General features: G+C 50.8%; 6 protein-coding genes across 16 annotated transcripts in view; 1 reads left to right on the forward strand and 5 right to left on the reverse strand.

Annotated features, from left to right (window-relative positions):
• Nucleotides 1-4,830: 4,830 nt before the first annotated feature.
• AKAP8 (A-kinase anchoring protein 8) lies at nucleotides 4,831-22,487 on the reverse strand. Of its 4 annotated transcripts, none has more exons than XM_030880308.3 (14): nucleotides 22,385-22,487; nucleotides 19,794-19,832; nucleotides 18,330-18,362; nucleotides 17,538-17,814; nucleotides 16,605-17,088; nucleotides 15,969-16,098; nucleotides 15,680-15,726; nucleotides 14,262-14,295; nucleotides 12,241-12,328; nucleotides 10,351-10,492; nucleotides 9,889-9,982; nucleotides 9,319-9,449; nucleotides 8,051-8,146; nucleotides 4,831-6,564 (listed from the first exon to the last, which is right to left on the reverse strand). In XM_030880308.3, the coding sequence occupies exons 1-14, from the start codon at nucleotides 22,401-22,403 to the stop codon at nucleotides 6,082-6,084; spliced, it is 2,097 nt and encodes a 698-aa protein (XP_030736168.2). In that variant the 5' UTR covers nucleotides 22,404-22,487; the 3' UTR covers nucleotides 4,831-6,081. The 4 variants fall into 4 exon arrangements, with proteins under 4 accessions (XP_030736168.2, XP_060152790.1, XP_060152792.1 ...); XM_060296807.2 differs by lacking the exon at nucleotides 22,385-22,487 and adding an exon at nucleotides 21,815-22,295; XM_060296809.2 differs by lacking the exon at nucleotides 22,385-22,487 and adding an exon at nucleotides 21,691-22,289.
• A 344-nt stretch (nucleotides 22,488-22,831) lies between these two features.
• AKAP8L (A-kinase anchoring protein 8 like) lies at nucleotides 22,832-52,878 on the reverse strand. 2 transcript variants are annotated; one of them, XM_030880312.3, is made up of 15 exons: nucleotides 52,767-52,878; nucleotides 46,023-46,097; nucleotides 40,042-40,074; nucleotides 39,687-39,744; nucleotides 39,504-39,584; nucleotides 37,128-37,581; nucleotides 36,940-37,036; nucleotides 36,790-36,860; nucleotides 36,404-36,467; nucleotides 35,396-35,504; nucleotides 33,802-33,943; nucleotides 33,608-33,713; nucleotides 33,240-33,370; nucleotides 23,301-23,396; nucleotides 22,832-23,179 (listed from the first exon to the last, which is right to left on the reverse strand). In XM_030880312.3, the coding sequence occupies exons 1-15, from the start codon at nucleotides 52,777-52,779 to the stop codon at nucleotides 22,865-22,867; spliced, it is 1,845 nt and encodes a 614-aa protein (XP_030736172.2). In that variant the 5' UTR covers nucleotides 52,780-52,878; the 3' UTR covers nucleotides 22,832-22,864. The 2 variants fall into 2 exon arrangements, with proteins under 2 accessions (XP_030736172.2, XP_030736171.2); XM_030880311.3 differs by having other exon boundaries at nucleotides 22,835-23,179; nucleotides 39,504-39,744.
• A 3,111-nt stretch (nucleotides 52,879-55,989) lies between these two features.
• Nucleotides 55,990-81,538, reverse strand: WIZ (WIZ zinc finger). 7 transcript variants are annotated; one of them, XM_030880300.2, is made up of 13 exons: nucleotides 81,383-81,538; nucleotides 79,683-79,946; nucleotides 74,609-74,681; nucleotides 70,867-72,998; nucleotides 69,402-69,725; nucleotides 64,967-65,137; nucleotides 63,525-64,028; nucleotides 62,072-62,470; nucleotides 60,938-61,489; nucleotides 59,314-59,841; nucleotides 58,698-59,117; nucleotides 58,208-58,403; nucleotides 55,990-57,157 (listed from the first exon to the last, which is right to left on the reverse strand). In XM_030880300.2, exons 2-13 carry the CDS (start codon nucleotides 79,885-79,887, stop codon nucleotides 56,998-57,000), a joined length of 5,664 nt encoding a protein of 1,887 aa, XP_030736160.1. In that variant the 5' UTR covers nucleotides 79,888-79,946; nucleotides 81,383-81,538; the 3' UTR covers nucleotides 55,990-56,997. The 7 variants fall into 7 exon arrangements, with proteins under 7 accessions (XP_030736160.1, XP_030736162.1, XP_030736163.1 ...); XM_030880302.2 differs by lacking the exon at nucleotides 64,967-65,137; XM_030880303.2 differs by lacking the exons at nucleotides 62,072-62,470; nucleotides 64,967-65,137.
• A 1,276-nt stretch (nucleotides 81,539-82,814) lies between these two features.
• RASAL3 (RAS protein activator like 3) lies at nucleotides 82,815-94,317 on the reverse strand. The gene is made up of 18 exons (XM_030880298.2): nucleotides 94,246-94,317; nucleotides 93,782-94,116; nucleotides 91,203-91,333; nucleotides 90,960-91,038; nucleotides 90,796-90,857; nucleotides 90,361-90,431; nucleotides 89,683-89,809; nucleotides 89,499-89,597; nucleotides 88,499-89,041; nucleotides 88,022-88,166; nucleotides 87,624-87,768; nucleotides 86,517-86,753; nucleotides 86,228-86,429; nucleotides 86,002-86,120; nucleotides 84,687-85,077; nucleotides 84,245-84,402; nucleotides 83,658-83,721; nucleotides 82,815-83,552 (listed from the first exon to the last, which is right to left on the reverse strand). The coding sequence occupies exons 2-18, from the start codon at nucleotides 94,101-94,103 to the stop codon at nucleotides 83,409-83,411; spliced, it is 3,039 nt and encodes a 1,012-aa protein (XP_030736158.1). The 5' UTR covers nucleotides 94,104-94,116; nucleotides 94,246-94,317; the 3' UTR covers nucleotides 82,815-83,408.
• Nucleotides 94,318-96,520: 2,203 nt separating this feature from the next.
• PGLYRP2 (peptidoglycan recognition protein 2) lies at nucleotides 96,521-101,089 on the reverse strand. Its single transcript, XM_030880299.2, has 5 exons — nucleotides 101,008-101,089; nucleotides 98,806-99,888; nucleotides 98,276-98,486; nucleotides 97,371-97,668; nucleotides 96,521-96,580 (listed from the first exon to the last, which is right to left on the reverse strand). Exons 1-5 carry the CDS (start codon nucleotides 101,069-101,071, stop codon nucleotides 96,521-96,523), a joined length of 1,716 nt encoding a protein of 571 aa, XP_030736159.2. The 5' UTR covers nucleotides 101,072-101,089.
• Nucleotides 101,090-131,215: 30,126 nt separating this feature from the next.
• CYP4F22 (cytochrome P450 family 4 subfamily F member 22) overlaps nucleotides 131,216-139,886 on the forward strand; it is a 17,233-nt gene continuing 8,562 nt past the window's right edge. Inside the window, exons 1-4 of the mRNA XM_030880294.2 lie at nucleotides 131,216-131,437; nucleotides 134,644-134,788; nucleotides 139,498-139,551; nucleotides 139,654-139,781. Coding sequence (XP_030736154.1) covers nucleotides 131,216-131,437; nucleotides 134,644-134,788; nucleotides 139,498-139,551; nucleotides 139,654-139,781 — 549 coding nt within the window. The remainder of the gene's footprint in view (nucleotides 131,438-134,643; nucleotides 134,789-139,497; nucleotides 139,552-139,653; nucleotides 139,782-139,886) is intronic.

Consider the following 139,886-nt stretch of genomic DNA (forward strand, 5'->3'; position numbering starts at 1 on the left):
TTACCTCTAGAGAGGAATTCTTTCAAAAATAATTTCATGGCAGCAAATAAGGGAAATTTATGATACACTTGTGAGTTCTCTATCTTCACTCCTATTTAGAGAAATGCTCCCAAATCTTTGTAGGCATCTAAGAAGCTAAAAATCCCCAGGCATTTCCCATGGGACAAGTTGAAGATCTGTCCTGAGTGGGTATCTGTGGGCAGGTTACTGAGCAAAGACTTGATACATGCATCCACAGTGCCTACGCCCTGCAGGCACTCTATACTCAATATGTTGACCTGTTACTCATAAAGTTAGATTCCCAAAAGAAAGTGTTATATACTTTATGTTCTTTATTTAAAGAATCCAGTTTAAATGGATTGGCCAAAATTAGAGTATCTACAGGAACAGAGACAAATGGTCTTCCACATAAACTTAAAGGAATTCAGTTAGGAGAATGATTACTAAGGATATAAGTAACTTTTTTTTTTTTTTGCGGTACGTGGGCCTCTCACTGTTGTGGCCTCTCCTGTTGTGGAGCGCAGGCTCAGCGGCCATGGCTCACGGGCCTAGCTGCTCCACAGCATGTGGGATCTTCCCGAACCGGGGCACAAACCTGTGTCCCCTGTATCGGCAGGCGGACTCTCAACCACTGCGCCACCAGGGAAGCCCAACTTTTAAAAAAAAATGTTGGGAATTCCTGGCGGTCCAGTGGTTAGGGCTTGGCGCTTTCACTGCTGAGGGCCCGGGTTCGATCCCTGGTTGGGGAACTAAAATCCCACAAGCCATGTGGCACAGCCAAAAAAAGTTACAAAGATGCCAACACTGTAGTGGGAGTTCTAGCCAGAGCGATCAGGCAATAAAAAGATATAAAGGCATTCATATAGGAAAGGAAGAAGTAAAACAATCTCTATTCACAGATGACATGATCTTATACATGAGAACTACAAAAGAATGGACCGAAAAAACCTTTCAGGGCTATTAAGCAAATTCAGCAAAGTTGCGGAATACAAGATCACACAAAAATCAGTTGTATTTCTATACACTAACAATGAACAATCCAAAAATGAAATTAGAAAACAATTCCAGGGAGTTCCCTGGTGGTTCCGTGGTTAGGACTTGGTGCTTTCACTGCTGTGGCCCTGGGTAAAATATACAGAAAGAAAATTCCATTTACAATTGCATCAAAAGAATACTTACGAATACATTTGACAAAGTAAGTGCAGAAGTTATACCCTGAAAACTACAACACTGCTTAAACAAGTTAAAGAATAATTAAATAGTGGAGGGAGTTTCCTGTTTGTGGGGCAATGGCTAAGATTCCACGCTCCCAATGCAGGGGGCCCAGGTTCAATCCCTGGTCGAGGAACTAGATCCCACATGCATGCTGCAACTAAGAGTTTGCATGCCACAACTAAGGAGCCCACCTGCCACAACTAAGACCTGGTGCAATCGAATTAATTAAAAAAAAAGAAATAGTGGAAAGACATCCATGCTCATGAATTGGAAACCTTAATATTTTTAAAACGGCAGTACTCTCCAAATTGATCTATAGATTCAACATAATTCCTACCAGAATATCAGCTGACTTCTTTGTAGAAAATAATATAACCCTAAAATTAATATGGAAATTCAAGGGACCCAGAATAACCAAAACAGTCTTGAAAAAGAGGAAGAAAATTGGAACATTCACACTTCCCGATTCCAAATCTTACTATAAATCTACTGTGTGGTATTGGCATAAGGATAGATATATAGAGCAAAAGAATAGAATTGGGAGTACAGAAATAAACCCATGTAGCTATGGGCAACTGACTTTTGACAAAGGTGCCAAGACCATTCAATGGGGAAAGACTTGTCTCTTTGACAAATGGTGCTGAGACAACTGGATAATCACATGGAATAGAATGACGTTCAACCCTTACTTCACACCATATACAAAATTTAACTCAAAATAGACCATAGACCTAAATATAAGGGCTAAAACCATAAAACTCTTAGAAGAAAACGTAGGGGTAAATCTTCACAGCTTTGGATTTGGCAATGATTTCTTACATACGGCATCCAAAGTACAAGCAACAGAGAAAAAAGATAAATTAGGACTGAAGCAAAAACAAAAAAATTTATTTTGCATCAAAGGGCACTATGAAGAGAGTGAAAAGACAGCCCACAGAATGGAAAACAATATTTGCAAATCATCTCTCTGATAAGTGTTTAGTATCCAGAACATATAAAGAAATCCTACAACTTAACGAGAAGACAGGGACTTCCCGGGCGGCGCAGTGGTTAAGAATCCGCCTGCCAATGCAGGGGACACGGGTTTGAGCCCTGGTCCGGGAAGATCCCACATGCTGCAGAGCAACTAAGCCCACATGCCACAACTACTGAGCCTGCACTCTAGAGCCAGTGAGCCACAACTACTGAGCCCACAAGCTACAACTACTGAAGCCCGCACGCCTAGAGCCCATGCTCTGCAACAAGAGAAGCCACCACAATGAGAAGCACGCGCATTGCAACTAAGAGTAACCCCCGCTTGCCACAACTAGAGAAAGCCCACGTGCAGCAATGAGGACCCAACCCAGCCAAAATTATTAATTAATTAATTTTAAAAAACAAAAAACCGCAATGAGGGAAGTCCCTGGCAGGCCAGTGGTTAGGACTCCACACTTTCAGGGCCATGGGCCCAGGCTCAATCCCTGGATGGGGGAACTAAGAGCCCACAAGCCGCGTGATGTTGCCAAAAGAAAAACAAAACAAAACAAAACGAAGGAAAAAAACCCCACAATGAGATAAGAGGTACTACTTCACACCTACTAAGATGGCTAGAATCAAACAAGAAGAAGAAGAAGAAAAGGAAAATAAACGTCGGTAAGGATGTGGAGAAATTGGAACCCTTGCAAATTGCTGATGGGAATGTAAAATGGTGCAGCTGTTGTGGAAGCATTTGGTGGTTCCTCAAAATTTTAAACATAGGAATTACCATATGACCCAATAATCTTACTCCTAGGTAAATACCCAAAAGAATTGAAAATAGGTACTCAGATACTTGTTCACGAATGTTCCTAGAAGCACTATTCATAATAGTCAGAAGGTAGAAACAACTCAAATGTCTATTATTGGATAACTGGATAAATAAATGTAGTAGTATATATATACAATGGAATATTCAGCCATATAAAGGAATGAAGTATTGATATAGGCTACAACATGGAGGAACCTCAAAAACATTATGCTTAGTGAAGAAGCCAGACTGAAAATGTCATGTGTAGGTTTCCTTTATATGAAACAACCAGAATTGATAAATCCAGAGACAGAAGGCAGATCAGTGGTTGTCAGGAGACTGGGGAGGAGGAGTGGAAAGTGACTATTGATGGGTAAGGAGTTTCCTTTAAGGGTGAGGGAAATGTCTTGGAACCAGTTATAGGTGATGGTTGCACAACTTTGTGAGTGTACCAAATGCCATGGCATTGTCTGCTTTAAAATGGTTAATGGCCCATTTTGTTACTTGAATTTTACCTCTTAGGAAAAAAACCCCCAAAACCATTGAGCTTAGAAACCACTTTTTCAGTAGTGCCAAGTATTTATTATCTCACTTAATTCTGATAACCAACTCTGTGAGAATGGATAGATTGCCCCCTACCCCACCATATTCATATTGTCCCCCAAACTGAATTCCTATTTCATATATATATATATATATATAAAGTATATGCTCAACCACATAGTGTTTTTGAGAGGAGGTACATACCAACTAAACCTCATAGGCCTCACAGTGTCCTTATACAAGATAAAGGAAGTGGCCCAATGCTAAAAGGCTCTTCTACTCTGTTAGTGCTAAAATTCTACTTCAACTCTACTGTGCCTGTCTAATCACCACCAGCTGCACTTCTGGTGAGCAAGGATCACTTTCAGCAGAAGTGATTTCTTTATGGTCCAAAGTCCAAGTGAAGAGGATTTACTAATACTGATTACGTACTCTTGAATGAGCACTTTGCTCATTACATTGTACTGTTTCCCCTTTAGCAACTGTAGTATTTCATAAAAACCCAAAGAAATCACATAGGCCCACCATGTTACCAAAAGTTGAAACTAGGTTGCCATTCCTAAGATTTTTTTGCTTGCCAGTAGCAGAGATTGCCCAATTCTCTAAACCTGTTTTTAAATAATAAAGGTGCTCTATGGAAAGTTCACGGCCATTGGTGTCTTATGGACCTGTGTATTGACCTCGGTAGCCCCACATCTTTAATGTGGGGCCCTAAAAGTTACTTAACGTCCCTCTCAGGTTTCTCCCCTACATATGGGAAATAACCGATATTAGTTTGCAATGAGGAAGATTGCAACTTATTCCTGTCACCTCAGGAATATTAGGGCACCCCTTTGTGCAGCCTGAGTAATGACTCCCCATCTTGGGGAATGAGGAAGGGCCTGGTTTAACCTAAGTTTAGGAATAAAATGATCCATGTCATTTCACACGGGGTGGGGATGCGAGGGTGGTAGTGAAAGAACTTAATTGAAATTCAGATTCCATGGCAAGACTTGTATTAATTTTACAAGAAAAGCAAGGGAATTCCCTGGTGGTCCAGTGGTTAAGACTCTGCACTTCCACTCCTGAGGGCGCAGGTTCAATCCCTGGTTGGGGAACAGAGATCCCGCGTGGTGTGGCCAAAAAGAAAAAAAAAAAAAGCAGTTTCATAGTTTTGTTATCCTTTTTCAGGCTACTGATGGTCAGTGCCACCTTCTGGCCTCAAGAGAACAAGCTTCAAAGGGCACGCATAACCTGTGACTAAGCCACATCTGTGCAGTAAAAGGAACAATGTTTAGAAAAGATTCATAGGCACCGGTTTCTTCTTACTAAGCAGTTTATTTGTTTTTAGTTCTAACATTGACTTTTTCATAAATATTCATCTCACATCTCCAATAAGGCTCCTTGAGAGCAGTGCCCATATCTAATTTTTATCATGAATTAGCACCTGGTACACAACAGATGCTCATCAAGTATTCTGCTACCTCTTTCCTAACAATTTCCCACTGGCCAATGCTTCCCCAAATGTGACAGTTCAAAGGTTTATAGGAAAACAGACCCAGCGGTATCATTTCAAAAGGGAGGTATCTTTCAATTCTTTTGATTATATGAAAGTATCACTGTTGCTTACTACCCTTTAACACATGCTGGCTTTTCTTTCTTACAGATTCAGAAACTTCCAAAGCAACAGCATTTATCTAAAATAAAATATTTATTCATTTTCCACGGATAGTATCTATGTATGGCAATTTATACTGGTTTTCCATTCATGAGACATCAAATTTTCTTTTTAAATATATTTAAGTAGAAGTAACTCAACTTAAAGAAAAACAAAACCGAAAAAACCCTGAAGTAATGCAGAGGTGGAACACAAATGAGGTAAAACATTCTAAAGGTGATTCACCAAGGACTAAAGATTGGGAAACAATGCCCTGGGCAAAGTGTTCCCATTCTTGAGGGGTAAGTAAGTATGCTTCTAATGGTGCAGGTGTGTCAGATTCATCAGGCCTTTGAGAGTTCAGTGATGTGACAGGATCAACATCGCATGTTAACAAGATTCTGCTACATCTTGTGAAGGAGAACCACATACCATACAGTGTACCACAAAAGCAGAGATCAAAAACTGAAGCCAAAGCAAATTCATGAAACTTAAAAAAAAAAATCCTTTATAAAGCAAGATATATCCTAGTACTGAACTGCTCCCAGACCAAAAAATAATACAGGGCGGGGGGCGGGGGCAGGGGTGTTGGTGGTTGTGGTGGTGCATTCAGCCACTGGCTGTATTTAACAAGCAAAGTGTCACCAAAATCTACTTATCCAACTTTTATTATTCCAACTACAGTGTAAAGAGAGATGTCACAGCCACTTGTGGGAATGTACAGCTTCTGCAGCCTTCAAACCAAGGCAGAAAGCCACGCAACTCTTAAGACAAGCCTGTGAGGTACACTTTTCTGAAGGAAACGGCTGGGTCTCTTCACCAAAATAGTATTCCAGCATCATATACCCTAGTACTGCTTATAAACCAAAGAAGAAAGAACAATGCATTATATAACACATCCCCTGAAACAGGGAAAGGAGGATCATTCTGTGGGAATAGTATCTTTGGACTCTGCATCAGTTTGTTCCACTTCGGCTTCTGCAGCAGCTTGGACAGGAGCAGTGACTATCAAGGTGCCTTCCGACTCTGCTGCCAGGGTTTCCACTTCACCTCCAGCCTCAGCAGCTTCACCTCCAGCCTCAGCAGCTTCACCTCCAGCCTCTGCTTCAGTGTTGCCCTTCTCAGGTGCCATTCCACAGGGTGCCTCCACTTCCAGCTGCTCTCCAGGGTGGGGACCACTAGTGGTCTCAGCTGTGTCCATAGGGCCTTCCTCTTGCGCCAGCATTTCACTACTTTTCGGGGTAGGTGCTCCTTCCCCATCTACTGCCCTCACTGCTGCCGTAATCACCTCAGCTAAGACCTCGGCAGCTACCTCCTCCGGCGTCTCTTCCTTATCCTCACCTCCTAAATTGTCATCTCCTTCTATTTCTGGATCAACGGCTTCACTGGTGAAAGGATCTTCACCCTGGCCAAGAAGAGGAAACACAGGTTAGTGCAGTCTAAAGAACTGTCCAAATGAGAGACTGAGGCTCAGGTTGCTGGGAGTTTATCTTTTTATAATGGGCAGAGTCAAGAGAAACCTTTTAAATCACACCAGGTGAGTCAATCCTACAGCTGCTCAGAGCCCACAGACTCAGAAAAGACATCTCAGAAAAGCTTCACCAGTACTATTTTGCACTTATTATTCAAGCATGTAATGGTGAGGAAACGTTTAAAAGACCTAGGCTTTCTTAACCCAATTAAAGAAAAAAAAAAAAAGCCTCATTTTAACAGGAAGTTAAGGCTCTTTCTTAAGTTTCGATTAAGCACTCAGCCCAGGCATGAAGGTTATCCCCGTTTTACAGAGAAGGATATGAGACTTAAAGATCGTTAACTTGCCAGGTCACACAGCCATTAAACATCAGTCAGGATTCAATCCAAGTGTACCTCTCTCAGAAGCTGAATTTCTCATGAGCATATGCTAAAACTATGTCTAGTTTAGAAAAAGTAAACTAAACATTATCACTAGCAGATTAGAAAATGTGTTTTAAAATACGCTGTTTAGAGAGTTCCCCCGATGGCCTAGTGGTTAGGATTCTGGGCTTTCACTGCCATGGCCCAGGGTTCAATCCCTGGTTGGGGAACTGAGATCCCGCAAGCCGCAAGGTGGGACCCAAAACAAAAACAAAGACACTTATTTAGAAGCTTGAGTCTACAGCTGACTCCAGGAACTTTAAGTCTGTTTAAGCCACAAAGTGAACACTGATCAGTTACGGTTCTTAAACCGGTTATTTAGATTCTATCCCTTTATGGTTGAAATGAACTGTCAAACACTGAAGCAGTTAATAACTGAGAGGAGGGCAAACACATCCTAGTCAGGTTATGCTGAATCTTAACTCCCAGCCCTGAACGCTGAAGTCATGGGGCTGAGCACTTAGCAAAATATGTTTCCCAGGGAGGAACCAGAGACTCTTCCAAGCAGCCTCCTCGCTAGGGTGCCCTCTTTGGGATTTTTTTCTTACTCTGCTCCTGCTACTCCGTAGTATGGCACCACTGGCTCTTCCCTCCCCCTCGTTCCCCATCTCATTGTTGGTTGTCTCTGCCCGCAAACCTTGTTTTTAGCTTCTACCTGGACCATTATCATTTACTTTGGTTTGCTGCTTTGTTTTGAAGCATCTCACCAGCGTTTTGCTTGGTATTTTATGGATAGTCAGGGTTTCTCATGGTGAGAGTCAGCACCATCACACAGATTAATCAAGTAGGACCAAACTCCAGAATTCCCAGGCAAGCAGTGAGTCTCAGGAAATGCGCAGTTGTGGAATCCCAAGCCCGATACATTCCAACATCTCTCAGTTCTTCAAAAGACTCAGAAATGCCAAACACTGCACTCTGGATATAATTCCAAACCCACAGAGTTAGTTCATCCTCCATCTCAAAAGCTCTTCCCATCTACTGGACTCCTGAGCACAAACCTTGAGGTATTTTTCCAGCATCTTCACAATATGTCTGTTGTTCAAAACACTCTTAGCCACATGGAGACTTGTTTTCTTGAACTGTTCAGCAGCCAACTACAAAGGGAATCAAACATGGGCTTTTAAAAATGGCGTGCATAGAGAAGCATGAGAACAAATCAGCCTGGTTACACTCAGCTGCTCTGAGATTAGTCCTATGCAGAGAGACAACTAACATCTTTCTTCACTATGGTAAGTCCCCAAATGCTAGGCTCCAATAATGAAAGAAAGAAGGCACTGGAGAGGCACCGGAACTGAGATTGTGAAATAGTGTTAGAAAAGTCTGATAATCTCGAAAGACAAAAGCACAGGCACACGACTGATGTATACTATGTGCACAAGCAAGGATGAAATAAGAACATTTACAGATCAGAAGCTATGTGGACTCAGTAGGGGAAAAGGGCAAGCTTTTTCTTCAGTTTTTTGAGTTTTATTGACTTTACAAGTAAATTCTAGAGCAAAAGTCTGAATGCTGCAACCATTTGACTGTTCTAGAGCTTGACACATTCATATGATAATCCCATATTTGTACAGGGGTTTTTGGCTGATCTTTAATAATACCAGGAGACGGGTGGGCAGGTAGCTCCAATTTGGTAGTCAGGGTAAACCAACGATAGACAGAGATGCTCAACCAGGGCTTGGCGAGCTACAGCCCGCAGACCAAACGTGGGCACACCCATTCCTTTACTTATGGCCTTTGGCTGCTTTTGCCCATCAGCAGCGGACTTGAGGCGTTAGGCAGGCTTTAGGCAGAGACCTGATGGCCTTCAAAGCTGAAAATATTTACAATTTGACCCTTTAAAAAAAAAAAAATTGCCAACGCCTTGAGCTAAACATTTAGCCTCAGGCCCCATCAGCTAGTAAGGATCAAACCAGTCCTTAGTCCTGGGTCCCCTAGGCCATTCTGCTCTGAGTGGCCCTCAGCCTCAGCTTATAAGAAATCCAGTTTTTCAGCAACTGGGGAATTTACCCGTGTGGTTTACAAAGAACATTCTCAACCCAGGAGAACTGCAGCTACTGGATTTAGTCAATCTCAAGCAACACATTTTTCTCACGTTTTAATAGAAACTGGGGTGCATTTTATAACCACCTAATGAAATGATGGACTTGATGGTATATGGCAAAAGCCCCTAAAGATGTTAGCTTCCCCATAAGAGACAGAAAGTTCGGAACCCCTCCCACTAGCAGCCAGGACTGCCTGCCCCACCCAGCATCAGGGGGGCACTCACCCGGCGGTTGTGATTGTGGTCGACAGAGTGCAGGTGCCGCTGGAGGAGCTGGGGCTGCGCAGGGATCAGCATGTCACAAGCCAGGCAGTGAGCAGCCTCTATTTTCTTGAAGAAGTGCTCCTGGCCAATCCCTGTTGACAAAACCCAAGTCTTGTGGGATCTGGGACAGCATGCAAGTGATGCTTTCTTCCCACTTACTCCCCATCAAGGCCCACGTTTTCTCCCTGTAGCCCCTCTCTAAGTTAGGACAGTTAGGACAGAATCTAAGACGGGCATCACCTGCCCTCCAGAAGGAGTATGGAGACAGACAAATGGCCTCTACACCTGGCAACTTTATACTTAACTTTTCTCATTCTTCTGGTCCTTTCTCTTCAAAGGAGAAAAAAACATCAGAGTGCTTAATGTCACTCCAATAAGCTGCCAGTAGAGGTGTCATCTACATTAGGCCACACTTGAAGGCTTCTTTCCCCTGCTAAGCGCCCCTCCCACTTGTCTTCACGTCACATGCTCAACCACCCCGAGCTGGGCTCTGTGATTTGAAATAGCACACACCCCAGGATCACAACTCACCTTTGAAAGGATCTGGTTTTGGTTTTGTGGTTTCCTTCTCCATCAGTTCCTGACGCCGCTTCTCAATTTTCTTATTCCTGTTTACAATGTATTCCTAGAGAGGTTGTGAGATGGCACCAAAGGAAATGAGGAGAGGGTGACACATGTGGATATTTTCCAACTGCACCAGAGGCAGCCCCCCAAGGGTGACTGCCAAGCCCATGGGGGGCAGTGACAGCCTTATCTCAGCTGCTCCAAGGAAGGGAAGACAGCTATCAGAGCAGCTCCATGGGCAGAATTAGTGGGAACTACAATGACGGGAGCTCTCAGTTGTCCCTCTGACTTCGGGACTTGTACACTGCTATTCTGGAAAACGAAATCTTGACCAAGTTTAGGCCTCTTATTTCCCTTCCCTTCTCTGTGAGGGATCTGACACTTGCAGGATCTGGGAAATGCCGTGATGGGAGGCCAAGCGTGATTTACCTGGAGGAACTCCACCGTCTTGTCAGGCAATTTGGTACTTATAAACCGCAGTGTCTCTTTGTGAAATTTGCTTTGCAGATGCTTCTGGATTTCTTCATCTTCAAAGCTACGAAACTTGCACACGGAACAGGCAAACTGAATCCTGGAGAAGGAAGACAAAAAGAAAAGCGGTGATGCACAGATAACCAACTCATCTCTGCTTAGAACTGAAATGGAAATGGGAAAGCAATTTCTGAATTAAGTCTTCTGACTTGTCACAGGGTGTCAGAGTAGCAGTTACCCCAAGTTTCCCCACCTTAAGAATGAGAGTACAACCTTGCAAGTATTTCAGGAAAATGATTCACGTAGCACTTTACTACCTTACCACTCTTTTTGGTCCAAAGGCTCACAAGAGAACAGCCAAAGGTGGAGACTTTTCAGAACTGTGAGCTCCCTAAGTCTCCAGCCCACTGCTCTGGGGGCCTAGTACCTAACTTCATAGCTTCTCAGATGTCTCCTTCTGCAGCCACTCAGAAGATACAAGGCAACCCCAATTTAATACAACAGAGGAACTCCCGAAGACCTCACACAATTCAAAACTCACATATCCTAAGATCAATTCTCCAATGGGACTCAACGTAAAGACATCACAATCAAGTTCTATGAAGGAAAACTGAGGCTTCTTGTGCGCTTTCAAAATCTCACCAAATGCATGCATGCTGTATGGCAAGGGGAGAGCACGCTACAGACCCCCAAACCCCCACAGTGGGGTGCTGCTTCCCTCAGTTCTGCTCCATTTGGGGTGTAATAGCACAGGCCCTGGGGCACTCAGGAGTCCTCCCCTGCCAACTTAGAGATCTGCTGGCCCCCAACGCCTGCCTTCTGATCTCTGGACAAGTGCCACAAGACACTCTTGCCTTTGCAGATACCCCCGAAAGAGGAGTGAAGGGGGAAATCTCCCAGGCCCTATGTGCAGGACTCTCGGTAAGCTACCAAGGAAATACAGGGTTCCTACTTCCCTGCTGCAACTTTACCTACCCCATGACAATTTCTCCAAGTTTCTTTGAGGATCTTCAGTCACTAGGTATGTTAAAGATTCCTTTAAAAAAGTCATCTCAGTTCCCATGTGGCATGAAAACAGATCTAATATACCTGTCATTTTATTCATCTGTTTAAAAACAAGGATTTCAATGAATTCTGTGTAACACTTGGAACTCCTACTTTTCAGTTCCTGGCTTTCCAGCCTCTACTGTTAGCTCTTTCGCTAAGCATTTCTTTGCACGGGGAAACCACTACCCCCATTTAAGCCTCAAGGGCAAGGGTTCCCTTCCAAGTCATCAAGAGAACCTGTGCATAGAGACATAACCACCTGTGGTCATGGGCCTCATCAACCACGCACTCACGTGGCCACCTGTGGTTTACGGGGAGAGGCGCATGGTGTGGTCACAGCACACAGCCCTTTGGGGTTTGCACTTTTGCATTTTTTTCTATTTAGAGACAAAACCTTGAAGGTAGCAACTATACATATATAATCGTCACATCAAACTCCACAGGTGGTTTGGATTTATGTGGACGAGGGACCCAAAGCACCTTCTTGGCAGCTATGCTGAATGAACTTCACCTGTCTGGGATGACAGACACAAGCCAGGGGGCAAGGGAACTCCTCACAGCCCTGCAGAAGGGCAATCAAGAGAGCCGCCAGCTGGGAATGTGAGGCCACACAGACCCACCAGCAAGAATAAGATTCAGTGTGTTTCCCAAGTTTTGTCTCCCATCGACCTGACTTGGATTTTCTGACATACACCTGGAGTCAGAAGATCAAACCAGGCCCCCCCCTGCATGTGGAGTGATGACAGATGAGCTCAGGGGAGTCTTGACAGTGCTCACCTCCCACCTCGCCTGCCTCCTCACCTGTCAGCTGCTCGGTCTCTCATCCTGTCTCTCCTCCTTTGCTTCTCCCTCCTCTTCTTCACTTCATCATCCTCATCGTCCTTCTCTCCTGCAACAGAAAAGTTCCTTCGAGACACTCTGAGGAGCCTGCAGATGAGCTGAGCACCAGGGCCTTGAATGGGGGCCACAGTTCGGCCACCACACCCCATGCCCTGCCACGGCCTCCACACATGGCGGGGGCAGGACACCCTGAGGTACCAAAGGGCTGTCAAAGGCTCCCAACAGGGATGGCCTTTGATGAGAACCCTCAGTAGTTCCCAAGGGAGTCACCTCACTCCCCCCATGGTCTGATAAGGCTGGCATGGGCCAGGGACATGGCCCGCCCATCCCACTCACACCATGGCCCACCTGCTCTCTGTGTCCTTCCCTATCTTGCTTTTCTAATCCAGCACCCTACAATTGGGTCTTCTCCCAATGTTACTTAAGGAGAGAGAGAAGCAATTCTTCCCAGATAAAGAGGCAGCAGCTGGAAGGCCTCAGAAAATAAAGCAAGCCACTCTGCTGCCCTCTGTCCCACCTCTAGGTGGACCATGACAACTGTCCCATTGGCCTCCTCTGAACTAGGGCCTTAGCAGGTCTGACAATCCCTGGTGGCCCAAACTCTATCTTCCACTCACAAAAACCGTCAATCTAGGGCTTTCCCAAGAATATGTGGGAAGCAATCCCAGAAATAAAAATGGGAAGAGACCAACTGGTCCTCCATCCATCCCATGGGGCCAGTGTGGGAGCTCCTCTGAGAGCTGTGCAGCCCAGAGTCCCAGCATGAGGCGAGGCCAGGCCAGGTCACCGCGGCTCAGGGCCAGGGCCAGACACTGAAAAAAGGTTGGATAAGCATCTGAACTGTAACCCCTACCCCTGATGCCAGTCACGAGACTGTCCCACGAAGATGGCGACCGGCGTGCGCTGCTCAGAAGCCTCTCAAAAGGGCGTGTGGGATATTTGGCAAGAGGTCACTGCCTGAAACTATTACTGCTGTTTAATAGCAAAGTCATCCCGGGTAGGTAGCAGGACCTGCGCGCAATAAACACGTCACCTTTGCTTTAGCATTTACCCCGCTGCATGAGCTGCAAAATGCTCTCTGTGGTCCCATGCTATAAACGTTAACTGCCTCAATAAACAGGGCAGGAGGACCTCAGAGGGTTGGCTAAACCTGAACATATGAGAGAAGGAGCATCTAAGCCAGGGGCCTTCACAATTTACAGGAGCAGAGTCACACAGGAGGCAGCCTGTGATTCTTAGGGGAAACCAGCTATGGACAGACCCATGGGAACAGGAAAAGAAACAAGTGGCTGCTTCTCCACATCCCCCTGAAGGGCTTAACACTGCTCTGTTCTTGCTGCTTATTTTGGTCTCTTAGGTTTCCCTCGCTCGAACTGGTGAGATCTGCTGAGCAGTGACTGCCTCTGGAGGATCTGGGCCTGAGTGTCCCGACTGTCCCCCCCCTTCCCGAGCTCCCCACCCAGGCAGGTGTCTGAACTCTGCCCCATGCCGTGCCAGTGTCCCCACCACAGAGGCTGAGAGCATGGCCCTGGCCTGGCAAGCAAGGGAACTGTGGACAGAATGAAGCCCAGGAGAGAACAGTACAGGGACCTGCACTGGCCAAGGGGGGAGCAGAGAAGACAAGCTGGAGGGCGCCTTTTCTTTTCTCTCTTGCATTTCTGAGACTCTCCCTTCCCTACCACTGCGAGCTATTGCAGACACCCAGAGATGAGTTTCCCCCTGCCTCTGCAGCCTGCACTGAGCGAGGCAAACAGACCTGTCTCCAGCAAGTGTTGCTCCAAACTCCAAGGCAAAGCCTCGGGGTGACTGGCATGGCTAAGGCCCACCTTGCAGGCAGGGCCCCTCTTCTTCCCTGAGCCACAAGCCCCTCCACCCAGGCCCTGGGCTCGCTCAGAAACCCAGCCCGCCTGGGCATTACGCAGTGAGTGCAAGGTAGCTGGGCAGACACAGGAAAGCTCAAAGGGATGCTGGGTGATGCCTACCTCTCTGCCTCCCGGATTCGAAGAATTCGTCCTCCTAAAAAGGCACAAAGTCAGACCGTGAGGTGGAATTTCTAGAACTCTCCACGACCAGCCCAGCACCCTGCCACCACCTGGTGGTCGCTGTGCCACCAGGAACACCCCCAAAATGTGTCAGGACAAGTTCCACGGCCATGGGATGGAGCCTGAGTGTCCTCTCACTAGTCCTGGTTGCCTTCTGAGATTCTGTGATGATGACTAACTTGCTTTTTTATTAAAGACACAGTCCAGCTTTTAGTTCTTCCTAAAGCTAGAGAACTACCTCTGGCAAGTGAACGGTTCTGCACATGGGAAGACCAAGAGCCCATCCATCAACTGTGTTAAGCAACCTCGATTTGTAGGAAGCTAGTTCCTGCACTCTTTAATGAAAATGGGCTTTATGAAGTTTCCCAGCTACTTGTTTACGTTATAACAAGCCAGGTATAGATAAAAACAACTCATCTAACTGAAAACTGAAACTGAGGCCTCCTTAGACATTAAGCTAAAGATTAAATTAGCAATCAGCAGATATGCAGAGATTTTCAGACTCAAGATCTAAGCAACCTAGACATGGAGCAAGCAAGACCCTCAGAAAAGTTGAAAATTCACTGTATCCTGCCCCTTCCTCCCCTTCCCCAAACTCGTCTGACCATCAGAAGCACCTGGATGAAGCCTTCATACACCCAGATTTCCAGGCCCTACCCCAGACCTGGATCAGAATTTGCAGGAGGTGGCGAAGGCTTGCTCCCCAGGTGCTTGTGCATGGTCCTGGCTAAGAGCCAGCCTTCAACACCCATCTCCCATGACTGGTTTTGAGAGCTGAATGACAAGGATGCAGCTCAGCACCAGCACAGAGCTGGCAGCAAATGAGTCTTCGGCGCTTGTTTGAAAGCCTCAGCCTACACAGCCACTGCAGTTACCACGTGTATAGCTAGGCACATCACTGCGAGGACACAGGTATGGCTGGGGAGAGGGCTGGGAAGGTCTTCAAGAAAAGAAGGATTGTTGCAAGTGGAAAACTCTTAGAAACCTAGCTGCAAATCTGATTATTAAATCTACTCATGAGGGCTTCCCTGGTGGCGCAGTGGTTGAGAGTCCGCCTGCCGATGCAGGGGACACGGGTTCGTGCCCCGGTCCGGGAAGATCCCACATGCCGCGGAGCGGCTGGGCCTGTGAGCCATGGCCGCTGAGCCTGCACGTCCGGAGCCTGTGCTCCGCAACGGGAGAGGCCACACAGTGAGAGGCCCGCGCCGCAAAAAAAAAAAAAAAAAAAAAAACTACTCATGAGGTAGAGTTGAATCTAACACAGCAACTGTTTCTGCCTCTTTGTAAGGAAGACACTAAAGTAAGGAAAAAATCCCACACTAGAGACACTGGAGGTTGATGAGTAAAGGCGAACTTACACCCCTGAATTCTTCATCTCCTGACCGGAAGTCACCAGCTCCATCATCTACCAAACACAAAGGAATAGGTAAAGTCAGCACCTCGGCAGCTGGCCCACTCCCCGTTTTCACCTCCCAAACTCACTGTCCAGAGTGACTGCGCTTGTCCTGACTACAGTGGGGATTTTGAGAGTGCAGGTGACACACACAGCCCTTGAGTTCCTGTGTGTCCCCTGTCCAGACAAGCAGGCAGAACACCAAGCATGCAACTGATTCATACACAGCTGGGCCTACTGGCCCCAGGGCATACCGTTTTCAGAAAAATCTCCTTCACTGTCAGCCCGGGCTTGTTTGGTGTCTGGCTCATCGTAAATCTGCAACTGCTTCCGTTTCCTGCCCAAGCTATCTGGGCCGCAGCGATCAAACTCTCTCCGCCTAGGCTACAGACAAAAGCATATTCCAATGCATTGCTTACTCAGACGGTTAACATACCCCAGAGAAATGAAGAACAAAGAGGTTGTAAGATCAGAGAACAAGGACAGAAAAGGTCTTTTCAGAAAGCAAAGAAATACAACATGGTTGGACGCCCCCACCCCAACCAAAACACAAAAATTTTATGCTGAGTGAAAGAACCCAGACACAAAAGGCCAAGTATTATATGACTGCATTCATATGAAACGTCCAGAAAAAACAAATCTACAGAGACAGAAAAGTACATTAGTGGCTGCCAGGGGCTGGGGGAGAGAACGGGGAATGACTGCTAATAACAGAGGTTTCTTTCTGGGATGACGGAAACGCTCTAAAATTATGTGGTGGTGAAGGATGCACAATTCTGTACGTTTTTACTAAAAGTTGAAGTGCATTTTAAAATATGAGTGAATCTTACAGACAAAGCTATTTAAAAGGAAAAGCAAATAAGGCAGATGAGAACTTGGCAAGGGCATACCCGATCTCTCATCCGGGTCTGTGACCGGCCACATCCGTAGGGCATAGAGCTGTCATAACCACCTGCCCCCTGCATGCCCATCACGCCAAAGTCAGGGGCCATGGACTGGGAGAAGAGGGAAGGTGGAGGCCTGCTGGCGGAGGGGCCTCCCAGGCCCCGCCCACCCACATAGTTCATTTCCGTCCATGGAGCAGAAAGAGGCTCAGAAGAGGCTGCAGGTGGCATGAAGGGGTCGCTGCGCATAAAGGTGCCGGGGTTGCTGCGGTCCTGGAAGCGGCCCTGGCCTCGGCCCCGCATGAAGTCATCGAGGGAGCCCCGCTCACGGGCTGGGTCCCGGCAGTCACTGTACTGACCACCAAAGCCACCATTGCGGTCGGGCCCCAGGTCAAAGTCATAGTCGTAGCTGTAGCTGGGGCGGTAAGGATTGTGCTCGGGCAGGCAAGGCCTGGAATCATAGGACTCGAACGACTGGAAGCGGAAGGAGCTGCAAAGAAAGCACAACCCATCACCACACTGTCCGGGCACCTCAACGCCTCCTGCAAAGCTGACTTCCCTATATTCAGAACAGCAAAGCCAAACCACCACGCATCCCTCCTAAATGCTCAGGAAATAAAACAGACCAAAATCCCTTTCAAACACTGTTGAAAAGGGGCCTGAAGCCCTGGCCACAGGAATGGGGAGAGTCTGCTAGGCGCCTGAAACAGAAATAAGGAGTCTGGCATAGTTTAGCTAACAGTCATGCCCTAAGCCCCACCACTCAAGAAACCAGCAAGTCCTATTACATGCCTCGGCCCCAACAATGGCTCAATTTATCTATCCTACACTCAGGAGGGAGCTGGAGAAGAGCCCTCCCTGGAAGAGCAGGTGCCCACTCCCGTCTACACAAAGCTGGGCATGCGGGATCCCCCGGGAAGGGCTCAGGTCTATAATCACCTCTCCCGGTCCTGCATGCCCTCCCCACTGCCGCTGCTCCCGCCCCTGCCTCCTTCCTTGGACATCATGTCCAAACGCTGGTTGATCTTGGCAATGAGGGAGTCAGAATTGTCGGTGCACGGCTCTGGGCCATAAGAAGCCATATGCATGGCAGGGCCCCCAGGTGCCAGGCCATCACTGGCCTTGGTGGCCTCCCATGAGGCTGGGCCGTAGCTGTAGGTTGCTCCTGTGGTGACGCTGGTGTTCTGGGCACCATAATAATTGTAGTTTTCATAACCTGACAGAGGGAAGAAAAACTAAATCAGATCTCAGCAGCCACAAGGCCAGCCCATGGTGGACAAGTCTGGGGAGGAGCACCCACTGCCCACGGAGAAGGAAAAGGGTCATGGGTCCAGGTGCTTCTGGCATTACCCCAACACTGCCAAGAGGCAGCAGGAGGAGGGCAGGGGCACGGCCTCAACTCTGAGCAATGGGTTTTCTATACCAGATCCTAAGACTTGCTTCTCATTCAAAGCGAGAGCCCAGGAGCCAGCAGTTGGGACTACTGACGGACCCACCAAAGAGCTGCTGCTCCCAGAATACAACCACAACTCTCCCCACCCCCCATATCCAGCAAGTTCCCCTGGAGGCCTGCCCCCCAGCCCTCCTCAACACCTCAGGTCCAGTCTGTTGAGCCCTCACAACAGCTGTGAGCACGTCTAGGAGTGAAGTTGGGGATCCCTGCACCCCAGCCTATCTAGGTAGCTGATCGGAGGCCCACTCACCCACCCATGGACCCCCAGAAGGGCCTACCTTGCCAACTGGCCACACCAGTTCCATATGCACCTTAGAAGAAACAAAAACATACGAGTTTTGTTTGCAAAACAAAGGCATCTGAGACACATCCCCTCCCCCCACCACAGCCGGGCGCTGAAGAACAGTTATCGCCTCATCCACTATGCACAGGCCAGGGTTGAGGGTGGCTATGTCAGTGCTCCAGGAGGCACCCTTGGCTGCCCATTATGGCCAGGAAAGGCTGCAATCCACTAGCTGTAAAACTCGTTTCCTACAGAGCACTCAGCGGAGCACAGTCAGGGCTTCTCTCCTAAGCAAGCCTGATCTCCTCCATTAGGGCAACAGAAAGGACACAGCAGCCTTTTTCCAGGAAGCTTGGCCAGCGTGGGCCACCAGCCAAGAGGCCGCCCAGGCCAGGTCCCTAGGTAGAGAGCCCTTCTAAAGTGCCAGTTCTCACCAGGAGCCAGAACTAAGGCACTGCCAACAGCACGGAGAGTGCACTGGTGGAAAATCATGTCCCTAACTCAACTGAGCAACCTGTGTTATTCAGGTCGTCATGTGCCTGAATAACACAGACCTCCTCCTGGGAAACTCAGTGATGGGCAGAAAAGTCACCCTGCTCCTAGTGGTGCCAGAGCCAAGCTCCAGGCTCAGAAAACAAAGTAAACCCTCATCCCATCCCCTGGAACAGATGCTGGCAAAAAGAAGAAAACCTCGCCCACCAAAAAGCACATTCTGGTACTTCAGACACACTTAGCACCATGATATAGACTCACAAGCAGGGTCAGCAAACGGGCCAAATCTAGTCCATAGCCCAGTTTTTGTAGGGCCTGCAAGCTAAGAATGGGTTTTATGTTTTTAAATGGTCAGGAAAGAAAAAAAAACATAATCAAAAGAATACTTCATAACATACGAATTTTGACAAAAGACACATCATTTACACATTTGTCAAAACTCATAGAACTGTTTAACAGAGTTAACGTTAATATAAACTCTAGGCTATAGTTAATAACAATACATCAACATTGGTTTATAAATTGTAACATATAAGGGAACTGTACTGGGGTGAAGGTAGGGGGAGTGTATGGAATTCTATGCACTATCTGCTCAATCCTATAAACTAAAGCTACTAAAAAATAAAGTCTATTAATTATAAAAACCTTTCGTTATACCCTCGGTTATTTACTTAGAATTAAACAACAAAAGTTGTTAAAAGAAAGACTATTCCGCAACACATGAAAATCATACGATATGCAAATTCCAGTGTCTTTAAGTAAATATTATCGGCACACTGGCCTACCTACTTGTTTATAAACTGTCTATGGTGGCTTTTGCTCTACAGAGACCATGTAGCCTGCAAAGCGCCCCCAAATTTACTATCTGGCCCTTTACAAAAAAGGTTTCTTGGTCCCAGCTATGTCATGCTGGTGCTGGGGGGTGGGTAGCCCATGCCTCCCTGAAAAGCAGGTCCATCCCACTTACCCTGGGTGTTGGTAGGTCCAGCACTCCATGCCCCATAGCCTGTGAACAGATCTGTGAGTTAGGGTCATATGTGTCATACCAGAGAACAAGTGCTTCTGAGATGCTCTGAGGAACATAAAAGAATCTCCTTGAAGGAGTTCAGTGCCAGCCTTACAAGAAGGCAGCACAACCACAACAATGTTTCCTTAAATGTCATCCCACAGCTGGGTTTTGCATTATCACACTCCACCTGCCTGAGGTCAAAGCAGAAAAAAGAGGAGGTGGATGGGCTTCCGGGACAGTTCTGTCCATTGCCTGAGGAGGGACCTTGACCTAAGCCTCAACCCGCAGCTGAGGAAGACACAGAACCAGCCACCAGCTAGCTCATCATTAGGACACAGTCCCCCGCCCCCACCCCAAGCAGCCATAAGTATCCCACAACTGAGAACAAACTTCGAAAATCTGGAGACAACAGCTGTGCCTCTCTAGGCCTCACTTCTGTGTGACTCTGAACCGTCCAATGCTCTGCTGGGCCTTGAAGTCCCAGGGCTTCAGCCTGGCCCTAAGGCATCAGACTGCACTCCTCTCTGTGGTGGCTCCCTCTGCCCCTCCAGACATTCCCATGATAGCATCTGTCTAGCCCTGCTTCATCTGTGTCCCTGGAGCCTGGCACAGAGCTGGGCACGGGCAACCATTCATACCTGTCAAACGACTTCACCTTTACAAAGCCTCCTCTCTCTCAAATACATCCTTTCTCTCCTACCAGGACAACCCAAACCACTGAGTGCCTACTGTATGCAACACACGACGGGCACTCAGCACACATTAGATGTGACATTCAGAGAATGACATTCAGAGATGTTGTGGGAGCTAAGGCTCAGAGGTTAGGGGACTTGATCCAAAGTCACCCTGCTGAAGGTTACGACCTCCCCATGTCACACAGCTCTCCACATCTGTGCAGCAGAAAAGCAGTGATTCTAACAGCAACTGACCAACTGTGGGGCACTGGTCTAACTAAGGAGCATGCGGTATTCACATAACCTCACAATGACCCTTGAGATAGGTACTACTTACTCTGTCGTACACAGAGACTCCAGAGGATAAGTCACTTGCCCAAGAACATGGAGCTGAGGAGAACAAGGACCTGGACCCAGATCGAGGTGCCTCCTATGGCCAAACAGTAACTCTTAAGCCTCAACAAATCTTAGGAAATAACTCTAGATGGAAAAGCTACAGAAGGATTCAGGGAGGCCTCTGCATCTAAACCGAGTCTGAAAAGGTTTTAAGTAAGCAGGAAGATGGGCGTGTGTGTGTGTGTGTGTGTGTGTGTGTGACCTCTCCAAGCTAAGGGCATGTATAAAGCAGAATTACTACTAGCTGAAAACTCTGGTAGGGAGGCAGGTAAAGAAGAGTGAGATCCAGTCACACTGCAGAAAAGACAGGAGTACCAGGTAGAGCCACAAGCACACCATGCACCTCAGGACCTCTCCGCTTCTCTGCAATTCCTGCTGCTGGCCTCCTGCTAATGCTGCCACCTTTCAAAACATGCGCCTTCGCTGCGGCAGCCATGATCAGATCGCTTACTTCTCGAACCTCATACACCTGAATAGGGATCTGCGCCGGGTCAAGCCCAACCCTGCATATTCCAACTGTTCCCTGCGGGCAAACGCGGCTTCCAGCATAGAGCAAAGGCCTCCCAGGAGGCTCAGATTCCAAAGACTGAGAGCAGATCGCCCAAGAAGGTCCGTCCTGCCGCAGGCCCTAAAACCCAAGTGAGTAAGGGCACGTTCCCTCTCACACAGCCCCTCTGGCGTTTCCAGGCCACCACAAAGGACTGCCTTAAGGAAAGCCCCCAATCTGTCACGACCCCAAAGCTCATCGGGTTTCCAAGCTTTGACCAAGATACCCCGCATCTGACCCTTAAATGTGTCGTCCCCGATCTGCACGAGCTAAGTCCGCGGTAGGCGCCCAGTGAGGCTAACCACTGCAGAGGCCGCACTAGGCCCCGCTGCTCTGCACCGCGGGTCTGGCGGGGTCCAAACCTGCGCCGCCCATACGGCTTCCGGGACCGGCGCCCCAGATCACGTGTGCCGCGCGGAGACCCCAGCCAAGCCCCGCAGGTCCCCGGACAGGCCCGACGGCCCGGAAAGAGGCAGCGGTTCCACCTCGGCTCCCGGCCGAAGACCCCGCGCCCCACAAACTCGCGCCATAGCTCCGCCCCCCGGCGCCGCCATTTTGTGGCGTCTTCCAAAAGGGACAGCAAGCCTGCTAGCGGCGAGGATCCGCAGGGCCCGGCCAACCCCGCCAGGGTTAAGGAACTGAAACTGCCCCAACCGCCTGAGGCGCCCCCCGAAGCCCGCCGCAGCGTCGGCACGCCGAAATCTGCCAACTTCCTCAGGCCCTGTCGGCCAATCCGCACGCAGCGCCCCGGGAGCGACGGGGCCGAGATCCAATAAGCTGCGCGCGCGCGCCCCTGCCGCCTCGCCGCAGGGCCGGACTGCGGTAACCGCGCTCGGGTGTAGTCCCCGGCCCGCAGCCCTCTGCGTGGTGGTGGCCCTGCCGCCCGGGCACCACCTGCCGGTCCCACCCCGCACTGAGTTACCCACACTAACCTCCGTAGCCCTGCTCCATGTCTTCAGCTCGGCCCGCCAGCAGCTCCTTTTTCTAAGCCACCACAGGACGCATGCGCCCAACGCACTTCCCGCCGTCCTCTACTGGTAGACCAGACGCATGTGTCACCCCTTCCACGGGCTACCATTGGCTGGAGTTCACAGCGGGACCGCCCTTACCACCCCAGCTGGCCTTCCGGTTGTTGTGGATCGGTGTTCACAGCACCCTGGGAGTTTTGGTCCGGACCGCGGTGCCTTGCTGCTCGCAGGCGTATCCCTTCTCCTCCCCGCCAGTGCGCAGGCGCAACCCACCCCTCCCGGGCCCCACCCGCAGGCACACACAGCCCAGCGGCTAGGTGCCGACACCCGCCCACGGGGACCGCGCCGCACATAGACAAAAGAGGAAGAGGTAAGATGGGAAGAACTTTATTAGACTCGGCTTGCAGCCTCGGCCACGCGGGCCCCGCCCGCCCCGGGCCCGGGTCATGGAGCGCCCCCCCCGCCCTCCTCGTCGTCATCAGCCTCCACGTCCAGGCCCGGGATGCCTCGGATCTGGCGCTCCAGCGCACCGCCCAGTAGGGGCACGGCCGCCTCTTCGTCTTCCTCGGGGGGCGGCGGTGGGGGCGGGGACGCGGCCCCAGGGGCCGGCTCCGGGGGCACTGGGGGCTGCGCCGGCGCGCCCTCTGCACCCTCCGCGACCCCTGCCGCTTCGACCAGCGCCCCCTCATCCAGGGCACCGCCCTCGGCCTCCTCCTGTTCCTTCTCCTCCTCCGGGCTGTCGGTGAAAGGGTTCTCGCCCTGCGGAGAGGGGCGCCATACTGAAGAAAGGGAGGACCCGCGGGGCTGGGGCCGGGACCAGGACCAGGGACTGGGGACGGGGCCGGGGCCAGGGCCAGCATGCCAGGGGCGTGCAGCTCACCTTCAGATAGCGCTCCAGCTTCTTGCTGATTAGCTTGTTGTTGAGGATGCTGCGAGCCACCATGAGCGAGGACTTCTTAGACTGCTCCATCATGAGCTACGGGCAAGGCAGGCAGGGCTGCAGAGGCTGCCCCAGGTATCCAAAACTCCCCACCCCACCCCGCCGGATCGGGCAGAGACCACTCACACCCGCACACCTCTCCACCTCCACCTCGGGGCCCAGCACCGCCAATGACTACTACCAGATTGTGTAGTTCTGTAAGCACACCCTTGGGTACAAGTGTGGGTCCACTCTACAAGCATGGAGCCACGACCCGATTTGATCTTTGCTCAAATGCTCCATCTTTCCATACCATACTTACTGTATGTAACTGATTACAGACATATGTCTTTACAGCTGTACTGCAGAAATCTGATTTGCTTACTTAAAAATTATAAGCAGCAAACAAATTAAAAAACCTACTAAAAACCAAATGTGCAACACCTAACAAGGGGGCAAATGCCCTAAAATGCATGGAACTCTTTAGGATAAACAGGGAGGATATAAAAGCAGGAATACGAATGTCAAACAGTGTATTTTAATGATATACATCCTTTTAATCCATAGGATTCCCAAGAGGAAGAATTATACCCCCAAATGTAAAGGTTGAAAAGAGACACTTATACTCTGTTGGTGAGAGGCTCAACTGTTTATTTTCTGGAAATCAGTTTGATGGAATATATCAGAAGTAAAAATTTCTCAGTAATTCCTTCCCAGAGTCTAGCCTAAGTTTAAAATTGGAAACATGCATGCACATTGATTGCAGTAGTGAAAAATTGGAAAGCACCTTAATGTTCTTCAGTGGAGAAGTGGTTAAGTAAATCAAACATTCAAAAGAACACCATGCAGTCCTTAAAGTAGGGCTCAGGGACAGTGTGCACAGCATTCCAGAGCCTTTCCCTCTGGGAGGATTTATACCAAAATGCTACATGATTTTCTCGGTGGTGAGAATGAAGGCAACTCTTACTTCCATCATTAATGCAAGTAATGGTAATGCAAGTATAAAGCCATGAACAGGAAAAACAGGTAAAGCTATTTTTGGAGGGGTGGGGAAGCTGATCTCCAGGACCTCTACTCTACCCTAGCCACTCTATTATCACATTTCAGAAAATCATCTCACTTTCTGTTTCTACTACCTTTCCCCACCTTCATCTTCTTTTCCTTACATATTTTTCTCTACTACTTGGGGAAGATATTAATAGCCCTCATACATGCTGAAAATGAAACAAGTTAAAGATACACAAAAGAAAACTGCCTACATATTGGTTTGTCCTTGTGGGGAATAAAAGGGATAACTGGTTCCAGTCGCAGGTGTAGTTGTGGGTACTTTAAGGTTTGGCACACTTACAAGGCTGTAGTAGAAATAGATATCCCATGGATATTAAACGTTAAACTATGTGTTATCTGCAGAACCCCCAGTCTCAATGTGCACACCGCTGACTACAGCTACAGAAGCGTTCCTTTAGCTGTGACCCAATTTACTCTGGATAAGAGCAAAAACGGTTCACATTCCATTATTTATAAAGTTACCTGCTGTTTGCTTTCATTATTTTTGCTACACTCATTATACTTGCATTTAAATGTTTTAGGCAACTTAAGAACGAATGTACAAGATGCAGTAAAAATGAATTGCTTGGGCTTCCCTGGTGGCGCAGTGGTTAAGAATACACCTGCCAATGCAGGGGACACGGGTTTGAGCCCTGGTCCAGGAAGATCCCACATGCCGCGGAGCAACTAAGCCCATGCGCCCCAACTACTGAGCCTGTGCTCTAGAGCCCCTGAGCCACAACTACCAAAGCCCATGAGCCTAGAGCCTGTGCTCTACAACAAAAGAAGCCACTGCAATGAGAAGCCCACACATGGCAACGAAGAGCAGCCCCTGCTCGCCGCAACTAGAGAAAGCCCGCGTGCAGCAACGAAGACCCAACACAGCCAAAAATAAATAAATAAAAATTTTTAAAAAAATGAATTGCTTGATATCCACTACTTCATGTATATCAAGCACAGCAGTAAAACAAAAAAAACACCATATATTTAATTTTTTCTTAAGTTTTTTTTTTGCTTTTGTGATTTTTTTTGATGCTTGACTAACGTGCTGTAAAAATAGTTAACATGGAACTTGAGATGATGGCTTTTTTAATGTCTTATGAGATTTTCATGAACAATTCAAGCATAATTGTTAAGAACACGTGTATTAAGTTCATGTTAAGTGTAAAAAAGGTTTTATGAACGGAAAAAAAAAAAGATGCACAATTAGGATACTATTCTCACTCGCCAATACATTATCCTCCTCCCTTTAGGTGCACAGATGGACACACCAGAATGTCTCCCAACTGAAGCACACTTACAATGTTTTCAGATTTTTGCTACAACAACCACATACCACATACTAGCAGACCTTATAAGAAATACCAAAGGAGGTTCTTCAAGCAGAAAGGAAGTGATCCCAGACAATAATGCAAATCCACATGAAAGAACAGTAAAGGTAATTATGTAATTACAAAAAACACTACAAATGCAATATGTTTTCCTGTCTTCTCAACTGGTTTAAAAAGGGGTTGTATAAAACCACACATATATTTAAATATTAAAAATATATATAGTTGTAAATACATATAAATAATTGTATTGTTTGGCCTGTAACACAGAAATGTAATATATTTGCCAATAATGGCACAAAGAAGGTTGGGGGAGTAAAATTGTATTGGGCTAATAAGGAAATGACTGTAGATGGTAACTTCAATCCACAGGAAGAATTCAAATGAAGAGAACCAGTAATGAGCAATAAGAAGGCCAATATAACAAAAACTAGAAATATGTAACTGCTCTCCTTTCTTCTGTCAGCTTCCTTAAAAGACAAATTATATAAAGTAATAATTACATTGTATTACATTATTGGGTTTGTACCACATACAGAGGTACTACTTTACATAACAAAAACCTCCTATGTAGAGAGGTACATAGGGGTAACTTAATCTCACTGAAATTAAGTTATTGTATCTACAGGAAAACTTAAAAAGTTAATATGTACAAGGTAAGGCCTAGAGAAACCACTAGGAAAATAATTCCCCAAAATGCAGTGCAAAAAAACCATTAAAATTAAATGTTATACTAAAGAAATACTTAATACAAAGAAGGCAGTAAAGCGTGAATAGAAGAATGATGTAAATCTAATAATATCAACAATAATGGTAAATGTGAATGAATTAAACAATCCAGTCAAAAGACAGAGACTGTCAAACTGGATAGAAAAACAAGATCAAATTATATGCTATTCATAGGAGATACACTTTAGATCCAATAGATTCAATAAATAGAAATGAAAAGGATGGGAAAAGATATACAATCATCAACCATAAGAAAAATGAACTGGCTATACTAATAGCAGACAAAATAGAGTATTAAAACAAAAAATGTTACTAAGACAGAAAGGGACATTTTATAAGGATAAAGGGTCACTCCATCAGGAGGATATAACAATTCTAAGTATAGATGCACCTAACAACAGAGCACCAAAATACATAAGACAAAACCCGACAGAAATAAAGGGAGAAACAGACAATTCAACAATAGCTGATATCCCACTGTCAATAATGCATAGAACAACTTGGCAGAAGACCAACAAGGAAATAAAAGGCTTGAACAACACTATAAAACCAAACAAGCATAACAGGTATCTATAGAACACTCCACACAGCAAGAGCAGAAAATCCATTCTTTTCAAATGCACAAGGCACAGCATAGGCCATACACTAGGCCATAGAACAAACTTCAGTAAATTAAAAGGACTGAAATAATAGAATGTATATTCTCTGACCACACTGAATAAAATTAGAAATCAGTAACAGAAAGGAATTTGGGAAATTCAGAAATATGTGAAAATTAAATGACACACTGCTGAATAACTAGTGGGTCTAAGAAAAAGAAATCAGAGGGAAATTAGAAAATAACCTGAGATGAGTGAAAATGAGGACGTGACATGCCAAAAGTTATGGGATACAGTGAAAGCAGTACTCAGAGAAAAAATTATAGCTATAAATGCCTACATTAAAATAGAAAAAAACCGGGCTTCCCTGGTGGCGCAGTGGTTGAAAGTCCGCCTGCCGATGCAGGGGACACGGGTTCGTGCCCCGGTCCAGGAAGATTCCACATGCCACGGAGCGGCTGGGCCCGTGAGCCATGGCCGCTGAGCCTGTGCATCCGGAGCCTGTGCTCCGCAACGGGAGAGGCCACAGCAGTGAGAGGCCCGCGAACCGCAAAAAAAAAGAAAAAGAAAAAGAAAAAAACCTAAGCAAGCAGAATATTGGAGTAGAAATTAATGAAGCAGAGGACAGAAAAACAGAAGAGGAAAAAAAAATCAATGAAGCCATAAGTTTATTCTTTTTAAAGATCAACAAAATTAACAAACCTTAACAAGACTGACCAAGAAAAAAACAAGACTCAAATTACCAGTCAAAAATGAAAGAAGGGGGGGCTTCCCTGGTGGCGCAGTGGTTGGGGGTCCGTCTGCCGATGCAGGGGACGTGGGTTCGTGCCCCGGTCCGGGAGGATCCCACATGCCGCGGAGTGGCTGGTCCCGTGAGCCGTGGCCGCTGGGCCTGCGCGTCCGGAGCCTGTGCTCCGCGGCGGGAGAGGCCACAGCGGTGAGAGGCCAGCGAACCGCAAAAAAAAAAAAAAAAGAAAAAGAAAGAAGGGGACTACTGACATTACAGAAATAAAAAGGATTATAATGGAACACTAGAAATAAATGTATGCTAATAAATTGGATAATAGATGAAACAGACATATTTCTAGAAAGACACAAACTACTGAAACTGACTCAAGAAGAAATAGAGGGAGTTCCCTGGTGTTCCAGTGGTTAGGACCACTTGGCACCTTCACTGCTGGAGCCCAGGTTCAATCCCTGGCCCGGGAAGTAAGGTCCTGAAAGATGCATGGTGCAGCCAAAGAAAGAAGAAACAGAAAATCTAAATAGACCAATAACAAGTAAAGAAATAGAATTAGCAATGAAAAAAAAGCAGCTACCCACAAAGAAAAGCCCAGGTCCAGATGGCTTCAGGGGCAAATTCTACCAATTTAATACCAATTCTTCACATACTTCCAAACAAAAGGAGGGAAAACTTCCCAACTCATTTTTTGAGGCCAGTATTACTTTGATACCAAAACCAAAGACATCACAAAAAAACACAGATGAATTATCTCTTATGAATACAGATGCAAAAATTCTCAACAAAACATCAGCAAAGCCAATCCAACAACATATAAAAAAATTATACACCATGACCAAGTAGGATTTTTCCCAGGGACACCAAGCGTGGCTTAACAACCCAAGTTAATGTAATATACCATACGAATAGAATAAAAAACAAAAGCCACATAAGCATCTCAATAAATGCAGAAAAAGCATTTGACAAAATCCAATATCCTTCCAGAATAAAAACACTCAATAAGATACGAATAGAAGGGAATTCAGCAACCAGAAAAAGGGCACCTATGAAAAATCCACAGCTAACATCGTACTTAATGGTCAAAGACCGATGCTTCCTCCCCTACCAAGATCAGGAACAAGAAGATACTTCTCTTCAAAATTGTGTTGGATGTTCTAGCCAGGGCAATTAAAGAAGAAAAAAAAAAATTAAACGGCATCCAGATTGGAAAGGAAGTAGTTAAACTATCTCTATTTGCAGATAACTGATCTTATATACAGAAAATGCTAAGGAATCCACTAAACTATCAGAATTAATAAACAACTTCAGTGAAGTTACGGGATAAAATATCAACATACAAATATCAATTGTATTTTGATACACATACAAAGAACAACCCAGAAATGGAATTAAAGAACACAATTCCATTTATAATAGTATCAAAAGAAAAAAATACTTAGGAATAAATTAAGAGCCCCAAAAGTGCAAAACTTATACACTGGAAACTATAAAACACTGTTGAAAGAAATTAAAGAAGATCTAAATAAATGCAAAGGCACCCCATATTTACAGACTGGAAGACTTAATACTACTGAGATGGCAACACGCTTCAAATTGATACAGAAATTGAATATAGTCCTATCAGAATAACAGCTGGCTTCTTTGTAGAAACTGACATGCTGGTCCTAAAATTCTTGGAAGCTCAAAGGCACAATCTTGAAAAAAAAGGAACAAAAGTTAGAGGAGTCACACTTTCCGATTCTTAATCTTACTATGAAGCTAAAGTGTGGTAATGGCATAAGAATATAGAGAACAAAAGAATAAAGAGTCCAGAAATAAATCCATGTAGCTATGGTCAACTGCTTTTTGACAACGGTGAAAATGAGAAAAAACAGTCACAGGGAAAAAGTAGTTTCTTCTACAAATGGTGCTGGGACAACTGGAAAATCACATGGAATAGAATGAAGTTGAACCTTACCTTATACCATATACAAAAATTAACTAAAATGCATCAAAGATCCAAAATTATAGGAGCCGAAACTGTAAAATTCTTATTGTAAGAAAACATAGGGGGGCTTCCCTGGTGGCGCAGTGGTTGGGGGTCCGCCTGCCGATGCAGGGGACGCGGGTTCGTGCCCCGGTCCGGGAAGATCCCACATGCCGCGGAGCGGCTGGGCCCGTGAGCCATGGCTACTGAGCCTGTGCGTCCAGAGCCTGTGCTCCGCAACAGGAGAGGCCACAGCAGTGAGAGGCCCCCCGCGTATCGCAAAAAAAGAAAAAAAAAAAAAGAGAAAGAAAACATAGGGGAGCTTCCCTGGTGGCGCAGGTTAAGAATCCGCCTGCCAATGCAGGGGACACAGGTTTGAGCCCTGGTCTGGGAAGATCCCACATGTCGCAGAGCAACTAAGCCCGTGCGCCACAACTACTAAGCCTGGGCTCTAGAGCCCGTGAGCCACAACTACAAGCCTGTGCACCACAACTACTGAAGCCTGTGTGCCTAGAGCCCGTGCTCTGCAACAAGAGAAGCCACCGCAATGAGAAGCCTGTGCACCGCAACCAAGAGTAGACCCCGCTCGCTGCAACTGAAGAAAGCCTGCGAGCAGCAATGAAGACCCGACGCAGCCAAAAATAAATAAATAAATATTTTAAAAAAAGGAAAGATAGGGGTAAATCTTTGTGACCTTTTATTTGACAATGGATTCTTAGATATGATACCCCAAGCACAGGAACAAAAGAAAAAAAATAGATAAACTGGATTTCATCAAAATTAAACTTTTGGGGCTTCCCTGGTGGCGCAGTGGTTGAGAGTCCGCCTGCCGATGCAGGGGACACGGGTTCATGCCCCGGTCCGGGAGGATCCCACATGCTGCAGAGCGGCTGGGCCCGTGAGCCATGGCCGCTGAGCCTGCGCGTCCGGAGCCTGTGCTCCGCAACGGGAGAGGCCACAACAGTGAGAGGCCCGCATAATGCAAAAAAAAAAAAAATTAAACTTTGTGCTGCAAAGACACATTAAAAAGGTGAAAAAAAACAACCCACAGAATGGGAGAAAATATTCGCAAATCATATGCCTGATAAGGTACTTGTATCTAGAATACATAAAGAACCCTCAACTCAAAAAGACCACACAATTAAAAAATAAAGTATCTGAACAGACATTTCTTCACCTCTAAGAATGTAGACAGATGGCCAACAAGCCACTGAAAAGATGCTCAACATCATTAGTCAGTTATCAGGGAAATGCGAATGAAAAATACAACAGATACCACTGCACACCCACTAGAATGGCTGGAATCAAAAAGTCAGATAATAACTAGTGTTGGTGAGATATAATAAATCAGAGCTCTCATATATTGCTGATGGGGATATAAAATGGTACAGCCACTTTGGAAAACAATCTGGCAGTTCCTCAGGAAGTTAAAATGTTACTATTTGACCCAGATATTCCACTCCTGTCTAAAAGAAATGATAATACATGTCCACACAAAAACTTGCATCATAACAGAATTATCCATAATAGCCAAGAGGTAGAAACAATCCAAATTCTAAAGCATGAATAAACCAAATGAGGTATGTGTCCATACAAGAGAATATTTTTAGGCCATACAAAGGAATGAAGTTCTGACACATTCTACAATATGGAAGAACATTGAACATACGCTAAATTGAAGAAGCCGATCACAGAAGACCACATACTATGTGATTGCATTTTTATGAAATGTTCATAATAAGCAAATACATGGAGACAGACAGTAGATCAGTGGTCGCCTAAGGCTGGCGGAGCATGGGGGTTGGAGTGATAGCTAAAGGGTATGGGTTTCTTTTTGAGGTGATGAAAAGGTTCTATAATTGACTGTGCTGATAGCTGCATAACTGTGAATATTATTAAAAACTACTGACTTGTACACCTTACATGGATGAACCATATGGTATGTGAATTGTATATCAATAAAGCTGTCACCAAAATAATAATAATAATTAGAAGCTTTTTATTCACTTCTAAGTCTGGAATTTTAAAAAATATAGTGTTTATATTGAAACTATCTCTATAAACTACTTCTGGTGTCTTCAAAGTAACTTTTATCACCCTTCCAATCCCCTCTATAGTTGCTGGTTGTTACAGCTGTTCTTTTTTTTTCAACTTGCTTTAGAATCACTTTTGAGTTTATTTTTTGCTAGCTATCATTCATTTCATCCAGATTTTCCAAGTTTTAATACCATGCACTGTCCAGCCTCTACAATCTGCTCTCTGTTCTCTTTTGGTATACCCCTTTTATCAGCTCCCAAACCAAGAATCTCACCTTGGCAAGATCCCTACAGCTTCTCTGCTGCCAAAGCCAAGGGACATTTTCCTTATCTTTCCATATCTCTCAATTGCATATGCCAATCCCAAATCTCCTCAACCACCCAAGCCAGATCTCTAAACCCATCCCACTGTTGAGAATCACTGCACTGAGAAAGACCAGCGATGAATCTGATGGGCATGGAAAAAGGTTGAGAAATGCTATTTCTTATACCATTTTGCTGCTATTATCTGCTCATAAATCCCATCAGCCTCCTCCAGGTGATGGCACCCAAGACTCTCTTTCTAGCCCAGACCGGGTCTTGAGCCTCTCAGCTCTTTCCCTACTGCAAAGCCCCACCACCCTCACTTGATCTCTAACAGACACCTCTAACCTAGGATGTCACCCATTCAACAACAAAAAAACCCCACCTACTCTGGCTTCTGTGATAGGCACTGGGAATACACTGGAATGCAAGACAGAATTTTTTCAATTTCTTGCCAAACTCGCTCCTTTCCCTGTACCATATACCGCCCTCCCCATCATAGCAGCAACACTGTCCACCAGCTAAGGCAGAAATCTGCCACATCCCAGACTTCTGGTCACTCCCTCATGCCAACCTCCTGTTCACTTCCTTAACACCTCTTCTATCCTGCCTGTCTTCATCTCCAAGGTGGAGGCATACCTCTGGCTTGATACTGCAGCAGCCCTTCCTTGATCCCCAACCTCCCTCCCACAACAGGTGCCCAAAGTCTCTAGTCCAACACCGACTCTAATCCTACTGGTCCCCCACTTAAAAGCTTTGCTGCCTACAGGAGCAAGATCAGGCCCCTCAGCCCAGCCCTTATGAACCTCGTGTCCAATACTTCCTCCAACAACACCTGCACCATACACTTCTCCCTGTTTGGTTTCTGAACCTATGTGGCCATTGACCCATATGCACATGGAGGTCCCCATATCCCACAGACCTTACTTCTTAAGGTCTAGCTCTGATGCCACCACCTGCCAGGCAGAGTCCCCATTTCCCACCCCTCTCTCTGTAGCTTCGCTGACTGAACTGGGCTGGAAATGTCTACATCTTCCTGCGCCCTGCAGTTTCTCATAGGCAAGCAGGGGCTATAACCCCAGGACCTCCCCAGTGGCCTCACCCAGTCAACCCACAGGCTGGTGGGAGGGCACTGGTAGCCACTCACCCTGCGGTTCCGGTTGTGATCCATGGTCTTGAGGTGCTTCTGAATGATCCCAAACTGCATGGGAATGAAGAGGTCACAGGCTGCACAGTGGGCTGCCTCTACCTTCTTCACAAAATGTTCCATGGCAATTTCTGTAGAGGGGAGAAGGAGGGGAGTTGCCACTGGTCCCAGGCACCTAAGAAAGACCCAGGAGTTGGGGGAAAACAGCAGACCAGCTCCTCACCTCACCCTGCCACTTCCACGTGGGCCTGAGGCTGTTCTCAGTGACCCTCCCTGGGGGAACAGAGGGGTGTTGTGACCCCACTCTGAGAACCAGAGGAGGGAAGTCTGAGGCCCTGCCTGATAGGACTGGGATGGAACCTCCTCACCTTGGGTCAGATCTTGGTCTCTGTAGATCTGCTGGATCAGACCATCAAGGTCCTCCACGGTTTTTCGGAGCTCCTCTGTCTTCTTGGTCTTGTTGGCAACGTAGTCCTGCCGGAGATCCCAAGGAGATATTAAGGTTTGTGTGGGCTGCTCTATGTCCTGAGGGTAAAAGCAGCTGTACCACTCCAAGGCTCACCTGCAGAAAGTCAGCTGTCTGCTTCGGAAGCTTGGTGCCTACGTACTTAAAGTGTTCCTTGTGAAACTTGCTGTCGAGGTGGCTGGCCATCTCATCCTCGTAAAACGTCCGGTATTTGCAGAGAGAACACACAAACTGGATCCTGCCACAGGAGGGAAATGAGGGACTGAGATCAAGAGGGTCCCAGGGAACAGTGCTGCTGCCTCACCCAACCCAGCTGCGAGCCCTGAAACAGGCCTTGCTCATGGGCCTGTGAAGTACGGTCCCAGCAGGGGGACAGGCTAGGACCAGTGGGGTTGGGTGTAGAGAGGGACAAAACGTCTGCAGGCTGCAGTTACTGCAACGTAGGGGACAGGGGAGGAGCTCTTCCTTCCCGTAGGCAGGAGGCTGAAGCCTGAGGCAGCAGCTGCTGCAACAGGCAAGGAGTCGCTGGAAGGTTGCCGGAGGGCATCTCTACCAAGGCTGGGCAGGAGCTTGTGTACTTGGCCCAGCTGGGGACCGGAAGGAGGATGCCCTGGCGTGAGCCAGGTGGCCCTGAGGTGCAGAGTGGAGTACGCAGTCCCGAGGCAGGGCCCGAAAAGGTGCTGCATCTTCCTTCTGGGGTCTGAGGGACTGAAAGGCCCAGCCCATCCTTTGCTCAGAATGCTTGGGGGTGGTGTCGGGAGGGATGGGAGGCAAGCAGGCCTGGGCACCTGCTGCCTCATCTTCCTCTTCTGAGAAGAGACCAGTCTGAGCTGGAAGGAGGGCGCCCGCCCGGCCTGCCAGAGGGCAGCCTGGAGTCACCTGAGCGAGGTGCTCTGTCTGGGCCTCGTGTCCACAGCAGAAGCCCGGGGTCTGGGGCCTGGGCTGGAGCAGGCCGCCGTGGCAAGGGGCGGAGGAGGCCAGCCGCCACCGAGGCCTTGGGGCAGGTCCCTACCTCTGCCGGACGTCCTTATCTGGGCCACGGGGTCAGCTTTGTCTGGAGAGCCCAGGGGCCAGGCGCCGGCGAGGCTGAGGAAGGTCCAGCAAGAGCAAGAGTCTGAGGCGGAGGAGGAGGAGGCAAGCGCCAGTGCGGGAGCCCTGAGGGCAGACAGACCCGACCAAGGGGCGTGAAGGGCTCAGCCGCAGACAGGCCCGGCCTGACAGGGCCGGCGGGCAGGGCAGAGGGCAGGCCCGAGGCTGCCACAGCCCACAGGTGCTGCCATCTCTCCTGAGCACGGTGATGGCCTCTTGGCAGCTAGCTGGGGTGGCACAGGCGCCTTGGACCTTGAGTCTCTGATGAGCTGGCCCCCTCCCGCAGGGGCATCAGGCCCCCAGTGCACCTCGGGGCTCGTGCGCTGAGTGACCTAGTGCTGGAGCTTCTGGGCAACGGTGGTGAGCAGTGTCAGATCTCAGGCCAAAGTCGCTAGCGGTCGCCAGGCGGCCGCAGAGGGGCAAGGGACGAATCAGGCCTTGGGAGCTGGGCCTGGCGGAAAGCAGGGTCCATGCACGGCCGAGCAGGTGGCAGCTCCCAAGGGAGGCCAGAGGGCGGTGAGGCAGCAGAGCTATGGCCCTGCTCTCCTGGAGGCAGCCCCAGAGCGAGGCAGAGGCAAAGGGGTGGAGGGAAGCTGGTTACCTTTCCACCATGCGGTCTCGCTGCCGCTTTTTCTGCTTGTCCTGGTTCTTTTTGCCTGCCTGCAACTTGCGCTTGGTCTGGCCACTCTCATCCTGGGTGCTCAGGGCCCCTGTGGGAACAGAGGAGCACAGTTACCAGTTTGTGGCCTCTGGCTGGATCATCCACCATCTACTCCAGAGGGTCCATTCTGAAAGCAGCTGTCGAGCAAGGCCTCTGGCTGTGAGCAGGGCTGGGTACCCTGGAATGGGTGGGGAGTGATTTTGGCCTAGGCCCTGAAGAGGGGAGGACACGTGCTGACCCCACCACTCTCCAGGACATCTATACTCTGCAGAGTGGGCCACAGGGAGGCTGGAAGGTAAAGAGAGGCTGTCTCAGTGGGGACACTGGCACAAGTTCAGAGGGCCCAGGTGGCAGGATGCAGGAAGGCCTCAGCTGGGGCCTAAGAGCAGCCTCCAAGTGGTAAAGGCCCCAAAGCTTGCATGGCCCTGCCCACCTCACACGGGGCACCACGGCAACAGTAGGCTGAGGCTGGATTTATGGTTAGGTACCTGCTGGCGCTCATCACTTGAATAGGGGGACAGGGACTCCCAACAGGGGCTGTGGAGGCGCTAAGGGAAAGGACACGCAAACCAGAGCCGTAAAAACTGCACCAAGGGTCCCGGCTTGGACACCAACCATTAAGGACTCAGAACTGCATGTTACTAAGGGCCTGAGGGCAGGGGGTGTGCCTGGGGTTCCCCCACACTTTTGCTTGCTGCCCCCACCGGAAGGCAAAACCAGTGTACTAGGCAGGGACCATCGCCACCCATAGCCTCGGTCTGGGAAGATTAGGGGCAGAGTGGGAAGGGGGTGAAGAAGGAGGTTACTCCCTACCAGCACATACCCAGCCACACAAGGGAGGATCCAAGCTGGACACGTTTCTGCCAAAACCCTGCCCTTGGCTGGACCCCTCCCACCACGAGCACCTGGAAGAGCCACCCCAGAACCCAGGCCACTCAGAAGACTCACCTTTCTCTGCATCCTCTTTGCCCTCTTCCTTCCCATCCTCTTTTCCCTCTTCGTCCTCTCCTTCCTAAGACACAATTTCAAAAATTCAATGTTAAAGCATATATAGCTGTTCATAACAGCTGTAAATGACAAGGCCCTATTCAAGGCCAGGCACTGAGCCAGGAGCCTCACATCCTCCCAACAGCCCTTGCACAGAGGGCTCACTCTGCCATTTTTCTGATAAGGAAATCCAACCTCTGGTTAGGCAGCCTGCCAGCAGCTTGTGCTCTCTACCAGACCTCCACCTCCTTGTACTAGTCATGTGTGCATGCAGAGATGACTCAGGCGATCCACTGTTCACAGGCCTCACCTACAGACAGAGAGAGTGCAGGGCTGGGGCCACTTACTGCTCTGAAGCCCTTCTCCACAGGCTCAGCGCCTTCAGTGCCCTCTGCAGCTTCCCCCTCGGTGCCCTCGTCTGAAAGGTAAGAGGAAGCAAGCTCAGCCCAGGAGCCCCAAGGGGCAGAGGACAGGGTTATGCCAGTGCCTGGCCTCACCATTGTCTGAATCACTGTTATCGGAGCAGTCCGTCCGGGTGGCTTTGCTGTCGGGCTCGTCGGGACTGCCACATTGCTTTCTCTTCTTTTTCTTGGTCTGGGTCAGAAAGAGGGAGCAGGGTAAGGGTGGATGGCTCCAGGCCCCTCGCTCTGCTCAGTCACAAAACAGGAAGGCCTCCTCCACTCACCCGAAAGTCAGCTGTGGTCCAGGTCTTCCAGGTCCGCCTCATCTGTTTCATGCCATTGCCAAACCCAAAGCCAAAGCGGGAGCCACCCGGAAAGGTGCCCCCGCCACGCATGCCCTGGAACATGCCGTACTCAGGGATGATGTTCTGGGAGAAGAGGGAGGGCAGCCGGGAGGCACCAGGCATGCACTGGCCCCGGGCCCCCATGGGGTCTTCCCACACACGCCCATAGCCTGAGGCCATCGGCCGGCCACTCCGGGAGTCCCGGGCCCAGCCCTGAGCCCGTGGGCCAAAGGTGTCGCCACCACGCATGCGGAACTGGTCGCGGTAGGCATCATACTGGCCCTCGTAGGCCATTTCCATCTCAGGGTCAAGCTCGCCGTAGTCATAGCCCGACCGGTACAGATCACGCTCACTCAGGACGGCCCTCGAGTCACAGGCCTCGTAGGAATCGTATCTGCAGGGGCAGGTGGCAAGCATCAGGGAGGGCCTCAGGTCCTATCACCCTTCTGCTCCTGCCTGCCACCAAACCTCTCTGTCATGGGGACAGAAAACCCACTCCAGCACCTACCCCATTGATCCCCATCAGAGGATCAATATTTGGAAATGCCAATTTAAAAGGCCTCTCAGGAGCAGACTTCTAGAAGCCAGAAGGGCCTCTCAGATGATGTCCCCAAGCTTGCATGTGGGCCACACCAGCTTGAGGACCCTAAGAAGGACTATTAGGGTAAAGTAGGTCTCAGTTAGGAGAAGAGACAGCCCACAGCCCATAAGAAACGTGCATGTGTCTGTGGCAGTCACAACACCCAAGGTTGCTCCTTGAGGGGCAGAGCCAAGCACCCCAGCATCCTGCAGTACATGGGCAGTTCAGCACATCAGTGTTTGTCCACTGGGGCTGATGACACCCACGAGAGACTGCCAAACCCTTCAAAGCCCATCACCACTCGAAAGGAAAAGGAAGACAAAACAAGGAATGTTGCCAGGAAAGACAATGTGACCTTGCCCAGGGACAAGAAAAAGAGTTCTTATGAGCTCATATCAACTCTGGAGCCCAGGACAGGGAATCACATCCTACATAGCAACTGGGAAGGCAGGCCAAACATTCTACCTGCGCAAGACAGGGCACCAGAGAGAGCCGTTCTAACCATGGCTGCAACCCACAGGCCCAGACCCCACATGTCTCTTTGCCAAAGCTGGGTAGTCAAGAAGCACCAGCAGCATGAAAGAATAGGCCAGTGCTACCCAATTAATTGCCACTCCATCCCTCAACCCTGCTCTCCAGCTCCAGGTTGCCACAAAAAGGTACACAGGCAGCTGGCACCAGCAGCAATGTCAGCCCAACTGCACGGCCCCCCGCCCACCCCCTGCCTGCAATTTGGCAGCCTCAGCTCCAAGCACTATGACTGTCAGGCAGGGGATGTGCTGGGCATCCCCCAACACTTTTTGCTTGCTACAGAGCCCATGTAAGCAAAAGTCCCCTTGGTACCCTCTGCCCCCTAGTGGTCCTGGTGCCTCACTTGGCCCCATCAGTGCCTGGCCAGGCCCCTCCTTACTCTCTGCTCTCTCCCATTTGTCAGCTGGAGCCATTAGGCCACTCCACCCCAACCTGTGCCAGAAATACATGTGCCCTCCTCACTGAAACCTCTCACTAGGGCACAAGAACTTCTAGGCCAGCACCACTTCAGACAATGACAAATGCCCACAGCATGATGCTGTGGGGTAGGACAGATCTGAGTGGGAGGCCCAGCTCCACTATTTACTCCTGGGTGCCTGTGGGCAAGAGGTGTGACCTGCATGCGCTTCACTTTCCCCATTTGCAAAGTAAGGATGTCAACAGTTCCTCACGGGCACTTCTGAGGCTCAACAGGTACATGTTTATAAGGCACTGAAGGGTGGTCAGGACATGCCCACATCTTCCTTGTCCCTTATGTGGGATGCGCAGCTCACAGTGGTCAGCCCCAAGGGTTCATCCCACCCTTCACACCCAACCCAATCTGTCCTGCCCTGACAGAGCGCAGGATGTAAAGTATCTGAAGAATGTCAAATGGCTGTCTCCAGAGGGAAGAGCCATTTAACAATGCTCCTGAGAAGAGCCACTCGGAGGGTACAGTGAAGCCAGCCCAGTCTGGGCTTGTTCCTCTTTCTAAAAGCTGGAAGAGAGGCTCACCATCAGGCAGTTGGGGAGGGTAGAGGGAGGAGGGGACACAGGCCAAAGAAGGGAAGTGCACTGGACCCCAAGCAGTCTCTGGGAAGCCCCGACAGCAGAGCAAAGAAGGAGAAAGCAGACGTAAGAGGCAGTTCAGAAGAGGGAGACGCCAAGGGGCAATAGGCAGGAGGTGACCCTGCAGAGCCTCAGCACCTAGGCAGGTGTCCACTCACCTTTCTCCACCTGAGCCGTACACGCCTCCTTGTATCATGTCTGTCTCCAAATGCGGCACCATATCTAAGCGTTGGTTAATTCTGGACAAAACGGAATCAGCACTGGCACTACCCATGGCACTAGGGTTTGCATTTGTGTCAGAGCTAGGCATTTCCCAAGAGTTTGAAGTGGCCATACCATACCCATAGTTGGTGGTGTTATCCTGGCCATAGCCATAGCCATAACCATAGTTCTCGTAGCCTGCAATGAGGGAGACAGAAAGACAGACAAGATGGAGGGGGCGAGGAGAGACAGACAAACACGGAGACAAGGACACCTTCGGTCACAGAGACAAGACTGGATCTTAGCCACCTAAGGCTGGCTGGGCCCTAGTTCATACTAATAAGGCCTCCTGGGAAGGAGTAGCCAGCTCCAGGGCACCTGGGACCCCCAAAGGCGACCCCCACCCCAAAACCTTGGCTAAGCTGGGCAGTGGCAGAAAGTCTCAACCAGTTCAATCCCAAGGGAGAGGAGAATGATCATGGGTATAATACTTGCCTCTGTTTGTCCCAGAGCTCCAAGTTCCATATCCTACAAAAAGTAAAAGAACAATTACACCTATAATTGCTTACAATACAGTAAGAGTTTAATTCAGGCACAAAGACAACGATTCCTAGAACCTGAGCGGTTACAGGAGACTGAACCTCCCCTAATTGAGAAGCCTTGAGCTTGAGAGCACTACATAAATGACCCAGGCCACCTGCTGCCCTGGTGCCTGACCTTTCGTGGTTCTGACCATCTGCTATTTAAGGAACCTCCCATTCCTAACACTCTCAGCTAAGGAATTTGGCTCCTATACGCCTTCCTTAAAAAGCCAGAATTGGGGGCTTCCCTGGTGGCGCAGTGGTTGAGAGTCCGCCTGCCGATGCAGGGGACACGGGTTCGTGCCCCGGTCCAGGAAGATCCCACGTGCCGCGGAGCGGCTGGGCCCATGAGCCATGGCCGCTGAGCCTGCGCGTCCGGAGCCTGTGCTCCGCGACGGGAGAGGCCACAACAGTGAGAGGCCCGCGTACCACAAAAAAAAAAAAAAAAAAAAAAGCCAGTATTGGAAGATTACTCTTGCCCCTGGCTAAGCACCAATCAGAGGAGGAGGAGAGCAGTTTCCAGTGCCTTACACCGACACTGTGCTGTACAAGAAGCTCAGCACAGAGCTCATAGCCACTCTGAAATCGTGTCAATCAAATCACCCGACAAAGCCATATGGAGCAGAGAAACTGACTGCTCTAGTCCCTTAAATGTCTGTCTTAACAGGGAGAACCACCAAACACTTGAATTGTGAGTGTGCTGTGCTGGAACACATAAGCAGAGGGGGACAAAACACCACTCCCAGCTTGAGAAAAGCTGTTGAGAAAACAATCTGGATTATAAACTAAATATGCTTTGGATTTTATTACAGCATGTAAGAAAAATTCATTCCTTCAGAAACATAAAGCCACTGAAAACTGACAAAGTGCAAAGCCAAGAGGGACCTCTGAGTCAAGCAGACATGTTTCTTTCCCAAGGGAGTCCATTAGAACAGGTGACTGCTTTTCCAGTGCCTTGGGTGAGACCTCAGAGTTACCTGCTACTCCACACTGTCTACCCTGCAGACAGACAGGTCAGGCTCATCCCAGGGCAGGGGACCAAGCTCAGTGAGACGGCAGTGTGATGAACAACAGAATCCAGCCACAGGAAAGCAATACTGCATACACTGAGAAGATGAATCAGAATGAAGGGGGGTGGGGGCAGGCTGAGATCCTACACTCAGGCTCCTCCTCAATCCACTGCACAAACGAATGGGGAGACACTGGAAACCAGCAAGGAACTTTAGACGAACACTACTTTAATGAACCGTGGGCATGCTAGAGCTCACAAAGCAAAAATCCTCTTCAGCTGGGGAAACCAAAGCAAGGGCTTCTCATTCGTTTGTTTATTCAAGAATTATCATGCTCAGAGGACACAGAACAGAGGCTGGCAGTCCTGGGCACTCCTCAGGCCCAGAGCACTGTGTGCTAAAGGAGACACTAAGTAATTAGAGCAGCAAGGGACAGCAGCTGGACATCATGTAAGGAGTGAGTGGTGAAAGAGGCGTTCTTACAGGCAGAAGAGAGGCTGGCAGAGCCATACAAGGAATAATGCACTTAGTCCCAGCAGCTAACAAGAGCCTGGCCACATGGCTGCACCCAGGACAGTGGACACTAGCTATTCAAAAAGAGACAGGACTGGGAGGCAAATGCAGACCCATCAGGGTTATGCTTGTGAGGCCAGAATAGGATGTCCCTGCCCCACCCCAGGCTTCTGCTACTGAGGACTTGCCAGAACGAGCAAAGAAGCACAAGGAGAGGAAGCAGGAGTGAGCATTAACGCTAAACACAAGGACAGGTTGGTGGCTCCTATGACAGGGGCAGGCAAGCACTCCCTATGTGCTACTTGCTATGCCCAGAGCAACCTAGACTCCCTGATGGGCTCCCCAACCAGGTCCCTTTTTTGGGGGGGGCGGAAATCTTTGTCTACACTATGTTCTTTGGCGACTCCCTGAGACCTGACCCTTGCAGAAGAACATCGGAACTAACTTTCATCCACAGAGATGAGACCAGAGTTGACAAAAGAGAATTTTAAGAATATAATTTATTTTAAAAAGGAAACAACAAAAAAAGAGAGTAAAGAAAAGGAGACAGTCGTAGTAAACAAAAAAGAGCAAAAGTAGAAAACAATGTAGGGACTTCCCTGGTGGCGCAGTGGTTAAGAATCCGCCTGCCAGATGGACCTACAGTCTGTCATACAGAGTGAAGTAAGTCAGAAAGAGAAAAACAAATACCATATGTTAACACATATATATGGAATCTAAGGAAAAAAAAAAGGTCATGAAGAACCTAGGGGCAAGACGGGAATAAAGACACAGACCTACTAGAGAATGGACTTGAGGATATGGGGAGGGGGAAGGGTAAGCTGTGACAAAGTGAGACAGTGGCATGGATATATATACACTACCAAACGTAAAATAGATAGCTAGTGGGAAGCAGCCGCATAGCACAAGGAGATCAGCTCGGTGCTTTGTGACCACCTAGAGGGGTGGGATAGGGAGGGTGGGAGGGAGGGAGACGCAAGAGGGAAGAGATATGGGAACATATGTATATATATAATTGATTCACTTTGTTATAAAGCAGAAACTAACACACCATTGTAAAGCAATTATACTCCAATAAAGATATTAAAAACAAGAAAAAAAAGAATCCGCCTGCCAATGCAGGGGACACAGTTCGATCGTTGGTCTGGGAAGATCCCACATGCTGCGGAGCAACTAAGCCCGTGCACCACAACTACTGAGCCCACACACCTAGAGCCCACGCTCCACACAAGAGAAGCCACTGCAATGAGAAGCCTGTGCACCGCAACTAGAGAAAGCCTGTGCGCAGCAATGAAGACCCAACACAACCAAAAATAAATAAATTAAAAATAAAAAAAGAACACAATGTAAACATTCAACTTTAAGGTAATAGTTAATCAGAACAGATTATAGCCAACCTACTCAGTGAGATCACATAGGCATCAAAAAAGAATCTAAGCCTTATGCTGCACAAGGAAATGCTTCTAACAGTAAGCAAAACAAAACCGTAGACACAATTCTAGCCACCTGCAAGTTATTCAACTACCTAAAGTAACTATGCTGACAAAAGTTAAATATAAAATGGTGGGATCTTGGTTGACTGTTTTTCAAAATGTTACTTAAATGCTATTATATTATTCTTGCAATCTGATCCAGAAGGAAAAGTAAAAATATACCTATTGCTTCACAATATGATTGTCTATGTAAAACTACTCCAAAAAATCTACAAAAAAGAGTTACTAGTGAATAAGTAAGCTAAGCAAGGTTTATTACAAGGTCAATATACAAAAATCAACTCTTTACATACCAGCAATGAACAACTGGAAACTGAATTTTTGAAAACTATCACCACAGCACTAAAGACATGAAATACTTAGCTGCAAATCTAACAAAATGTGTGCAAGATCTGTGTGTAAAAATCTACACCACTGGGGCTTCCCTAGTGGCGTAGTGGTTGAGAATCTGCCTGCCAGTGAAGGGGACACGGGTTCGAGAACTGGTCTGGGAAGATCCCATATGCCACGGGGCAACTGGGCCCGTGAGCCACAACTACTGAGCCTGCGCGTCTGGAGCCTGTGCTCCGCAACAAGAGAGGCCGTGACAGTGAGAGGCCCGCGCACCGCGATGAAGAGTGGCCCCCGCTCGCTGCAACTAGAGAAAGCCCTCACACAGAAACAAAGACCCAACACAGCCAAAAATAAATAAATAAAAATAAATAAATTTATATAAAAAAAAGAATGTACAGCTTCTCTTTAATTCCTAAATGAAGTGACCATATCACTTAAAAAAAAAAACAAACAAAAAAACTACACCACCAATGAAAGAAATCAAAGACCTGAACAAATGAAGTGGCATACTGTGTTCATGTACTGGAAGGCTTAATACTGTTAAGATTTCAATTCTCCCAAACTAATCTATAGATTCAAGACCATTCAACTCAAAATCTCAGCAGGAATTTTAATAGAAATTGACAAACTGATTCTAAAATTTCTATGCAAAAACAAAGGAACTATAATATCCAAGTCAATTTTGGAAAAAGAACAAACCCAGAGGATTCACATTTACAAATTTCAAGACTTACTATAGTGATCAAGACAGCAAGGTACTATAGGAAATTCAGACTCAAAGATCAATGGAACTGAATTAGAGGCCAGATACAGACCCACACGTATATGTTCAATTAATTTTCAACAAAGGTAAAAAAGAATCTTGACCTATACTGCACACTTGGTAGAAATATTAACTCAAGTGGATCACAAAATAAAAGTAAAACCTAGGACTATGAAACACCTAAAAGAAAACTTAGGAGAAAATCTTTGTGGCCTTGGGCTAAGCATAAATTTCATAGATACACCACCAGAAATCACGATTTATTAAAGGAAAAATTGGGACTTCCCTGGCGGTCCAGTGGTTAACACCCTGCGCTGCCAATGCAGGGGGCACAGGTTTAATCCCTGGTCCGGGAACTAAGATCCCACATGCCGCGTGGTGCGGCCAAAAGACTTAAACAAACAAACAAAAACAAAGAAAAGACTGATGAATTGGACTTCATCAAAATGAAGAATTTGTATTCTTCCAAAGACACTATCAAGAGAATAAATAGATAAACTCCAGTCTGGGAGAAAATATTTGCAAATGGCACATCTGATAAAATGCTCTGTACCCAGAATATATAAACCTGAGGAAAATAATTCAAAAATGTTGTGTGATGTGGGACTATGTCTGATTCAAAGGGTTGAGGCAGGGAGGGCAGGACAGAGAAGCCATGCAAACCAAGTTTCTCCTCATTTATGAACTCCTTGATACCTCCTTACTCATTTTCAGAACATTTTTTTTAAGTATTTTTAAAAATTAATTAATTAATTTATTTTTGGCTGCATTAGGGGTCTTCGTTACTGCAAGCAGGCTTTCTCTAGTTGTGGCGCACGGGCTTAGCTGCTCCGTGACACGTGGGATCTTCCCGGACCAGGGCACGAAACCTGTGTCCCCTGCATTGGCAGGCGGATTCTTAACCACTGCGCCACCAGGGAAGCCCAATTTTCAGAACATTTTAAGTCTCCCCCGCCCCCGCCCCGAGACTATCTGCTAATTCTTCAGGGAGCTTACTTATGTCCACTTAATCAGTGACTCCTGAGGGAATGTGACTGTGTAGGCTTAGTCTTTCCCTAGACATTGGCAGTAAAACCAATAACCCATCTCAGTAACCAAGGCAAAATCCTTTAAAGAGGGCTCCTTCTTGACAGACAACTAGGGTCACAGATCACAGAAGGACAGCTTTACTGGCAGTTCTGGGCTGCTGAAGGACACCAACAGACCATCTATGGATTCTGTCACGTGGCTACTTCTGAATTAGAGATTTAGTGTGTCTGTCCAGAGTTGAGAAATCAATGAGAAACCTTCTCTCAAACCTGTGTGTGAGGAGCCTGCTAGCCTGACTGTGACTCTAAAGGCCTGCTAGATTCAGACAGGCAGCCTCTCCCACACTGCAGTCTCATGCACTACCCTGGGGCTAAGTTAATGGCTTGGTTTCTGCTCAGACCAATCCTTTGGACTTTGATTGGCCATTCTCCTTCCCAGACCCTCAAGGGGATTTTCTGAAGCCAGATCTTTGTCACAGACCACAGGTACTTCTAAGAAAATGTCAAAGAGTCAAAGGAACAAATCTTTTACAGCCCCAAGAACTCCAGCTTGCTCAATAACAGACATCTTTCCCATAATTCCCCAAAGGGAAGCACTGGCTATTCTAAGAGCCCACCATACCATTTCACACAAGTTTGCCTTTGGAAAAGACAGTGTGACAGCAAAGTTAAAGGCAACTAATAAACACCAAATTGCTCTGCCACTAGAAGAAGGCAGAGCATGCACCCTCCAATTCCCAGGGGCCCACACTTACCATAATCACAGGTGGGTTGAGCAGTTGTGTCTGAGTATGTAGAATGCAATGTGGTTTCAGATCCCTGGACAAAGCCTAAACAGAGGTACAGTGTGGTTAATTTTCCCAAACAAGTTGCATGAAAATGATCTAAGACTACCTTTCAGTGGAGACTGGCTGGCAGACCCTCCCGTCACTGGAAAGCCACCAAAACCTCTAGCTTCTGAACGCTTTAATTACACCTCCAGAACATATTAACCAATGGAAAGGCAGGCTATGTTTAACTTGCTATGCCAGAAGAATTGCATAAACACTTTTAAACCTTCAAACTAGTATCCTGTTTTGATAAATGGGTACCCAAATTATTCAGTTGAATGAGGAAAATATTTATATCAAATCACTGAAAGGTGAGCTCCAATTCAAAAAACAATGGGGGGTCAGTTTTGAACAATGTTAAGGTAAATAATACCTCTTCCATTCCCCCAAATCTGAAGCCGAAACGGCTTTGTATTTTTCAGTTTTCCAATAAAAAAATGTGTGTATTACAATTACCTCTCAAAGGTAATTGTAATTTCAATTGCATTGGGGTTAGCATGTTGACATGGAATAAGTATTATAGATTATACATATAATTTCTTATCTTCTCAACTCTCATACTATTTCTCAATTTAAAATGAATTAGTACCAGGTAAGGAAAATCTGAACCTCTACCAGAAACTACTGCTCTCAAATGCTGATTATAACAGATTATGATGAATCCTGACACTATCTTTAAAACTACACGTTTAAAACATTTTTTAAATGATTTACACTTAGCACTGAAATTATGACAGACACCATAAGGGGCAATATTTGCCTGTTCCCATCAGCACCAACTCATGACCTAAAAATTAAAGCCAGAACCTCCAGTAGCTTATTTACAACAAAAGCACACACAAAGTACCTTTCCCTGGGTAGGCGTTCACATATTTGTTGACACTCTTCCATGTTCATTTCTTTTCTTTTCTTTTTTCTTTTTTGGTATAATACTGAATGTTTATTCAAGACTAGTATATAAAACATTTACAAATAGTCCTGTGGAGGACTCACAAATATTTTAAGTTTAGGATGTGGATTTAACATTCACAGTGCATAAGGCAAAAGGTGTATCAACTATGTATCTTCAACTTAATGTGAAAGAGAATTTTACTTTAGCAAATACTTTCTTTACATTGAGGAAAATGTCCTTAAACATATCTTCTTTAATTTTAGTATACTCAGAGTAGGGGAAAAACAAGGTCTTTCTATACAGGTCTTTTTACAGGTCTCAAGAATTAAATAAAATTGACTCCACAGATCATGGTTAAGAAACACATGGTAAAGAATGGTTTCAAAATACTTATATTTTTGTTTTCAATTAAATAAATTCCCCCAAATTGATTTTCTTTAACAACAAATAGTCTTTATTCCACTTGATAACATTTTTCATGTTAAGCAACATTATATGCTTGTCCTCTTTAAACATTTAAAACAATTAGGACAGGGCTTCCCTGGTGGCGCAGTGGTTGAGAGTCCGCCTGCTGATGCAGGGGACACGGGTTCGTGCCCCGGTCCGGGAAGATCCCACATGCCGCAGAGCGGCTGGGCCCGTGAGCCATGGCCATGGCTGCTAAGCCTGCGCGTCCTAAGCCTGCGCGTCCGGAGCCTGTGCTCCGCAACGGGAGAGGCCACAACCGTGAGAGGCCCGCAAACCTCAAAAACAAAAAAAACACAAACAGAAAAAACAATTAGGACATAGAGGCATTATCTAAAGTTTCAAACTGATAGAGAAGTCAGTTTACACACCTTCATCTTATGATTAGTGAATAAAACAAGGTACATTCTTCTGTGAATGTAATGAGAAAAAGTACTCTTACAGCAATAAAGTAGCCCTCCCTCATTACCATTACTTTAATTCCACCACACAGAAGGCAAAGAAAACAATTCCAATACTTCAATATCTGCTAAGGATGATATATGGTCCTTGGAGTTTATGTATGTGTGGACACCCCCCCCCACATACATCTATGTAAATATATATATATATCTGTATGTATTTAATCAATACAACTGGAAAGATCACATACAACCATGAAAAAATACAATAAAAGCAATAAATGAAAAACACTAAGTGAATAAAAGTTAACATAAGCCATAGGAGATTTCAGAAAAGGGACAGTCCCATGGATAAGAGATTAAGACTTCAAGGTGAAAGTGAGATTTGTTCTGAACCCTAAAGGACAACTGTAACTGTGAAAACCTGGGAGATGAAGGTAGGATATTCCAGCATCAGAACTGTGAATTAAGATTTTTAAAGACGCATGCTCACTAAAGCATTTCAGTAAAACAAAAATGGGAGACCACAGTGGAAGGGGGAAAAGAGCAATCTATGGAGGAGACCTCATATGCCTTTAAATTTGAACTCGATTCTGGAATTACCAATGAACGATTAATGGAATTTTAAACAAAGAAGTGATATGATCAAAGCAGCCCCTTCAGGTCAAAAGGCGGGTATGCAGGCAATACTGGACAAGGAAGAGGCTGAAGGCAGTAAGTCATAATCAAAATGGTTTGGGAGAAAGTGAGTGGGGAGGGGAAGGGAGGTCCAAGAGGGAGGGGATGTGTGTATGCGCATGGCTGATTCACTTCACAGTGCAGCAGAAACCAACACATCATGTTCATTTCTTAAGATGGAAGCAACAAAGATGACAGCCAACAACTTAACAAGTGTTTCCCCTGCAGGGTGCTAAGAGCTTTATCTGCATTATTTCATTTCATCCTCACCACAGCCAACAAAAGGAACAGGGCCAAGACCCTTACCCTGCAATTCCAAAAAGGACTCAAAACCAAACCCTGCAATTCCGAAAAGGTCTGAAAACCAAGTGTTCTCCTCAAATGTGGTGTCAACACTCATTTTGGGGCAAAACTGACCTGTGAGGATATTTTTTATCTTTCTTCATTTAATTACAAGGTGCTGCCCCAGACCCCAGTGCAGGTGCTGTGGAATGTCCTCTCAAGCTAGAATTCCAAAACACACCCAGCTCCAAGGGTTTCAAATAAGGATCAGTGGACCCACACTTTATCTTTACTTCCCAGAGGAGAGAAGTGAGACTGGGCATTGGGGAATGAGAGAGCCAGTGAGAGAAGTATACAAATCCAACATTTTTTACCTTCCCTAATTAAAGAGGGCACACTGGAATAGATTCCCTCCAGGGACCCAAGACCTTCCTGAGATACTTAAATCTTAACCCTTGATAATCAATAACTGTACACAAGAAACACTGAAAGCATTCTAAAGATGGTTGACCTGTGGGGAAGGCTCACAGGGTAAAAAGTACCTTACACGGGGCTTTTCCACCGTTTGCTCAACTAGCTTCTGGAAACTCGTCTGTTCAGCAATACTGCCACTGGCAAAATGGCTCCAGACTTTAGGTAATGTGGTTGGTATGTACTGCAGCTGCAACTGGAACCTACCACAAGCTAACAGAAATACATACTGGAACCCAGTACACGAAAGTCATGGAGCAAAAGATCTATGTATATTCAGGGGAGAGGGGGCCTGATTCTCCCCGGGGAGAAAGGAAAGACAATCCATCAAACCTTCAGAGCTCAACGGCAAACTGCTCTAGTCCTGTCCTCCCCACATTAATATTCTTTTCCACAATACTGTCTCCAGGGCAGGACCTTCCTTAGCCAGTTATGCTCCAATCATGAACAAATTCTTGTCTGGCTGCGATATCGTTCTCTTCTTAGTTCAATTTACCAGCTTGATAAACTCCGAGTAAAAAAAATACAATAAGCTCTGAGTGAAAAAATAAAATAAGCAAGTTTTTGGTCATATAAAGTGAAAGGTCAGACCATGGATTTATAACTCTGTATCATAGCCCCTCCCTCTTGGCTAGCCTCTCTGACATCTTTTTTGCTCAAAAATACACAAAGCTTCTCAGTTTTATTCTTTTCCTTCTTTTTTTAGAAGGGGATTCTTTGAAGAAATGATATTAAGTGACAAAAATTAGAGGACAATTGGAACTGGGTTAGGTTGCCCCCAACCTTTACCATCTGGTGATAACCAGCCTCCAAGTTGGCCTCCAATGATTCTTGCCTCCAGACATTATGTTGTCTCTTCCCAAACTAATAGAGATAGCCAGTGTAACCAAAAAGGTATTGCAAAAATGACTGAGTGTGACTTCTGAGACTTCCACCTTGCTCTCTCTTAGATCATTCACTCTGGGGGAAATTAGCCAGCACAGAGTGAGTACCCTCTAGTAAGCCTGTGGAGAGGTCCAGATGGTATAGGAACCAACAGCCAGCACCAACCTGTCAGCCACATGAGTTTGAGTCACCTTCAGCCTGAGTCAAGCCTTCAGATGATTACAGTCCCAGCTAACATCCAAAATGTAACCTCATGAGAAATCCCAAGCCAGAACCATCCAGCTAAACCACCTGTGCATTCCTAACACACAGAAAATATGTGAGATAATAAATGTTCCTATAAAAAGATTAGTAGCATTTCAGACCTTTGTTTGAAGACCTGATTCTGAATTTTTGTCCTGTTTTTCCACTGCTCCAATCTCCCCCCCTCAGTGCTGGAGATGGAACATTCTTTCTCAAGTACACATAAAGAAACTAGGTTCAAAAAATGGACAAGTTATCAAAAAGATAAATTATTTTAATCACCTTCTATGCTTACTAATAATGGTAACATTTGTTTCAAGGCCTCCAGAAGTTCTCCTTACAGGCAAACAGTTGTCTGAAATGTGACATAAAATGCCTCTGACTTTATTTATTTTTTGGCTGCACCGAACAGCATGTAGGGTCTTAGTTCCCTAACCAGGGATTGAACCCATGTCCCCTGCAGTGCAAGCGTGGAGTCTTAATCACTGGACCACAGGGAAGTCCCTATATGCCTCTGACTTCGGTGGTCTGCTTCTTAAAAGGGAAAGACTCACATTATAAAGCTACTGTGGTTTTCAGTTGATCAAAATCAAGGAAAAACTAATCATTACCTCATTACCTTGGCTACCTCAGTGCCCACTCAAACCCAGAATTACAGCCTATAAGATGTGGAGTTGAAATTCAGAATTGGCCATTTGTGACCTCTCTAAACTCAGCTTCCTCGTCTATAAAAAAACAAATGGTCCATTATTAAGCTACCCCACAGCCCCCCACCATTTATCCCTGGTTTCTTCAGCAATCCTGCCCCTGATAACCACAGAACTGTCTTCCAGTTCTCAGTAAGATTTGGTGAAAAGGATCACATCTCAATTCCAGATATGTCAGCAACAACCCTACTGACTTTCCTCCTGAACCAGGAAGGGTACACAAAGGCTAGGGCAGGGTTGCTCAACCTCGGCACTACTGATGTTTGGGGCCAGATAATTCTTTCCAGTGGGGCCATCCTGTGTACTGTAGGATGTTTAGCAGCATTCCTGGTCTCTATCCACTAGGTGCACTAGTAGCACTCCCACCCCAAGAAGTGAAAACCAAAAATGTCTCCAAACATTGCCAGTGTCCCCTGGAGGGCAAAATTGCCCCCGGTTGAGAACCACTGGGCTAAGGGATGGTTGCTTTAAAAACTGGAGTTCTTGCCAAGCTCCTGACCTGGAGGGCTAACACTACCTTCTTGTCTAGGCCAATATAAAGCAGCCTATAGAGCAGCCCCAGAGGCTCAGGTTCCATTCTCAGTCCTAAAAACATTCCAAGTAGAATGCTGGTTGTCCAACAACCACACATGCTCACGCCTGTAATACCCGCATTACAAGGGAGGCTCTTGGCTGAGAAGCCTCATCAGCTATTCCCAAGGCAAACCCAGGCAGCCTCTGAATTCATCCAGGGATGATCTGAAATCACCCAAGCATATCCTATGGCCCCTTCTCTAATCTCATCATCCCCCCTTCTCCCCTTAGCTCAAGTCCCACTGATCGCCTTGGCTGATCTTTAACAAGTCAGGCAGCTCCTGCCACTGCGTCTTTATGTCGAAGACCCCCTGATATCCTTTACTCCCTCATTCCATTCAGGTCTCTGCTCAAATGTCACCTCTTCAGAGGTCCCCAACCACCCCATGTTATACAGCGACCCCCTCAAGGTACTGACCAGCCCACGATATATACTATGTTTGTAACCCCGACACGATGAATTTGACAGGTGTGGAATGAGTTAACGCGGAAGCTAGCCATTCCCCACAAGGCTCAGGCTCAGTCCCTAAGGACGCGAGATTCCCATTCAGCCCAAAGCCTTCATATATTGATTTACTCATCCCCCCGCCGGGCCTGGCGCCTCTCCCAGCCTGAGGCAGATAAAAGCGGGGGATGATGCGGGCAGCTGCGGCATCTGCACGGAAACTGCGCGGGAAACAGTATGGCAATGGCGACTGCAGCCGAGTCAGCAGACTGACCTGAAGGGCCGAGGCCTGAGAAAGGGCGACCTGAGGCGTCGAGGACCCAGGGGGCTGGGCCAGGAACGGAAGAGACATCTCAGGCGCCGAGGCCAAGGCCCACGGACACAGACGACAGAAGCCAAGACTTCTGGCGGCCGGGAGCCGGGATCCAAGGTTGCCAACACAGAGAACTAAGACGCCTAGACGTGAGGGGCGCGAAACTGAGGCGACGGGCCTGCGGCGCCATTTTGTGACCGCAGAGAGGGCAGTGTCCAAGCCCCGGGGGAGGCACGGACGAGCCCGGCGCGGCTCTGGCACATCCCTGTCCCTCTCCTCCCGGACCCGACCCCACACCACCCTGCCGGGCCCACCTGTGTAGCTCATGGCAGTAGCGATGCTGCACCCGAAGACTCAGGCAGCTGCTCCACGCGTCAGAGGCCGCGAAAGCGGCGACAATCCCCCGGCCTCCTTCTACACACAACTGAGCCCCGCCTCCCGACCGCATTGGCTCGCTCCGGACCTTGCTTCACGCCTATTGGATAGCCCCGCTGTCCATCTCGAAATGTCCTTATGCCAGTGGCTGAAGGTGGTGCCAATTTCGTGAGAGCCCCACCCTATTCCCGCCTCCGTTATCCCGGGACCACGGTGATTGGCTCAGAGGAGACGGCCTGGAGGTGGAATCCTGTGGAGTTCGAAGGGGCGGAGCTGTGCACTACGGAAAGACCTGAGGCCCAAGCGCAGTCAGGCTGGAGACGGGCCTGTGCCCTGGAGGCCGGCAGGAGGGAGCCGGATCTAACAGCGCAGGGCACACCTCCAATCCCGGATCTGCCATGGGGGTGCTGTGCCAACCTATGCTCTTTCCTAACTTCTCTGGCCTTGAGCTCGAAAACGAATACGGGAAAACCACGTTGGAGTGAAAATTACAACTAAGCGCCAAACAAGATACTGGGCACACGTTCAAATACGTGAGATAATGTATGCAAATAATTCAGTCCGGTGCCGGGTGCTCTAAAGAAATGTTACATTTTGTTATCCACCGTTTCATAATGATAACAAGTATATAGCATGTTTATATTATATACTTAATAACTATATTTGTATGATCATTTCAAATGCCCCCTCATATCTGTGAGGAAATTTTTTAAAACTCCCGCTTAAAAGATAAGAAAACTGAGGCTTGGAATTCATGAACTTGCTCAGGGTCCTTGACACTTAAAGTGTCAAAGCTAGAACTACCCCTCTAAACCCCTCTCGGTTTCTTCTGGACTTCAGAGATCCTGCATTAAGTAGCCCAGCCAGGCTCCAGCTCTCTCCTCAGCACCCTCACTGGGATGTGTGGAATACACTGTCAGAGACATTTCATAACTTCTAAGAGATGACTTGACAGAGCTACAGACACTGAAAATCATACTCAATCGTGCTTGTGAAAATTCAAGTTGTACGACTTTTACATTTTTTCTTGTTTTACTTATACTGCTACTGGGACTTCCCTGGTGGTCCAGTGGTTACAACTCCGTGCTCCCAATGCAGAGAGCACGGGTTCGATCCCTGGTCAGGGAACTAAGTTCCCGCATCCTAAGATCCTGCATGCCGCACCACATGGCCAAAAAAATAAGTTAAAAAAAAAAAGTATGCTGCTGCTCACTTTTTGATATTAAGGAATTGCCCATTTCTTTAGTTTAACGATGGCACTTTCTTTTTCCGATGGCACTTTTTAAAGTCCATATCCGGGCTTCCCTGGTGGCGCAGTGGTTGAGAGTCCGCCTGCCGATGCAGGGGACACGGGTTCGTGCCCCGGTCCGGGAAGATCCCACATGCCGCAGAGCGGCTGCGCCCCGTGAGCCATGGCCGCTGAGCCTGCGCGTCCGGAGCCTGTGCTCCACAACGGGGGAGGCCACAACATGAGAGGCCCGCGAACCGCAAAAAAACTAAATAAATAAAAAGTAAAAAATAAAGTCCATATCCTTCAGAGAAATATGCTGAAACATTAATATATTAATTGATCTGATGACCAGGATGTGCTTCACCGTAATTCAGATGGAGGAAAGAGGAGGGCATGGAGGGCTTATAGCTGAAGACATTGGTCATGAGTTTATAACTGATGAGTAGATGACGGTTCATTTTACTATTCCACTTTTGCGTGGTTAGAATTCTCCATGATAAAATGTTTTAACAACTCCTCCAAAAATGGGCCTCATGCAGAATTTGCTGCCACATGGGACAAGGTTCACGATGCACTGATAAACTCCATATATGAAGTACATAAATCTCTGATTAATGTGCACTCCAGTTGTGGGGCTAATTTCAGCGTCACCCTCAAGGATGCCTGCCTGCCCTCCAAACTAAGGCAGGGCCCCAGGACATCTCTCCTGGATCCCATAGCTTCCCTCACAGCATGTACCAAAGCCATATTTTACCCTCATTTGCCAACTTCATTAGAGAGGCAGTAAAACTGCTTACGAGAAGGGGTGTGCTCACAAGTGTCAGGAAAAGATCCCTTTGTGGCAATTGTATTCAACCCTTTCAAGGACTGACATAGCTATCACGGCACAACTGTGGGTGGGGAAGGGCCTCCCACATTACTTTGTTAGCTCTTGCATAGTTTGAACTTTTTTTTTCATCCAGCTTACATCACTTTTAAAAACTTACTGGGTTTTTTAAACTAATTTATAAAAAGTTGAAAGAGGAGGTGCTCTCATCAGGAGATGCCCTACCGGCTTTCAAAGTCTCACACATGCCCACCCACAGCGTTGGTTAGACGTTAAGTAATAGAGGCCTTCTTCCACCAGGCAAGATGTGTGTCCTGATTTCACACGAAAAGAAAAGCCAAGTGTGCAGGCCAAGACTACTCTTGAGGGCATACTATCACAGCTTGTTAGCCCCTCCTTCCCAGCCAGGGGCATGGTGGGGGACCCAGGATAGTAGGGTTGGGGGTGGAGGAGGCCTCTGCCCCATGAGGTCATTTCTACTTTCTAGCCCTTGGCTGTTTAAGTGAAAATGATGAGCTGAGAAACCACATGCAATAAACAAGAAGGAGCAGCCAACAAAATCTCTTAAAATCTCAGAAATGTTCAATAAACATTTGCAGAACGAGAAAATAAATAACAACGAAAAGGAGCCAGCAGCTCTCTTTTTCCCCTCATGTTAGTCAGGTTCAGGGTGTATGTGTCTCCAGACAAGTCACATGTCTTGAAGGCAGGCCAGTCCCAGCAGCTGTGCACTTCACCCTCCCCCAACGAGTCCCCCACACCCTCACTGGACAGCTCCTGCCCTCAGAGAGCCCTTCAGGCCTCAATCACTTCTCAATCCTGGCTCCCTTCCCAGACCAGCTGCCCAGAGTCCTGGTTCCTCTCCTCAGCTCACAGGAGCCGCTTCACCAGCTGGCCAGAGCATCCACACCAGCCATGCCATCGAGCGCCAACAGCTGGGAACTTGGGCTCATCCCCAGAAAGGTCTGGTGGGCTTGGTGGCCAACAGGAAAACCCAGGGCTTCCAGGGGCTTTTGGCGGAGGTGGCTCGATCCCAGCCCTGGCTGCCAGACAGACAATGCCAGCCTGTCCACTCGACAGAAAAACACACGCTGGCTGCCTGCCCTGGGGTGTTTCCAGAAGAGAAATTTAATCTAATTTACATACTTCTAGGTACATCGATAACCAAAATGTGGCCACTGAAAAAAGTTAAAAGGTCAATCAGCTCCCGGTTTCTAGCTGGCCCAGGACTGCAAAATAAAAAGATCCACGTTCCTTATTCTCTACACAAAATGCGGTTTTAAAAAAGTGGAAAGGTCTAGGGAGCTATACATAGAAAGCAACAGTGAAAAGAGGGAGGGGAGTGAGGGTGGGGAAGGAGAGTCCCACCCCCACCCCCTCCCAGGCCCTGGAGCCCCCAAGGCTCTGGGGGCCTTGACATGGCAGGAGGCAGCTGTCAGCTCTGAGCTCTTCCCAGCTGGGAAGGCCCCTCTTGTGGGGGTGGCCAACAAGGATTTCCGTGGCATTGTGGGCTCAGTGGGGGGGGCTCCCAGGCCCCAGCAGCGGGCCACAGAGGGAGTGTGGCTTCCCCTGAGCAAGCACCGTGGCATGATGTGGTTGTCGTTCGACCCGGGAACTGGAGGGCTGGGGCAGATTCCCGGGTCTCACGAGGTACGTTGAGTGCGTGCGTGCGTGCGTGTGTGTGTGAGAGGATATTCATAGGGGCAAGAGGGAACCAGGACAGGGGTCCTTGGGGTCTTTGCAAGTGGCCACGGATGGCAAACATAGGCTGCCTGGCTGTTAGACGTGGGAGAACGCTGGCCTTCCTCCCTTGTGAACAGAATGGCTGCCACCAGAGACCTGGCAGCTGCCCCTGCTGAACTGGGTGGGCAGGTGGGTGTGGGCTGAAGGAAGATGCCCTGTGTGTGGCCCCAGAGTCCTCAGGCTGGGGGAAGCATGGCTAGCTGGCTTCCAGTGCCCCGGATGTAGTGTGCCCGGCTCCTGAAAGGTGCCGGTTTGAGGTTTTGGCTTGCTCCTTTGGAAACGGAAAAGAAAGAGGGAGGAGAGGGAGGAGGAGACTGCGGAGGAAGAGGAGATAGAGGTGGCACGAGAGGGGATCTGGAATGCTTTTGTGTTAGGGCGCCTCTGCTGCCGCTGTCTGTGCCTGTGGGGCCTGGGGCTCCTCGGGCGGAGGGTCCGCTTTGGAGAAATTCATCTCCAGGATGTGCCGCTGTAAGTGCCGCACCCACTCCTCCTGGATGGAGAGGGGCCCCTGGAATTCCACTTCACAGAACCTGTAGGGGGGGAACAGAGAGAAGGAGAAGTGGCCACTGCAGTGAGGAGAGGTGGAAGCATAGCCCTGGCCACACCCTGAGCATCAGGCACACCTACTGCTACTCAGAGTCAACAAAGTAAGCCCAGGATTTGACAGAAGGGGGACCCAGAAGCTAGATGTTCTCCCATGTACAGCTACCTCTACCCATCATGGGGTCACGGTAGGGTCCCCTGGAGACCCCTGTCTCTATGCTCAGGGCAGTCTGCTGGCTCAGGGACTGGGTATGGGCCATCCAGCTTCCCAAGCACCTTTGCCAGCTGACTGAAGCATGTGCTCTGAAATGGGAGAGGACATAGAGAAGCAGATCCGACCCCACCAGGCCCCAGGAGAGAATGATGGGAGCCAGGGAAAGGGGGTTGGGCACTAACTCCTACCCATCCAACTCACTAGCTCCTCATCCTCTCGGCCCCAAGGGAGGCCTCACAGCATAGGGGCCCAGAACCCAAGCTCATGGCTCCGAGACTTAGGTTCCAATCCTACCTCTGACTTGGCCTGTGTGGCCTGAGGCAGGCACATCACATCTCAGACTCTGTTTCCTGGCCTCTGATGTACACATGGACTTTGGTAAGAATGAACTGAGACCTATTTTTTTCTTAATCCGGCAAATACTTGCCAAGTGCTTACCATGCGCCAGGCACAGTTCGAATGCTTTATACTCAACTCTTTTAATCCTCATAACAAATCTATTAGGTAGGTCTGTTATCAACCCCGTTTTATAGGTGGGAATATTGAGGCACGCAGCAGGAAATCCTTGCTCACGGTCACTAAGCTGGGGTCAGAGCTGGCAACTGAACTCAGGTCTTGTTGACTATAAAGCTCAAGGTCTCAGCCTGATGCTCTGTGGTGCTGCTGTCTGTGAGGAGCCCTTAACCTGGGTCCAGCCACAGCCCAGGGCAGTCCTTGAGGCTACATCTCCTGCCTCCACCAGCCCAAGTCCTGTTCAGAGGCTCTGGAGGGCCAAGCCCTGGGCGGGTAGTCTCTCTCCCTCCCTCCCCTGCGGGCTGCATACCTGCACTTGAGGGTGTAGATGTTGCCAACGAACTTGACGAGTGATGTCTGGGGGGGCCGGGGCACCAGGGAGGGGACTGGCCGGACCCGGGGCGGAGGCTGCCGCACCTCCTCCAGCTTCTGGTGCAGGTCATTGGCCTCCTCACCACCCCGGGCCGCAGAGGAATCTGGAGGGCGGGCTTGTCGGCGCTCAAATTCTGAGGCGGGGAAAGGTGGGGAGAGGGACAGGAGATGAGCCAGAGGGCAAGTCCCCTGAGGAAGTTCCTGCCTTCAGCGAGCAAGGGGCAAATGCTGTGGGGAATTTTAAGTCAGGACAACAGATGACTGGACACCTCCTGGACCTCGGGACAGGTGGGATGAAGGATGGATGACTGAACGGGAGGGCAAACTGGGAAAGCGACTTAAGGGCAGATGCACAGCAGAGAACCCAGGGGGCATCCAGGGGAACCCCAGCAGGTGGCAGCACATGACCCTCCTCCACCAGCACTCACTGTTGATGTTCTGCCGTTGGTGCTCCTCAGCCTTCATAGTGCCTGGCGGGCTGGCTGCCAGAGGCCGCTCACCACTGTCAGCTGCCCGGCCAGCCTCGAGCCCTGGCTCACACCCGGCACTGCGGCCCACCACGGCCAGGCCCCCGGGTGCCAGCCCCAGGGGCGGCCGCTTGTCGCCATCGCGGCCATGGCCGGCACTGCGAAACTTCTTGGTGAAGGGACGGCCGCCCTGGATGTAGCTGCGGTAGGCGCCCACCTTCTGGGGCCGGTGCTTGATCCACTCACTCAGTGTCTCGATGGGTGAGCCGTTCACACACCACTCGGTCACGCCGAACTGCCGCAGGTGCGCCCGTGCATGACTGGCCAGAGCCTTGCGGTTTTCGAAGTAAAGGCCACACAGCTCGCAGCAGGCCTCAGTGGCTGCAGGCAGAGGGGGTGCTGCTGAGCCCCAGCCCAAAGGGAGCAAGGGTACCCAGAAGGCGCTGCCCAGGTCGGGAGCCAGTCCCGCCTCCCACTGGGGCCTTGACCCCCACTGGGGATAAGTGTGTGCACGGCATTGCCCAGCCCTACAGGCCCTGGCAGATGCCCTCCCAGGACCCTGCCAACCACTGCTTACAGGAGTGGGAGGTCTTCTCATGGAGGGTCTTTGCCTTGAAGGGCAGTTCAGTCTGGATGTAGGTCTTGGCCTTAACCTCTGCTGGGAGGAGGCGGTCCTCCTGCAGGGGCCGCTTGGCTGCCACTGAGCCCAGGTAGCTGGTGGCTGAAGGCTTGGCACCAGTGATGGGTGCCAGGCTGAGCTCGCGGGGAACCTGGGCTGGCCCAGCTCCTGGTTTGCCTGGCCGGCCAGCCATTGGCGCCAGCGGCAAAGGGGCCTGCATGGGCCCAGGGGCCACCGTGAGGGGCCCGTCCTCAGCCAAGGCAGGGGCCAGGTCTCCGGCCGGCGGCTCCTTCTTGATGAGGCATGGTTTGGATTTCTTCTTGAGGATCTCCCGCAGCGTGTCGATGGGTGAGCCGTTGACAGACCACTCGGTCACACCCATCTGCCGCAGGTGCGAGCGTGCATGGCTCGACAGGCCCTTTCGGTTCTCGAAGAACTCGCCACAGAACTCACAGCGGATGTCACGTACTGGCTCTGCCCGGGACGCTGCAGGGGGTCGGGGCAGGGGGAGGAGAAGGAGGTGGTGGCTGTTGGCAGGAAGCCTCCAAGCTCAAGGTCAGTGTTAAGTGCCCTGCTGTCCCATCCATGCAGCCCCAGACCTGAATGACCCGCTCCTTCATCTGCCTCCAGAGGCCCTTGTGTACATCATCCAGCCCTTCTGCTTGTTCTGTAACCTCAAATTCTAGCTGCCTTCATGATGACTCCCTATGACATTGTGAAGTATCAAGGAACAAGCACTCCCTGGATCCTGGGCTCAGACGCAAGCTTGGCTGTGACCCCCTGTGCGATGCTGGGCAAGCCACTTGCCCTGAGTCTCAGTTTCCTCCTCTGCAAAATGGAGATGGAAACCACCTCCCTGTGTTACTGGGGCGGTGGGACCCTAAAGCGGGAGCAATTCAAAGCACGTGGTATAAAGCAGACGTGAAATGCATGTGAGCACTAAGGCAGAGGCCTGGGCCATCCTCACCTGCTCGGCACACAGCAGCTAAGTGACAGTTTGAGAGGGAAGTGCACTTGCTTGTTATAATAGGGATGTTACAGCTACTGCATACAGAGCTTTAAGCGTTAAAGCTAAGTGCTTTACACCACTTAAAAAAACCCTGTTACAGAGTTGGGACCATGCTGATCTCCATCTTCCAAAAGAGGCAACTGCCCAAGGTCATATACTGCTAGACTCTGGAGCAGCCGAGACCTTAACTTGAACTCCAAATGTCAAGCACTTAGTGACCAGGAATATGAGAAAGACACCCATTTCCAATACTCATATACTCTTGCCCATGGCAGACATCACCAATTGATCCCTAGGAATCTGGATGGTAGCCACTACCAATGGATTAAAGATGGTACAGAGATAAAATCTTTTTGCCATTGCCTAATGACACAATTCTGCCGCCCTCACAGGAATGAAGAATAATCAAGAAGCAGCTCAGTTGGGGGTCTGCATAGCAGGAACACACAGCTAGCCCCTTGTCCTTTGGACCTGCGTACTTCCCTTCCATTGCAACCCTGGGTGTTCTGGGTATCCCCGAGGGAAGTGTGGGGGAAGACTGTTCTCCCTGTCCTGCCCCAGGGTCACACTTACACAGGTTCAAGGGGGTCATGTCTTCCCGAGGTGCCACCCAGGGACCCTCGGATGGGTGCGGCTCCCCATGAAGGGCCCCCGGCAGCATCTCCCGCTTGATCTCCACCCGCATTTGTTCAGGCTTCAGCTTCTTGGGCAGGGAGGGTGAGGAGAGGCCTGGGAACATCTTCCGGGCCGTGGGAGGAGAAGAGGCAGTCGGTGAGTGGCCCAGGGGGCTGCCTGGTGGCGGTGGCAACTTCTTGGCCAGGGGTGAGAGATGAAGGTCCGCGGGGCTGCGGGCTTCCAGTGAGCTGCCAGGACCTCCGCTGCCCACCACCTTGGCCAGGGCTTTTGGGCTAGGCCCTGACGGGTTGGGGTGTCCACCAGGCCGGGACTGGGTCCGTCTCTTGAGGATCTCCCGCAGCGTGTCGATGGGTGAGCCGTTGACGTACCACTCGGTCACGCCCATCTGCCGCAGGTGCGAGCGTGCATGGCTCGACAGGCCCTTTCGGTTCTCGAAGAACTCGCCACAGAACTCGCAGCGGATGTCACGTGCCGGCTCTGGGCCTGAAGCTGCAGCAGGAGAAAGGGGCAGTTAGCACCGTGGGCACTGTTAGCACAGTCACCTGTGGGTCTCCTGGTCGGCTGGGCGTGGACAGCAGCACGTCCAGGGGCTGGGGTGGTGGTGGAGGGCAAGTGCAAGTGAGGGAACTGAGGAGCAGGGCGGGGGGGCCAGACACCCGGCAGGAGCACAGGGAGGCTCTAGAGAGCGCATGGGCCCTTGGTCCTGGCAGAAAAGGACAGAACCAAGACTCGACGGCTCTGCGGGTCCTAACGAGGATGGGGGCAGGAAGTGGTTGGTAGCCCTGCCATCCAGACCAGGGGCAACCATGGGCACCTTCCACACCAAAAGGCAGCACCCCACCCTTGGCCTTCATTCTCAAGGAAAGTCTCAGTCATGGAGGTCAAAGGCCAAGAGAGAAGGCCTAGCAGCCGACTGCCGACAAGATCTCTGGGCAGAACCGGTCCACTGCTAAGGGCCCCTGTCCACTCCCTGCCCCAGCAGGGAGGGAGTAGGGATGGGGCTGTGACCCCCACCCTGGGAGGGGCTCCAGGGCCCGCAGGGAGGAGGGGGCGGCTGAAGCGAGAACCTACAGAGGTTGAGAGGAGACGGCTCCACATCAGAGGCCCAGAAAATGCCAGCGGCTGCGGCGGCTGAGAGGTCCTGCTTCCCCCAGGGGCTGGCCATACCCTCGGCCTTCAGCTTGGCCTTCGTGGCCGGCGGTGGGGGGGGGAGCAAGGAGAGGGCCGCAGAGGCGGGAGGAGGCCGCCCCAGCAGGGCCAGGGTGCCACGCCCGGGTGGGAGGCGGATCTGGACGCCGTCCCTCCTGATGAGCCCGTGGAGCACGTCTATGGGGGATCCCTTGGCGTCCGGGTCGCTGACGCCCAGGTGGCGCAGGTGGGCGCGGGCGTGGCTGGACAGGCCCTTGCGGGTCTCAAACCAGGCACCGCACAGCTGGCAGTCCAGCTCTCTGCCCCCGTCACTATCTAAAGCTGCGGAGACAAAACACAGGGGGGTTCACGGCCGCCACCTTGGCCGGCCCTGGGGGACTGAGGCGGGAGGGCCTGGTGTGATTCTCGGCTGCCCAGGCTGCTGGAGGTCCAAGACTCGTGCCACAGATTTAAGAGGTTTTGGGAAGCAGAAAGTCCTGTTCTGTGCCTAGCCCTCTGGCATCAAGGTGAGTGTAGAGAGCGTAAGGATGTGCAGTACAGAGGCAGTGGCCAAATTCCAATGGCACAGTCTGATGTTTCCAAGCCTTCTTCCCAGGGACCTCAGCTATGGAGCTGTGCAAGGTGTGGGGCGGGTCCAAAGCAGGGGCCCACAGGCTGCTGGGCATCATACAGCCAAGGGCACACCTGCTCAGAACGCTGCTCCTGGAAGCACAGCAGACAGTGGAAGCAGCTTCATCGGAATGTGAGGTGCAACTGGGGTGCCCTGTTGGGCAGGGTGCCAGACCCTAGGCTCACCCCCAGACTCTCATGACCACAAATGTGTGGGAAGGCCTAACTTCCTAAGGGATGCCCTTGTTAAACCTGCTCACGCCTGGGAGTTTCTTTGCCATGCTCACAGGCAGCCCAGGAGGTACAGCTCCATCCCTGGGCACAGAGGTACCTCTGCAAAGGACACCAGGAGCAGGAGGATGTGAAGGCAGGGCCAACCATGGGACCTCCTGTCAGGTGGACCACTTGTCTACCTGCAGGACCCAAGGTGCCCCACGGGAGCCCTGGTTACCTTCACTGCCCCAACCCTCAGGCCCAGAGAAAGCCAAAAGCTGCCCCTAAGTGGTGAGGATGACCCTGGCAGACTCAGTAGCCACAGCCAGGCTTCCAGGGGTTAGAAAATCGAAGTGAAATGGGAGACAGATAATATGCAGCATGGCTGGCCCAACAGGAGACGCAGCACCTTGATTAACACACTCTGGCCCAGTCGACTCAGGACACAGGCGCTGCAGTCCCCATTGCCCCCACCCTAAGCCCTGCAGCCCAACCTGAGGCCCTGCCCCTCCCAGCGCCAGGACCTCCCTCGGCTCCCAGGACCCGCACTCACTGAGGTTCAGGGGCCCCTCGTCCTCAGACTGGGGCCACTGTGCCTTTGGGGAGGCCGGCCGGGGGCTCAGGGACAGCTGGGGGCTCTTGTCCTCAGGATTCTTGGGGGTAGGGGAGCCCGCCAGGGCCAGTGATGCCTTCTTGAGCAGTGGGGAGCTGGGCGGGTGGGCCAGGCCCTTGGCCGAGAAGCCGGGAGGTGACTTGATGGCCTTGTTGACAGCAGGGGCATCGAGGGGCTTGGCCAGGGCGAGCAGGCCGGGTCGTGGGGCTCCAGCAACCATTTCCTTCGGCGAGCTGGACTTCTTAGTCAGGCCCGGGGGCAGCCCAAGGGGTGTGTCGGGCAGGCCCTTCTGCTTCACGAGCTCGTAGAGGAGGTCGATGGGGGCACCGCTGCTCTCCGACTCAGCCACCCCAAGCTGCCGCAGGTGGGAGCGCGCGTGGCTGGACAGGCCCTTGCGTGTCTCAAAGCAGGCACCACAGACCTCGCAGGTGGTCAGGCTCTGGGCTGGAAGGTGAGATGGAGGCCAGGAGAGCTAGCTGTGAGGCTGCACAATCTCTGTTCTCCCACTTCTCCTCCCCTTGGGGCCCCACTCACCCAGGCTCTTGCAAGTGTTTTGCTTCTGTCAACACCTCCCACCCTTAAAATGACCCTAATGAGGCAGGAATTAGCCTGTTCAGTTTGCAAATAAGGAAACTGAGTCTCAGAGAGGGGAAGAGTTGTGCCCAAAGGCACACAGCAGGAGCTGAGCGCTTCTGTGGTTCAGCCAGTGGAACGCCTTTCGGATCTCTAACGTACCAGGGTGCCCTGGCAGCAGGTTTTCACACAGATGCTGACCTGCCAGACGAAAGCTAAGGCCTAGCCACCATCTGCAGCTTAATTCATGCCCCAAACGCTAGGCTGGAGGCCTCAGCCGTGGTCTCTGTGGTGCCCTGCCTGCACCCTCTTCTGCAGAGCCCTTACCGCTGCCTATCTGCTTCTCTGCCTCCCTGCTCCCCAACTTCAGTGACTCCCAAGGACAAGAGCCAGGTCTGTTTTGCATCTCTCACATCCCTAGGGTCCAGCACAGTGCCTGTCATTACTCAATAATGACCTGAGAATCAATGGACAAACAAGGCAGTTTCATGCAGAAGATCACATAGCTATCAGCAATCAAAGTCAGCAAATGAACTGGGTCTGGGTGTGAGCTCTGGATGAACATGCCCACTGCTTCTCCGGATGCCCCTCCCTTGACCAGGGCTCAAGGCCATGCATGCCTGTGACAGCAAAAGCTCAAGAGAGAAGATAGCTGGGTGTCTCCTTGGTGCCATGAGAGGCCAGAGAGAAAGCTGTGGCCAACCTGGGGCCCCACATTAACTCCCGGGCCCCACATTAACTACCAGGCCCAAGAGCTCCCTGTGAGTGTGACCAGCCTGGCCGGCACCCTTGCCTCCTGCGCCACTCACCCTTAAGGTCTGGCAGCTCCTGCTTACTGCCATGAGGAACCTCTGCAGCCACTTTGCTGCTCAGCCGATTGGCCACCTGCTCCAGGGGCCCAGGGACAGGCAGGCTCTTCTTGGGGAGCAGGGGGGAGCCCAAGTCCATGGCCACCATTGCGTTTTCCTCAGAACCCAAGCCTGTGAGGTTGGGAAGACAGGCTCAGCCCAGGCAAGGTGTGGGCTGTCTACCCCTGTAAGGACTGAGGGCCAGGGGTACATTGGTGGTGGTGGTGGGAGCCTTCTTCCTCATCTTTGGTGCCTGCTCTCACTTTGGAATGCAGCTCACCCCATGAAAGCTGAGGCTCCGTCCATAACCCCGAGCACCAATATGACGCAGGGATGTCAAGGCTGCCAACTGACAGCAGAGACTAGGAATGGCTTCCACCTACCAGAACACGGACAGGTCAGGGGACGCAGTGCTAGTCTGAGCCAAGACTCCCACCTTAGCAGATCTCAGAGAAAATATCTCTCTGGGCAGAGAGATCTCTCTGGGCTCCTCTCTGTGGAGGGAAGCATCTATCAGTCTTGGGGGCGGGTAGGTGGCAGTCAGAAGGGGAATTCAGTAAGACAAGGCCAGGGTCAGAGGCCAGAGAGGCAATGCAGAGGCAGGGAGCTCAGGACATGAAGAAGGCTCCAGGGAACTTGTGGGGAATCTCCACCAGACAAGACAGCTGGGGCTGGGGTTGCAGAGACAACTGGGGATCCTGGGGTGGTCTTATCACAAGCTAAGCCCTAGGTGGGGTAAGGTAAGAACTAGGATCCTGGACCAGCAGGGGACCTTACTGGGGACAGAGAGAATAGGAATCACAGAACTTTATAGGAAGCCTCTGAGGCATCCATCAGGCCAGGAAGCTTCTCCGGGTGAGGCGTATAGGAGGACAGATAGTCAAAGGTGAGTTTTCAGGGTCTAATTTTGCAGAAAAAGGGACTTGAGAAGCCTCCTGAGTCCCGGGCTTAGGATTCAGAGCATGGAGAGAGCGCTGAGAATGAAGGAACTGTGTGTCAGACGGGACCCTGAAGGTGCTCAGTGTTGTTAATAGGAGGGCAGGCAGGCAGGTCCCTGACTCAGTTTGACTCCTACAGAGGCAAGGAGACGTAGGTGGTCGGGGGATGCACCGGGGCACGGGACGCCGAGGACTTTGTCAAAGCCTCCGGGTGGAGTGGGCGCGTCTGTCAGATGGGGCAGGGCCCTTGTCAAGGCTGAAGTGACTTGGAGTGGGTTTCCGCGCGGGAGGTACAGGGACTGTGTTAAGAGACGATCCAGAGGCTCCAAAGGGTTCAGGGGGCATCTGTCAGATGGGGTGAGGGTTCCGCGAAGTGACGGCAGAGAGTGTTTCTGAAGCCCAGGACCCTGCGAGCCGCGACGGGAGGCCCGGGGTCCCCGCGACTGGAGAGCCTGGGGGGAGGGGAAGTCCCGGAGACTGGATGGCGGGCGTCGGGGCGGCGGCGGCGGCGGCGGCGGCGGCAGGGGGCGAGCGGGGCGCCAACTCTGCCCTCCCCGCACCCTCCCCGGCGCGGGCTCTTACCCGGCGCGGGCGCGGGCCCGGGCCCCGGCTCCGGCTCGGCCTTGGGCCCGTCCCGCGGCGGCAGCGGCGGCGGCGGGGGTGGGGGCGGCGGCGGCGGCGGCGGCGGCGCGGGGAGAGCCGCGGGGCCCGGGCTCTGGGGGCCCAGCGGGGGCGCCCCTGCGGGCGCGCGCTCCCGGGCGCCCCCCGCGCGCGGCCCCGCCGCCGCCTTGCTCTCCGCTTTTGTCACTCGGCACTGGGCGGTGGAGGCGGCCATCTTGGCTCCGGCGCACGCGGAGCGGCCGCCCCAGGCGGGAGCAGCCGAGCGCCGAGCGCCGCCGCCGCGGAGTCCGCTCCGCTCCGCCCCGTCCCTAGGGGCGCGCCCAGGGCGGCCGGCCGAGCGTCGAGCACAGCGAACGAAACCCTTGTCCCCGCCAGGCTGGAGGGGAGCTTGCGGACACACGCACGCATTGCTACGAGCGGCTGCCAACTGCTGCCCCAGCCCAGGTCTCGGCGGACCGGGACACTCTTTCCCCACCCCGGACATCCCTAAAACTACTATAGGAATCCTCCGGCCACACGCATCCGCCTGAACAGCATCCAGGCTCCTAGAGCCCGACGGGCGGAGCTAGGACCTGCCCCGGGACCCTGTTCCATTCCCTTCCTTGCACGTCTCCCCTCTGGCTCGGGAATCCTGGAAGACACCTGATCCCCAACTAGGAGGATCCCCCCGACACCATCCTGGTGTCCAACTGTCCCCCGACGGCGCTGTCCGGCAATCCTGCGGAACTCCCCACAAGAACGGCACCACATTTCAAGCACAACCCCCTTCTCCCTCCCTAAAACTAAACGGATTGCCCCCAGCTGTTATTTGACAGCTGGGTGGAGCCAGCATCTGACCGTTGCCCCGCCCCCAAACTGGCCACGGCTCCCTACCGCCAGCTTAGGGAGGCATGGGAGAGGCTTCTAAGGATAGCCACTTTGCAGGGTCGGTGCCCAGACCGAGCCCTAATCCTGGACATCTTTCCTCAGGCAAGGTTTCCGGGATCTTCTCAACCACTCCTTAATGCCCTCACCCCCAGCGTGTTCACTGAAAGACTGATCATAGCTTCCCCCCATGTACAGGGCCAGTGCAGTACCAGGCTGACTCCTACGTCTTACTGACTTGGCCAGTTCCCTCAGCACTAACTAGGGGCTGGTACATTGGTCTTCTGGTGGAAACAGCTTAGCCAGAGCTGAACCTGGCTGCTGGATGCAGGCTGCCATTCTTGGGGTGCCTGGCCCAGGTGCCGGGTAAAGGGCGTAAGCTTGACATTCAGGCCTCTGCTGGAGTGACAGAGAAAGAAGGGGGCAGTGCTGGAGACTACAGACTGCTTCCTGTGCTCCCCAGCCATCTTCAGAGCAAGCTGCACCTCCTAGCCACCACTGAAACACCACAAACCTAGCCAGGTATGTGAGCTGAATGCCTAGGGGATAGCCTTCACAAAGGCAAGAAGCCTGAGGTCACATCCCCACTCTGCCTCTCCCCGAAGTGTGACCTCAACCAACAACTATCCTCTCTCTGTCCACTATCCACCATCAAATCTCCTCCTTCTCCAAAGAGGAGAGGGGGCTTTGATAGCCCCCCTCTTCCCTTTGCAGACCCTCAAGTGCCCTTCACTGGTAAGGAGGCTTGTGGATGGGTCCAGCAAAGCCCAGAGTACAGAACTAGGTAGGACCCTGGAAACTCCAGGTAGGAGAAACAGAGATGAAAGCCTCAGCCCCAGGCAGCCCCTGGACAATTCCCTTGTTCAGGCACCTTCTCCATTCCTCAGAGCCCACCGTCTCTTCACTGCTGAGTTTTCTGCTTTGAGGTTCAATAAAGTCTCCCACAAAGTCAGGCTTTGTAAGGCTGGGTCCTTCACCTTTCCACTGCCTCCACGGTGTCCAGCCCCAGGCTCCTTCACCAAAATATTACTTCTGGATTTCCCAAGCCATCCTACACTGGAGAAACCACCGAACATGGTGTGCATAAGTCTAGCTCTGCTGCTTTGTGGCTGTGGCAAAGCAGAGGACCCCCAGTTTCCTCATCCATAAAACAGGAACACAACAATCCTCAGCTCCACAGAATTGTTTTCAGGTGTGAGATGAAACCCTGATACACAGCAAGAACTCATTTACGGGAGGGGTTATCAATGCTGCTGGACACAGTAGGCACCATTGAAAATCTAGAATGTAGACTCCTGATCCGCACTGTCCAACTGGATCACCATTAACCTTGTGCTAGCTGCATTTCAAGTGCTCAGAAGCCATATGTGGCCACTGGTGACCCTGTAGAACAGTACCGTTGTCTAGAGAGATTTCCATCATCTCAGAAAGTTCCACCAGACAGTGCCGTGCTAGATAAAAGATATCATTAACAGAAAGGATTCTGGAGCCTACGCTTCCTGGGCTTTCAAATCCCAGCTCCACATGCTTTCAGCTGTATGACCTCAGGCATGTTAATTGAACTCTCTGGGCCTCAGTTTCCAAATCTGTAAAATGGGGATAATAACACCTGCCTTTAAAGGATTGTTGTGAGAAAAAAAAAAAAAAAGAAGGATTGTTGTGAGGATGTAAATGAGTCCACATTTGTGAAGTGCTTAGGACAGGATCTGGCTCCTAGTAAAGAGCTCAATAAGCCTATGTTAAAATCACTGTCAGGCAGGGCAGGCAGGAACTGGATCTAGAAGGAGCCCTGGCCCAGCCCCTGAGTAAAACAGCAATGACCCCTAAGTGGCAGGACAGTTGTTGACCTACTTTGTAAAGTGACTTGAAACACTTCCAGGAAAGCAGAGTGGCTGCCCCCTCCCACTCCTCCATCCCTCCGGGCCCCTGGGAAGGGTCAGGGCTCTGGCCCTACCTGCCCCTTCTCCCCTTACCATCTCCGTAGGCTGGCCCAGGGTCCTCAGCCCAGGTGGGTGGGAAGGGCACTGTAAGAGGTAAGCGGGGCCGGCGGGAGGTCAGGAAGCCACTAGGCGGCACCCCAGGTTCACGACACAGGGGGCTGGGGGGCCGCTCAGCAGCTGAGGTGGCCAGCAGCTCTTGCAGGATGTTGATGGGTGAGACAGTGAGCTCCCAGTTGGTGATACCAAAGTCACGCAGGTGGGCCCGGGCGTGGCTGGAGAGGCCGGCACGAGTGTCAAAGCCGGCCCCGCAGAAGTCACAGCGCATCAGGCTGAAGGTGCTTGGGTCGAAGTTAGCCACTGCAGAGAGAGAGAGGACATGGACTGCCTGGCTGGGGGTGGGGGTGGGGACAGCCCCAGCTTTCCCCATTCCCGGGGCTGCTCATCCTCAGCGGATCACACAGTGCCGTTCCTCACCCTGGATGCCTCCCTCGTCCTTTGCTGTTCATGCTCCTGCCTGTATAGCTCACTCCAAGAAGTCTTCTCTTCTTGACCTTCCATTTTCTCCCCTTGCATAGCTCAAAGCATCAGGGACCCCACCTTCAGAAATACTTCTCCAGGGTGGATTTGCAATCATTTGGGTGAGTTTGGGTATTTGATTAATACCCTCTTTCGTCTAGAGCTCATATCTATACACCCCAGTGTTATAAATTACATCTTTGCTGAATGAAGAAATGGACAAATGGATGGGACACCTTCCTCTGGGAGTCTGCTTGGATCCCCCAGGCAGAGTCAGGGAGCTTCTCTTGGCTTCCCCAAACTCCTGGTTCCCCGAGCTTCCCCCATCACAGCCCTGGTCACTTAACATTGTAACTGCCTGGTTTTGTGGCTGTCTGTCCCCTGCCCCTTCCCCACAGTGCCCATACACACACACTCTCAAACACCATACCAGCACCTCCCCACGTAGGCTCCATGTCTGCCAGCATCAGAACCACCCAGGGCACTGGTGTTGGAGACAGACCCCCGAAATCAGAACCTTGGTGCCTGGGAATCTGCATACACCACAGGCAGCCCAAGGGGTTCTAAAGTCAGCCAGGGTCCCACCACTCCTGTTACTGGGCTGTGCACTCCAGGAGGGCAGGGACTGCTGTTCCGTTCACTGTTGTGTTCCCAAGTGCCCAGAACAGAGGGGACCTAACTCAATAAATATTTGTTGAATGAAGGAATCAATGAAATTCCGTGCCTGGGGCTGACTTCCCTGCCCATACTCCTTCTTCCAGCTGTTGGAAGGGCCAGGGCATTGGGGTGTCCCCGCACCTCCTCCAATGTGGTGACCTTTGCCTCAGCTCCCAGGTCTTCTGAGAGGGGAGGCCCTGACTTCACCCTGCTTGGCACTACGGGAGGATTTAGAGTGAGGGTTGGTTGGTTCAGAACTCAGCTGCCCAGCTGTGCATCTCCCAGGTGTTGGAGGGAGGTGGGTGCCGGAGTGAAGCTGCCCTACCTTTTTTCTTCTTCTTCTGGAAGGAGAACCTGCGCTCGATAGCCTTCACCTCCTCGGCGGAGATGAAATGCCGCACGTTGTAGCTGACGCCCACGCGGTTCAGGTGGCCCCGAACGTGGTTGGCCAAGCCGATGCCATTGTGGAAGCGATCTGGGCAGTAGGGGCATTTCCGCTCCTCATGCTTCAGTGCCTCTGCTGGGTCCCCATCCAGGAATGTGTCCAGCCCCAGAGGGCCACCCAGTGGTGTGTCCAGGAGCAGGAAGTCCAGGGGGTGGCCACCCCCCAGCCCCAGCTCCTCAGGCTGCAGCCTCGGGGGGGCCCTGGCTGCCGCAGCCATGACTTGCGGCCCGAGCTTCGCCACCAGAACGACCGGCACCATCCCACAGAGTTGCTGCTGCTGTGCCCCTGAGGCTTCAGCTGTCTGCAGGGCTTCTCGGAATGTCCGCTTGAGCTCCAGGGCTGACTGCGGGATGAGGCCGGGGGTGGCTGACGATGCAAAGACCCCATTTTCGGGGGAAAAGTCCATTTCCGAGGCCAGCAGTATGTCCTCCTCCTCGTCCTCTTCGCTCCAAGGGTGCCTCTGGTCCCCCAGTTGGGCTGAGAGCCCCTGTGGGTGGACAGCACTCTTGCTTCTACTGGCCTGTAAGGAGTAGGGGGCAGATGCTAGTGACGAGGGAAAGGCTGGCCTTCCCTGAGGCCTCTGGCTCGAGCCATGTGGGAGTGGCTTTAACAGTGGGCAATCCCTCATGCCCAGCTGCTGGCAGCCAGGGCCAAAGGACAGGCTGGGGTCGTATCCAGCAGGGTTCCCCTGCCACATGGGGGCCAAGAGCGGCTCAGCTTTGCCAAAGTAGTCAGTGGCATCAGAGAATCGGGCATAAGCATCCTGGCTGGTGCCGGGCCGGCTGGCAGGGTCCTCCTCAAAAGCCTCACCATCCTCCTCCCAGTTGGCATGCACAAGCCTCACGTGCTCCCTGAGCAGGCTCTCGCTGGGCGCGGGGAAGCCACAGAAAACGCAGGCACTGAGGCCCAAGGAATCTCCGTAGGGTTGATAGGTGAGGGAGGTGGCATCGGGGCTTGGGCTGCCAGCCCTGCTGCCACCCCCGAAGGGCTCCTTTGCAGCCTGGCCTTGTGGCTCACGCATGTGCAGCTTGGCATGCTGCACAAAGGCCTTGGAGGAATTGGTGCCAAAGACGCACTTGGGGCACTGCAGCCGTGCCTCCCGGCCCTCGTCACCTGGGACCTGCTTCAGCTTCTGGATCTCCTCGATAATCTTCTCCCGGGAGGCCTGGTGCAGCTGCCGGTGCTGCTCAAGGGCGCCAGGGTCAGCGAAGGCCCAGCCACACTCGCCACAGGCCAGGGGGGCCAACTCGGCGGGGGGCTCTTGGCCCGGGGCTCGGCGGTGCTGGCTCATGTGCTCCAGAAGGTGCTCCTTCTGCTTGAAGTAGATGCTGCACTCGATGCACGGGAACACGGCTGGCTCGTCGTCCTCATCCTCGTCTGGGCTGGCCACCCCCTCGGCCACTTCCTCCAGCAGTTCACACAGATAGGGCCTCGTCCGGACGGGGGCGAGCAGTGGCTGCAGCCGCTCCACAGATGCCTCTGAGTTCACCGTCCAGGTCTGTGTGGCCACCTCTGAGGCCGACCTGGGCAGGCTCCACTCGGACGGCTGGGCCAGGCCCTCCAGGTCTGCCAGGTGTTCTCCGGTGCCCACCACTGGCACATTCAACGTCTTAGTGGTATCTTCTACCGGCACGAGCACCGTCCGGAAGGAGGTGAGGGGTGGCAGCTGGGGCGGCAGGTCCAGGTGCAGCGCTGCATCCTGGAGTGGGGCCTGTTCTTCTGGGTCTTGGAGCCAGTCGAACCTGGGGCGGCCCCGGGGGACCTTCTCCAAGAGCTTTGATTCACCCTGATGGTACAAGAACCTTCTAGAGCCCTCGAGCTCAGCGTGGGGCTTCACGGTTCTTATAATGACCGAGTCCTCGAACCTCCGCTCAGATGGGATGCCCTCCCCGGCCTCCTGAACCATGGGGTGCTCCCAGGGCCCCCGGCCATCGGGGGGGCCAGGGAAGTGGCCCAGGGGATGGGGTGGTGGGGAGCCCGGCTGGAAGTCCAGGCTGCCTCCATCCCAGCAGCTGCAAGGAAGTGCCAATGGGGACAGGTTAGCTGTGGGCCTCAGTTTCCCTTCCTTGGGCAGGGGAGGGGGTCCCAGGCAGTCTGAGACAGGCTCCAGAGACCCAGCCTGAGGGCTGCCTCAGAGGGGCTTGCGTGTTGGGGTGTGGGTCGGGAGGTAGAGGGAGTACATGTGGACCCTTCCAGGGCCGTTGGGTCAAACGCTGGATTTAGCTCCCAGGGAACACCTGTGTATGTAGCCCAGCCCCGCTGCATGTGGTGGTGGGGGGAGTGTGCAGAGACCACAGCGGGGATCACAAGTAGTGTCCCCAAGTCTGGTGGCACAGTCAACTCTCATCTGTCCCCTGGGAGGGTCCAAGGCTCCGACCTATGCTTCAGGCTGCTTTTTTGTCTTGGTCCTCCCCAAATCGGGGTGATCTAGTTTGTTTAGCCTCATCTTTCCAGCAAATTTGGTGAAACTCTGCAGCATAAACAACTCAAGCAAATTTAGCTTCCTCCCTGCATCTCCCCTCCTAGAAGGGCAGAGTCAGGAGAGGTGCAAAGTCCCTGCTCAGCCTGTGGCCCCAGTGACCCTGACCTCCTTTGGAGGAGAGGGGAGGTAAGGCAACCTCACTGAGCCTCAGTTTTCCAATCCTAAAAATGGGGATGAGTCCCAAGAACCAGGAGCTTCTGTGCCCTTATGCAATGACTAAGGGAGCCTTCTCATACCCATAATCAAAGAAAACCTAACACACTGCAGGTGCTTATTCAAATGGGGACCTTGACCCCATGAAGTGTAGCGTGAGGATGACACAACTCAAGGCTGGGAAACGCTTCACTTGGCCTGCTGCCTGATTCCCAGTAAGCCCATGACCACTGTGGGTTCTTATTATGACTGTTCCTGATCAATCCCCCTCATTTTCAAGATCTTGCCTCCACAAGGGGCTGTGGATCACACCCACGGAACAGATGCGGAAACAGGTTCCACTGAGAGGCTGAGCGGAAATCACAGGGTTACCTCTCTAAGCCCCATCAGTGACATGCAATGTTAATGGGACCATTCCCCCCAGGGTTATGGCAAAGACTCAGTGGGGTAAACCTGCGCTGAGGGCCTAGTACGCAGCAAGCGCTAAATAACTGAGAGCTATTATTAATCCCAATATGGATGTTATTACATATTAGCACCCCCAAGCCATTTAATAAAAGGCTGCTGCCATCAGCATTGCTGTCAATTCCTGCTCCTACCCAACGTCCCTTGGGTCCTCGAGGTGAGGTTGTGAGATGTATCTTAGGGACTCCATTTACCGATGAGGAAACTGAGACTCAGAGAAGCCGAACATTATTCTAAGGATCACCTGGCAGAGACAGGACTCCAAGGGTCCAACCTCCAGGCTCCTGGCCCACTGGCCCTGCTCTTGGCAGGGATAATGAGAGTTGACTGTCTGTGTTAATCCCAATCCTCCCTCCACCCCCTACAAATGCCCAGGGGCTTGCCTGCAGGGAGCCACCTCCTCCTGCCTGGCCTCCAGATTCCCTCCTATCCCCTTCTCACTCTTGGGGGCTTCTCTCAGGCCTAGGCATGTCCTGCTTGCCCCCCTGCCCTCCCTGAGGTCAGGGCCAGCGTGGCACTCACCAGCTGCTGATCCGATGGGTGGCGGAGGTGGCACGGGGGAGGGCTTCGCTGAGGCCAGGATGGGGCTGCCCGTCTGCAACAGAGAGGGGAGACCCTGAGGGGCTGGGGTCCCCCTGGCTGGGGCCCTTCACAGCACCCCAGCTCTGGAAGCCCTGCCGGGCACCTCGGAAGGGCCCGACTGGCTCCCCACTCCTCTCCCCTGAGAGGCCTTTGGCCTCTGTACTCCTGAGCCTTGAAAGGGGTTTCTTTGGAGGAGTCCCCTTTGCTTTCCTAGGGGACCACCAGGGCTTGCTGCCTTCAACCCTTCTCTCTTTGCCCCCATCTGGCAGCCAGGGTGATTTTTGTTTAAGTCACACCCTGGTAAAATCTCACCTGGCTTCTCATCATACCTACAATAAAAGCCAGATTCCCGACCACCACCTACAAGGCCCCGTGAGGTCGGACCTCTGCAGGTCTTTCCAGCCTCACCTCCCTCTCCTCCTTACCCCTCACTCACTCTGCCCAGACTCCTCGTGAAGCCTCAAACCCACCTAACTCTTTCTGACCTCAGGGCCTTTGCACCAGCTATTCCCTCTGCCTGGAGAGCCCTTCCCTGGCCACCTGCTAAACTGAGCCCCTACGATTTTCTCTCTCATTACCTGTTTTTTTTTTTTTTTTCTTAGCACTCTCTGAAATTGCCTGTGTCCCCTGCTAGCACATAAGCTGCCCCACCCCCACCCCAGGGCCTCATTCACTGCAGCACCTCAGTGCCCGGCACACGGCAGGTGCTCAACCAATACTCGCCAGATGAAGAATGAGGAGCCCTCTAGTCTGAGCTGCAGAGGGCCCGTCCCTGCCTCCTGCCTCCCAGAACCCCTTCCAGGCCTACATGGTAGAATCACATGCCCTCCTAGGAACCCTCACACAGATAGAGCCAACTCTCCATTATCCGCCTGTGGAGCCAATGCCTGGAGCGACCACAGGAATCCTGGCCTGTGCCTCCTCTGCCTGCCGCACCCGCCTGCCGCAGGCGAGCATGCCAATCGGGGCACAGGCCAATTGCGTGGGCCAAGGTTAACACACTGGGGGAACTTGTGCCCCATCCAGAGCCCAACAGATGCGATTGCTGGATTAGCTTCAATTTGAGGATGGTCCAGAAAGAGGGCTAGTGCCGGGGTTTGTACTTTTTCAAATCCCCTACTGTCCAATTTGCCCGGGAAATTGAGAGCTGACTGTCAGAGGCCAAAAAATTAAGAGCTGTTGAGGGTAGAGGGTAGGGGTCAGCAAGTTGTGATACTGCCAGGGGTCTTTCTGCTGAGTCTGAGAGAAGGGTTGTGACTGTCATGTGGCCTCTGGAAGGTGAAGGTGGTGATGGGGATACAGAAATTTGCATCATCTAGAACAGTTTCTCAACCTTGGTGCTACTCACATTTGGGGCCAAATCATTCTCTGTGGTGGGGGGCACACTGTGTATTGTAGGATGTTCAGTAGCATCCCTGGCCTCACCCCCAGATGCCAGTAGCCACCCCCCGCCCTGACCCTTGGCCCTGCAGTCATGACAACCAAAAATGTCCTCAGACATTGCCAAAGTGTCCCTTGGGGCAGAATCGCCTCCATTTGAGAAGCTCTGGGGTAGACTGATGGGGAGCAGGGCCAGGTCGGAGTGTGCTCGGATGAAAGGGCTGCTGTCAGGGTGGGAGGATGGAGCGGGTGGAGCGTTGCAGAGGGTGGGAGGATTGGGAAATCAAGGCCTGGACCAGCTAAGGGAGTGAGACCCCAAGAAATGGGTCTCTTGAGAACACAAGAATCACAGACATGAGTTCTCAGGAGAGGGCAACCATTTCACAGGCAACGAGCCCCAGCACAGGCTAGAGGTGCAAGTCTGAGGGTCCGGGTGTCCTGATTCTGAGATTCTGGGACCCCAAGCTCCTGAGATTCCGAGTGTCCCAGATTCGATGATTCTGCGATTGCCGTTGTCTAAGAATTCCACGAGCCAGGGGGCCGTATTGGCCTCTTTGTTTGAGCGGCTCCAGTGAAGCTCCTATTTTTAGTGGCAGCAACTTTGGAGGAAGCAGACCCAGCAGGGCCCCGTGTCCGAGACACTTGGGGGCTGGGGGCTCATCCAGAGGCCTCCACAGCCGGTGGGGGTCCAGACAAGGCACCTTGGATGCAGCCCCCGGCAGTGGCCATGCCGAGGGGCCCTCATTGGCTCCTGCCATTTGGGGTCCCCGAGGGGCTTTGAAAATGAGAGACTGAAAATGAAGAGCGTGTCCGTGAGCAGCTTGAACCCCAAGCCAGGCAGCTTGGCAGAGTGGCCAAGAATCTAGACATTGGAGTCAGACAGATCCAGTTCCAGCCCAAGAGGGAACCTGAAGGGCATGCCTTTCCCGCTCCAAGCCTGTTTCCTCCTCAATATAATGGGAACAGCTACGGCCCCAGTCTCGAAGGGCCAGTGACCGATGCCAAGGAAGATCACAGAGTAAATGCTCGATCCAGAGAGTCGGCGGTGGAGGGAAGGAAGGGAGATGGGTGTGCCCGGGGCGGGGTTCAGGGCTGGCTGAGACATGTCCCAGGTTGGAAGCTGGAGGCTTGACCGGGAGCCTCAGGCCCACTCACTCCATGCTCTGATTTCCTCCTCAGCCTGGGGCCCCACGAGGGCAGAAATGACGCGTTGTTCATCCCCTAGCCCCCTGGTCCCAATGCCAGGCATGCGCCAGACTCTTCAGCAATCCATGCGGACCATCTCAGCCCCACAAGCTTTGGGTGCACCCAGGAGGCCAACCAGAGAGGCCAGACTGTGGGTGAGGGGCTGCAGGGAGGCTGTAGGAGCTCCAGGCCAACAGCCATAACGGAGGACAGAGAAGGCAGGGGATTCATCCGTGTCTAGGTGGAGTTTGGAGGTAGCCACTCCAGGGGTGCTCTTGAGGGGCTCCAAGGACTAGGTGGGCATGAGGGAGGGCCCAGGCTTCTGCATGGAACAGCAGCCCCAGAGGCTGTTCCTATTTATAGGCATCACAAGACTCCTAGGGCAGGTGCCTGCTTCAGGGAAGGCGGGGTGGAACGGGCTGAGAGGGCAGCGGGGGGAGACACTGTGTCCGACGCCCAGGCCCTCCTCCAGCTTCCAGGCCGCGACCCTACTCCAAGTCAAGCCACCCTTGCCCCATGACCCATGTGCTCAGGGACACCAGTAAGGGTGGACCTCACCCCCCTCAGCAGCCACATTCCCCTCCTCCCCAGGCACATGCACTGGACCCTGGATGATTCCCCAGGGGGAGTGAGGACATACCTACCCACCTACCTACCTTCTTCTCTCCAGACCTGGGACCTCTGCCAGGTACAGCAGAGCGCCCAGTTTCTCAGAACCAGACTCAGAGAGGGCCCCAGGACCCAGAGCCTGTTCCGCAGGGCTCCCACAAAGTCAAAGTCCTGGGCCTGTCTTGGCCAGCCGCATGACCTGGGACACGGTCCTGCCTCTCTTTGGGCCTGAGTTACTAATGGTTTGGAGGAGGGGATTGCTAAGGTTCTCTGAGCAGGGGTCTCACCCCCTCATCCCCTTCAGGTGCCACCAGTCACATCCACGCCATTGCATGTGTGGAGCCCCCTGCTTAGATGTCTCCTGCCTCTTTGTCTGACTCAATGTTCCTCATCCAGGACTCCTGGGTGTCCCCCAGCTTGGGCTTCGCCCATTGCAACCTCAGTGACTGTGTCCTAGCACCTGGTGGCTGCTCTGTCTGTCTGACCCCAGATGGCAGGGTCCAGTGGGGGCGGGGATGGTGTGTACACTTGGTCGCTGTGCACCAGTGACCCTTAAGAGGTGCTCTGTAAATATCTGAGTGTCATGAGCATTGCCAAGGTGAACTGGGGCAGGTCAAGGATGCCCTGACACAGGGTGGTGGTTAAGGACGAGGGCTGTCAGGTTACTGCCTAGCTGTGGGCCCTTGGGCAACTTACTTGACACCTCAGATGGGGTCTGAGTTTCTCCATCTCTAACATGGGATAATAATAACCGAGGCTACCCCAAAGGGTTTTTTTGAGAATGACATGAGATGATCACATAAAGGGCTTGGTGTGTAGGAAACCCCTGACAGAGTGCTTGGAGATTCCTGGAAACCAAGGCCTTTAGAGCAGGCCAAGGAGATGAAGGGAGGCATGTAGTACATCAGCCTGTACTGCACTCACCACTCTTCACCTACACCAGGCTCCTGCCTGGCCCTTGAACATGCCAGGCTCCTCCTCACCACAGGGCCTTTGCACCTGCTGTTCCCTCTCCCTGGCTTGCCCTTCCCACCATTCATTCCATGCTCCACTCAAATTCTACCCCTTCAGGGAGGCTTTCCCAGGTTCCCCAGGCATGATCCTGGCACTCTGTTTAATACCTTCACAGCACCTGTCACTACCTGCCCGTATGTTATTTTTATAGTTGCTTGTTGTCTGTCTCCCCTACTAGAATGGCAGGTCCCTGAGGGCAGAAACTTTTGCCACTTTTGTTTACAGCTGTATCTCCAGCACCTAGAACAGAGCCTGGCACATAGTAGTTGCTGAGTATTCAATGAAGGAATAACAAATCTTGAGGTGGGGACAGTGTGAGATTCCCTTTTGCTGGGAAACCGAGGCATAAAGGGGTGGCTGTCATCCCTGACTACCCAGTCTCTCCCTAACCACTAGAGGGCATAAGCTGTTTGGGACCAATGGCTCAGGAGCAGGACTCACCAAGACAGTGCAGCAAGAGGGAACTGGGATAGACTGATGGGAATGGGGTATGCCCATAGGGAACAAGTGGGCTCAGGGAGGGGAGTTAGGGGTGCTAAGCTGGGCACCTGGACCCAATTAGTACGCTCAGAGAAGGAAGCCAGGCAGACCTGAGTCAAGTCCCAGCTCCTTGTCACCCACTGGGGGGCCTTGGTCAGGTCATTAGCTCCCAGGACCTCTGTTTTCACAACTGTAAAATGGGAAACTAAGCATAATGCAGAGGCTCTGAACCCAGGCAGAATCAGAATTCCAACTCCGCCCCTGCCGGGCTGGGTGACTTGGCCCTCCCGGAGCCTCGGGGACCTGGCTGGATGCTCCTCCAGGGCCACAGGGCCCACCCTCTTACCAGAAATGCCACCTCTGCCATCCAGAATGTCTCGAGGGCCTTCCTTGGTGACAGGCAAGTAATGGGTGGACCGGAAGATGCAACCTTCCCCCTCAGCAACCTCAGCCCCACCTTCGATGTCCTCCCTCGGCGCTGGGCCAGGCAGTCTCTCGGGGCCTCGAGGACGATCCGGGGCGGCCAGGCCGCCTGCCGGGGGCCCATCCATAGATGCTCTCTGCTTGGCTCCACTCAGCTGCCCGCCTGGCTCAGTGAGGCATTGTAGGTCTGGGGGCAGAGAGACAGGTGCTTAGGGGAGGTAGGAAAGGCACGCAGTCTACCTCAGTTTCTCCTTCCTTGAAGCCCTAGTCCTCACCCTTGCAGCTCAGTGCCTCAGTTTACCTCCCAGCACAGGTGAGCAAGTACATGGTACTGAGGCCCTATCCTCACACATTGTATCCCAAAGGTCCCTAACCTCAGCATGCCTCAGTCTCCCCATCCATGACTCCTCTCTTTACACAGATCCTGCACTGCCTCAGTTTACCCCATTTTACAACATGCACACTCAGCCACCTTGTTTTCTTGCAGCATTAATCCTATCACTTCTAGATGGCTCCCTTCATTCATACACTGCTGCACTTTCCCCAATTGTGCCCTCACTTCCATGCACGTGCATATCCTGTGCGCATGCCTCAGCTCGAATCCCGAATCCCGGCCACTTCTACACTCTGATCCTATACACTGTCTCAAGTCCCCCCCCATCATTACCCCTGCACTTTTCTTGCTTCTGTTGCCTGTATCAGTTACCCCTGCACTTTTCCCACACTCCAATCCTCCTTCCACACACAACCTTAGGATTCTCCAGCATTAACCCCTTCACCCTCACACTCAGCCTCAAGTGACCCCAGCATTAAACCCCCTCGCTTTACCCCAACATTACCCCTCATGCATACCCAGCCTGGGTTCCTTCATCCCACCCTCCCAAGATCTCTTTAGTCTGAGGGCAAAAGGGAAGGATGGGGCTCCTGGTCCAGAAATGAGGACCCTGGGGAGGCTGTGGGGGTGGGGGCTGTCTTCTCCACCTATAAATACCTTCAAGGTAACGGCGGAAAGTGAAGGGCAGGAATGAGGCGCCCTCCCCAGGGAGATGGTGGGAGGCCGAGCCCAGGCAACCGGGGCGGGGCCGGGGCTCCAGGCCTGGCTGCAGGCGCTGCCCTCGGGGGCCTGGAGGCTCCCAGGGGGCCCGTCCGTGGACTGGCCGTTGTGGTGCGGGGTCCCTGCCCAGGCCCCAAGGAAGCACTTGCGGGTGCCCACCGGGTGGGCACTGCCCGCGGGGAACGGGCGGGACCGCAACTTCGGAGCACTTTGGCAGCGTGGGGAGGAGGGCTCCCTCCTGGACACCCCCGGGGGTCGCAGGGGTGGTGGCGGCGCCACGCCAGCGCACCCCTCGGGGCGCCAGGGTCCGGGAGATGCGCCCTCCGCCCGTGCACCTCGGGGCGGGAGACCCCGCGGGACGCGCCGAGGTAGGGGGGACACCTGCCCCAAGACCCCCGCTCCTCCCCACAACCTGTGCGGCCCCGCCCCCGACAAGGCCCCGCCCCTGCAGGCCCCGCCCCCGCCCCCCGCCCCGGGGGGTCCCGCCTGGCCCTGCCCGGCCCGGGCCTCCCCCTCCCCGTGCCGGCTCCGCCCCGCCCGCGGGCTCCCCAGGCCGGGCCGGGCCTCACCGGGGAAGCGGCGCCGCCGGCTGGGCGCCGGGGCTCGGAGCTCCCTTCTTTGGTGCGGCCGTCGCTGCCGCTACGGTCCTCGCCGCTCCCGGTGCCGGTGTCGCGGCCTCCGCAGCCGCCGCCGCCTCCACCGCTCGGGGGACATTGTCCCTTTAAATCGCTCCCCCCGCCGCCCCGCCCCCCCGGCGCGCCGTCGTGACCTCAGTGCGACAGCCCCGCCGCGCCGCCATGATGGGGAGGTCCGGGGGCACTCCCTCCCCCCGACCCCCGCCTAATCCACCTCGGTGGGGGGGCAGCTAGCAGCCGCGCCGCCATGTTGGGAGTGGCCAGTCGGGTGGCCCTTAAAGGGCCCGCGCGGCCTGAGAGTCCAGGGAGAGGCTCTGTTACCATGACAACATTCTTGTCCTCCTGCCCTCAATGGCACTTCATCACCCCACTGGTTCTTCCAATGCTAGGACTGCTAATAGCACCAGAAGAGTGGGGAGGGGGCAGGGAAGTTCCCCCGTGGGTCATTCATAGGTCATTATTGAGGACTCCACATGGCGAATCCTTAGCCTTCAGTCCCCTGCTCCCAATCAGCTACGTTCCAACCACAAGCTCATTCCCTACTTCCTCATTATGCACAGTGAACTTCAGTACCTCCATGCCCCTAGAGCTGCCCTAGGTCCCCAGAGTAAGACCCCCTTCTCCACCCAACCCCCAGGTTCACAGTCACTAGGACTACCCTATAATGCGCACATAATAGGACTGCTGCTTCGCCCACCCACCACCCATCCACATGTCCAACCACCCATCCATCTCCCCACCCATTCATCCACACATTCAGTGGATCAACCACTCATCTACCCAACCAGTCAACTAACCAACCACCTATCCACCCACTCCTCCAACCACCTGTCAATCCAACCATCCCTCCATCCAAATACCCACTCAAACCAACCATTAACCTCCCATCTACATACTCATCCATCCACTACCCAAGTAAATACCTACTTATCCAAACAACCAAGCAAGCATCCACCCATCTCTACACATAATCCTTTCACCCAGTCACCCAGTCACCCATTCACCCAACCATCAATTGCATGTTTGTTTGTCTTCTCCAGTAGAGGGTAAGTTCCGTGAGAACAGGAGTCTGTCTATCTAGTATATTATTGTTTCCCCACTGCTCAACTCAAGAGTCTCAGGAGACCTCAACAAGTGTACATGCAATACATATAACCACTTAATTATTTCAAATGTTTATTTCCTATTACCATCCAGACCTTTTCTAGGCAGACATACCCATCCCAGCTAACCACGTACTCAACTAATCACCTACCAGGGCAAACATCCAGCAAATGCTAACCTATTCATCTGCCTTTTGTCCTACCCACCCTATCCCTCACCCATCCACCCACCCATTATTCAAATGTCCACTCATTTTCCCAGTGACCACTCGCAGAGCTTAACCATCTCCACACCTACCCACCCCTTCCTTCATTTGCCTCCCAGACCCACGCCCTCACTGCATGAGGGAGCTGGTGTGGGATTTGCTCTCGTCTGGAATCTGGGAATTAGTAGAGGTGGGATCTGGGCTTCACTGAGAAGCAAGTGCTGCCCCTAACAATGACAAATACCTTTTACTGAACACTTTAAACTATGGGTCTTCTACTGTGTAAGGGACTTTAGATCCATTTTACAAATGAGGAAATCAAGGCTCTGAGAGAGTGAGGGCCTAAGGTCACACAGCTGGTGAGACTCTCCCTATATCACCCCCCTCCCCTGAGACCTCCAGTTAGGGGAGAGTTTGGGAGAGCTGAATGGGGGGGGGTTGCTTTCTGATTGGCAACACTTAGACGCAAAAAAACCCCATCAATTTTTTACTGAAATCAAGATTTTACTGGGCAACCTGATAGTGCCAGACTGGTTGGCACCTACAGCTCCACTCCATACTGCAGGCCACGTGGGTTTGAGGCAGGGGTTGGAAAGGCCCCTAAGACCGCTTTCTCTCTGCTCCCAGAACACGTAGGGCCGAGTGGGCAGCTCAAGTGGTGTCTCCGTTGATGCAGGGTGCTTTGAGTGGCAGGGGCTGGCTCTGGGACCCCGATGTCCTGGGAAGAAGCTGCAGGCTCTGAATGGTCTCCCTCAGCTGGGCCTGAGTACTCTCTATCTCGGCCAGGCGGCACTCCTGGGGAGGCAGCGGCAGTGGACTCAGAGCCGGGGGAGGGTTGCGCCCAACTCTTGTTCCCTTACCCAGCCCAGATAGGCCCCAGGGCTCGGGCAGGGGTCTCACCAGACTTTTCAGCCTGTGGTCCTCATTGGTTGGAGGATCGCGCTCTGGATCCAACTTCGCGGTCCTGTGGGGATCAGGGGCAAAGGGAAAGAGTCAGAGGCTGAGGAACATCCCTCCAGCTCTTGGTAGGAGAGTCAGGGGCTCGGGGGCGAAGCTTGGAATGGAGGCGGGGTTTATCCAGGCTGGGGGGCGGGGCCTAGATCAGTCTGAAGAAGGGGCTGCTGAATTAGAGCCTGGACCGTAATGGGATGAAAGGACAAACCAACCAACCGTTGGAGGCGGGTCTTGGCTAGTCCTGAGCTGGGTCATGAGAGGGATGAGGGAATGCCCAGACTAAGAGATAGTGGGTCTGTCCCAATCTGTGTGGGAGAAGCTGACTGAGGGACTGGACGAGAGGCCCTCCCAGGGACTTGGGGCTGGTGGAGCTCAAGAGGCGGGTCTTAGGTGTGTTGGGGCGGGTCTTGCAGAGGGGGCGTGGCCGTGACAGGCATGATTTGGGAGGGACTGACTGGGAGGCGGGGCCTGAGCCGATCTCTTTAATAGAAAGCCCACCTGGGGGCGGAGCTAGTGGGAAGGGCGGGGCTTACCCTTCTTGGAGCCTGGTAGCCAGGTTCTGAAGCTGGCTCCGAAGCTGCTCCTGCTGCTCGCTCAAGGCCCGGATGTGGGTGCCGAGTGACTCCACGAGGCCGGACAGCGCCTTCTGATCCTGGCGCAGGGCGGCCACCTCGCACTGCAGCTCCGTCATCTGTGGGGAGGGAGCAGCTGTAACCTGAGCCATCGTCCCGCCCCTTCTCCCCAAGGACCCTGACCTCCCTGTACCCTGTGCTCTGCCTCCTCACCGCCCTGCCTATTGGGGAACGATACCCTAATTGTACAGAAGAGGAAACTGAGGCTCAGAGAGGGTTGGGTTATGCCTGGGTCACACAGCACAGCAAGCTCGGTATTTGAACCGAGACCTGCCCATCTTTCAGTCTTTTTCCAATCCTGTCTCCCCACTCTGTGTGCGGGCGGACCTGGGCTGTACCTCACCTTGCCCATGGGTCGGTGGGTGCCCAGCGTTTGGTCTCTGTCCCGTGGCTGGTCCAGCTGGCGCTGCCAGGGAACCGACGGCTTCCGAGGCAGCGATGCTGAGGTTCCGGTCCAGGGCCGGCCGCGGGGCACGGGTCCCGTGCGTAGGGAGCCTTTGGGTCGCGGCCGCGGCCCTGCAGACGGGCGGTGGCGAGCGGGGCGGCCAGCCGGGACGCTCTGCGTGCGCTGCACCGGCCGAGGCAGCCGCGGGGGCTGCTCCTCGTCCGGCCGTGGCCGGGCCCAACTACCTGCGCCGTGAACGCTGCGCAGGGACTGGCTCTTGGAGATGAGAGGGGTATGCTTGGGGAGGTCTCGGGGGGCCAGAAAGCCAGGCTTCTCTCCTGCAGAGATGCTGGGGGTGGGATGGGGGAGCTCAGACGCTCCACCGGTTCCTGAGCGGACTGCATCTCTACCTCTGACCAGAAATAACCCCGCCCCTGATCTTTTACTTCTATGTGACCCTATTGCTGAAGGGATCACATTTTGACTTCTGATCCTGTCCTGGACTTCTGACAATACTCTCCCTTCTATGACCTTTGACACAACGTCAATCTAACCTCTGATTTCTTTCTAGCCTTGTCCCTGAACTCTGACACAGTGTTACCCTTGGCTTGAGCCTCTCTGTAACCTCTGCTTCCAGTTTGCCTGAGCTTGGCCTCTGCTCACAACTGTACCCTCTTCCTTCCCAATCTGACTCCGTCTTGTTCCCAACCTCTGACCTTAAACTCACCCTGTCTCAGCCTCCTGAAAGAACATAGTCCCTGACTTCTGACCTCCAAAATGACTCTGCCCATAACCCTTGACCCCATCTGACCCTGGGCCCGACCTGTTTGCAATATGAACCTGTCCCTGACCCTGATGATGTGTCTCAACATCCATCTGACCCACTCTGACCCCTGATTTGACCCTATCCACAACCTCTCACTGAAACCTGCCCCTCATTGCTGACCACAATGTCACTTTCTCTCTGACCCCAGATGTGACCTCTCCCTGATCTCTGCAATGCTTAATCCCCACCTCAGATTCCAATCTGACCCTGTGCCCGCCCTCTGACTGTACTGTGAGCCTCTCCCTGACCCCTGAGATGATCCTGTCTCCAGCCTCTGACCTCCATCCTACACTGCTTCTGACACTGACCCCAACATGACCCTGTTGTCTCTGACCCCTGACATGATCCTGTCTTCATCTCTGACCACAGTTTGACCCTGTGATGCCTTTGGCCCTTCCCCTGCTCCTACCCATCAGAACTGGATCAGACTTGAGGCAGGTAGGTTACCTGGAATGGACCTGGGCCGGAGGTGGTGCAAGACGCATTGGCACAGACACAGGTACAGGTCGGCCCTCCTCGATGGCACTCAGGATGGTGGGCAGTGGTTCCAGGCTGTCACGGGTTGCCTGGTAAAGCAATGCAGGGAGGATGCTGAGCAAGATCTCCAGGACCAGAGGCTCCCTACTCTCTTGCCTCCCTACCTCATATTCTGGGCTTTGGGCTCAGGCCACACCTGGTCAAGTTCAGCAAAGATGGTACAAAGCTGGGCATGCAGGACTGCCAGCTGGAGGGCCAGGTCACTGCTGCCCTGGTAACCACTGGGTGCTGTGTGCACATCCACCATGGCCACCTGGTCCAGGAAGCGTTGCATGGCAGGTCCATGATCCTCCAGGAAGCTATTCATGAAGCTCATGTAGGCCTCCTTCTCACCAAACCTAGATCGAGGCCCAACTGGGTGGGTCAGGTCAGGCATCTGCTACCCCCACGGCCCCAGCATGGCCTCCCAGCCTCCCAGGACTTACGGAGCATGGTTGGCGAGGTTCTGGATGACCTTGGCGATCAGCGTGAGGGTGCGGGCTGGGCCAGGTGCCGGGTGCTCTGGCGCTAGGCCAAAGAGGCTGGGTGAAAGAATGGCAGGACACAGGAGCCGCAGGAAGAGAGAGGCACACACTAGTCGGTACCCCAGTGCCTCAGAGCCACGTGCCTTGCATGCTTCTCGCCAGCCTGAGAACACAGTGCCCAGCTCTGCTGGGAACCAGCTGGGGCAGAAAAGACAATGGTCAGAGTGGGAGGATATGGGCATAAAGTTCATGGATGATCAAAGTGCTACGGTCAGGTGTCAGGAGACACCGGCATTCTGGGTCAGGATTGAAGACATTGGGGATAATGATGCTTGGGGTTATAGGTCCATTTAGGGTCAGGGTTTGTTTGTGGTGTAGTTATCGTGGTGACTTCTGGAGTCAGTAATCTTAGATTTGGGGGTACAGGTTCACATGAGGATGGAGGCCATGAGCTTGGGATGTAGCTATGACTGGACATGAAATTGGGGTGCCAGACATGATATGAAATAGGATGGGATTGGGGTTACAGGGTCACCTAGGTTCAGAAATCATGAGATTGATATCCTAGATGGCATGGGATTAGGCATACAGGTTAACCTAGGGTCAGAGGTCAAGGAATTAGAATCCTAGGAATCCCAGTTATATGGGATTTGGGACACAGTGTTACTTAAGGTCAGGGATCATGGAATTGGGGGTATGCCATTACTGGAATCAGAGGTCATAGGAGTGAGATCCTATGTTAATTGGGGTCAGGTGGCATGGAATTAGGGTATGGGGTCACCTGTAGTTTAGAAGACAAAGAATTTGGTCCCAGGTTACTTGGGGTTAGGTAGCATGATATTGGGAATGGGTTGCCAAATTTAGCAAATAAAACTTTAGGATAAACAGTTAAACCTGAATTTCAGATTTTAAAAATGAACACTTTTTTTAGTGTAAGCATGTCCCAAATATGGTATCACATTTAACTGGGCATCCTGTATTTTATCTGGAAACCCTAATTGGGAGTCAGGGTTAGCACAGTGGCTAAGAGGCAGGGTTAGGCTCGGGTTCTGGGGCCCTGATTCTCACTCGTAAGAGTGGATGATGCTCTCAAAGACCTCCTTGCAGCTGTTTCGCAGTCTGATCTGGTGCTGGGGCAGCTCTGAGGCCGGGCACTTGCTGGGGTTCACCTCACAGTCCTCAGTGGAGGCACAGAGACGCCGCACGACCTGTCCTGCAGTCCAGCACAGCCAGAGAGGGGCCAGCCCATGACCACCACAACCCACAGCACCCAGCCTCCAATTCTATCTCCAAATTACTCTGGAGGCACCTAAAATCTTGGGGAACCCCTGATTCCTTCTAGGATCTGAGCATCCCCAGGGCACCACCCACTACCAGAATCCAAGTTACTCAAGGATTCTCAGATCTCCCCTGGGGTGTCCTAGTCGGCTCAGCTAGGCCTCTGACCCCTGCCCCACTCTGCTTACCCAGTGTCTTTTGGAGGTAATCCTGTGCTACCAGCTTCATGTACTCATCGATGGCCTTGGTGGCCAGTGTGTTTTCCCGGAACAGAAGAGCCTCACGGCCTCCACTGCGTGCCAGCTCCGCGGTGCCCAAGTCTGTCACCAGTGCCTGGGCATAGTGGGGTTACGATGCGTTGGGCGGACTGAGTCAGGGGGAATCCCTGCCCTTGGCGGGTCCCTCACCCCTGGGGCACAGGCCCACTCCTCATAGCCGCTGCCCAGGCCCAGCCCTCGCTGCTGGGGCTCTTAACAGGCCGGAACCTCCACCCCTCCAAGCGCAAACTTGGGCCTCGCAGTGCAGAGGCTCAGCTCAGACCCCGCCCCTCAAGCTGCCCAGCCCCTCGAAAGTGCCACTCTGGTATTGTCCCCACCAACTCCCCCCTGGAGCGCGCGATCGGTCAGCCCCTGGCCACCCGGGTTCGTCCCGTCGCAGCGCCGCACCTGAGCCCGGCCGGTGGCCCGCAGCACGCGCACCATGGCAGCCGCCAGCTCTTCTTTGGCCTGAGCGGACAGCGCGAGCTCGAGCGCCCCGCAGAGGCGCGCGTAGTGGAAAGTGAGGAACTCAGCCAGCTCCTTGTAGCGTTCAGAGGGCAGCACGCGCAGGCGCCGCGCCCGGATTCGTGCCCGCAGCGCCGCGCCCGCTGGCGCCCCGAGAAGCGGGAACCAGCGCTCCAGGCCCGCGGCGGGCGCGCGGGAGACACATAACTCTTCCAGCGCCAAGGCCACGCGGCCCAGCACCGCGTCCCCCGGGCCCGCTCCGCGTAGCCGCAACGACAGGCGACGCGCGGGCGGCAGCGCCTCAAAGTGGAAGCGTTCCGCCCAGAAGAGCTGGCCCGGGCCAGCCCTCGGAGTTGTGCGAGCCAGCAGTGCGCCGTCCAGCCACAGCTCCGCGCGGACTCCCGGCGCCCCCGCAGCCGCCCGGGGCAGCCCCTTCACTTCGTGCACCCACACGCTCAGCCACGTCTCTTCCCGCTCAATGTTGTCCTGCGGACCGGAGTAGGGGCGGGGGCGTGGCGTCTGTGCTCCACATCGGGCACCAGAGGTGAAGAACGGGGCCCGTGCTCCCAGGGGGTCGCTGGGCCCCTGGGGGAGGACAGTGAGGCCACGGGGGTGCCCAAGATGGCTATGCGGAAACCCTCTAGCTTTTCTGGGCTCTCCCGGAGAGATCAGGGCTCTAGGGCATGGAGGAGTAGCCGCGGGGTGGGGACTTGGAGACTGCCTGGGGTGCAAATAGGGCTCGGATTGAATACAATCCGAGCTGTGCAAGGGGCTGGTAATAGATGCAAGTGGCGGGGAGGATCTCGGAGTGGCTGCAAAAGTGTAGGGGGGCAGGTGTGTCCAAGGGGCAAGGTTTTGGGGCGAGTGGGATTTGGGGTGGGTGGAAGGGGGGAGGCCCGGGCTGTGGGAGGGGTCTCCAGGTCCGACCTTGCGCACTACCGACCTGACTAGGCTGGAAGTGGCGACGAATGTCCTCTATCCAGCGGTCTCTCTCAGCAGCCGAGCGACAGGAGAAGCAGCGGCTCCCGCCCGCCCACGTTACCTGTTGAGGAGGGGCATCCAGCGTGCGGTTGAGACCAAGGGTGGAGCCAAAGGGTCAGGCGAGGCGGAGAGTTGCCTGCACGTACCTGGAAGCAGTGGGGCTCCTCCAGGAGGCTGGGGTGCAGTGGCCAGACCCGCACGTCCCGCTCGGCGCCCAGGTCCAGTTCCGAAAGCTTGGCCAGCGATTCCCGAGAGCCCAGAGCACTGGGGGGTCTGGTGAAGGCGCACATGAACAAGCTGTCATTCCTACCCACTACCCCTCCTCCACCCCAACTACCCCTTACAGCCTGAAGGGTGGAAGCCAGGAGGGACTTGAACCTAAATTGGACTTGAATCCTCCTTTTGACACTTAATTCGCTGTCTGAACTCCAGTCACACTGGCCTTGTTTTTGTCACTTCATCTGTCCTCTTGACCTTTGCACTTGCTGTTCCCTCTGCCTGGAATGCTTTTCCTGACCCTTTCAGCCTAGTTAACTTCCATCTATCCTTCAGATCTCAGCTCAAGTGTCCCTTCCCTGACACACTCCCAGACCAAGGTGTTGACTCAGCTGCAGTTTTAGAGTTATTGTGTCAGACTCTGCCCCCACCATTCAACAGAGGGCTGGCTCAATGCTAAGGGTCTTTCAGTGGCCCCAGCATTGCCCAACGTGGGGCAGGACACAGAGGGCCACAGGGGATATTTGGTGAAAGTCAGAATTATAGGCAGGAGGAGGGGAAGGGGCAATGTTGACTCCCAGCCCCTCCAGCTCCTCAGAGACCCTTACCCATCCTGGGAAGCATTGGCTCCTAGCTCCGATTTGGCCTTTTTCTTCTCTTTCAGCCGCTTGAGCAGCCCCTGTGGGGAGGGGGATGTCAGCTGGGCAGAACCCTGTGTTCCCTCCTCAGCTCCCTTCCCCCCAGGGTGTCCTGGAAGATCTGTTGGTCTCGAGGGATCACAACCTCAGGCTATATTAGCAGGAATATTAAAGGCAATCAACAGCTCCCATTTCTAAAGCACCAATCACATGCTTTCCTACATTCTCTATGGACTTTTCATAAACAGCCCCAAGCAGGAGCTTCTCTTTCTGGCTCCATTTGACAGATATGGACACTATGATCCTGAGAGGGTCAGTGACCTGCCTAAGATCACCCAGGAAGAGTCCCCCTTTCACCTCTGAAGGTCGGAAAGTCTTTGCTCTCCCCTCCACCCCCCCACTTACCCGAATGTTGTGGACCTCGTTGGGGCCAGCGGCCTCTGGCTCGGTCTTTCCAGAGATCCGATCTGTGGGTGGTCAGGGGTGGAAGGTTGGGGGGTGGGATCATCGTGGATTCTGCCCCACCTTGAGAGGCTCCCCAATCCCCAGCCCCCATCTCTCAAGCTTACCTGGATCCCTGAGGTTCCCCAAGGCCACCTGGATGCTGCCCTCGGAACTAGCACTCCCCACCCGGGGCCTGCAAGGACGCTGTCCCCCCAAAAGGGTGGGTGGTCAGAAAGGAGAGGCAGGCAGACAGACAGAGGGAGAGGCAGACGCCTTTCTGTTATGCCCCCTCATCCCCCGCCGTTACCACTGTTCTGTCTCTCTTCCTTCCTCTCCTTTCCTCCCCTTGCCCAGGTGTCCCCTCTTACCTCCTCCTCACCCCCAAGCAGCACCAGCCTCCCATCAAATAGGGTGAAGGCCCCGATGTTCCAGATGGGCACGTCGGGTGGGGGGGCCTCTGGGATCTGTGGGGCAGGGGGCTCCAGCTCCGGCTCAGGCTCTGGGTAGAGGAGGAGGTGCTGGGGACGTGGGAGTCCTTTCTTCTCCCTCAGAACAACCTCTCCACTCCCCAAGGCTCATCAAGGGTTCCCTCCTAAGTGCCCCCTCTTCCCAACCCACCCAGCAGCCATGTCAGGTGTTGGACAAGCCTCCACCCCTCTCCGGGCCTTGTCCCCACTAACCATGGGTGGTGATGGGTGGTGGACACAGCCCCACCGACTATGTGCCCCGCGTACTGTGTTTACTGCTTCACACACCTCTCATTTAATCCTCCAAAAGCCATTCGATGGGCTATTATAACACCCATTTTACCAAGGAGGAAACTGAAAACACATAGAAATTGAGTGACTTGCCCAGGGTCACACAGCTTGTGAGTCACTGAGCTGGGCTTCGGATACAAGCATTCTTCTCTCTCTCTCTTTTTTAATTGACTTAGTACCATCTTTACACAAATCGAACATACACACAAACACATCAACAACTATGGAACTGTATCCATTAAACTTTGATAAGACAACACAAAAGAACTAACAAATAGCTAAGATGTTGCTGAACTGAAAGCATTTCCAATGAAATTTTAATTTTAAGAGGTCCATATTTACATAGTATGTTAAATGCTTCTGCATCTCATTTTAAATGCATGATAAATAAAGAACAAAGATAAAGGTCGCAACAGATCTTCCGAGAGGGTTCAGCCTTGTGGTGGTCTGATCTCACTGCGAGCAATGCACTGAAAATGGAAATAACGTTACTTGCTAATTTTCCTTCTTTCCTTTTCATAGTTTCCTTCAAGGAAACTAAGCCTTTGTTCCAGGGCCTGGCTGGCACTAACAGAGCCCATACTCAAGGGTCGTGTACATACAAGCATTCTTCTCTTAAGCAAGACAGTGGGCAGGTCCAAGAGGTTAAAAAACAGGACAGCAGCCTTGGTTCCTTACATAAATAACAAGTCTAAAGGGAAAAGTGTTCAAAGTCTGAGAAAGGAACAGAAGAAGGGCAGGGTTGGGAGAAGTGCAGTAGGAAGGCCTCCCAGAGAGAGTAAGTTTACAATGGGTCTTTTTTTTTTTTTCTCTAATTTTTTGGCCATGCTGCGTGGCATGTGGGATCTTAGTTCCCCAACTAGGGATAGAACCTGAGCCCCCCGCAGTGGAAGCATGGAGTCTTAACCACTGGACCACCAGGGAAGTCCCCTGCAATGGGTCCTGAATAACAGATTGGGTTTTGACAAAGATGGAGGAGATCGTGGCATGAATGGCTTGAGCAAAGCCTGGGAGGTGGCACATGGCCTGGCCCAGGGAAATAAAGGGAAGGGTGAGAAGGGCTTGGAGGGCTTGGAGGCTGGAGGGGAAGGTTCAGGAAGAGATTAGTGTGGGGCTTTGGGTGTCAGTTAGAAGAGCTGGGGTTTTATCCTGGAGGTATGAGGAGCCATGGAGGTGTTTGAGTAGGGGAGGAGCAGGTCTGCTTGTTAGAGAGCTCTCACTGGATCCTGACACCGTGGAGGGGGCTGAAGGGATGCCTCTGCAAAGTGGGAATATGAATGATGAGAAGCAGATGAGCTTCCGGGAGAGGAGGGCTGGATCAGGCCGCCCAGATTACCTGTCTGTCCCATTGTTTTACCACCAGGGGAATAAATGATGACTCCCACTTGCTAACGGATCACATAAAATGTGCTGAGTCCTAGACCAGCGTTACATTCATGAGCTCCAGTCCTCATGATATCCTTTACTCTTCTAGATCCCTCTGTGTGACACTTAGCCCCATCTGTCATTTTCTTGTTTGTTCTAGATCCCTCTGTGTGACACTTAGCCCCATCTGTCATTTTCTTGTTTGTTTGCTGTCTGTCACACCCACTACACTATGAGCTCCACAGGGCAGGCAGTTTCGTCCGTTTTGTTCACTGCTGTGTCCTCAGGGTCTAAATCAGGGCAGGCCTAGAACGTAGTAAATGCTCACAGACCTCTGTTTGAATGAATGAATGAACGAATGAAATAATATATCCTTCAAGGTAGGAATCATGATTCCCATTTAACTTATGGGGAAGCTGAGGCTCAAGGAAGTGAAGAAACTAAGACATGGAGGCTGGAGGGCAGGAGAGCAGGAGGCAGCAGAGATGGGTATCCAGGCAGGAGAGAATAAGCCTGGGCCATTGAATGTGAGGAGAGACCTACTGGGGCCAAGAGCCATTTGGCATCTGGACCGTGCTACCATCAGTCTATTCCCTGTCCCTTCCCAGGGCTGGACCCCCAGCTCACAGGTCCCTAGCCACTCCCACCATGCCCAGGCCCTGGGTAAGGGGGAGAGAGAGAAGAGGGCAGCCAGCCGGGCCCCAGCCACTTCCTGTCGGGCTTTTGCACTCCCCACAACTTCCTGTGTCTGTAAGGCTGATGCTCCGGAGGCAGACAAAACCCAAGCATCTGGGCCTCCCAGCCTGGGTGGGGGAGCCATGTACCTGAGGTCTCTGGCTCTGGTTCTGACTCCAGCGGTGGGCTCTTATGCCTTCCCCAGAGGGTCTTGGATATTCGGAGGCGGCTCGAGCGCGACTCCTTGTGGGGCGCAGAGAGGACACGACGAAACAGCGAGCGAGGGGCCGGCTGGCTGCTGACTGTGGGCTCCTGGTGGCTCAGCGCCCTCCCCCATCCTGCAAGGCGGCCCCAGCGGAACCCTCCAGCCCCCTTCTCCCCACAACCTCCTGAGTGCCAGTGGTAGGAGGTTAGCGGCGATGGGGCTGCTGGCTGGGTTTGGGAGGCCAGGCTCGGCGAAGGTGGGTCCATGGCAGAGATTCTCCTGGGGGATGATAGGGTGACAATTCTGCCCAGTGTCTGCCCACATGTTGTCTTCATCTTGGCCCCCTCCCTACTCTCAGCTCTGCCCCCAGAGAACCCCCTTGGGGGCCATATGCACTCCCTCTCTTACCTTGATTTCCTGACCAGCCCCAGAATCAGCAGCCGTCTGCACCCTGCCTGGCTTCCTCCCGCTGAACGCAACTCCACGTGACCCTGTCTGTCCCACCCCACCCCACAGCCAAGCTGGGAGGGCACAGTGAGGGCAGGATGCAAGAGGAGAGGAGGTGACAGAGCAGGACTCAGAATCTCTCACTGACCAGGAGGCAGCACATGCCCCTCTCTGAGCCTCAGTGACCTCCTCTGCAAAATGGGCCCATGCTGACTAAATGCTGGAACTCTCATCCACTGCTGGTCAGAGTGTAGACTGATTCATCCAAGTTGGAAAACTGTTGTGACCTATGAACATTGACCACACCCTTCTCCTCTGACCCAGCAGTTCCACTGCTAGGTATACACCCAACAGACATGCCCACCAGCGCTATTCATGATAGCGCCAAACGGAAAACAACCCAAGTGTGCATCTACTGTAGAATGAATAAATTGTGGTCTCTTTACACAGTGGGATATTATGTATCAATAAGAAGGATCGAACTCAGATGAATCACAATGTTGAGCAAAAAAACCCAAACAATGAAGAGTAAACACTGTGTGCTTCCATTTATATGAAGTTCCAAAGCAGGCAAAACTCTGTTTAACAATTCAGGATATTGGTTTCCTTTGGAAGGGCCAGAGACTGGGGAGGTGGGGAAGCACAACGGAGGCTTCTGGTAGCTGATCATGGTGGGTTTTTTTTTTTTAAATTGAGGTGAAATTCACATAATATAAATTTAACCTGTTGTATTTCTTGAGCTGGGTGTTGATGACATGGGTATGTTCTGTTGTGAAAATTCATTAACCACACAGTTTGGTGCCCTTTCTTATATCTCTATGATACCACAATAAGTATTTACTTGAAAAAAGAGGTGGCCACATGCTGTTCTGAGTAATAAGTGAGATAACTTGAGAGTCAGTAGAATTCTGGCCCACTGGCCCCAGAGTGGGTTTGAGTGCCAGCTGGTCCTTCTCTCACTGTGTGACCTCAGGCAAGTCATTTCCTCTCTCAGAGCCTTGGTTTCCTGATTTGTACAAGATGATAACATCAGTTTCAGAAGGTTTATAATGGGACACTTTGTTTATTCAGCAAATGTTTCCTGAATGCCTACTATGTGCTGGGTACTGGAAAAGCTACAAGGAACAAAATAAACTTGGTTCCTGCCTTCCTGGAGCTCACAGTACAGCAAGAGAGACAAATCTTGAACATGAATGCAGGACATTTCTAGCTGGTGAAGACTTGGAAGCAAATAGACAGAGTAGAGGCTGAGCAGAAGTGATGCACTTTGAGCTGGAAAAATCCAGGAGGGCTGAGCATGAGGAGGAGCTGGTCATGGGAAGAACACGCCAGGTAGAAGGAACGGCTTGTGCAAAGGCAAGCGTGACCGGAATTCACAGGGTGGGATGGGTAGGACTGCCTTCACGAGCATGTGACCTGTGCAGTCACCGGGCTCAGAAGGGCTCTGCATTGCGCTTGATTTAACTTTTTGGACAGGGCCTGCATTTTTCATTTCGCACTGGGCCTTGAACATTCTATAACCTGTCCTGAGGAAGAGGGTCTCCAGCGAGGGTCAAAAATCCTTTTCCTGGTGCTGGACATGTTCTTGCGGGTGCACATACCTTAGCTATGCCCACCTCATTCTTACCACACTCAGTCCACTCACTGCACATACAGGTAGAGTCTCCCTGTGTTCCACCATATCTCTGAGCCTGTACCACTTCACTGCATACGGGCCCCACTCCCAACTCCCTGCATTTTTGCTGGAGGACTTTCTCTGACAGGTGGAGTCCACACTGCCCGTGCAACAAGCAGTCCCAAAGTGCCAACACATTAACACTGCCCTGGGAGCAGCCCTCAGCCAATGACTATGGAAGTTGGAGGATCAGTACTCCAGCTGCCTTGCCCTTTGAGTGGGATGACTCTGCGGTGTGTGACCTACACTTTCCCCCAAAGGTCCCTGGTGGGATTGAGCTCCACGTGCCTCCCATACCCACATGCCTGATAAAGCACCCTTTCCCAGCTGCCTTCCCTTCCCTGTGTCGCTTCCTTATTCCCCAGCTGACATGTCCTGGGATCACTGCTCAGACGACTACTTATCGACAAGGATTCTTGTCCCAGGGTCTGCTTCTGGGCAACCCTAAACTAAGACAGAATGTGCAAACGCAGATGATGCATGGACACAGGCTTTCTTCCCATGGTCTCTTTATTGGAGGTCTGTGGCTAGCAGGATCGTTGGAGGTGGCCTCCTACTGGATCACCTAGAGGCCCTCCTGGATCTCCTAGAGGCCCTCCTGGCAGTTCTTGGTTTCACGTTCTAAAAAAGACAAGGGAGTGTGAGGTTTGGCGGTGGGGTGGGTGAGGGGTCATGGGGCTGGGTCTGCCTTCCTCATGGTGGCACCCTAGATGGTAAGAGGACAGGGGCCCAAAGTGAGGGGGCAGGTACAATGCCAACGGCAGGCCAGCGAAATGAAACGGAGTGGTAGCTTGAAGGTACAGCTAGATAGCACAGGGATGTTATAGAGGTGTTTTTGTGATCATGATCAGAGGTTGGGGTGCAGTCATCAGGCTGAGGTTGTGCTGACTGGGCCTGGATTGCTCCAGCGTAAGAGTTGTCGTCAAGGGTCAGGAAGGCTGGGGCTAGCAAGCATCCTCAGGAGAGGATTGTCTCTCTGAGACTCTGAGATTGTCTGAGCAGAGGATTGCAATACTAGGTTAGGGGCTGGACAGAAGCTGTGTAGGTAAAAGGGTTTTCTGTAGAGGGTCACAGTCTGGGTCAGTGTTGTGTGGATGGGTGGGGGCGGGGCTTTGGGTAAGGGGCAAGGATGAGGGCAAGTTTGGGTGGCTGGGATGAGGTTGTGCAGACAGAGTGGCAGAGTGGGTAGGCTATATTGCAAGCAGAATGACTGGAGTCTGAGTCTAGATTGCCTGAACAGACGAGCTGCAAGGGGGTTCAGGGTCCTGACTGAGGCTGTGTGGGCACAGGGTTACAGGAAGGAGTGAGGGGCCTGCTGAGGTTAGGCAAGCAGGCAGGGATCAGGGGCCGTGCTGAGCTTGTGTGGACAGATGGGCCTCAGGCCGAGGTAGTGCAGGCGTCGGGGACTCACCTTGTCGAAGTGCGGCCAGGTGCGCAGCTGGTTGAAGAGCCCGTCGCCCGGGCAGTCAGTGCGCACGAGCTGGCGGTGGCCGAGCAGCGCGTAGTCTGGCCGCAGGAAGCCAGCGCGCACAGCGCAGCGCGGGAGCTCGTCGCGCACCGCGCGCAGCGCGGCCTCTGCGGGCCGCTCCGCAGTGTAGTTGCCTATCAAGGCCACGCCGAAGCCGCGGGAGTTGTGGCCGAGTGTGTGCGCACCCACCCAGTGCCAGCCGCGGCCCTCGTACACGTAGCCGTCTGAGCCCACCACGAAACTGCGAGGAGAGAAGGAAGCATGCACCACTTGGCGTGAGGCCCCGTCTCTCATCTGGCCCTCTACCCCAGTTTCCGCACCTGTGCCAAGGGCCGCCGCCACCCCAAGTCCCGCCCGGTCGCGCTGACGCTACCCCGTCCAGCCGTGTCCCACTCCCCGACCTAATGCCACCCCAGAAACCGTCCCGTTTCTCTGGATCTACCCCCAACATTGGCCTCATCTCTTTCTACCCAGCTCCCTCCCCATTGTCTCAAGTCCAACTCCTGCCCAATTCAGAGCCCTTTTCTGTCTTAGGTCATATCCCATCACTGCCCCGTCCCAGACTCAGCCGCTACCACAGGTCCTGCTCCTCTCCCAAGTCCGGACTCCTTTCCTAGTTCCCACCCCAAACTCAGGAATCCACTGTTAAGCTATTTCTGCTCCATGTTAAGGCCCGGATCCTAGTCTAGGCCGCTCCCCTCTCCACACTGGCTCCACCCACCCTAAACTCCTTGCCAGCTTGGCTCAAGTCCAAACCCCGCCCCCCTCAGTCAGGCTCTGCGCCCCCAGGCTCTACACTGCACCACCACTTGGTCCGCCCTGCCAGCGACTTGCAGGTTGCCGCCCACCTGTAGCCTATGTCGTCCCAGCCGCGAGTATACTGGTGGAAGCGCTGCATAGAGCGCATGTCGGCGGCGCAGCGCTCAAAGTCCGTGCAGGGTGACGCGGGCACGTATGTGTGGTGTACATACAAGAACCCGAGCGGCAGCTGCAGTGGCTTCGGGCGGCCCTGGTACGGGGCCGCGACCCAGCGGCAACGTGGGTGGATGGCTGGACACCCTGAGAGGAAGAGAGTCCAGCACGGGAGTAAGCAAGCGTTTCTCTGCCTGCCGCCTCCTCCCACACTAAGAGCGCATATAAGGATCATCCCTTCAGTCTCTTCCCAGATTTGGGGACAGTTCAGTCTCACACCACACTGGCCCCCATTGGGATCTAACTTAACTAAATCTAACAGCATCCTAGTCCTGTTGGCCTCCCAGCCAAAGCCCTTATTTCCCCCTCTGGAATCCCCCAGTCCTAGATCCTCCTGACCTGTGGGGCACTGAGAATGTCTGTATATATGAGAAGGAGCATTACAGGGGGTGGGGGCCCTTCTCACCTAGGAAGGCCTCAGTGAACTCCTTGGTAGCATGGGTGGCCACCTGTGCCAGCTGTTCTTGGCTCATACCCTGAAGTTGAGGGTGTGCTGGCTCCAGCCTCTGCAGCAGGATGAGGGCCCCCCATACCTGCTGGGTCAGAATGGGAGTTGGAGTCAGAGCAGCTCCGTTCTGCCGTCGGAAGTTGCTGCGAAATCCTGGGTCTCCTGCTACCCCGGCTCCGTAGTACTGGCTCAGCAGGTGGCTGAGGGGTGGCCGGGGCTCAGGGGACCGGCTCAGGTAGTCTCCAAGGAGGGCCCCATCCAGGGCACCATTGAGGAAGGCCGTGGTGAGGGTTGATGCTTCAGGGTCCAGGAGCGTGAAGGTCCGGGGAAGAGAGAGCTGGTCCCAGCAACCCTCAGTTCCCAGTGAATGGCTCCAGGTCTGAGGGCCCTGGAGGAAGTTCAGGCCCAGGTCTCTGGCCAGGGTGACCACTAGGAGGCTGTCCACAGTGGTTGGGAACTTGGCTTTGGTATCTGCTGAGGAGGCTTGGACATCTGGAGAGGTGACTTGGACATCTAGATCTGTGGCTCTAACGTTTGGAGACACAGCTCCGACATCTGCCCAGGTGACATCTGAAGAGGTATCCCTGAGTCCTGGGGAGGTGGCTCTTACATCAGGAACCGTGGCTCCAAAGTCAGGAAAGGTGACGCCAGCGTCCGGAGGGGTGCCCGTGCTGTCTAAGGGCAGGTTTACGACCCTGTTCCCCTGCAGCCCTGCCTCCAGCCCTGCCAGAAGAGGCTCCACAGCCACGGTTGAGCCATCGGGTGCCAGCACCACCCCGCATTCCTTCCCGTCCCACACACCATGTCTCGCCACCTCCATGGTCAGGCCTTGAAGCTCTGGGCTCAGTGAAGGAGGATCCAGCATGGTGGTCTTGAGACTCTGCTCCTCCAGCAAGAAGTGTTGGAGAGGGTTGTGGGCACAAGAGTCGTGGGCTGACAGCAGCCATGAAGAGGCAGTGTGGCCAGCCTCGGTGGCTGGTGCCTTCTGCTCGAGCTCAGCCAGTGCCTGGATGACAGAGTCCATGAGCAGGGGCAGGGTCGCTGAAGGAGGAGGGATGGTATTAGCCCAGCAGCCCAGCACCACCTGTTACTGAGCCTCCCCCTGCCGTTTCTACATCTTCTCAATGCCCCCTGCCTTCGTTGGACAATCTTATGATGTCTGACATTGTCCTTGTGTAGGTGAGGAAACTGAGGCACAGACAACAAGTTAAGGAGCTTAGACTATCAGCGAGCACTGGGGAGCCATGGCAGGGTCATGAGCAGGGGAGATACATGGCCAGGTTGGAATTCTGATTGCTCCTTTGAGTGCTGTGTGGAGAATAGATTTTGGGGGGACCAGAGTAGAGAAGGGGAGAGAGTTTGGAGGTAAGCAATGAAGGTGGCTGAAGCCAGGATGGTGACGCTGTGATGGACAAGAGTGGGCAGAGTCTCCAGATATTTTGAGGGAAAGATGGACCGTTTTTCATGATGGATTGGAGTTTGGGGAATTTTAGAGGGAAACGATGTCTCAAACGATGTCCAGGGGAGGGTGGGCCTGTGCCTTGTGGGAGAAATGTCTATGGCTGAACTTGGAACTTAGAAGTCTGGGACTCAGAGCTGGGGTGGGTTGTTGAATAATTAAACCTTTACTATGTGCCAGGCACCATTCTAGGTGACTTATATAACAACCCAGTTAATCTTCACAAGGACCCTATGAACGTGGAGAGGTTAAATTATCTACCTAAGATCACATAGCTAGGAAGTGGCAGAGGCAGGATTTGAACATAGGAAGTCTTAATCCTTACACTCTGCTGACTGCTGGAATTCAGGTTCTTCTCCAGACAGTTCACTCAGTGATTCCTCTCTAGCTTTGTTCTTCTTTCTGCCTAAAATGTCCTTTCCTGCTTCACCACCAAGTAAAATTCTTCTTCCTGTCCTAGATCTATGTCCCCTCCTGCAGGAAGCCTTCCTGATTTTTGCTCTTTTGGCCCCAGTTTCTTCCCCCAGCCCTTGCCCTGATCCTAGGGGGCTGGGAGCATCTGTGTTCCCAGACTGGAGGTTCCTTGAGACTGGGGCCTCCTGGATCTAGCCTCACCCTGTACAGGGCTGGACACAGAGGGGCAGCAGTATACTTCTGCTGAAATAAGAGTCCTGGCCTCAGGCCTCTTCCTTTTGACCTACCTGTGCCTGGCTCCGGCTGCAGCAGCAATCCGTACAGGATCCATAGGATAGCCTGGACCACCATTGTGGGCTTCCAGTTTCCAGGGGAAGTATCCAGTTTACCTCAGTGGAGACTTTGGCAGAGCTGGAAGGAGACAAGCATGGAGAACTGAGAGTGCCTTTGGCTACTGTCAAAGTCCAGCGGTGAATGACACGGCTGCCACTTGCAGAGCTGTGGGCGGGAGGCAGTGGTGGCGTGGGTACAGAGTGCCCTGGTTCAACGTCATCTGGGTCTCAGGGGCTTCCCCCATCCTATCCTGTTCCTCCCAGGGTGAGGTCAATGGTCAGTAAGCCAAGCGCATTGCAGGAGTGGCCTGGAAACTAGGTAGTTCAGATTCCAGCAAACTCTGCCCATTCCCCAGGAGAGGTAAACTGAGGCTAATGCAGCAATCCACCCTTCCTATGGTGATCGTTCTGTAGCTGCTTCTGGCCACCAGAGGGGACTCTCAGGTGCCGCCCGACTGGTAAGACTGGCTGCGATGAGGGTGAGGAGAGAAGGAGAGGCCTGAACTCGGTGCTGCCTCTGCTTTCTTTGATGCCAGCACTTTAGCCTCAGGCAGAGGATGAGTGCAGGGGCCGAGGATTGTTTTTGTTGAAGTAGCGTAGGGAGACCCGAAGATGTCATCTCTCATCTCATTCCAGCTCCGGATCCCAAGCTACCAGAGGTAGCTGAGAGCAGGAATTGGGCTGGGGTGTTTGGGACCCTGGCTTTGTCCCCGGAGCGGACTTCTGGGCTCACCTGGGTTGGCAGTGAGGGGTCCTCCCTCTTCCTCTGGTGCCTGTGGCCAAGTCCTGCTGAAGAGAGCCCTCCTCCTCTTTATCCAGCATCGGGTGGGATGGGCTCATCATGGCTGGGGCTGCCGTGTAAATTACTTCACTGTTGGCCTCCCATCTCGAAACTAGCCTGGGGAATTTCCAGGAGACCCACCGGGCTGGGCACTCAGCACAGGGCGGGCCTTGGGCGGGCCTGGGAGTGCCCAGGCTAAGCCAGGCCTGGGATTCCCCAGGGGACCTACTTAGATATTGAGTGTCCTCTTTCTGGGCACTCAGCATGGCCTAGCACAAAGCTGGACACACAGTAGGGGCTCACAGAGTTAGATGCTAAGAGAGGAGGATGAATAGAGGCTGCTCCCCAGGAGATTCTGAGGAAATCTCCTCCTCCACGTCCCAGTTTCTGAGGATTTGGGGTCAGGGGCTCTGCCTGATAGAACCACGTGGAAGATGTGGGCTGTGTGTCCATCCGGTGCAGGATTAGCGTGAGGAGAGTGAGGGTGTAAACTTTAAGGTGGTGCCGAAAATCTCAGCATCAAGATAAATAATATTCGAGCACAATGCTTTAAAAGACGAAAAGAAATGCAGAAAAAATCCATGATGAACCAAATATCAACATTTTAATAAAGACAGGGTCAGGGGCAGTGCTGTGCTTAGACATCTTGGAGCCAGAAGTGAAAGGAAAAATCAGGAATTCTGATCCTGTCTTTGTGCCTCCCTTGCTTTAACTTCATCCAGGCCCTACATCCACCAGGGGTTAGCCCCCAGGATGTTGCGGGGTAACTGTCACATGAGATCCTCACCTAATGTCTGCTTGGTCTGGGAATGACCCTGATGTGGCATCATGGACCTTGGGTTTGTCCCTCTGATTCTCCCACTGATTGTGGCTGTGGAGAGACCCTTACAATTTTATTTAACTGCCAATTTATGCTCATTCTACCCAGCAGGAGGGTGAGCTCAGAGATGTTAAGTAACTTGTGCAAGGTCACATAGCTAGAACCTGGGGAAGACTCCAAGCCCAGTGCATGTTTTCACTATCCTGTGGCTAGGTCAGGGTCAGAGTAATTATACCTCTTCATGCTGGGCAAGTGTTTGCAGACTGGCTACAGAGCAACTTCACGCCCAGTAATTCTTGGGCCAGCCAGATGGGCAGCCTTGATACCCGTTTAAAGCCTGAAGTTTGTGGTAGGAGCTGGGCTGTATTGGAGTCAGGGACATGTCATGGCCAGCCAACATTTCCCTCAGGGTCTATCTGGGATTTGTGACCTTCTTGGGTAGGACCCTTCCTTCAGGAAGGCTCCTTGATTACCCCTGGCTCCCCACTTCTCCCATTCTGGCTCCCTAGCCCGGGATTCCTACCTTTGACCCAGACCTGTCCATACAAGGTCTAGAGTTTCTCTGTCTGGTTCCATCTCCCCCAGACTAGGAGATGTTGAATTCTCTTGGGATGTCCAGAAATGCCCACCACAGGTCAGGGACCAGATGGGTAGCAGGGAGTGACTGTTGAGTACACCATAGACCTGATTGAGGATGTGGGGTCAATTTGAGGTTAGGCTCTGAAACACACACATGCAGACACCCACACACCAGCGCACCTGGTCTTGGCTGGGCCTGGGAGGCAGCACAAAGGCTGGGATTCCCATGATGAGTCATTTCCCGCCCCTGCTTCCCTCCCACTTCATGAGGCCCACTGCCAGGATATGCCAAGGCCCCTCCAGGCTGCAGACAGACCAGGGGTCTCATAAGAGTACCCAGGGCCTGGGGTCATCTCTAATGGAGGTAGCATTGGCACAGAGAGACAGAACCCTGGGCTTTGGATCTGAAGTGAACCTGGGATTGAGGCCAGAGGCCAGAGGAAAAGGAACTTGGGGCGGGGCAGGGCTGGGCTTGGGGCCAAGATCAGAGTTAATAACATTCATTTTGGTAACAGTAATGATAATAATAATGAAGAACCTGATAATAATAATAAAAACTTATGTGCACGTCTCTGAGATAAGATTTTATATGCCTACATTTATTTAAATTTAATTTTTTTAATTGAAATATAGTTGATTTACAATGTCGTGCCAATCTCTGCTGTACAGCAAAGTGACTCAGTTATACACATAGAGACATTCTTTTTTTTTTTGACCACACCTTATGGCATGTGGGATCCTATTTCCCTGACCAGGGATTGAACCTGTGCACCCTGCAGTGGTAGTGTGGAGTCTTAACCACTGGAACGCCAGGGAAGTCTTGAGACGTTCTTTTTTAAAATATTCTTTTCCATTATGATTTATCACAGGATACTGAATATAGTTCCCAGTGCTATACAGTAGGACCTTGTTTATTCATCCTATATATAACAGTTTACATTTGCTAATCCCAAACTCCCAGTCCTTCCCTCCCCCACCCCCATCCCCCTTGGCAACCACAAGTCTGTTCCCTATGTCTGTGAGTCTGTTTCTGTTTTGTAGATAGGTTATTTGTGCCATATTTTAGATTCCACATATAAGTGATATCATATGGTATTTGTCTTTCTCTGACTTACTTCAGTTAGTATGATAATCTCTAGTCATATCCATGTTGCTGCAAATGGATTATTTCATTCCTTTTTATGACTGAGTAGTATTCCATTGTATATATGTACCACTTCTTCTTTATCAGTTCATCTGTCGATGGACATTTAGGTTGTTTCCATGTTTTGTATATGCCTACATTTTAAAATTCAGCTCTGGGTTTTGTGAAGAGATGTAATATTCCATTGTATATATGTGCCACATTGAAGAGATGTTTTAAAGCAAGACTGGGCAAACCACAGCCTATGGATTGACTATCTGTTTTGTAAACAACATTTTTTGTTTTTTTTTCAAGGTGAAATTCACCTAACATAAAGTGATGTTTTTATTATTTTTTAATTTTTTCACACCTTTATTGGAGTATAATTGCTTTACAATGTTGTGTTAGTTTCTGCTGTACAACGAAATGAATCAGCTATATGAATACATATATCCCCATATCCCCTCCCTCTTGAGCCTCCCTCCCACCCTCCCTATCCCACCCCTCTAGGTGGTCACAAAGCACCGAGCTCATCTCCCTATGCTATGCAGCAGCTTCCCACTAGCTAAGTATTTTACATTTGGTAGTGTATATATGTCAATGCTACCCTCTCACTTCCTCCCAGCTTCCCCTTCCCACACTGTGTCCTCAAGTCCATTCTCTACATCTGCGTCTTTATTCCTGCCCTGTCACTAGGTTCACCAGTACCGCTTTTTTAAATTCCATATATATGCGTTAGCATACGGTATTTGTTTTTCTCTTTCTGACTTATTTCACTCTGTATGACAGATTCTAGGTCCATCCACCTCACTACAAATAACTCAGTTTCATTCTTTTTTTTTTTTGCAGTACGTGGGCCTCTCACTGCTGTGGCCTCTCCTGTTGCGGAGCACAGGCTCCAGACGTGCAGGCTCAGCGGCCATGGCTCACGGGCCCAGCTGCTCCGTGACATGTGGGATCTTCCCGGACCGGGGCACGAATCCGTGTCCCCTGCATTGGCAGGCAGACTCTCAACCACTACGCCACCAGGGAAGCCCAGTTTCATTCTTTTTTATGGCTGAGTAATATTCCATTGTATATATGTGCCACATAGAAGAGATGTTTTAAAGCAAGACTGGGCAAACCACAGCCTATGCATTGACTATCTGTTTTGTAAACAATTTTTTTTGTTTTTTGTTTTTTTTTCAAGGTGAAATCCACCTAACATAAAGTGAACCATTTAAAAGTGTACAATTCTGTGGCATTTAGTACATTTGCAATTTTGTACAACCATCACCTATATCTAATCTAGTTCCAAAATTTTCATCACCCCAAAATAAAACCCTGTAGCCATTAAGCAGTTACTTTCTGTCATCTACCAGCCCCTGGCAATTGCCAGTCTGCTTTCTGTCTCTGTGGATTTACCTATTCTGGTCATTTCATATAAATGGAATCAAACAATATGTGACTTTCTGTGTCTGGCTTTCTTTTCATTGAGCATAAAGTTTTCAAGTTTCATTCATATTGTAGCGTGAATCAATGCATTTTATTATGAATCATTCCTTTATATGGCTGAATAATATTCCATTCAATGGATGTAGCACAATTTGTTTACGTAAAATGAAAGTTTATCGGAACACATCCTCTCCCATTTGTTTACATATTGTCTATGATTATTTTCATGCTCTAATGGCAGAGTTGAGTCATTGTGATGGAGACCATTTGTCCTGAAAAGTTGAAAATACTTACTCTGTGCATCCCCCACCTCCAGCTTTATTGAGATATAATTGACATAAAACATTGTATAAGTTTAAGGTGTGCAACGTGATGATTTGTTATATGAATGTATTGCAAAATGATTACCACAATAAGGGTAGTTAACACATCCATCGCCTTACTTCACATATTTATTTTTTATGTGTCTGTGGTGAGAACTTTAAGGTGTAATCCCTTAGCAACTTTGAAGTATACAAAATTGTTGACTATAGTCACCATGCTGTATGATAGGTTCTCAGAACTTATTTATCTTATAACTAGAAGTCTGTACCCTTTGACCAACATCTCCCCATTTCCCCCATCCCCAGCCCTTGGCAACCACCATTCTACTCTGTTTCTATATGTTTATTTATTTTTTCTTTTTTAAATTCCACATGTAAGCGAGACCATACAGTATTTGTCTTTCTCTGCCTGACTTATTTTACATAGCATAATGCCATCAACTTCCATTCAGGTTGTTGCGAATGGCAAGACTTGCTTATTTTTTAATGGCTGAATTGTATATTTATTTATATTTATATCTATCTATCTATCTATCTATCTATCCATATCACCTTTTCTTTATCCATTGAGAGGCACTTAGGTTGTTTCCCTGTCTTGGCTATTGTAAATAATGCATCAGTGAACATGGGGTGCAGATACCTTTCTGGGTAGTGGTTTCATTTCATTTGGATTCATGTGGCCTTTAAATAAAGTTTGCTGACCCCTGCTGAGCCATCCCACCCAGATTCCTATTCTCACACTGTTTCTTACTAGCTAGAGAAAGAGCCTTAGTCTTGAGCCCTCATTTTGTCCATCTCTGAAATGGGATAATAGTACCAAACTCATAGGGTTTTTGTGAGAGTTAAACAAGGAGATACATGCAAAATGTTTAGGACCATGCCAGCATGTGGAAAGCATTCAATAAGTAGAGTCATTTCTGCTCATCCACCTGACTGCCCAAGCCTCCCTAGCAGAGGGTCAGCCCACAGGATAATCTGTTACGGCCAGACTCCATGTCCTGGATGAGTCCAGACTCACAGTCATTTATTATTTCTGCACCTGGGGTACTAGTCCAAGTCAAGTCTTCCCTACTGGCCCCAGTCCCCCACAATACACACATATCATCTCAGAATAACATAACAACAGTACCTTAAACAATGTGATTGTTGAAAATCCATTTAAGACGTTTTTTTCTGGGTTTTTTTTTTGTCTTTTGGGTATATCCCATTGGGAACGCGCCATCAAATTATTGTCCCGTAATTGTCTCTTGAAATAGTTTCATTTTGTAGTTTTGCCCCTAACCTGAAGCTTTTGATTTTTAGGAAATTTCTTTTGGAGGACAGAAAGTTTTTATTTTTTTTAAAACCGTAACAACAATAAAAACAACACCTCATGATAAGATTGTGCATTATAATTATGTGACTAGAAAAAATGTGGGATTAGAAAACATCTCAACTAACAGGATTTATATTATTATAATAACTGTTATTATTATTGAAAAATTCACCTCACTATTCCACCACCCCCATTTAAAAATATCTCTGAATATTGTACTATAACAAATGCAACTTAGACTAACTGGGTCATTCAAATAAGGTAATGCCACTTTACCTTTTTTTATTGTGGTTAATATACATAACATAGATTTTACAGTTTTAACCATTTTAAGTGTACAGTTCAGTGGCATTAAGTACATTCACATTGTTGTACAACCATCACCACCACATCTATCTCCAGAAATTTTTCATCTTCCCCAACTGAAATTCTGTCCTCATTAAACACTAACTCCCCATTCCAGTTTCCCCCAGCCCTTGGCACTCACCATTCTATTTTCTTTCCCTATGAATTTGACTGCTCTAGGAACCTCATATAAGTGGAATCATATAATATTTGTCTTTTGTGACGGGCTTATTTCACTTAGCAAAGTGTCTTTAAGGTTCATCACTGTTGTAGCATGTGCCACCGTTTCCTTCCATTTTAAGGCTGAATAATATTCCATTGTATGGATACACTACACTTGGTTTATCCATTCATCTGTTGATGGACATTTGGGTTGTTTCCACTTATGACTATTGTGAATAGTTCTGCTATGAACATGGGTGTACAAATATCTATTTAAGTTCCTGCTTTCACTTCTTTTGAGTATACACCTAGAAATGGAATTGCTGGGTCATGTGGTAATTGTATGTTTACTTTTTTGAGGAACTCCCATACTGTTTTCCATAGTGGCTGCACCATTTTACATTCTACCAACAGTGCACAGGGTTCCAAGTTCTCCACATCCTCACCAACATTTGTTATTTTCTTTTTTTTTTTTTTGCGTAAGCGGGCCTCTCACTGCTGTGACCTCTCCCGTTGCGGAGCACAGGCTCCGGACGCGCAGGCTCAGTGGCCATGGCTCACGGACCCAGCCGCTCCGCGGCATGTGGGTCTTCCTAGACCAGGGTACGAAACCGTGTCTCCTGCATTGGCAGGTAGACTCTCAACCACTGCGCCACCAGGGAAGCCCTGTTATTTTCATTTTTTATATTAGCTATCTTAATGGGTGTGAAGTGAGGAAATTATTTATTAAATCTAATATTATTTTAGAATTATGTAAATACTTAAATGGTTCCAAAGTCAAATCTACAGAATAAGATATATAGAGAGACATCTAGCTTCTATTCCAGTACCCTCCATCATGTTCTTTCCCTTCCTCTCAGATAGCAATTTACAATTTTTTTCATGGTTTACTCTCTCTCTCCCTCTCTCTCTCTCCATGTATATATACATATATATATATACACACATATATGTGTATATATATATATGTATATATATATAGATAGATAGATAGATTCCATTTTGCTGTTTTTCCATTTAACACTGTTTCCTGGAGATCTTTCCACACTGATATACGGAGCTCTTCCTCATTCCTTTTTACAGCTACATAGTACTCCATCATGTGGTTGTGCCACAATTTGTTTATTCGACCATGCCCTACTGTTGGACATATGGACATTTCCAGTCTTTTGACAGTTTAAATGGTGCTGCTATGAATAACCTTGTTCATTCATCTTTTCTTATTTTTGCAAGAAAACCATTGGGATATATTCCTCTAAGTGGATAAATACCTATATAATTTTGCCAGATATTTACTAATTTCCCCTCTCCAGGGCTCATATCACTTTGCATTTTCCTTAGTAAAGTCTGTGAGTGTGTAAAGTACAAACTTTTTCATTCAACCCAGTGGACTCCTATACATACTTCAAAACCCATCCCCAGTATCCAGGAAGACTTCCCTTCTCCTCAGGCTTTCTCTTCTTGCCTTTCCCAGCTCCAGAGTCCTTTCTTTGGTTCAGCCCTGACACCAAGAGTCTGTGAGTATCTATGTCAAACTCCATACTCTCCAGACTAGGAGCTCCCTGAGTGCTGGCTCCGGGGATGAGTCTTCTTGGGGCATTCAGCCCAGGACTGGGAACAGAGAGGTGACAATAACAAAGGTTTTCTGCCTGGACAAAGGACAGCCCCTTAGCTCTGGGTCTCCCTGGCTTGGTTCTCCTGGGCCAGAGGAAAAGAACCAGGTCAAGCTAGCCAATATCCTGTGTTCTTCTGTTTGCCTTCTTGCTGAGTCACCTGTGCTTCCAGGGTCATGATCTCACTGTGGGTATCTATCACCTGCATGGCTCCCAGGCAGAGGAGTGGAAACTGCTTGAGGTCAGAGAGACCCCAGGTCCAATTCAGACTTGCCCACTCCCTGGGTGGAGCACCTCCTCTCTCTGTGCCTTGAGTTTTCTATCTCTAAAATGAGAATAATAATGTATCTATCTTATGCTTGTAGCAAATGTATGGGTGATATGAAATTACATCAACCTGCTTCCCACCATTTATATCTAATTTATTTATTATTGAGGTGAAATTCATGTACCATAATATTAATCATTTCAAAGTGAACAATTCTGTTGCATTTAGTACATTCACAATCTTGTATAACTATCATCTCTATCTAGTTCCAAAACGTTTTCATCACCCCAGACGGAAACCTCATACTGATTAAGTAATCACTCCCCGTTTCCTCTTCCTCGCTCCTCCCCAGCCTCTGGCAACCACCAATCTGCTTCCTGTCTCTAAGAATTACCTACTCTGGACATTTTATATACATACATTATGTGAATCATACATTATGTGAACTTTTGTGTCTGACTTCTTTCACTCAGCATAATGCTTTTTGAGTTTCATCCACGTTGTAGCGTGTGTCAGGGTTTCATTCCTTTTTATGGCTGAATAATATTCTAATCTATAGATATTTGATATTTTGTTTATCTAGTCATCATTTGATGGGCATTTTGGTTGTTTCCACTTTTGGCTACTGTGAATAGTGCTGTTAGGAACACGCCTGCACATGCACTTGTTTGAGTACAGTTTTCAATTCTTTTGGGTCTATATCTAGGAGTGGAATTGCTGGGTCATGGGGTAACTCTACGTTTAACTTTTTGAGAAATCACCAAACCCCACCATTTATTTTTACACATTTGATATCTCTAATGCCTCCCAAAGCCAGTGAAGAGAGAATTCTAAGTCCCCATTTTGCAGCCAAGGAAACTGAGGCTGGGAGAGGTGGTGTCACACCATCCTGAGGTTAATAACCATAGAATAGTTCCCATCTGCTTAGTGGCTACTGGGAGCCAGACACTTCCTAAGGAGGGTCTTTGGTTTGGACCCCCATAGCCTCACCATCCCTGGAATCTGACAGATCTAGTTTAACTCCCAACTTGGGTAAGTTATACTCTGAACCTCCATCTCTCTTTATAATCTGAGTCCCAACCTTAATGTGAAAAATGAGTGTGGTAATGTAGGCAGACAATGGAGCATGTATGAAGCCTTTGATTTACAGATGAGTCACGCAAAAAAGTGGTCGACTCAGGCTCAAAGGGGTGAAGTAACTTGCCAAAAGTCACATAGCAATTGGTGGCTAGATCCAGCCTGCAAGCATTTTTGAGGTTTCCTGAAGTTTAACCCCTTTGGAAGCTAGTGAGGTGAGGTCCATAAGGCAGGTCCTCTTGTGGGGAAGCGTTTGCTGCTGTGTTGCTTTGTTCTTTGGGGAGCTGACCTTTGACAACACAGAATCTTGCTGAATCAGCCTAGGATGGCCTGCGGTCAAGAACAACAACAGATTCCCTGGCAGAGGTCAACTTTGCTGCAAACTGTTCACTCCCTTCCTGCTCTACAGTTTATATCAGCACAGCTGAAAGCAGGGTGACTTCTGGGCCCCCAAACAGGCATGGACCAGGCACCTCCTGGCCTCTAGGCATTGGCTCCTGCAGGTCCCTCTGCCTTGAGGCACCCACCCCACTTCCCTCTCATTTCTGCCTTGCATACACTAGAATCTTCACAATTGACTTCTTCCCCCACCTCTGATCTCCTCTCCTAGTGCGTTTCCTGCTCCAGCCCACTGGCCTCTTGCTCCGTGAGGATGCCACCCTCACTCAGTCCCAGGGCATTTGCACTTGCTGTTCACTTCGCTTGGAACAGTCTACTTCATATCTTCCTATCATTCAGGGATCATTCAAACATAACTTCCTCCTAGAGGCTTAGCTCTGACCACCTTATCTAAACTAGGTTCCCAGTCCTTCCCTGCAAGAACATCCTATTTACTAAGATCCTTACCAGACATTATCTTATTCATTTGTTTAATTACTGCTGCCTTCCCCACTTGGATGGAAACTCCAGGAGGGCAGGGACCTGTGCTGCACAGTGCTGCATCCTCAGGGCTGAGACCAGTGCCTGGCACACAGCATTCAGGTGTTCAATAACCATCTGTCAACTGAGTGACCACTTGGCTCTTCATTATAAATATGAATTTTCTTTCCTCCTAAATTGGATGATGAGTGTGAAAGCTTTTTTCACACTGGGCGTCCAAGTCCCAGAACTCTCAGATGGGTCACAGGAATTAATATCCTGACTCTGTTTTCACCACCAGGCAGTGTTACCTTGGGCAAGTCACTGGCCCTCTGTGAGGCTCCAATTTGTAAAACAAAGTCCTTAATCCCCTTTTTTTTTTCAAAATCTGGTGAAAGCTGTCGCTCTCAGTCTCCACTGAAAAAATGAATTCATGATTTGGTACTTGATATTAAGGGATTTAATGATTTCCCCCAAAGTCCAATTCTGGGTTTCCTCTCCAGATAATCAGTATTAAAATTGATTTGTTCATGGACTCAGTTGGTCAGCAGTTATTCAAATGGCAGCAATAGTCTGTGCCCAGTCTCATGCTGGGAGATTCTGGGGTCCCAAAAGACCTAGTCCCAGGCTAGCTGGGAGGGTCCACAGTGGGAGCTTGAGTACAGCATGGGAGAGGAGCACAGAAAGGCTCCTGGAGGAGGGGTTGCTGCAGCTGGGTTTTGAAGGATGAATAGGAGTTTGTCTGGCAGGAAAGGGTATTCTAGTAGAGGCAACAGCTTTTGGGGATTTGAGGGAGAGAGGAGAAATACTAACACACATGTATACAACATATAAGGGAGAATCCACTTTTCAGGTTGGAGTCTCGGGACCACCCCAACAGGGAAGGAGACGACTGCCCTCGTTTTACAGTAGAGAAGAATGAGACACAGAGATGCTAAGAAGAGCACTCCAGTCCACAGAGCTGGCAACTGGCAGAGCCAGGCCTACTGCGGGCTTCACCTAAAGGGGCATTCTTATTGATTGAGGGACAAGAAGGTTGTTTCTGACAGGCTGAGGTGGGGAGGGGGCGGGCTGAGCCAGATTAGCTGAGGGACAGGAAGGTGGAAGTAATTGGTTAGGTGGAGAGACAGGAAGAGTCTAATTGGCTGAGAAGTAGGATATGGGAGTCTGACTGGTTGAGGATTAGGTGAGTAGTTTAATTAGCCAAGGGGCAGGAAGGTGGAGTCTGGTTGTCTGAGAAGCAGGAGAGTGTCTGATTGGCTGAAGAGAGGGAGGGCAGAGTCTGACTGGCTGAGGGCTAGGAGTGAGGGGGGAAGGGGGCGGAGTCTAATTGGATGAGAAACAGGAGATTGGAGTTTGTTCAGCTGAGGGATAGGAGAGCATTTAATTGTCTAAGGTGTGGGAGGAGAGAGTCTGATTGGCTTAAGGGAGGTAGAATGAAGTATCCGCGGATGTCAGTGGTATCGTTTACCCTCTATTTCACATATACTGTGTCCCTGGGCCCTGATGCAGGGAGGTGGAAATTAATCCTCCCGGAACTATGGGGAAATGGAGACAGGTGTTTGCAGAGGAAGGGTGGGGGCTGGGTCACACTAGACAAAGGCCAGAAAGGACACCTTGTTCTTTACTGCTCATTTCGCCTTCTCCATAGTAACTAGGTCACTAAGATTCTGCCCAGGTGGGAGATGAGTCACCCCTGAGAGGGAACAGAATTCTAGGCAGAAGGAACAGCAGTGCAAAGGCTTTGAGTTGGGAGAGATGACCTTGGTTGGTTTGGAAAAAATGGTCTCAAGTGGCTGGCTACTGTGAATAATGCTGGTATAAGCATCTGTGTTCATGTATGTGTTTGAGTCCCTGTTTTCAGGTTTTTTGGGTATATACTTAGGAGTGGAAATTAGAGAGTTCATATGGTAATTCTATTCCTCAAAAAAGGAACCACCATTGGGATTGACATATATACACTAATATGTAAAAAATGGATAACTAATGAGAACCTGCTGTACAAAAAAAAAAAAAAAAAAAAAAAGGAATCACCACACTGTTTTTCCATGGTGGCTGTACCATTTTACATCCCCATCAAGAGTATACGAGGGGATTTCTCTTCTTTTCATCTCTGCCCCTTAAAGTCTGCTGTGAGTACCAGACGGCTTCACAGGCGAATTCTATCAAAATTTAGAGACGAGCTAACACCTATCCTTCTCAAACTCTTCCAAAATATAGCAGAGGGAGGAACCCTCCCAAACTCATTCTACGAGGCCACCATCACCCTGATACCAAAACCAGACAAAGATGTCACAAAAAAAGAAAACTACAGGCCAATATCACTGATGAACATAGATGCAAAATCCTCCACAAAATACTAGCAAACAGAATCCAACAGCACATTAAAAGGATCCTACACCATGATCAAGTGGGGTTTATCCCAGGAATGCAAGGATTCTTCAATATACGCAAATCAATCAACGTGCTACACCATATTAATAAATTGAAGGAGAAAAACCATATGATCATCTCAATAGATGCAGAGAAAGCTTTTGACAAAATTCAACACTCATTTGTGATAAAAACCCTCCAGAAAGTAGGCATAGAGGGAACTTTCCTCAAAATAATAAAGGCCATATATGACTAACCCACAGCCAACATCGTCCTCAATGGTGAAAAACTGAAACCATTTCCACTAAGATCAGGAACAAGACAAGGTTGCCCACTCTCATCACTCTTATTCAACATAGTTTTGGAAGTTTTAACCACAGCAATCAGAGAAGAAAAAGAAATAAAAGGAATCCAAACCGGAAAAGAAGTAGTAAAGCTGTCACTGTTTGCAGATGACATGATACTATACATAGAGAATCCTAAAGATGCTACCAGAAAACTACTAGAGCTAATCAATGAATTTGGTAAAGTAGCAGGATACAAAATTAATGACAGAAATCTCTTGAATTCCTACACACTAATGACGAAAAATCTGAAAGAGAAATTAAGGAAACACTCCCATTTACCATTGCAACAAAACGAATAAAATACCTAGGAATAAACCTACCTAAGGAGACGAAAGACCTGTATGCAGAAAACTGACACTGATGAAAGAAATTAAAGATGATATGAACAGATGGAGAGATACACAATGTTCTTGGATTGGAAGAATCAACATTGTGAAAATGACTATACTACCCAAAGCAATCTACAGATTCAATGCAATCCCTATCAAACGACCAATAGCATTTTTCACAGAACTACAACAAAATATTTCACAATTTGTATGGAAACCCAAAAGACCCTGAATAGCCAAAGCAATCTTGAGAAAGAAAAACGGAGCTGGAGGAATCAGGCTCCTGGACTTCCGACAATACTATAAAGCTACAGTAATCAAGACAGTATGGTACTGGCACAAAAACAGAAAGATAGATCAATGGAACAGGATAGAAAGCCCAGAGATAAACCCACGCACATATGGTCACCTTATCTTTGATAAAGGAAGCAAGAATATACAATGGAGAAAAGACAGCCTCTTCAATAAGTGGTGCTGGGAAAACTGGACGGCTACATGTAAAAGAATGAGATTAGAACACTCCCTCACACCATACACAAAAATAAACTCAGAATGGATTAAAGACCTAAATGTAAGGCCAGACACTATCAAACTCCTAGAGGAAAACATAGGCAGAACACTCTATGACATAAATCACAGCAAGATCCTTTTTGACCCACCTCCTAGAGAAATGGAAATAAAAACAAAAATAAACAAATGGGACCTAATGAAACTTCAAAGCTTTTGCACAGCAAAGGAAACCATAAACAGGACCAAAAGACAACCCTCAGAATGGGAGAAAATATTTGCAAATGAAGCAACTGACAAAGGATTCATCTCTACAATATACAAGCAGCTCATGCAGTTCAATATCAAAAAAACAAACAACTCAATCCAAAAATGGGCAGAAGATCTAAACAGACATTTCTCCAAAGAAGATGTACAGATGGCCAAGAAACACATGAAAAGCTGCTCAACATTACTAATATTAGAGAAATGCAAATCAAAACTACAGTGAGGTGTCACCTCACACCAGTTAGAATGGCCATCACCAGAAAATCTACAAACAACAAATGCTGGAGAGGGTGTGGAGAAAAGGGAACCCTCTTGCACTGTTGGTTGGAATGTAAATTGATACAGCCACCATGGAGAAGAGTATGGAGGTTCCTTAAAAAACTAAAAATAGGACTACCATACGACCCAGCACTCCCACTATATACCCTGAGAAAACCATAATTCAAAAAGAGTCATATACCACATTGTTCATTGCAGCTCTATTTACAATAGGCAGGACATGGAAGCAACCTAAGTGTCCATCGACAGATGAATGGATAAAGAAGATGTGGCACATATATACAATGGAATATTACTCAGCCACAAAAAGAAATGAAATTGAGTTATTTATAGTGAGGTGGATGGACATAGAGTCTGTCATACAGAGTGAAGTAAGTCAGAAGGAGAAAAACAAATACCGTATGCTAACACATATATATGGAATCCAAAAAAAAAAAAAAAGGTTCTGAAGAACCTAGAGGCAGGACAGGAATAGAGACGCAGATGTAGAGAATGGACTTGAGGACATGGGGAGGGGAGGGGTAAGCTGGGATGAAGTAAGAGAGTGGCATGGACATATATACACTACCAAATGTAAAACAGATAGCTAGTGGGAAGCAGCCGCAGAGCACAGGGAGATCAGCTCAGTGCTTTGTGACCACCTAGAGGGGTGGGATAGGGAGGATGTCCCTCTCCACGCCCATGCAAGTGGGAGGAGATATAGGGATATATGTACATGTATAGCTGATTCAGTTTGTTATACAGCAGAAGCTAGCATGCCATTGTAAAGCAATTATACTCCAATAAAGATGTTAAAAAAAAAAAAGTCTTATGTGAGCTTCTGGAGCCCCAGGAAAAGCCCTTCCCAGCACCCGTGCCATGCTCCACCTTTACCCACTTCCAGATGTCTTTTTGGTACCATCTCCCTGGTCTGGCCACTGCCTCCATTTCCTCCCCTCCCACTCTGACCTTAGTCTATTGAGCCAGGCTAAAGACTCTGGTGAATTGGTAACCACACAGTTCTGTCTCTTGCTACGGCCTGAGCTCCATGACCTCTGGCACAGCTGATGGAACTTATTACCATGCTTCCTCATCCCCCCAGATGTGATCCATCTCCACCTCCAGACCCATGCCTCTGCCTGTCCTCTTTCTAAGTGCAGTTGTGATCAACACTTCTGCTTTCCCATCCTCTTCTCAGTCCAACTCCTGGAATAACATCACTGACTCACTCTGCTGGCATCCACTGTCTTCCCAGTACAGGTGACTCACAGATGCACTTCTCCTGATGGGCCTAGCTGCCTCCTGGGTGTCTCCCTGAATGGCCCACAGGCCTTTTAGACTCCAGGTAACCCAGAGTTTCTCAACTGTGGCACTGCTGACATTTGTGGCTGGATCATTCTCTGTGGTGGAGGCTGTCCTGTGCATTGTAGGATGTTGAGCAACATTCCTGGCCTCCACCCAAAAGACCCCTGTAGCATCTCTCACTCCACAGGATGACAATCAAAAGTATCTTGAGACATTGCCAAATGTCCTCTGAAGGGACAGTCTGCCCCAGCTGAGAACTGCTGGGATAGCCCAAATCAAACCACAAACTTGAAGTGCTGTCGTTTGTCCAGCCCATGCTCTGCGCCAAGCGTGGGGCTGAGTGCACTGCAAACACCATCTCATCTTGTGGTCATCTCCCCCGTTTTATCTGTCAGGAATGGAGGCCTACAGGGGTCACATGACTTGCCCAAGGTCGCGTGGCCAGGAAGCGTTTCCCCATCCCCGGGCCCCTCAACTTGCTCCTCCTTCCTTTTCTCCATCTCTCTAAAGGCAGAGAAGCTGGGCTGACACCCTCTCTTCTCCTCCTCGGTTCTCTCGAAACCCACATCCAGCTAGTCACCCATGTGGACATCCTCCACAACCCTAAAAACTAAATAAGCTCCAATGTGCTTTAAAACAACCAACCGGGAATTCCCTGGTGGTCCAGTGGTGAGGACTCCGCGCTCTCACTGCTGAGGGCCCGGGTTCAATCCCTGGTCGGGGAAGTAAAATTCCACAAGCCAGAAAACAAGTCAACCAACAGGGGGCTTCTTCCCCGCTCAAGCACTGTCCATGGCTCCCCACTGCTCCCCAGGTCAACCCTCAGCCACTGGGTTTGGCCTTCAAGGTCCTGCACCCCTCCAGCCTCTTTGTCTCTCACATCCTGAGGCCAGAGAAAGCCACCCGCCCAGCCGCACCCTCTGGTTTCTCTGTGCTCGAGCCCTACTCCCTTTCCTGCACCTGTTGAAATCCAACCTCTCCCTGCCGTCCCAGCTCAGATGTCACATCCCTCATGTTGCCTTTCTTGGCCTCCCTTCTGCCTCCTCCAAAGCAGCAAAGTTTCAATTATTTGTATCTCCTCTTCTTCACCTTGAAACACTGTCCCCTCCCACCCTCACCGCCTAGTGAGAACTTCATGAAAATGAAGGATGAAGAAATCATCCAAGTCTACCACCTGCTGGGGCAAAGCGGGGCATCTTACACTTGTTCTAGAATTCCCTGCTTCAAGTTTTGAGCCCTCTGCTTCTTGTTTTCTGGAATTTGTATTTTTCCAAAACTCAAATTCAGAGATCCTCAGCCTCCTCCTCTGTCTTTATCTTAATCCAGACTGATCGTTTTTGATTCTGAAATTTCAGCCATTCACAATTACCTGTCACCACTTTTTGCCTTATGTACTTATTACCTTTCTATTACTTAATGAATAGTTTTCTCTCGGGGCTCTTCCTTTTAAGCCTTATTATTTTAAGCAAAATTTATAATGCTATTATTATATCCATGAGACTGCAGATTTGATGTTCAGGCCAAATATATATTTTTCTTCTACGTATCCAAACGAATCTCTCATTTAATATAACTACATAAACCAGAAAATGAATAGAAAATGTTCCTCCACGTGCCATATACAATTACTGGGCTTGAGTTCGGGTTTTTTGTAGCAGGAGCCACCGGCTTTCCTTACTTGGCCCTGCAAAAAACCTTTCTCTGCTCTAAAATGAAACGAAATGAAGTAAAATAACCAGGCTTAATAGCTAAGGGTACTTGTATCAGCCTCTGGGAACCAGCCAGAGCATTTTCTGTAAGGTTCAGACTTGTAAAAATTCATTCATTCATTCAAAATTTATTCTTTTCTGTCTTTATTTAGGTATAATTGACAAATAAAAATTGTGTATATTCAAGATGTACAACATGATTCAACATTTATTCTTGTTATTCAGGTTTTAGCCAGTGACCTGATACCCAACCTCATACAGTAGAATCCCTTCTACCTCATGTCAAAACCCTTTGTTATATCCCTTCATTGATGGAAATATCTGTATCTATTTCCCCACTTGAATCTCAGTTCCATGAGGACAGGGATTTGGTCTGTTTTATTCTCTGCCATATTCCCAGCACCTAAAACAATGGTTGGAGCACAGTGGGTGCTCCATTGTTGCACAGACTAATTCTGAGCCAATCACTGCCCAGCTCAGCACCAGCTGATCCTGGGAGGGGGCACTCTCAGGGAGACTGGCTGTGTTGGGTCTTCGTTGCTGCGCATGGGGTCTCTCTAGTTGCAGCGAGCAGGGGCTACTCTTTGTTGTGGTTCGTGGACTTCTTACTGCGGTGGCTTCTTCTGTTGTGGAGAACAGGCTCTGGGTGTGCAGGCTTCAGTAGCTGTGGTGCGCGGGCTCAGTAGCTGCGGCTTGTGGGCTTAGTTGCTCTGCAGCATGTGGGATCTTCCTGGACCAGGGATCGAACCCGTGTCCCCTGCATTGGCAGGCGGTTTCTTAACCACTGTGCTACCAGGGAAGTCCCTCTTGAACTTCTTTATGGTTTACGGCAGTTCTAACTCTGGAACTCATTGAGAGGGGAGTATTATCTTCTCAGAGCTTCAGGCTTCTCTAATTGACCTGGCCCTTGCCTGAACCTGGACAGTCATATCTCTCCTCAAGCCTGCATCCTGTGCCTCAGTTTTCCTAGATGGACCTGCACTGAAGCTTGGGCCTCTGCTCTCCAGTGTTTTTCCTCCGCTTTGATGGATATTTTTGGGCATCTGGTATGTGCAAGGTCGTTTGCTTGGTCCTGGGGAGACGGTGGGGAGCTGGGGGCCAGCTGTGAGTCCTCCCAACCTGTCTGCCCACTTGCCCAGATCAGCCACCCACTCACCAACCAGGGAATGGTATCTGCCTCACATTAGGCGGCAGGGCTGACTCTGGGCACCTCTGGAGAAGATGGGCTGGCCAAGGAGAACCTCCTAGTTGGAGGGGTCAAGGTGGCTGGCAGGGGATGGGTGGGGTGGGAGGAGCAGAAAAAGTGTCTGTGGTGCATTTTTTTTTTTTTTTTTTGCAGTACGCGGGCCTCTCACTGCTGTGGCTTCTTCCGTTGCGGAGCACAAGCTCCGGACGCCCAGACTCAGCGGCCATGGCTCACGGGCCCAGCCGCTCCGCGGCATGTGGGATCTTTCTGGACCGGGGCACGAACCCGTGTCTCCTGCATCGGCAGGCGGACTCTCAACCACTGCGCCAGCAGGGAAGCCCTGCTTTTTTTAAAAAATATTTATTTATTTATTTAGGCTGCACTGGGTCTTAGCTGTAGTACACAGGATATTAGTTGCTGCATGAGGGATCTTTAGTTGTGGCATGTGGACTTCTTAGTTGTGGCATGCATGCGGGGAGCTAGTTCCCCGACCAGGGATCGAATCCAGGCGCCCTGCATTGTGAGCACAGAGTCTTACCCACTGGACCACCAGGGAAGTCCCTGTGGTGCTTGTTGAAGCTGGAGGTCTTCCTGGAGGGAGAGGCTGGCTGCAGAGCTCCAGGCTGGTGTGTTGGACCCAAGATCCAGAGGGAGCAGAATGGCTGGCTCCCAAGGGCTGGTGGAGTCTGCAGATTTCTGGCGTCCCAGAGGAGGCCCTGTGGCCCATGGGGCACCAGGGATGCTGGCTTAGGGACTCCTGTCCCAGCTTGGGAGCAGGCCCTGAACTGGAGGCCCTGAGGGGTGCTGGTGTGGGAGGAGGGTACTAGAGAGTGGTCCAGAGGGGGATTTGGGCGCTAAAGGGAGTCAGGGTGGCAGGAACCCTGATGGTTGGGGCCTCTGGGTATCTTAAGTCTTTGTCTCCTTGCCTGTGTCTTTCTCTGTCTCTGTGTCTTTCTCTCCATCTCTCCACCTGTCACTCTCCAACTCATCCTCTGTTGTCTTTCCCTTTCTGTCCCTCTCCACGCCTCCATGTCTCTTGTATCTCGTTTTCTCCATCTCTGGAGGCCGCACCTCAGTCCCCGCCCAGAGGCTGTTGAGATCGGGGGCGTGACAGGGGCGGGCCTCTCCTTGTGGCCGGCTGGTCTGGGTTAAAGAGCTGGGCCGCCTGACGGCAAGTCAGAGCCGAGGTTTCGGTTCAGGCGGATCTGGTTCGAGGGAGGGAGGCCGAGACCCGCAGGGTGAGCGCGCGTGGGGTGGCGGACTGTAACCTGAGGGCGGCCTCAGCCCTGCGCGGTAACCCGAGGTGCACCAGCTCCGGGGCTGGTAGCGCGGGTACGAGGGTCTGCGCGCGGCGGCGGGCGGGTGCACTGCCGGCCCCGGGAATCCCCAGGAACCAGGACGGGACTGCCTGTGAGGGACTCGTGTGTGTGTGTGTGTGTGTGTGTGTGTGTGTGCGTGTGTCCCCCCGACCGTCGCTGCATTTGTGTGAGGTTTCTTCTATGTGCGCCTCGGAGTCCTGGGTGTATCCTTCTCTCTGGGTGTCCATGGTGGGAAGGGCCTCAAGAAGACACCTCTCCGAATCAGGGCATCTTAGACGGATCCAAGCCCAGCCCTGTGACGCCTCCTGAAGGCTGGTTGGGGTCACTGGGATTTCACCACTCCACATTGCCTTAAAGGGGAGGCAGTGCGTCCCACTGATGGACCTTAGTCTTGTGGTGCCGCCGCCTTCACAGTCTCACACACATCACAGGCGCAGAGCCTCCAACTGACCCTCTATGAAAAGAGGATGCCTGCCTGGGTCCCCACAGTTGGCTGTGAGGGTCGCGTGAGGTCCTGCAGTTGGTCCCAGCTGATGTTCGTTGGATGTTTGTTTGAAATAATGCTCCCTGGTGTCCCAGGGGTCTGGCCCTTCCCCCTTGGACCAGAGGGGGGCTAGCCAGCAGGGGCCATGCAAAGCAACTGAGGCCCACCAGCTGATAAGTCTCAGGCTGGAGGTGGGAGGGAGACAATGGGGGAGCTGGGATTTGAACAAACCAGCCCCGGCTGACCCCAAAATCCTGGGCACTTTCCGAAGGCTCTGGCCTCTCTGTATAGCCCAGCTTGGGTTTCTGAGCAGTAACATTAGCTCTGGGCTAGTGTGCAGCCGTGACCTTGGTTGGTATCCGCAGAGGGGTTTGGTTGACTCTGGAGACATTCAAGAGTCATCCAGACGGTATGGGACCCCATCTCTTCTCCCTGGAAAGACTTGGGCCTGATTCTCGAAATCCTGGGTGGCTGAGTTACAATCATGAATGTGATGGTAGTACCGACAGCCGTGAGAGGTACCTTTGATCAAGGACTTACTGTCCTTGATGAAGCACTGAGCTGAGCACATTAAAAAACGCTTAGTTGTCATCTCAGCCCCATGAAGTTGGTAATAGGGTTCCTGTCTTATGGATGAGGAAGTTTAGGCTCCGAGAGGTGCAGACACTCACCTGAGGTCACACAGCTAAGATGCAGAGCTCCAAGGAGTCTTTTCTGAGGTGCACATCCAAGCATGGCCACATTTGATGGAGATGATGGGCAGAGACATTGCAGCCCTGGAATGATCTAGAGTACTGGTAGTTTGTTTTTTTTTTTGCGGTACACGGGCCTCTCCCGTTGCGGAGCACAGGCTCCGGACGCGCAGGCCCAGCGGCCATGGCTCACAGGCCCAGCCGCTCCGCGGCATGTGGGATCTTCCCGGACCGAGGCACGAACCCGCATCCCTTGCATCGGCAGGCGGACTCTCAACCACTGCGCCACCAGGGAAGCCCTTACTGGTAATTTTTAAGCTTCTTTTTCTGCCAGGATCTCCTTTGGGCCAAAGAATCTGCAGGCAAATGCCTAAAGTATGCCCAAAGCTGTGGTGAGACTCACTCCCCCACATCCTGTTCTGCCAACCTGGCCCTGCTGTCATAACTGCCCCTGAAACTCTCAGAACCCCAGATACTTGGGTAGGCCCCCTCCCGGCTCATAACGTCTGGGGTCTGGCACTTTGGAAAAATATGGGACAGCCCTTTGGCATAGAGGCGTTCGAAAAGGTACCATGAGCCAGCTTAGGGGGCAGGCTGTCTGACTACAGGCTGCTAGAGGGAACGGAGAGCAGGGCTGGGATGTAGGGCAGTGGGGCCAGTGTTGGGTGCTTGGCTGTCAGGCCACCATGTGGGGAGTGGAGGTAGTATGTACAATGCCTGTGGCTCAAGAAGAGGCAGATATATGGTTTCTGGTGGGCCAGGTTCCACGTTACTGCATTCGTTCTCAGGAGTCCACACACCTTGTATGACGAGTCCCCGTTTGGTGGCTGGGCTAACTTGACAAACCAGCCCTCCATGGGTGTGGGCCAGCCTCAGAGCCAGTCACTGTCACCTCCATCTTCAGATAATGCCCACCCCAGTGGGGTGGGCGGGGCCACCTCTGCCAGGGCGGGGCTGCTGCGGCCCTTGCCTGGCTTCTGGGATGAGATTGGGGGCTGGTGCTGAGAGGAACAGGCATGCCAGCCTCCCACAGCATCCTGAGAGTGTCAGCTTTGAATTTGTCTCACTTTTATAAATATTGTAATAGAAATAGGAATAATGGCTGAAATTTTGCATGTTATGTGCCAAGCCTCATCTCACTGAAGTGTCCCAGACAAACTTAGGAAGTAGGTCCCTTTATTATTAACCCATTTCACAGATTGGAAATGGGATGCTGAGGATGGGGACTGGACTCACTCCAGGCTGCTTACTTGGGGAGGGGCAGAGCTGTGATTTGAATCCAAAAATGCATTTTTAAAGAATAATGCAATCCCCAAACACCTCTTCATTTTATTTTTAATTTTTTAAGTTGAAGTGTAATATACATACAGGAAAGTGCACATTCTAGAACTGGGGTTTTTGCAAACTGAACCCACGCATGTCACCAGCACCCAGATCGAGAAAGAGAATAACTGCCTGCATCCCCAAACATGCCCCCCCATTGAAGCATCTTAATTCATTTTTCATTAATTTCAACTAATTAATTTTTTATTGAAGTATAGTCGATTTACAATGTTGTGTTAATTTCTCCTGTACAGCAAAGTGATTAAGTTATACATATATATTCCTTCCTTTTTTATATTCTTTTCCATTATCACAGGATATTGAAAATAGTTCCCTGTGCTATCAACTAATTAAATCTTAACAGACTTTACTTTTTTTTTTTTTTTTTGCGGTACACGGGCCTCTCACTGCCGTGGCCTCTCCGGTCGCGGAGAACAGGCTCCGGACGTGCAGGCTCAGCGGCCATGGCTCACGGGCCCAGCTGCTCCACGGCATGTGGGATTTTCCCGGACCAGGGCACGAACCCGTGTCCCCTGCATCAGCAGGTGGACTCTCAACCACTGCGCCACCAGGGAAGCCCCAGACTTTACTTTTTAGAGCAGTTTTAGGTTTACAGAAAAATTACCCAGAAAGTATGGGGTTCCAACACACCCCCTCAACTCGACTGTTATTAACATCTCTCATTGGTGTGGTGCACTTGTTACACTTGATGAACCAATATAGAACATTATTATTATTTTTATTTTTAACATGCTAGGTTTCCCCCCCATCTTTCACTTATTTATTTATTTATTGGTTGCGTTGGGTCTTCGTTGCTGCGCGTGGGCTTTTCTCTAGTTGTGGCGAGCGGGGGCTACTCTTCCTTGCAGTGCGCAGGCTTCTCATTGCGTTGGCTTCTCTTGTTGCGGAGCGCGGGCTCTAGGGCACGTTGGGCTTCAGTAGTTCTGGCTCACAGGCTTAGCTGCTCCGTGGCATGTGGGATCTTCCTGGACCAGGGATCAAACCTGTGTCCCCTGCATTGGCAGGCGGATTCTTAACCACTGCGTCACCAGAGAAGTCCCTAGAACGTTGTTATTAACTAGAGTCCATAGTTTACATTAGAGTTCATTCTTTGGCTTGTACAATTCACTAATTAATTTTAATAGTTAAAACACTTTTGAATGGTCACTATGTGCTCAGGGTATAGAAAATCAAAAAGTCCCCAAAGATGGAGACAGAAAGGTAAGCCTCCCTTCCAATCCTGCCCCCAGTTTTTGCAGGCTCCTTTCAGAGGCAGCCACCGTGATAAATTTCTCATGGGTCCTCAAAACCTTTTTTTCTGCATTTAAAAAAATTGAGGCAAAATTCATCTAACATAAAATAACTATTTTAAAGTGAACAATTCGGTGGCATTTAGTACATTCACAATGTTGTGCAATCACCACATGTATCTGTTTTCAAAATATTTCCATCATCCAGAAAGGAGACCTCCTCACTCCCCACTCCCGTTCCCCCCCAGCCCCTGGCAACCACGAATCTGCTTTCTGTCTCCCACCTATCCTGGATATTTTATATAAACCGGATTATACAATACATGGCCTTTTGTGTCTGGCTTCTTTCACTCAGATTGATGTTTTTGAGGTTCATCTGTATTGCAGCCTGTGTCAGTGCTTCATTCCTTTTCATGGCTGTATAATATTCCATGGTATAGATACACCATATGATATCTATCCATCACCAGTTGATGGACATTTGGGCTGCTTTCACCCTTTGGTGATTGTGAATAGTGCCGCTATGAATATTTGTACACAAGTATCGGTTTGAGTCCCTGTTTTCCATTCTTTTGGGTATACACCTAGGAGTGGAATTCTGGGTCATGGAATGATTCTATAGTTAACTTTTTGCGGGACCATCAAATTGTTTCCCACAGCGGCCGCACCTCCTCAAAACTTTTTGTAGCACTTTCTTTGGGGATTTGGACAGAACTGCTCTGTTTGAGGGGAGGAGGAACCCAGCTGTGGAAAGTAGAGGACTTCCTCAATGCACCCATTTGTTGAGCTCCTCCCATGAACATCAGATGGACCTCTTTCTTTTATTCCCATTTTGTGGATGAGAAGACTGTGGCTCCCAGGGGGAGAGCCAGTTGGGGACCCACAGCATGTGTTTTTTCTGCTAGGAGTAGAGCTGGTGTCTGTCCCAGGAAAGACTGCAGCCTGCACCTGTCCTGAGGGATGGTGAGGTGGGCACAGGGTTTCTCTGGCCCTCCCATGCACCCACCCACCTGGAGCAGGGACCCCTTTTTCAGGGCTCACACTTTATCTTGTTCCAATTCCTTCCCATTTCAATCCTTCAGGAAGACATCTCTTTGGTCAGAACATCAGCTGCGATTTTCCTGGGTGGAGGTGGGGGCTTTTGTTGTGACTCCAAGTCCCCCAGCTTCCTCTGAGGGTTACTGGAAAGATGAAAGGCATGCATGACTGTGAAAGTCACTGCGTACAGCAGGTGCTCAATAATTCTTTTGAGAGTAAAGGAAAGGAGGTAGATGATTGCCGTGCAAAATGGGCTGTCAGGGCAGAGCTGGGCCTGGAGGACAAGGGGAAGCTGGTGCGGGCAGAGCTGGGGGAGGGGCATGCAGGGTGGAGGCAACAGCAAGTGTAGAGGCTCTGAGGTAGGAATGAACTTAGCCTGTGGCTGGAGTGGCCGGAGTTGGGTGAGTGAGGGGGAGAGCGGTGGGAGACAGAGTTGGAGGTGTCAGCAGGGGCAGGCCACACAGGGCAATGGGGTCCATGGGAAGGAGTCTGAATTGCTTTCAGAGTGTAATGGCGGGGCCATAGGAGGAAGGGGAAGGTCATGTCTGATTTAATTTTAGGAAGAGCCCTCTGACTTCTGTGTGGAGAATGGACTGCTGGGGGCCAAGCATGGAACTCGGGACCGATGGGAGGAGGCTACCACAGCGGTGAATTGACATTGATTGGGATGATAGATGGAGAGAAATGAATGGATGTGAAAGATGTTTAGGCTGGATAACTGGCAGCAGCTGGCAACAGATCGAATGGAGGAAGAAGGAAGGAGGTGGGGGTGAGGGGAATCTGATACCCGTGGGGGAATATCCAGGCGGTGGCTGGACCTATCAAGGGGGCCACTGAGACATGGGAGGCACCTCAGAGACGAGTCACGGAGGCCATGGGAGGGCGTGAGATCCTCAGGAGGTGTGCACAGAGGGAGAGGAGACCACCCAGGACCAAGCTCTAAGGAACACCAACATTTACAAATTGGGTGAAGAAAGGGGGGGTCCAAAACGGACTGAGAAAGGGGAGCTTTGTGGCTGAGGTGGAGGATGGACAGGGTTCACCTCCCAAAGGGCTTTGGATACCAGGCTGGGGGGAGTGGGGAGCCCTGGAGGGAGTTAGAGCAGAGGAATGACAGGCCTTTAGAAAGGTATCTGTAGTGGATGGGGTAGAAGCCAGACCACAGCCAGCTTGCCCAGGGGTTAGATGTGACCCATGTGACCTGTTGGCTGAATATGTTGACTCCAGACCACACACAGGAAAGGTCATACCATGGTGGACTCAGAGATCATCTCTCACAGCTATCCCCAGTTCCATATGGGGAACTGGGGGTGACAGTAAAAGCAGTCAGTGGAGGAGTTAGGATTAGAACCCAGCTGCTTATGGTGTGTGTGTGTGTGTGTGTGTGCATATTTTAGTAAGAAAGCCCCCTTCATATAGGTTCCTCACTTCACTCAGGCCTCTGCCCAGATATCCCTCTCTAGAGAGGCCTCCCTGGACCACTTCATCTAAAAGAATTGCTCCCCATCCTCTTACTCTGAGTATTAGTGCCCTGTAGCTGCTGTAACAGATTTCCGTGAACTGGATGGCTTAAAACAACACAATTTATTAGCTCTTGGATTTGCAGGCCAGAAGTCTGCAATCCAGGTGTCGGCAGGGCCACACTCCTTCTGAAGAATCTAGGGGAGGATCCTTCCTTGTCTCTTCCAGCTTCTGGGGGCTCCAGGTGTTCTTTGGCTTGTGGCCGCATCACCCCAATCCCTGCCTCTGTCTTCACACGGCCTTCTCTTCTGTGTGCCAGATCTCCCTCTGCCTCTCTCTCACTCTCTTTCTTTGGCTGCGCTACGTGGCTTACGGAATCTTAGTTCCCTGACCAGGGATTGAACCCGGGTCCTCGGCTCCCTCTGCCTCTCTCTTAGAGGGACACTTGTGATTCCAGTTAGGACCCACCTGGACAATCCAGAATCATCTCCCCATCTCTAGATCCTTACCTTAATCCCACCTGCAAAAATTTTTCCATATAAGGTCACAGGTTCTAGGGATTAGAATGGGATATCAATGCGGGGGGGCCAATATTCAGCCACTCCCCCATCCCCACTTTACCTTCTTCAGAACATGTAGCCTTTCTGTGGTGTCCTAGCATGTCTGTTGGTGGTCACCACCCCTAAGGGCCAGGACCATGTCTGTCCTGCCATCATTACATCCCCATGCCTAGAACAGAGTCACACACATAGCGGGGGCTCAGAAATGATTTGCCAACTGAATGCTGAAGAGAAGCATGTAGAACCCTTAGTGGAAGTCCTGGCCTGTGGAAGCCAGAGGAAGGTCACCATTCTTCGTAGTAACCGCTAGCTGGCTTCCCCGATATTGCTGGCGAAAATCATTATCCATCACTAAATTGGTAAAGAAATAAATACCCATGGCTACTTCCTGTGGTGTGTGTCACCTAGAGCTGCCCATGGGAGAGGCAGCCCAATTGCACATCAGTGGTCTTAGTTCAGAGCATATGCCTGGGACTCGTGACTCGGAGCTCTCTGTGTTTCATTTTGGAAGGTTGCTTACGCTCTCCCCCTCCCCCTCCCCTTCCAGCCCTCCAGAGGGCATATTGCCTACACCAGGCTTTCTGTATTTTAAAAAAGATTTTAACTGTGGTAAAATACACATAACATTTACCATTTTAACCATTTAAGTGTATAGTTCAGTGGTATTAAGGGCATTCACATTGTTGTGCAACCATCACTACCATCTATCTCCAGAACTTTTCCATCTTCCCCAGCTAAAACCCTGTATCTGTTAACATTAACTCACCATTTCCCCCTCCCCCAGACCCTGGCAACCACCATCCTCCTTTCTGTGTCTATGAATGTGACCAGCCCAGGGACCTCATATAAGTGGAATCATACAGTGTTTGTCCTTTTGTGTCTGGGTTATTTCATTTAGCATAATGTCATCAAGGTTCTTCGGTGTTGTAGCATGTGTTACAGTTTCCTTCCTTTTTAAGGCTGCATAATATTCCGCTGTATGAATGGACCACATTTTGTTTATCCATTTTTTCATTGATGGATGCTTGGGTTGCTTTCACTTTTTGGCTATTGCGAATAGTTCCACCATGAACATGAGTGTACAAATATCTGTTTGAGTCTCTGCTTTCATTTCTTTTGGGGATCTACCCAGAAGTGGTATTGCTAGAACATATGGTAATTCTATGTTTAATTTTTTGAGGAACCACCATACCGTTCTCTGCAGCACGGCTGCACCATTTTACATTCACTCCTGCAATGCATGGGTTTCCAATTTCTCCACATCCTTGCCAACACTTGTTATTTTCTTACTTTCTTTCTTTAATAGTAGCCATCCTAATGAGTCGTCATGTCATCTGCCTTGTAAGTCAGACCATTCCAATGGGGTCCTCCACATTTGGTAATGACCCATCCTCCTGCTTTCCCAGGACACAGCAACCAATAGAAACTTCACCTCTGCCTGGATGATGTGGTTGGACTTTGGCTGGTGGAAGAGCCAGTGGCTTGGAGGTCCTGGGAGGGGGCACCCCTGGCAGGGGTGGGTGGGTGTTGAGGACACAGGTGAGAACCTGCAGTGCAGGGTTTCTTTAGCTCTGTTGTCCAAGGAGGTGGGAGCACAGAGGGAACCCTTGGCTCATAGGACTGAGTGGAAAAGATTGATGAGAGCAGGACCTGAGCATTTTCAGCAGTCTCCTTGGTGTTGTCTGAGATCCATGGGCCCTCAAATTGATTGAGGTTGGCCTTGGTGGGGGTTCAGGGGACCCCTGCCAGCTCCCAACTCCCGTGAGTTGGAGGCACCGAGCTTGAATTTTCTTGAAAATGGAGAGAATGACGGGACCTGCCTTCAAAGATTGCTTTAAGATTCCATGAAATGAGGCACCACCCTGATGGTGGTGCATGGCAGGTAGTAAGTGCTCTACACCTGGTCACTGTGTTATTAGTATTATTGGTACACACCCACTCTGTTTTGGTTCCTTCAGGAGCTGACGCTAGGGCAAGGATTTGAGTGCAAGTAGTTTATGTGGGACGTGATCACAGAAACGACGAATAAGGGAGAAGGCAGTGAACCTAAAAGAATTGAAAACAGGGACTCAAACAAATCCATAGACATGCATGGTCATAGCAGCACATTTCATAGCAGTCAAAAGGTGGAAACAACCCAAATGTCCTATAGATGAATGGATAAACAAAATGTGATAAATTCTTACAATGGACTATTACTCAGCAGTATAAGAAATGAAGCACTGATACATGCTACAAAGTGGATGAACCTTGAAAACATCATTCTGAGTCAAGGAAGCCACAAAAGACATGAAAAGTCGCTGTGTATGACTCCCTTTATATGAAATGTCCAGAATAGGCAAATCCGTAGAGACAGAAAAAAGATTAGCGGTTTCCAGGGGTCGGGGGGAGCGGGGAGTGGACTGCTAAATGGAGACGGGTTCTCCCTTTGGGGTGATGGAAATGTTTTGGAACTAGATAGAAGTGGTGGTTGCACAGCATTGTGAATGTATTAATGCCACTGACTTGCTCACTTTAAAATGCTTCATTTTATATCATGTGAGTTTTACCTCAATTAAAAAAAGAAGGAAGAGGAGAAGAAGAAGGAGGAGGAGGAGGAGGAGGGGGAGGGGGAGGAGGGGCTGAAGTTTAATGCTGCTGGGGAACCCTAGCAGTGCATGCAAAACCCACACCTCAGGGTCATTGCCCTGGAAAGAAGGAGCTGGGTTATTTATCCAGCAACGCTCATCAGTCATTGATTGAGAGCTACTTTTGGCAAGAAGGAGGAGAGGGAGTTTGTTTCAATTTTCTAATACTCTGGCCACCTGTGCACGGGCAGAGACGTTGGGAGGGATGCCCTGAGAAGTCAAGGCTGAGGGCATATGGGGGGGGCCAGCTGGCTGGAGGTCACTGCTCTGGGAAGAAGCATCCTTGGTGTCTGGGACTTACATGGACTGAGTGCCTACTATGTGCCAGGCACATCACGCTTGGCTCCACAGGTCATCATGTGTATGGCACACATGTGGCCAGAGGGTGGTTCCCCCCTGCACTGACCCCCACCCTGTGTGTCCCCCCAGGATGCTGCCCATCACAGAGCACCTGCTGCACCTCCTGGGACTGGAGAAGACGGCGTTCCGTTTGTATGCCCTGTCCGGGCTCCTTCTCTCCCTGCTCTTCTTCCTCTTCCGTCTGCTGCTGCAGTTCCTGAGGCTCTGCTGGCACTTCTATATCACCTGCTGCCGACTGCGCTGCTTCCCCCAGCCGCCCCGGCGCAGCTGGCTGCTGGGCCACCTGGGCATGGTGTGTGTGGCTGGGCAGGTGGGCTGGGCAGGGCAGGGGAGGTGCAGATGTTCAGTAAGGATGACGGACCTGCTGGCTTCCCTCATCCCCCCAAGAATCTAGTTGGAGCCATGAAGAGACCCATTTTACAGGATCGGAGTGAGACTGAGGTTCAGAGAGGGCAAGCAGGAACCCAGGATCACACAGCTTGGATGAGGCAGAGCTGACTCTAATTCCAGGCTATTGCTATAGCAACAGGTACCAGTGCTTGTGAAATCCCAGAGCGGGAGGCGGGGCACCCCTGTAGATTTTGTTGCTTCACCTACCCCACAATGTGGTTTCACACACTCTCTCTTTCTCTTTAATGCTGTGGTCCCAGGTGAGGATTCCAACGCTTTTCTTTCATTTCATTTCTTATTTCACATATATATTCCAGGTATTATTTCAGGCACTTTATAAATATTAACTCCTTTGGTCCTCTTGACAACCTTAGAAGGTAGGCCCTGTGATTATCTCCATTTTTCTCCGGAGAATACTACGGCACAGAGAGGTTAAGTAGTTGGCCTTAGGTCACAGAGCTTGTAAGTGGCAGCGTCCGGATTTAAACCCAGGCTGTCTGGTTCCAGCGTCCCTGATCTTAGCTGTCGACCCTTGCCCCTCTAGCTTCTGGATGAGAAAGGCTGGACTTTTCTAAAAGGGCTTCAGAGGTCAGAAGAGAGAAAGTCAGACTCCTGAGGGTGCTGAGGCTTTGGGGGCCAGAGTCCAGCCCCTATTTCCCTGCTGGACTCAGCTGATCCCCCTTCCAGGCCTAGATGAAACCGAGGGACAGTTGTGGAGACCTTCCTCATGCTGAACTTGGAGGAAGACTTTGGAGAGGCACTTTGGGGCAATGGTCACCAGTGTGGACTTGCCAGTTTCTACCATGTGCTGCCTGTGTGACCCTGACAAGCTATTTCACCTCCCTGTGCCTCAGATGACTCATCTGCAACGTGGAACTATAATCATTCCTAATAATCTCGTGGGATTGTTTCAACGATTCCTGAAGTCGTGTCTGTGGCATGCTGGGCACTGAGCCTGCTACACCGCGGTGGATGTATGTGCTCAATTCTCGGGTCCTGCGGAGACTGGAAGTAACAAGTGATTCTAGACACATTTTAGATACTGCTTGGAGTGAGTGTTTCAGAAGAAGGAAGCAGGAGACATTTCCACTCAATAGTGCAAGAAACAGTCATTTTATTATCCTCCTGCAGCCAGCACTCACCAAGTTTTGGCTGTACCTGAATCTCCTCCCTCTTTCCCATTCTCCAACCACTGCTCAGGCCTCCTCCTCTCCTGCTGTTCCATGGTCCAGCCTCCTCCCTGGGCTCCTGCCTTTAGTCTTACCCCTCCAGTCCATCCCTCATCCTGGTCCCAGAAGGATTCCTGAATCCAGCCATGTCCCTCCCCTGCTTATACACCCTCCATGGCTCCCCATTGCTGTCCTGAGAAAGTCCCAGCTTCTCAGCTGGAGCTCAAGTCCCTTTAGACTCCAACCCCCACCCTCCTCACCTGTTCTACCATCTCCCTCTAGTCCCATAGAATGACTTTCTGCTCCTGGAACAAGCCTCTGACTTTCCACCTCCATGGCCTTTGCCGAAACTGTGCCCTCTGCCCAGAATATCCTTCTCTGTTAGATGAACTTCTACTCATTTTTCATGCCCCACATCCAATGCCCTTACTCCAGGAAGCCCTCTGGCATGGATGGTGGTCCTGGAAATAGTGGCCAGGCTCTGGTGCCATGGGAGGTTGGCCAGCACCAGTTCTGAAGTCCAGCCTTGACCCCGTGGGCCCATCCTGCCTCCCAGGCCATGAGACCTGGATGACACCATGATCTCCCTTGGGTGTGGACAGGCTCAGGGCTGAACCTGATCAAGAAGGAGACACAGAAACCAGAGAGGAGTCATTTGTTCATTCATTCATTCATTCTACAATTGCTGGACCCTACCATTGGCCAGGCACTGGGTTAGGCTCCTTTATATCTGAGCTCTCCCAATTCTCATAGCCTATGAAATAGGGATGGACCTGCCCTATATTATGGATTCGATCTTTGGGGCTCAGAGAGATTAGGTGATTTGCCCAAGATCACACAGCCGCTGAGGGTGGATTTGAGCTCAGATCCATCTGACATTGAGCCTGAAGTGCTCTGCCTCATAGAACATGTTGGTTAAGAGCAGGCGTTTTGGAGCTTGGGGGCCTGTGTTCAAATCCTGGCTTTACCACTATGGCAGGTGATGCCAGTGTCTGCGCACATCCTCTCGGCCCATGTCTGGCTTCAGTGGGCTGACTTCTAGTTGCTAGCACCCGTGTTTTAAGGCTTTCTCTAGCAGCTGAAGCCCACTCTGCACGGGCGGACTGTGAACTTCAACCTCAGCCGGTGATTATGGGATGAGGGGAGTTGGTATAAAAACACCCCAGCCCCCTCACCTTCAGGTGGGTTGACTCTGAGATGGATGTCCCCCAGAGATCCCCAATGGGACTGAGCCCCAGTTGCCCATGGGAGTAATTCCCTTGACAACTCTTTGCTGGGTGCCTTTCCTCTCTATCTCACTTCTCCTCTCCCCACCCGTGTTTCTGGGGATCACCCCCCCAAATAAACTGCTTGCCCTAGAACCCTTGTCTCAGGTCCTGCTTCTAGGGGAGCCCAAACCAGGACAGTCGCTTTACTCACCTGTATCTTAAGACAAATCATTTGACCCTTCGGAGTAAAGTAAAATGGGGAAAATAGTAGCAACTACGTCATAGGGTTCTTGTGTGGGTTGAATGCATGAATATCTGAAAACTGCCCACAGCAGCACCCAACTGCAAGCATGTGTACGTGTTAAAGAGAACAATACTAGTAATATTTTGTTACGAACGTAGAGGTACTAGATTAAGTGCCAACCGTTATCATTATTGTGTTTACTCTTACTGCTTTTATTTCTTGAACACCCGCCGTGTGTCAGGCCCTGTGCTGGGGCTCTTCCACTTTGCTATTCCATGAATCCTCTCAACTACCCTCAGAAGGGGAGTTGACTTTCCCCCCAGTTTTCAGATGAGGGAATGGAGGCTCCGTGAGGTGCAGCCAACTGCCCACAGTCATACAGCTCTTCCTGGCTTGTTTTGAGGGCCGGGGAAGTGGTGGGAGGGAAGGGCTGGGGGAAGCCAGGGCTGGACACCTTCTCACTACCCTTCTCTACCACCCTCTGCAGTATCTCCCGAATGAGACAGGCCTCCAAGATGAGAAGAAGGTGCTGGACAGCATGCACCATGTGATCCTGGTGTGGATAGGACCTGTCCTGCCACTGGTGGTTCTGGTGCACCCTGACTACATCAAGCCCCTGGTGGGCGCCTCAGGTAGGTGGGCTGGGCCTCTGAGTGATGAGTAAACCCTCAACTCCCAGAGCCTACCTGGGTTTCTAGGCAGGTGGGCTATCCAGAAGAAGGGCCGTTTGAAGGATGAATAGGAGTTTACCAAAGCCACGATGGCAATACAGATAATGGGAACAGCATGGGAAAAGGCGTGACAATAACATTCCCAGGAACTTTTAGAGAATGTTCACCTCTCAGAGTCAGAGCAGACATGTTCGGATAGGCAGTTGTTTGCCCAAGCTTTTGTTAAATGGTTGTTGCTCAATTTTAAGCCATGGCACTCCTATCATTTGGGTTCTGACACTCCCACTGTGGCTATCGCAGCCTTCAGGCTGGCCCTGACTGGCAGAGAGGGAGAGGTAGAAGGATTGCTTCTCCCTTCTGCCATCCACACCTATTTCAAGGTGCAGGATTCCCAAGTGTGCTTGGCAAGCTCTTGCTCAGGCTTCAACATGCAGCTCTAATGACCTTCTCCTCCAGGAAGCCTTCTTTGATTCCCCCAGACAGACCATAGGTCTCTCCTCTAGACTCTCCCATTCTCACTCCTAACCATTTAGCGCTGAATGTGTCTGTGCCTAGCACTATCTTCCTCATGAGAGGGGCTCTGGGCCCTCAGGGGGGCCTCGCATGTACCTGGGCATCTCCAGAGGCATAAGGGGACATTTGAGAGAGGAAGGATGGGAAATAAAGAGCTCCAGGAATTTTAGGACCTCTGGCCTCAGCTTTGGTCTCTGCAAACACACGTATGGAGACCACCTTCCAGGCTGCCCCCTGAGCTATGAAGGAGGAAGGAACTGCCATCCTTCCCTTTCCCAGCTCTGCCCTCCTCATGCCTCAGTGTCCCGCATTATTGCATTTGTAAGGGAATGACCATCCCCAATGAACAAAGAGGGAAACCTGGACGCTGGGAAGGGTGACTCTTCCAAGGGATGGGCACCAAGTTGTGGAAAGAGTCCTGGGCCAGGACTTGGGTGGGCTGGGCTTGAATCCAGGCTGGAGCATGTACTTGCTGTGTGACCCAGCAATTCATCTAGCTTCTCAGGGCTTCAGTTTCTGATCTGTAAAACAGGGTGGTTGTGAAGAGTCAGTAATATAGTGTGGGTTGGTGCTGATAAAGGTTTTCTCTCTTCTGCCTTTTTAATATCTTTTTTCTTTCTTTCTTTCCCCCTCCCTCCCCTCTCCACCAGCTCAGAGCATCTGTTTTCTGAGTGTCACCCTGCATGGTTATGAGACTCCAAGCAGACCAGGGAGTAGAGCCCCCATCATAAGCTTGGCAATTTAGTAGATGCTCAGGCCTCTTCTTCTCCTCTCCCCTGCCCTCTCTCAGGACAGGCAGGATATCTAGTGCCTCCTCCACTGGAGGAGCTGGATGGTAGACTCCAGCTTGGAGAGGGTGGGGCTGTGTGAGTCAGGAGGCATCAGGCCTCCCGGCCCCAAGGTGTCCGGGCCCCTCCATGCCTGTCTGCCTGAGATTGGACAGACCTGGTCCTAAGTCGTAAATTCCATCCCCTATTGGGGCCTCCTTGGGACCACATCTCGGGGGTTTGCTCCTCTAGGCTTAAACCCACATAGCTGATGGGCCCTGAGAAAGGCATGGCTCTTCTTAGAACCTCTGTTTCTTCATCTTTGAAGGGGCATTTGGGATATACAGAGAAAGTAGATGAGAATGCTTTATAGAAGACAAGGCAGGATATACAGGCATTTAATTGTAGCTTGTTTTCATATATTCATTTTAAAAATTGAGAGGAAATCACATACCATATAATTACTTATTTTAAAGTGTAAGGTGTTTAGTGTGTTCACAGTGTTGTGCAACTGTCACCTCTCCCTAGTTTCAAAACCTTTTCATCGCCCCATAAAACACTTCGTAGCCATTAAGTTATCACTTACCATTCCCCCTTCTCTTCATCCAGTGGTAAATACTTTCTGTCCCCATGGATTTTCCTTTTCTGGGTATAGCATAGGAAAGGAATGATACAAAATGTGGTCCTTTGCAGCTGACTTTCACTCAGAATAGTTTTTGAGGTTCATCCTCATTGTAGCAATGATCAGGACCTCATTCTTTTTTAAGGCTGAGCAATATTTCATTGTATGGATGTACGGATATACCACATTTGCTTATCCATTCATCTGCTGACATACATTTGGGTTGTTTCTACCTTTTCGCTGTGATGAATAATGGTGCTATGAACATGTGTGTACAAGTTTTGGACATATATTTTCATTTCTCTTGGGTAGGTACCTAGTCGTAGAATTGTGGGGTCACATGGGAACTCTATGTCTAACTTTTCAAGGAACCACCAAACTGTTTTCCATGGTGTCTGTGCACTCATTTTTCCCTATTAGGGTCCTGCTGTGAGCTGGGGACCCAGCTATTCATCTCACAAGTTCTTGACACAACTGAGCAATAATTATAGTCACAGTAGTAAAAATAGCCAACAGTTGGTTAGTTATTCATTTATGTGCATGAATATTTAATGAGCACTTACTGTGTGCCAGGAGCACATTAGTTCATTGAGTTTTTGTAGGGTTGCCATGAGGTAGGCAAGATTGTTCGATTTTCTTGCCCAAGTTTACACAACCAGTTAAGGCTGGGATTTGAACCCAGACCTGGCCAGCCCAGAGGTCAAGCTCTCAATCACAGTAATATGAAGCTTCCTGCTGGGCACTTGTGGGGGCTTTTCTTATATGATCTTCTTCAGGGTGGATGTTACCATCTCCTTGTTACTGGAGGGGTAAGTGATGGGAGAGGCAGCCTGGACACAGGCTCTCCTGGCATTGAGTGCTGAGGGTTGGATTAGAGGAGGGACCTGAGGATGACAGAGCAAGGGTTTGGCTGAAGAGAAGGTTTGGAGAAGGTTTCCTGGAGGAGGCATCAGTGAAACTGGGCTTTGAAGGATGCATAGGAGTTTGCCTGATGAGAGGTCCCAGGTAGAGGGTCCTAAGTGCAAAAGTGCAGATGTGTGAAAATACCAGGGGAATTCAGGTGACTTGGGGTGTCTGGAGTGAAGATGACATGTGGGGAGAAGTAGGAAATGAGACAGGAGCTGGACTCAGAGCACCTATGTACAAAGTGAAGGAGCTTGTGTTTTATCTTGGGGGTGTTAGGGAGCCATGGGAGGTGTTTGAGCAGGATAGCCATTGGACAAGTTTGTGTGTCAGAAAGACCCCTGAAGGGCCTAGCGTGGAGTCCAGAGCCCAGAGAGGAGAGGCGTGACTAGACTCCCACCTCCTCCTCCAAAGCTGCCTCTTCCTGGAAGTCTGCCTTGACTTCTAGTAGCCCTTTCTCTGTGCCTCCCTCTGCTCCTGGCACACATTCTACCTTCTTACTAATTACATGGCATGTCTCTGCTTCCCTTTCCCACTACACCCAGAGCTCCTCCAGGCAGGGTGTGGAGCTGAGCCATCTCTGGGGCCCCAGCATGGGTTGGGCACAGAAGGGTGGCAGCAGAGGTGTGTAGAATGGGAGAACGAGTGGACAGATGATTGTGCATACAATTGGCCAATGCCTGGGGAGTGTAGGTGGCTGAATCATATCTCAGGTAAAAGTGACATTACTTGAGTTTCAGGTACTTCCTTCCTGGGCCCTGCTCATTCTGTCCCAGATCTATTCAGCACATAGAAAGGGAATGCATTCACTCATCCATCCACCCACCCACCCCCCCATCATCCATCCATCTATCCATTCATCCATCCATCCAACCAACCATCCAACCATCCATCCAACTACCCATTGATAGTTCTCATTCATTCATCCTTTGATTGGTTAATTCATTCATACAATAAAAATTTATTTAGCACCAATATGTTAGTGATCAACAAGGTCCCTCCCTTCAAAGGGCTTGTAACTGGATGGATACAATCCAGAGTGATTGGTGGGAGAGGGAATGGCATCCAAGAGAGACTGGAAGAATGAGGAAAGAGTGTTGGAGGCAGAGAGGACACCTGGTGGAAAGACTCAGAAGAGAGAGGGAACACAGCTTTTCAAGGACCTGAGAAAAGTTCTATGATGTTAGCAAGTTGGGTGTGTGCGGGAAGGGGTGGCTGTGGTGGAGGAGAGAGGTGTTCTGAGAATGGTCTGGACTGGGATACGTCATTCAAGGCTTTGTAAATGGGCTGAGCAGCTGTGCTTGAGGCTGATGGGGGTGTGGGCAGAAAAGGACATGGTCAGATCTAGAGTCAGGTAAGATCCCCCTGGGTCTAGGGTACAGGACAGACTGGAAAGGGCGAGGCTGGAGGCTGGGAGCACAGGAGGTGTAATTCAGATGGCCTGAGCTGGCAGAAAAGAGGGGGTGGATTAGGAGAAGAATCAGGTGAAGAAAGCCATACTGGAGGGAAAGCACAGCCTGGGCAAAGGTTTGGAAGTGAGGAACAACGTGCGGGGTTATTTGGTGTATGCTGAAGGATGAGATGGGAGAGGCATACAGCAGCAAGGTAGGGCAGGGCCCTCAGTGCTAGCCTGAGCTTGACCTTTTTTACAAAGGTTTTAGGGAGCCATGGGAGGGGTTTGAGCAGGGAAGGCTCATGTTCAGATCAACATGTTATAAGGCTCTCTTTGGGGCAGGTGTGGAGGATTGGACTGGAGGAGTGACGTGGGAGGTGAGAGCCCAAAGTGGAGGCCCAAGGAGGTCATAAGCAGAGGTCAAGGGTCAGAACTCTGTTTTGAGACATCATCACCTCTTCTCTCTCCACAGCTGCCGTTGCCCCCAAGGATGACCTTTTCTATGGCTTTCTGAAACCTTGGCTGGGTGAGCTTGACACTGGGTAGCCTGGAGCTGGGGCTTCAGGAAACAGGGGGCAGGGTGTGGGGTTTGTTGGTGAGGTCCTTAACCTTGGTCTTCTGGGTCCAGGAGATGGGCTGTTGCTCAGCAAAGGGGACAAGTGGAGCCGGCACCGTCGCCTGCTGACACCTGCCTTCCACTTTGACATACTGAAGCCCTACATGAAGATCTTCAACCAGTGCGCCGATATCATGCATGTGAGTCCCAAGGTTTCTTGGGAAGAGGGTATCCTGGAAGTGAGGCTGGTCCAGGTTCCAGCTCATGGGCAAACCATGTGATGCCAGGAAGCCTCACTTCCTTTA

Source organism: Globicephala melas, chromosome 3, assembly GCF_963455315.2.
Source record: "Globicephala melas chromosome 3, mGloMel1.2, whole genome shotgun sequence".
NCBI lineage: Eukaryota > Metazoa > Chordata > Mammalia > Artiodactyla > Delphinidae > Globicephala > Globicephala melas.

Coding starts and splice junctions, on each gene's coding strand:
- PGLYRP2 (XM_030880299.2), bottom strand. CDS start 101,071: ATGGTGGTCCAGGCTATCCTATGGATCCTGTACGGATTGCTGCTGCAG. Junction 99,889..101,007: donor GCAGCCGGAGCCAGGCACAG/GTAGGTCAAAAG, acceptor CTCCTCCTTCAG/CGACCCTGCCCCTGCTCATG. Junction 97,669..98,275: donor TGGGACGACATAGGCTACAG/GTGGGCGGCAAC, acceptor CTCTCCTCGCAG/TTTCGTGGTGGGCTCAGACG.
- RASAL3 (XM_030880298.2), bottom strand. CDS start 94,103: ATGGACCCACCTTCGCCGAGCCTGGCCTCCCAAACCCAGCCAGCAGCC. Junction 91,334..93,781: donor ACCAGAGCCAGAGACCTCAG/GTACATGGCTCC, acceptor TCCTCTACCCAG/AGCCTGAGCCGGAGCTGGAG. Junction 87,769..88,021: donor TTACCTCCAAAAGACACTGG/GTAAGCAGAGTG, acceptor GCTGGACTGCAG/GACAGGTCGTGCGGCGTCTC.
- WIZ (XM_030880300.2), bottom strand. CDS start 79,887: ATGGATGGGCCCCCGGCAGGCGGCCTGGCCGCCCCGGATCGTCCTCGA. Junction 74,682..79,682: donor TGGCAGAGGTGGCATTTCTG/GTAAGAGGGTGG, acceptor TCTCTGTTGCAG/ACGGGCAGCCCCATCCTGGC. Junction 72,999..74,608: donor ACCCATCGGATCAGCAGCTG/GTGAGTGCCACG, acceptor ACTTCCTTGCAG/CTGCTGGGATGGAGGCAGCC.
- AKAP8L (XM_030880311.3), bottom strand. Junction 39,745..40,041: donor GAGCTCTGGGACAAACAGAG/GCAAGTATTATA, acceptor CCCTCATTGCAG/GCTACGAGAACTATGGTTAT. Junction 33,944..35,395: donor CGAGACCGCATGGTGGAAAG/GTAACCAGCTTC, acceptor CTCCTGTGGCAG/GATCCAGTTTGTGTGTTCTC.
- AKAP8 (XM_030880308.3), bottom strand. Junction 14,296..15,679: donor GAGATGAAGAATTCAGGGGT/GTAAGTTCGCCT, acceptor GTGCCTTTTTAG/GAGGACGAATTCTTCGAATC. Junction 9,450..9,888: donor AAAACCAGATCCTTTCAAAG/GTGAGTTGTGAT, acceptor TTTTGTCAACAG/GGATTGGCCAGGAGCACTTC.